This window comes from Nelumbo lutea, chromosome 3, assembly GCF_056320005.1.
Source record: "Nelumbo lutea isolate HS-2025 chromosome 3, American lotus-T2T, whole genome shotgun sequence".
Classification (NCBI taxonomy): domain Eukaryota; kingdom Viridiplantae; phylum Streptophyta; class Magnoliopsida; order Proteales; family Nelumbonaceae; genus Nelumbo; species Nelumbo lutea.
In genome coordinates this window covers 98,194,117-98,338,295 of record NC_142686.1, presented here as the reverse complement: position 1 = coordinate 98,338,295, position 144,179 = coordinate 98,194,117, and the positions used below count along the sequence as shown (strand labels likewise).

General features: G+C 37.4%; 7 protein-coding genes, 2 long non-coding RNA genes and 1 pseudogene across 24 annotated transcripts; 3 read left to right on the top strand and 7 right to left on the bottom strand.

Annotated features, from left to right (window-relative positions):
* Nucleotides 1–12,156: 12,156 nt before the first annotated feature.
* Nucleotides 12,157–17,476, bottom strand: LOC148867097 (ABC transporter G family member 26-like; annotated as a pseudogene).
* Nucleotides 17,477–22,481: 5,005 nt separating this feature from the next.
* LOC148867096 (uncharacterized) lies at nucleotides 22,482–23,174 on the top strand. The gene is made up of 2 exons (XR_016109159.1): nucleotides 22,482–22,840; nucleotides 22,936–23,174. It is a non-coding gene; the product is annotated as an uncharacterized LOC148867096 (long non-coding RNA).
* A 10,881-nt stretch (nucleotides 23,175–34,055) lies between these two features.
* On the bottom strand, nucleotides 34,056–35,836 carry LOC148867095 (uncharacterized). Its single transcript, XM_088977405.1, has one exon. The coding sequence runs from the start codon at nucleotides 35,549–35,551 to the stop codon at nucleotides 34,118–34,120; it is 1,434 nt and encodes a 477-aa protein (XP_088833531.1). The 5' UTR covers nucleotides 35,552–35,836; the 3' UTR covers nucleotides 34,056–34,117.
* A 2,511-nt stretch (nucleotides 35,837–38,347) lies between these two features.
* Nucleotides 38,348–56,027, bottom strand: LOC148867094 (integral membrane protein (Protein of unknown function DUF92, transmembrane)). Of its 3 annotated transcripts, XR_016109774.1 has the most exons (6): nucleotides 55,380–56,027; nucleotides 54,957–55,210; nucleotides 49,575–49,698; nucleotides 49,275–49,373; nucleotides 38,901–39,005; nucleotides 38,348–38,728 (listed from the first exon to the last, which is right to left on the bottom strand). XR_016109774.1 is itself a non-coding variant. In XM_088977406.1 (5 exons), the coding sequence occupies exons 1-5, from the start codon at nucleotides 55,767–55,769 to the stop codon at nucleotides 38,633–38,635; spliced, it is 969 nt and encodes a 322-aa protein (XP_088833532.1). In that variant the 5' UTR covers nucleotides 55,770–55,995; the 3' UTR covers nucleotides 38,348–38,632. The 3 variants fall into 3 exon arrangements, 2 of the variants coding, with proteins under 2 accessions (XP_088833532.1, XP_088833533.1); XM_088977406.1 differs by lacking the exon at nucleotides 49,275–49,373 and having other exon boundaries at nucleotides 55,380–55,995; XM_088977407.1 differs by lacking the exon at nucleotides 49,275–49,373 and having other exon boundaries at nucleotides 54,957–55,256; nucleotides 55,380–55,767.
* Nucleotides 56,028–68,737: 12,710 nt separating this feature from the next.
* On the top strand, nucleotides 68,738–71,689 carry LOC148867093 (inositol polyphosphate multikinase beta-like). Of its 2 annotated transcripts, XM_088977074.1 has the most exons (4): nucleotides 68,738–68,940; nucleotides 69,037–69,229; nucleotides 70,121–70,255; nucleotides 70,635–71,689. In XM_088977074.1, exon 4 carries the CDS (start codon nucleotides 70,728–70,730, stop codon nucleotides 71,607–71,609), a length of 882 nt encoding a protein of 293 aa, XP_088833200.1. In that variant the 5' UTR covers nucleotides 68,738–68,940; nucleotides 69,037–69,229; nucleotides 70,121–70,255; nucleotides 70,635–70,727; the 3' UTR covers nucleotides 71,610–71,689. The 2 variants fall into 2 exon arrangements, with proteins under 2 accessions (XP_088833200.1, XP_088833199.1); XM_088977073.1 differs by lacking the exon at nucleotides 70,121–70,255 and having other exon boundaries at nucleotides 68,769–68,940.
* An 8,746-nt stretch (nucleotides 71,690–80,435) lies between these two features.
* Nucleotides 80,436–85,224, bottom strand: LOC148867092 (ARM repeat superfamily protein). 4 transcript variants are annotated; one of them, XM_088977069.1, is made up of 3 exons: nucleotides 85,010–85,224; nucleotides 82,832–84,611; nucleotides 80,436–82,738 (listed from the first exon to the last, which is right to left on the bottom strand). In XM_088977069.1, the coding sequence occupies exons 1-3, from the start codon at nucleotides 85,207–85,209 to the stop codon at nucleotides 80,594–80,596; spliced, it is 4,125 nt and encodes a 1,374-aa protein (XP_088833195.1). In that variant the 5' UTR covers nucleotides 85,210–85,224; the 3' UTR covers nucleotides 80,436–80,593. The 4 variants fall into 4 exon arrangements, with proteins under 4 accessions (XP_088833195.1, XP_088833196.1, XP_088833194.1 ...); XM_088977070.1 differs by adding an exon at nucleotides 84,787–84,886 and having other exon boundaries at nucleotides 80,436–84,611; nucleotides 85,010–85,197; XM_088977068.1 differs by having other exon boundaries at nucleotides 80,436–84,611.
* A 96-nt stretch (nucleotides 85,225–85,320) lies between these two features.
* On the top strand, nucleotides 85,321–90,501 carry LOC148867091 (cyclic phosphodiesterase-like). The gene is made up of 3 exons (XM_088977072.1): nucleotides 85,321–85,895; nucleotides 86,357–86,411; nucleotides 89,888–90,501. Exons 1-3 carry the CDS (start codon nucleotides 85,590–85,592, stop codon nucleotides 90,085–90,087), a joined length of 561 nt encoding a protein of 186 aa, XP_088833198.1. The 5' UTR covers nucleotides 85,321–85,589; the 3' UTR covers nucleotides 90,088–90,501.
* A 1,587-nt stretch (nucleotides 90,502–92,088) lies between these two features.
* On the bottom strand, nucleotides 92,089–110,963 carry PP5.2 (protein phosphatase 5.2). Of its 10 annotated transcripts, XM_088976783.1 has the most exons (16): nucleotides 110,702–110,798; nucleotides 110,058–110,098; nucleotides 108,636–108,699; nucleotides 108,395–108,545; nucleotides 105,410–105,602; nucleotides 104,971–105,140; nucleotides 104,817–104,888; nucleotides 104,448–104,598; nucleotides 100,544–100,652; nucleotides 100,335–100,452; nucleotides 98,033–98,180; nucleotides 96,742–96,990; nucleotides 94,264–94,389; nucleotides 94,088–94,188; nucleotides 92,687–92,761; nucleotides 92,089–92,558 (listed from the first exon to the last, which is right to left on the bottom strand). In XM_088976783.1, the coding sequence occupies exons 5-16, from the start codon at nucleotides 105,486–105,488 to the stop codon at nucleotides 92,499–92,501; spliced, it is 1,458 nt and encodes a 485-aa protein (XP_088832909.1). In that variant the 5' UTR covers nucleotides 105,489–105,602; nucleotides 108,395–108,545; nucleotides 108,636–108,699; nucleotides 110,058–110,098; nucleotides 110,702–110,798; the 3' UTR covers nucleotides 92,089–92,498. The 10 variants fall into 10 exon arrangements, with proteins under 10 accessions (XP_088832909.1, XP_088832908.1, XP_088832907.1 ...); XM_088976782.1 differs by lacking the exon at nucleotides 108,636–108,699 and having other exon boundaries at nucleotides 108,395–108,512; nucleotides 110,702–110,827; XM_088976781.1 differs by lacking the exon at nucleotides 110,058–110,098 and having other exon boundaries at nucleotides 110,702–110,825.
* Nucleotides 110,964–119,346: 8,383 nt separating this feature from the next.
* LOC148867089 (uncharacterized) lies at nucleotides 119,347–120,807 on the bottom strand. Its single transcript, XM_088976460.1, has 3 exons — nucleotides 119,908–120,807; nucleotides 119,675–119,779; nucleotides 119,347–119,583 (listed from the first exon to the last, which is right to left on the bottom strand). Exons 1-3 carry the CDS (start codon nucleotides 120,805–120,807, stop codon nucleotides 119,470–119,472), a joined length of 1,119 nt encoding a protein of 372 aa, XP_088832586.1. The 3' UTR covers nucleotides 119,347–119,469.
* Nucleotides 120,808–135,894: 15,087 nt separating this feature from the next.
* On the bottom strand, nucleotides 135,895–138,702 carry LOC148867088 (uncharacterized). Its single transcript, XR_016109773.1, has 2 exons — nucleotides 138,277–138,702; nucleotides 135,895–136,252 (listed from the first exon to the last, which is right to left on the bottom strand). It is a non-coding gene; the product is annotated as an uncharacterized LOC148867088 (long non-coding RNA).
* Between the last annotated feature and the right edge of the window lie 5,477 nt (nucleotides 138,703–144,179).

The following is a 144,179-nucleotide window of genomic DNA, read 5'->3' as shown; positions in this document are numbered from 1 at the left end:
ACCTCGACGAGAGGTGGACGCCAAACTGCCCAAGGCAGCTCAGCCTACGAGTTTAAACTCTTCCTCAAGTTCTACCTCAGGTTCGCTAAGGCCATCGGGGGATGCAACTTGGTTCATAGAACCTGCATCAGACCCACTTGAAGAACCGTCTGAGCTGTCCGAGCTAGACATCAAGGCGAAAAGATGGATTCCAGAAAAATACACACCCGGAAAAAGGCTTCAATAGACTACGGGAATTGGAACACGAGCAAAAAACCTTGAAGGTGAACTAAAAGCCTGGACGCGAGATGAAACTTGGACATGAGCTCAAAAAGCAAAGCGCAGAAGTGACAAAGCGACTGGGGTCCCCCATATTTATACCCACAGTGATCGAGAACTAACAGTGAAAATCAAAGCCAATCCGACGGCCCGCAATCGCATTGACCACACGTCCCCTGAGACCGAGACGTGGTTGGCGCACGTCTTTCTAAAACTAGCGCACGTTTTTCTGAAACTGATAGAACTCCAACGCACGTTTTTCTGAAACTGACAATACGCCAACGCACATCTCCTCGCATTAAAAATGGCAGCGACGCATTTTTTCAAATTCAAAAAGACCAGCTGTCATATCTCCCAATGGAGCGCTTTTTTGAAATTTGAAATAAGTGCTCACTACCACATCTATCAGCATTTGTAGGCAGGTCGGCGCATTTCCCGTCTTTTGGGCACTCGAGAAACCCAAAGAACCCTGACAATGCACCTCGCGCTATCGAAATTCGAAGTACGGGACAAATCCACCTGCCACCTCGTGAACTCCCCGCGCCAAGGCAAGACCCTTATCATGAGGAGTGGGGAGCAATTGATGAAGGAAGATTTGGCCCGACCTCGTAATTATGCAACACGTGGCAAAGGCAACAGCTCGACACAACAGTGCGCCCAAGGCGCGAGCACCAAAGGGAGGAACCAGCGGTCCAAACTCCCTACTAGGAGCCCGAACTCCCTACAAGGAGCCCGAACTCTCCCTTAGGCTCTGAGCCTTACACAAGGCAACGACCCGAACTGGCCCGCCCCACGACAGTTTGGGACACTCCCCTATCCGAACTCAAGACTTCACCTCGCCCACCACTCCTGTACTTCGCCTCCAGGATGCCAAACTGAACAACCGTACCTCGCCTAACACCGAGGAAGTCCATACCCAAGGGCGGCGCACCTGACTGACCTGGGATCTGATGCTTGACAGCCGCACTCAAATGGCCACCTGCCACCGCCACCTGCTACTGCCATCTCCAGTTGCAGATACGGTTCCGACAAAGAGAGCAGTGGCGGTTCTACCCCAGCAGAGGTGATGACACCCGAACTGGCGGGAGCGTAGAGATAATCATACCCGACCTGATAAAAGCCTCTGAGTGAGTGCGTGAAGTGGTTATAAAAGGCTCCCTACCCCCCAAGAACAAGGTATGTGAACTTTGTGCCATCTGGTTTTATCTTGCCTTTGAGAGAATACTAACTTGAGCTTCAGAGCAATCTCGTCGGGTTCCCCCTGGAGTTCCCTCATCTTCTCTGTTTCAGGTTCCCTGTAGCTCCGTTCAGAGGCAAGGCCGTTTCAGGTTCCCTGTATCATTGAATATGTTGTAGAATTATTTGATTTGATTTGCAGTTTGTTCATTTGTCTTCTATTTTGTGATCCAATGGTTCAACCATGTTGATTTCTGACTGATTTTACTCCATTTGAGTTAATAGGTCAAGTCTGTGTTGATAGTCAGAATGTTGATTTAGAGAATCGTTTAGATGCTGATGTAGGCACACCTGGCCCGGACTAATGAGACGGTAGCGCTTATGCGGCAGCAACGTTCAGAGCAGACCTAATCAAGGTGCGCGGAGTAGAGTTCAGCGTGCATCCCAGAACCAATAGCGTAGGGTTACTTGGTGACTTCACATGATCGTGCTCCTCGTGTACAGACTGTATCTACACCATCTGAGCACGCCTACCTCTAGGCATATTCAAACATAAATAAGGGGCAACCCTTCTCAAGATAAAGATTTGTAATCTGGAATACAAAACTAAGAACTCTCTAATTGCTTATGACATCGTCTAAGCGCTCCCACCTCAGACCTCGTCCACCTCCTACTACCTTGAACTAACTTGACCGTCAGAACCCGGGGCCTTTGATGCTCTCCCTTTGTCACTCCTCGCAGGACAGACGTACTAGACTTCAGCCAATCCAAGCCTCGAACTATTCAGCCTCGCCTTGGCTCGAAAGCAAATTAATAGTGTTGCCTTTGGCCCATTTCGGGTAGCAACAATTGGCGCTGTCTGTGGAACGTTGCTAAGACTTCTCTCAACTAAACTCGCATTCTCTCAAACTTAAAGAATTAACCCCTAAGCTTCAACTGACATGGCAAGAAACACCAGAAGCACCCAGAACCTAGTCACAAGAGACCAACTCCAAGTGGTCCTCGACCGGCTGGACCACCTCGCCCAACAGATTGACGAGGTGCACCACCAGGCAGGAGGCCGCCCCGCAGGGAGCTCGGGCCACTAGGGCGAGCACGCATCCGTGGACCCATTAGCCATCGGCCCAATTGACTCCCACTGAGCCGACCCCTCAAAATCTGACAGCAACCGGCATGCCAGCCAACTGCCGAGGACCTCCAGACCCCTTAGCCGAAGAGGGGAAGAACACACCCTCTACTGCTATTGTGAGGTCGAGGCCCCGGCCTCGCTTCCCACATACTGCTTCAAGTGGCCACGGTGAATGAGGGACTCTATTTCATTTTTCAACTTGTAGCAATCCTTGGTGTCGTGACTAGTACCACAGTGGTACTTATAGTATTTCTTTGGATTTTCCCTCTTGGGGTTCCTCTTCATCTTCTAGGGTCACTTCATGTATTCCTCCTTCTCCACTTGTATGAGAATCTACGTTTGGGTGGAGGTGAGTGGCGTATACTTGCTGTAAGCCAGGGTTGGGGCCGGTGGCTCTAATGTTGTTATTGTTGTTATGGTCGTCTCCATTTCTTTTCTTCTTCTTCGGGCCTCTATGGTGGTAGTCAGGCTCTCCTTCTTGGCGACCGTTGGTCGAGGACTCCTCAGTGGCAATGTATTTCTAGGCCTTCTTCAGGAATTCCGCCTTAGACTTCAATTGTCTCTTGGCCACCGAGCACCTGAGGGCCGAGCCTACCAATAGGCCAATGATAGTTATGCGCATGGAGACCATGGGGTCGAGGTCTCGGACCTCGAGTTCTTCCTTCTTAAAGCAATTGATGTAGGACCGTAGACTCTCACCTCGCTTCTGTTGGACGGCCATGAGAGAGACGACACTCTTCTAGCGTTGTCTATTGTTGATGAAGTGGGCGAGGAAGAGGTTGGCAAACTACTCCCATGAGCTGATGGACCAAGGGGGGAGCCCGAAGAACCATTAGCGAGCTGCCCCCTTGAAAGTTGCCTAGAAATTCTGGCATGTCAAGGCATCAGAGTATCCATAATGGAGCATGAACACCTTGAAACTTTCCAGGTGGTCATCTGGGTCCATTGCCCTGTCGTATATCTCGAGCGCAGACACCTTGATGTGTGGTGGGAGAGGCTCGAAGATGATGTCTGGGGTGAAGGCGTCCATCCTTTCGGGCGAAGGGTTCTGGCTGGCCAAGGCTACGACTCTGCTTTCTCTGACTTGGCGGAGCTCGTCCTTGACGGCTCCGAGCTATGCTTGTAGGTCAACAATATTTTGGTTGAGGGGGGCCTGGGCCCCACCATGGTCCTCTCGGACTTAGTGGAGGTCGACTTGAATCCCCAAATACTCTAACACGGGCCCGTGTCCATTCCTTCTGCCCTGTCTATCATTCAGCTTGTTATATATAATATTTTTTATTTTTTATATATAATAATAACTAATTTTTATATATATAAGTATAATTTTTTATTTTTATAAAACATTTAGCTCACAGTCAAGCCTCATATATACTTTATTGGCAAGCCAAATTTGGAATGGCTAGATATTCGGCTTGGCTCGTCTCAAATCCACCCCTAGGTTTTAGCAACAGTCACAAAGTTCAAGGGAGGTTTCAGCATTTTACCCTAAATATTATATATACGATGTTTTCAAATTCATGTTCCAACTTAGGTCACACACTTCTCACTTTCAAAAAGCAAGACAATAGGCTTCCAATATAGGAGTGTTCATTGTTTGGTTCAAACTACAAAACCAAACCGAACCAAGCCACATTGGTTTCATATTTTGATAAACTGTGGTTTGCGGTTTCGATTTTGTTTCTTGAATTTTATAAACGAAACCAAATTGTAAATCACAAATCGAATTATATATAATTATATAAATACATGATGTATAAATATTAGGGGTGCTAATATGCTATTTAGGCTTTCTAATTGGGTTAAGCCCAATAGAATCAATGAATGGTCCAAAGTTTCTCAAACTGTATTAGAAACCACACCAAACCGTAATAAAACAGTCTGGTTTGGTTTTCATGCCATAACAGTTGGTTTGATTTGGAAATTTCTCAAGCTGTAATTTAGTGGTTTGATATGAGATCTTCTCTAAACCACATCGAATTAGACCATGAACACCCTATTCCAACGTAATACCAACATTGCCTTAAATCTATTCAGTATCTCCCTTCATTTTCACTTACTCATTTTCTCCCCAGCTAATATCCATGATTTTTTATTTTTTTATGAGCCAATATTTATGAACCAACAATGCCTTAAATCCGAAGAAAACTTTTCATAAAGAAAAATCGGAATATATTGTACTGGCCACTGGCTGCCTTGCTACAATCCTCAATAATGTTTTTTTTTTCGGCATAAGGCTGGATGCCTTTGTAACTTGGTCACTACATGCAATGCACATTTTTTTGTGTTAGAAATCATTTTTCTTTATGTCATGTATTTATTGTTTATTATGAGCCTTGAAGTAGGGATGGACTCAAGTTGAGCCATTTCAAATATTTGGCTATTCAAACTCATCTCAGCAGAAAAAATGCAAGGCTTGATTTTGATTTGAATTAGAGACCTAAACTCGAACTCGGCTCAATTCAAAAGGTTATATCTTCAAGCTTAGTTGGCTCAAGCTTAATAATGGGCTAAGTTTCATAAAAAAAAAAAATTTACATATAAAAAATTATATATATAATTATTCATATAAAATTATTTTTTATTATATATAAATAAATATAGTATATATAATATATGCTCGATTAGGCTCATGAAGTTCACAAGCCGAGTTTCATTGAGCTCAAATTTGACTCAATTAGCAAGCAAGCTTATATATTGGACTTGAACTTGAAGCTTGGTTTAGATCAATCCTAATCAATATTTTTACAAGTTGAGCTCAAATCGCTCATGAAAAACTTAATTCATATCCACCCTTACAAAGGAATATGGTTTGCAGCCATAAAGTGGTTGCACCAATAGTTTGAAGCATGTGAATTCGTGGGAACTAGGAATGTCTCAAGCAATGATGTAAAAAGTATCACAAAGTGGGGACAAATTTGTTAACCTCAACTACTCCATGATCATCAAAATGCCCTTGCTAAACGATATTGGGTCCTAGATCCACATGCACTCTAGTTATACTTGTTCCAGTGTTTACGGGCCATGTTTGAGTTGGGCTTTGCCTCTATGTCAACAAAATATGTTCACGAGTTTGGGCCCCAGCCTAATCATTGGACCTATATCTTGAACCCGAACTCAATTCTCATATAAAACCTGAAGCCCAATAAAAAAATAATTTTTTTTACTCAACAACAAAATTGATTTATTTATATTAAATGGCCTCAAAGCCTAAAAATACTAAAACTTTTCACTATAGGTTGAGAAAAGAGAAGGCAAACAAAGTAAATAAAATATATTATTTATCTTTTTATTATATAAAATATTATCAGGTCTGACTTGGGCATGAACTAGATTTTTTTTTTTTGAGAAAGCCTAAGCCCAGCCCAAAAAAAATCAGACCTGATGCTTTAGGCCTGAGCCCAAACCCATTAGCTTAAACTCATATCCAAACCCCACCAAAATGGGCCAAGCCGGAATGGCCCATTGGATTATCCGTTCCATGAAGAGGTCTATCTCTGATAAGTATGATAATTGAAGCTTTTCTCTCACCATGGTCAATCCGGGTCCATATGCACTACATGAGTCCAATTCTTGCTAGATTTAGGCTAGGTATGACAATGGTTGTGGACCCAAACCCACCAAATGATGGGAGCTAAGGCTCCATCTGGGAACGATGCAAATGGAATGTAAATCCCGGTTCAGGGTAAATGTGTATTCTGGTTTAGTTTTGCCAATGTTTGGCAAGAATGAAATTATGCATCGATAAATGACAGAAAACACATTTTCCAATGCATGTTTACATCCAAAATGTGATGTAAATGTACATTGATAAAAAGGAAATAAATTTGAATTCAATGTGGCTTTTATTAAGAAAGGCATATATTTTATTGGCATTTATGTTTGCATCCATTACAGCTAAAAGTCTTTTTGGTAAGAAAGTAATTTTATCAATGCAAAACCAACCTAACTTTGCATTTATATGTTTGGTAAGAAAGTAATTTTTCAATGCAAAACCAACCTAACTTTGCATTTATATGAACTGTTTTACACTCTACGTATTTGCTTTCATACTTTATTTGCAGCGTTCCCAAATGTAGCCTAAACGAATTCGAAATTAACAAAAGCCGGTTGAATAATTTCAAATCTAAATTTTATTGCGTGCCAACAAATTGGATACCCATTTGTCAAAATTTGAGAATTACTAACTATTTTACCAAAAGGAAAATCATACAAACTATGGCCGGTCGTTCAGATGCATGGTTTTAAAAAACAACCCGGAAAACGGAATAGTTCTGACCACTGGTTTTCAGGTCGATGGTTCAATTGTCCGGTTCGAATGGACAGCCCATTCTGACAAAAAAAAATTAAAATTAAAAAAACAATCAACACCATTGAACGGATTGATAGTTCAACCACCCGAGTCAACAAGTTATTGACTGATTCAATAGTTTTTGTTCAAAGATTGAATTTAAAATAAAACAGAACCAATTGCTTAGATGATTTCCAGACCGAACAGTCTGACCGTCCGGATCAGCGATTCGAAAAGCATGTTCAGATGTCTGAGTAAATTGGATACCCATTTATCACCTCTTATTCCAGCTACTGGGTCCCATGGCCATGGTGCCTCTTGGCCCTTGGGTATTCATAAGATCATTATGGGCCCAACCGCCCAACAGAAGGAAAATCCACATAAAGTCTAGCATCCTCCGTTTGGACAGTGAAAAGCTGTCTTGTTTGAAGTTGTTATCTAAAACATATAAAAGTAACTTTGTAATACTTCATGTACATTCTGTTTTTGCTAGACAAAAAATACTTTTCACCATTAGATTCCAAATTCCCCCATTGTTTGATCTGTGAATCTGATGAGGAAGATCAAACACATATATTCATGTAGTGTCAATAAATGAAACAAATTTGGCCTCAATGTAAGTACAGTCAAAAGTTTAATAGTTGGTTTAAAAGAGGGGTCCAATTTATATTTAGTGATTTTGGGGTTATCCGTTTGTCATTTCCTTGTGACCTGATTCTCGACAATTAGACAGGGGGGAGGCATCTCTAATGTGAATTGTTTTCTTCTGCTTTCCAAAAACATTTCAAAACCATTTACTTGTTGGTTTATGAGACAAAAAAACATATTTTTAAGTTGTATTTGTGTTGAAATTTAGAACGTATTCTTAAATTTCTAGTTTAAAAGAGATGTTTTCATACATTAAAACATCTTCACTATCTAATGGTTTCTAGTTTAAAGAATATGGGTCAGGTTGATGATCGAGTTAGGGTTAGGATGGAATTTTTGTCAACCCAAACTAGGGGTGCAACTTGGGCGGGCCTAGCCTGATCCCAAATTGACCCAGGCCAAAATTTTGTATGGGTTGAATTTGGGATTAAAAAGTTGGATTTTTATTTTTTGGCCTGGGTTTGGGCCTAGTCCTTAGGTAGCTCAAACCCGACCCAACTACATACATACATACATACATACATACATACATATATATATGTAAATTTTACATACATATTTGCATGTATATACATTTGTATACAAATACATAGAGTGCAAAACTTTACATTTTATTTTGCTTTGTATATATTTGTATTTGTACTCCTTCCAAACTGAGCCATACATATATATATTTGCATACATATTTACATATATACATACATATGTGTATACATATTTGCATAAATATATACATATATGTATATTATTAGAGCGGGTTCATTCAATGACCAACCCGAGCCCGGCTTGGGCCCGAGACCAACTTAAGTGCATCAAATTACAATGCGGGTTAGGAAGATCGGGCTTGACCTAGGGCTTAGGCCTTAATCCTAACCCGCCCGACATGCACCCTAGCCCAACCCATTGGACAATCCAAAATCAACTTATCATAATCTATTTGTTTTAACTCTTAAGCCCTAACCCTAATAATTTTGTTATTAGTGATTTTCATTCTATAATTTTGTGTTTCATTATTGGTAATTTTATAATTTTAGAACTTCAATAGAAGAACTATTATAATTCATAATAGATTATAATCATTTGAAACATTCCTTTCTTTGCTTTTTTGCACTAAAAGAACTAATAAAAACATGGGAAAATTCCAACTCTAGTACCCTAAGGCCTAAACTTTGGGGGTAGTGTCAAGTTAGTACTCGAACTTTCAAATGTGTTACTACAGTACCTAAACTTTCAAAAAGTGTCAAATTGGTCTTGCCATTAACCAATCGTCAATTATCTATTGAAAATATCAAAACTACCCTTCAAAAGAAGACATTGTTCATTGTCTTCTACCTTGAGACTAAACTGGTTAAGGTGTTTGAGATTCTAGACTAATGAAGTCATTGTCTTCTACCTTTAGATCTAAAACACATTTTTGTTTAGTTATTTCTTTGCTTTTAGTTTTTGTTTCCCTCAATCGTATTACATGTTTTTTCTCTCGTTTTCTTTGAAGATAACCGGTTCAGTCTCACGGTAAAAGACAATGGACAATGTCTTCTTTTGAAGGGTAGTTTTGACATTTTCAACAGATAACTAACGATCGGTTAACGACAGGGACCAACTTGACACTTTTTGAAAATTTAGGTACTATAGTAACACGTTTGAAAGTTCAGGTATTAACTTGACACTACCCCTAAAGTTCAAGGTACTAAAGTGGAATTTTCCAAAAAATAAATACCAATAAAAATATAATTAATATATGGTCATAAAGGTTAAGTTTAGGTCTCTTAATAAAATATTACAAGAATTTGAGATATCTTATAAGGCCTTGTTTATTTGTCCGTTTCTCATGGGGTAAGTTGATCAATTGGGTCTTTGCGTTCTAGCATTGCTATAATGGGTCCCAAGAAAATGAATTTTTCAAAGAGTACCAGTTAGTGCTTAATCCTCTTCCACCTCCATGTCTACCTGGGTAAGTGGAAGTGTGACCACTAGCATAGAAAATTACTCAAACAAACTTTTGCCTAGAAATCACTTGCTTGGGTAAATGCATTACACAAGTACCAATAAATGAACGAAACTTAAAATTTTAGGGAAATTGTTCAAAACCCACCATCACTTTTTATGAATTCTCTTAAACTCATCACAACTTTTCAAAACATCCAAAACTCATCATATCGGTGAGATTTTATTTTCTAAAGCTCACCATCCGTTAGAACACCGTTAAAGTTCATCGACCCAAGTTGTCCATATCAACCTAAATGCATGTTTCATGACTAAACTGCTCCTAAATGGTGAGTTAGCCTATTAAACATTTTTTTGACCGAAATGCCCTTAAGCGCCCAATCCTATTTCATATATAAAATTCTTCATTGAGAGTCTTTTTGCTCTCGACATCCAAGGAACCTCTTAGGCTTTTAACAGGTATTTCACCTTCAACTGTTGGATTTGAATTGAACCTAGACAGAGTTACAACCATGACCAACAACTATTGGATTGGCAGTCCATCACTTCAAGTAAACACCAAGTGTTAGACAATTGTATGCCCTTAGCCCCAATCAGAATGATGTACATTATGAATTTATTGTAAACGAATAAAGTACATATTTGATTCATATTCCTGTGGTGTGTTTCTGTGTAATACCCTTAAACCGAACACTTATGAGACTCGTGTTAGTTTAGAATGTTTACAACCGTTGGATAAGTCTGGGGAGATTTATCCTGTCAAAGCTGACAATGGTGTGCTGCCAAATGTTGGGGTGGCCTGTCTCAGCCGCCAGGGTGAGACCCAAGGCACAAGCAGTGTAGGATTAATTGAATCTTTGAACTGGACCAGATTTCCAATATTGCCCTAGACCTTGGAGATTGATTGGAAATACTGGAAAGTTACACCTGACCCCTAAACTCGATTATGATACTGCACTAGGTGTTGGATTGGGCTGTTTTTCATATGCCAATCAGTGAGATCCTTAGCGGGGGTCAAAACTTGGGTATGTTGGGACAGTCTGAGAATTCATATGAGTGGGTGATCATAGTGATAGGATCAGCCCCTTTGTCAGACAAAGGTAATGATCGGGGATGCACTCTCTATGATGGAAACCAAGACTACTGGCAGCCGATTTAAATCGTTGAAATTTTGTTTTACAAAATATATTTATATACTGATATACATATTATGATTTCCAAACGTTTGCAGGCTTGGAACAAGTAGTGTTGAACAAGATCACATTGGAGAAGTTTCTCATAGATGATAAAGATATCTTTCAAAATTTGAAAAGAGTTTTCCCTCACAAAAAAACTGGTATAATGCAAAGTATAAAAGTTACCAAATGGCCTTAGTTTCTCCCAAATGTCTCTTTCCTTAAAAAACACTGTTTTTGAAGAATGTGTGGGCCTGTTTTATTAGAAGTAAAATACTGAAAGCTGACCTAGATGTTGAACACCCTCTCAATAAGCAATTGCTCTAGATTTATAGCTCTTATAAGGCATAATGTAATTGGGACAGTCTGAGAATTCATATGAGTGGGTGATCATAGTGATAGGATCAGCCCCTTTGTCAGACAAAGGTAATGATCGGGGATGCACTCTCTATGATGGAAACCAAGACTACTGGCAGCCGATTTAAATCGTTGAAATTTTGTTTTACAAAATATATTTATATACTGATATACATATTATGATTTCCAAACGTTTGCAGGCTTGGAACAAGCAGTGTTGAACAAGATCACATTGGAGAAGTTTCTCATAGATGATAAAGATATCTTTCAAAAATTGAAAAGAATTTTCCCTCACAAAAAAAATGGTATAATGCAAAGTATAAAAGTTACCAAATGGCCTTAGTTTCTCCCAAATGTCTCTTTCCTTAAAAAACACTGTTTTTGAAGAATGTGTGGGCCTGTTTTATTAGAAGTAAAATACTGAAAGCTGACCTAGATGTTGAACACCCTCTCAATAAGCACTTGCTCTAGATTTATAGCTCTTATAAGGCATAATGTAATTGTTGTCTGGGTTCCTTATTATCAGCGGGGTTCAGCAGCCTGAATTTTATTCTTCCATTCTGGTGTACCTAAATTTTGCCTTTCTGAGGTAGAGCTTTACCTTTTATAGAGATTTATTTCCTTTCTAATTTCCTTCTTATTCAGGGTTGTAATTGAATATAGTTTATTCAGGTTTAAATTATTTATGTAGCCTCTCCCTAGTCCATATATTTCCAAAAACATGATAGGTTTGAGTGACTGTTCACCAAAATAAAAAGCATCAAAAAACACAAAAGAAAGAAATGAAATAAATAATAGAAAGAAAAAAAATGTATGAATGAAATGCTGGTGAAAATCTAAAATGTCAACTCCAGGTATTTATTTCCTTATCTGGAACACTGTTTTTCTAAATTTCTTTGTTAAGGAAATTTTCATTTACTGTTGCTGATACAAGTATGATTGAGTACCTGGACATAGTAACCTCCAGTGAGGAGAAACAACATTAGGACCAAAGAGGCAATCATCCTAGCTCTTTTGATGCTTAAAACAGCATCAGCAACGAGTTCCCCTGCTCCCTAAGTACAGAATTAGATCAGATTAGTTGTTGACTTGACAGATGACGACCCAGTTAAATTATTTGTAGGTTCTCTACTTACTTGGCTTGTTATACTACAATCAATAGTACTGAGAGAATATTGTCATGAAGAAGCAAGGGACTGCACAAACCTTAGCTTGTCAAAGTAACCTCTGTATCTCTCTTTAAATGTTCTCCTTGATAATATTATAAACTGCTCCCACCAACTCATGGTCCACTCCTTAACTTGAATAGCTAACTGAAGGTGCTGTGGTATCTTTTCCATGCCATTGGTTCTCTGCTTTTTCTTTAGGTTCCACCCAGACTTTGTACTTCAATTGTACATACTGATAGATTGATATTTCATCACAAGATAAGCAACATTAATGTCCTTTAGTCACTGCTGTTGTAACTCATAAAATGGAAATGAAAAACCAAATATTATAGAAATTGTCACCAAGTCTTTTGGGACACTTATGTCGCTAACTTGCCCTGTTGCCAAGTCTAGCAAGAACTCTGCAGGGTTCATGGCTATCTGAGGTGCAAACCTCAATGATGAGAAGTACTCCATGGATTCTCTAGCCTTCCCATAATACAGAGGACATCCCTCTGATATGAGCAAAATCTTGTTGAACATGTGGAACATTCTACTTGAAGGTTGATCAATTGTAATGATAATTGTCTTTCCTGCCTATGGATCCACTGAGTGCAACCATTAGAGTAGTCATCCTCCTCTCTAGCAAGCTTCAGTTCTAGGAAGTATAAAAGAGAAAACGTTACCTTAGCAATTCCTTGAAGAATATGAAGAAGCTTATTTGCAGAGGTGGAATCAAGGCCTGAAGTGGGTTCATCAAGCAACAACAATGAGGGATCCATAAGAATTTCATAAACAACACTAGTCCTTTTCCTTTCGCCTCCAGATATTCCTTTCACAAATGCTCCTCCTATTCTTGTATGGCGACATATATGATGAAAAAGAGAGGGCAATCACAGTTACTCATTATAACTTGTAATCATGTAAATCACTTCATACACATTCAAGCCTCATTTTCATCTAATTAATCTTAGACCTTATAACATGAGTGTTCATCACAAATTTTCAATGGAGAAATTTAGATCTAATTGCATTAGAAACCTCATACAAACCTCTTAAGGCCTAGTTCCTTCACAATCATATCTACTCTTGCAAACTTCTGTTGTTGGCTCATGTTGCTAGGAAGTCGGAGAAATGCAGCAAAAACCAAGGTTTTTTCCACTTTTAATTGAGGGAAGACAACATCATCTTGGGTTACAAATCCGATCCTATAAATTCAAGTGTTCTCCAGTATTATATAAAATACAGTCTTCATATAAAAGATTATGGTGATTATATAGCTAAGCTGATAGCTGAGCTGGATCAGTTCATCTGGGACAGACCCCAAAGGTTGGAATTAAACTAATACACATGAAAAATAGATTAAATCATTGACCTGAGCTGCGACAAGATTTCTAATTTGGCTAACCTCCTCTTAAGAGCCGGATTATATGGAGGGTTGTCTTTCCACTACCTGAAGGTCACATCAAAGCAAGGATTTCTCCAGGGCCTATGCTTCCTGTTGCACCCTTCAAAATGTGCTTGTAGTTCTCTTGGACCAAGTTCAACTGAGACATCATAGCCTTCACAGGGTTTCTGGAGGAAGTGTGCCTGTTTTTTACCTTATATTCCACACCTTCAAGTGTGCCTTCACAGGGTTTCTGGATGATATTGTATCACCATTTTCTTTGGGGAGTTTTGATTTTTATGTCTTCCAATGGTTCTGTAAATTTCACTTGTATGTATTTCATCCAATTTTGTTTATTTTGTTATATTGATAAGGTAAGATGAAGAGAATACATTTAGGTATTAAATTACTTCCCCATTTGAAGTATGATTTCTCTCTCTCTCTCTCCATCAAATAAGAAGGACAACTAATATCACTTTATTCTTTTATCCATTAAGGAAAAAAGAAATGGAGAATAGTTTTCTAAGCAAGCGTTTGAGCAATTTTCTGGTTCAGCAGTCTTCTGCATCGATGGCTTTTTTCTTTTCATGCAACAGTAGGCCAATTATTTGAGTTGACTTGTATGCCGATTATAGCAGCACACATGGCACGACACAAGCAATGAGTTTTAGCTTTCAAGTTTCAACTTGAAGTATTGACATGAAATAATATTTGAAAACGTACAATTGCATCTAAATTTTTATGTGTAATAAGTATAGAGCTATTAGTCTCAACTGCTGACAACTGATGGGATAGCCCGTCTGAGCATTTTTGGCACCTTGTTATATATTTGGAATCAAGACCCTTGAGTCCTGATCACAACAGTACTTTTATGTAAATATTTGTGAATCACAAGTTATATTTGCCTAATGTCGTCGTTGTCAGTTGACTGGGAAATTGGCTGGAGTAGGTTACATAGCAAAGACTCCACCTGTTTGCCTCTGGACATAGAGGCAAGGAGGCCCCAATCTAGTTGAGCTTTGCTGGGCTAGAAAGGCCTCAGTGGTCAGGCATATCTAACCAGTCAAACGTGAATTAGTGTTGGTGTGTCAGAAATTCAAACCTGAAGTGAACTAGTGAAACATACACCCTATGGGATTGGTGCTAGTTCTAGCCCCAAATGATGGTCCTCATCAAGGTCAACTCAGTACCCTTTCTGAAGTTTTGTCATTCTTCCACTTGGATCCTTTTTCCCAATTGGTCCCCTTGGTTCAAGTGAACACCATGTTAAGCCAGTAGCCTCACTGAGGCAGGGGTGAATAGAATTTAGAAGTTTTGAGGATTAATTCTCCAATGATGGAGTTTGAAATTCTTAGTGGTGGCTTGGCTAGAAAAGGCTATCTGCCCTCAAGGGGTGCTTGGAACATGATAGTTATACCTTATTTTTACAATATATAATTATATAAAAAATTAATTGTGGTTGATCAAAACAAGAATCCAGCTTTTATCACAAATACAAATTTCTAGTGTTCAAGGATAATTATAATTGATTAAATTCTGAGTGGATTGTACACCTTTAGCTAAAAGGAAAAAAATCACAAGTCAAATATATACTTATATTAACCAATCTAAAAAATCAATACTTTTATTATATAGCTAATATCAGCTAAACATAGATAGAAAATATACTAAGCATTGCTGACCCTAGTGAACACAGGAACCAATTTCTGTAGGCTGATAGTTTGACTATAGACTGACAAATTTTGTTCTAATTTCTATAGGTGGTGAGTCTGGTCTACTACCCTAGAACGGAATAGCCTTATCACTAGTTTATAGACACTTGTTGAGGCCTTATCCCTGTGCCATGATAAGTTAACCCATCCACCAAGTCCTGCTAAGCAGGCCAGCAATTCAAGCCAGTCGCTACTCACTAGCATCTCAACCATCCACCAACTTTCCTAATTGTTTTACACATCCACTGTCAGTACTTGCTAATGAATAAACAGAAAAGAAAGAAGATTAAAACAATTAATCAAATCATCAGTAATAAAAAACACCATTCATGTCCAACTCTCATCCTTCAACTGGAACACTTTCCTTTATATTCTCTTATGACAGCATGGATGTCCAATTTGGCTATGGACTCAGTCAAAGAGAAAGGCAGTAAACAAGAATATCAGAATGCCCGAAACTGAAATCTCTGGAACATTTTATCTACAGACCCTCATAAGACCAATACTAAGGAAGCTGAAGAGCATGCTTCTTTTTGCAGAAATGTTGTGGGATTTTGTTCATGCTTCTATCTTATATTTTGATTTGTAAAGTGCTTATTTCCTTTGAATACCATATATAATGCTAGTTATTAGAAGAAGAAGGTTTGGATCTCTGGGTGCATTCTTAGTGCAAGGAATGTTGGATAATTGTCTGAAATGAGTCCAGTGCAGGAATAGATGAGGGTCATCCGTGCACAGTACACTCTGGTGTAGGTGTAGACATGGGGACCACACCAGTTTGCAGTGAAGTTCTTTGGGTCGGACAGAATTGCATGTTTCCATGCCTGGAGAGCTGCGTAGATAGTCAGGAGTCTTGGGTTTGGGAGAGGTGGAAGTGGTTGATGATGAGAGGGTTCAGAGAAGAATACAAGGACAGATAAGAAGCCACAGAGGGCTGAACTGAGAAATCTGTTCCTCATTTTGCCTCGGTGGCCTGATATCTGGGGAAAGGTTTGAGTGGAGATTTATATGGGCATGATTACTTAGTCACTCAACTACACCAAAGCATCCGTGGGTGTAGCTGTTAGCAATTCTCCAATAGGCCCTTTTGAGTACCTTTATAGCATGCAGCCCCATGGTTTTGACAGAAGGGACAGGACGATTTTCAAAGATGATGACGGTGTGGCTTACCTTGTCTACTCCTCAGAGGATAACAGTGAACTTCACATTGGGCCCCTCACTGATGATTATCTTGATGTCACCCATATAATGAGCAGGATTCTGGTGGGAAAACATAGAGAAGCCCCTGCCATATTCAAGTATGCCTTTTTTTTTTCCATTTTTGATCGATAAGTCTAAAACATCTTACTTCACCCCTAGTACAACTGTTGTCTTGATTGGTTATTTAACTGTCCTGATCTGTGAGGAATTAAATGTTTATGTTAAATATATGTGGTCAGTACATATATTTATGAGAGGTCAGTACATATTTGCAGTACAAAAAAAAAATCACAATTGTTGAATTTGGTTGAGAAATATGCATTGCTGCTAGTACATGAAATGGATTAGATCTTGAGCAGATGCAACTGTATCCAAATCCAAATATAAAAAGCCTAGTTGAATCCAGGTTGAGATCCTATCCAGATCAGGGGGTGTATCGATATCCAATCATTTCCCATTCATGTTGGATTATGGATTGACTTTCCATATCTAGTCTAGATTGCTATTTGAATCTAGGTAGGGTTACACATTAAAATGCTGATCTTCTTATTACAAATATGTGAATTCCAATCAGCATACAAGTCCCTTTCAATCAGTATACACCACCCATATGTGAATTCCAACACTTTAAAACTCTATGGTGTATTTTCATTCTAAATTAGTTGTCATCATTTCAGTTTATTTTTAACCTTTTAAGTTTTTTAAAAGTTATTTTCTTCTCAAGAATTCCTTTTGGTGTAGGTAATATTGACATCTCTTGTTCACAAGAAGGAACTGAATCTAAGAATCATGATGAAAATGCATGGACTTGGGGATGGTCCCTATTGGATGATTTCTTATGCATATTTTCTTTTCATATCATCAGCTTACATGTTATGTTTGGTGATCTTTGGTTCATTGATGGGTAAAGTGCAATCAGATGGGGATTTTCCTTTTTCATTTTTAATTTGTTGCTTGGGTTTCTTTTCAGGTTCTACTGATTTCTTTAACTCGCAGGGTTAAAGTTCTTCACGCTCAATGACTACAGCATACAGTTTGCCTTCTTCTTCATCTTCGTAAATTTGCAAATATCCTTGGCTTTTCTAGTGTCAACGGCTTTTTCAAAAGTTAAGACTGCTGCAGGTCTGACTACGCTTGACCCATTTTATCTTATGGTAAAGAGTACTTAAAGCCTACTATCTCATATGAATTGACATGTTCATGATTGCAGTAATAGGGTACATATGCACATTCGAATCAGGGCTTTTGGGTGGCTTTCTTTCCCATTTCTTTGTTCAGGATTCATCCTTCCCAAGTGAATGTAACTACAATAATCAGGATGATAGCAGACAGTGGGTTTGAGCTACATGGGGAACATATCAAGGAGTTGCATGGTCTGAACCAACTCATCGGTGGGTTTACTATTTGGGGACTTAGACGTGTAAGAGATAGAATGGGTTCCAAGGAAGCAAACTTGAAGGATAAGCCACATCTTCGATCCTTGAAATTAACATGGTGGCCCTCGGATTGGAATAATGGGGTAATAACACCGTCGGTGGCTCCGGATGAGGTAGCATTGTGGGTTTTGTATGGGAATAATGAGGTAGCACCAATAGAAGAGGAAAATGTATTGGAACAATTGCAGCCACATCAAAATATAAAGAAGTTGATCATAGAGGGATATAGGGGGATGAAATTTGCTTCTTGGATGATTAATTCGTCATTGCTCCCAAATCTAGTGAAAGTTGATTTGGTGAATTGTGCTAGCTGCAAATCTCTAGGTTTCTCAGGTCCACTCCCTTTTCTCCAGGTCCTAAGACTATTTAGATTGGAATCCCTAAAGAACATTATCAGTAGATTGAGAAAAGGAGAACCATTCTTCCCATCATTACAGCATCTTGAACTCATGCATATGCCTAATTTGGAGAACTGGTCATTAGTAAAAGATGATGTTAATGATGGTGTAGCAGAGCCACAAGAATCATTATCATTGTTCCCTCTACTTCCCAAGCAATGGAGCATAATAAACTGTCCTAAATTGGAAAGTATTCCATGGGGTATGCCTGCTGTTGAAGTACTGAAGCTGAATGCTTTTTGGATGATCAAATCTTTGTCGCTCCCAAATGTTCAAGAACTGAAACCAGATGGTTCTTGGATGATTAAATCCTCGTTGCTCCCAAATTTAGTGAAAGTTGAGTTAAAGGACTGTTTGAGGTGTGAATGTCTTGAATTATTAGGTCCATTCCCATTTCTCCAGGTTCTATTGCTACATAAATTGGAAAACCTCAAGAATATTATCAGTAAATTGAGAAAAGGAGAAGGATTTCTCCCATCCCTGAAGCATCTCCAACTCATGGACATGCCTAATTTGGAGAATTGGTCAATATTAATAGATGATGATGATGATGCATCAGAGCCTTGGGGTATGCCAGCTGGTGAACAAGTGAAACTAGATGGTTATAGTGCCAAACTATTAGAGTTAATACTAAAGAACAGGACAGTAGATCAAATCCCAACGGCAACAATTACAAATTCCTCTTCTACTTCTTTTTGCCCTGAAGTAAGGAGATCACTTTTGCAAATTACCCACTGCGAAGACCTAAAGTCTTTTCCAGAGGAGGCGATGAATGGCTTGAGTTGTATCCGGATTTTAGAAATTTCAAAGTGTAAGAGTTTGACATCATTGTGTCCTCAAGCAGTGATGCAGTGCCTTACTGATCTTGAGAAACTAAAAATCAAGGACTGTCCAGAGTTTCATTCATTGGAGGGCATTGGAGGCCTTGTAATGCTAAAAGTTTTGAAGATTGAAGGTATGCCAAAGTTAGTTGAGCTACCAGAGGAGCTGGGAGAGCTCAAATCACTTCAGAAGCTTTGTCTTAGTCAGTGTTCCAATCTGTCATCTCTACCTAAAGGTGTGCAGTGTCTAACAGAACTACAGAAACTACAGATTGCAAATTGTCTAGAGTTGCATTCATTGAAGGGAATTGGAGGCCTTATGGCACTAAAAATTTTGAAGATTAGAAATATGCCAAAATTGGTTGGGCTGCCAGAGGAGTTGGCAGACCTCAATTCCCTTCAAGAACTTCAAATTCAGCAATGTCCCAATCTGTCATCTCTACCTGAAGGTATGCAGTGTCTAACAGAACTACAGACACTTCAGATTGCAGATTGTCCAGAATTACATTCATTGGAGGGGGTCAGAGGTCTTATAGCCCTAAACATTTTAAAGATTGACGATATGCCAAAATTGGTTGGGCTGCCAGAGGAGCTAGGAGACCTCAATTCCCTTCGCGATTTTCAAATTCGGCAGTGTCCCAATCTGTCATCTCTACCTAAAGGTATGTGGAATCTAACAGGACTACAAATACTACAACTTGTAAATTGTCCAGAGTTACATTCGTTGGAGGGCATTGGAGGTCTTATCGCTCTAAAAGTTTTGGAGATTGATGATATGCCAAAATTAGTTGGACTGCCAGAGGAGTTGGGAGACCTCATATCCCTTGAAAAGCTTCATATATCTACATGTCCCAATCTGTCATCTCTACCTGAAGGGATGAATCGTCTAACAAAACTGTCTACGCTATGTATTGAATATTGTACAGGGTTACATTCATTGGAGGGCATTGGAGGTCTTATATCCCTTGAAAATTTGGAGGTTAACCATGTTCCGATGTTGGTTAGGCTGCAGAGGAGCTGGGATACCTCAAATCCCTTAGGCAGCTTCTTATTTGGTGGTGTCCTAATGTGTCATCTTTACCTGATGGTATGCAGCACCTAACAGAACTACAAAATCTACAAATTATGCAATGTCCTCAATTAGAGGAAAGATGCTCAATCAATACAGGTGAAGATTGGGCTATGATATCTCATGTCCCAGATATTCATATATGGTTGTGTTACTGATTTACAGAGAATTAATTAAGGAAACACAGTCTCAACTTTCACATTCCCATACTTTCAACATCATATTCTGTCATCATCCCTTACCACTGTTCCATCCACAACGTCCTTGAGCTTGACGCCAACCCATTTCTTCAGGTTTGTAATCATTTCACTCCATCTTTATAGCCAATTCCATGGGCTTATTTTATCTTCATTTTTGGACTTGATGTTAACGCCTTCTTTTTTTTTTTTTTTGTATTATCTGTAGCTTCAGGTTCAATCAAGGAGCACTCATTATCATTACAATTCTGAATTATGTGATTTCATTTCAACCACTCTGTGGGCAATACCTTTTAGGGTTCAACTGCACTTTGTTCTAGTTGAACAAGTTTATTCCTTGCAGATCAAGTGACAACAGATGATATATTTCATGGTAATAAAATAATTGCTCTATACTTATAAAAAAAAAACTAATTGCTCTATTCATTAATTTCTCTTGTTTATAAATGGTTCGTGCTATGTAATTTATTAATAAGGATATATTCTGTCTTTTGCTTTTGTTTTCATTCTTGGCAAAAAGAGGAGCACCAAGTTACATTAATTAATTATTATTTTTTGGGTAATGCAATACAATTCTTTAGTGTGTATCCTATGTAATTTGAAGAATTACAGCAGCTATAAGATCCGATTACATTGAAAAGTCAACTAGAATTTTTGTTAACCTTAATGTTCTGACTTAGATGATGCATTTTGCTTTTTTCCTCTTCTCTTATAAACGTCATAGCAAAGTAAAAGGAATATAGATCATCATCAACTAAATGAAGGAGTTATCTAACCAGGTAACCAAACATGGGGCCTATCTTGGTGTCATTGTCAGAGGCACACATCTGAAGTCTGTATTCGTAGCTACAGAATAAGTGGGAACAGTATAGTCTTTTTCAAAAAGCTTCCTTATTATTAAAAGTCCAAACAGATAAATAATAGCAAAATATTAAGCCTGTTTGCTGCTTGAAATGCACAGTGAAGAGCCTTGCATTGAGCTTTTACACTCCTCTCTGTTGGAATTTTTTGTTCTGCTCCAATACTTGAATGAATATGATGGCAGGAAAATATTCAATTTATGAGTTCTGTGCTTGTGATTTGTGTTTGTATATGGACATTTATTTTGTACTCCTTGTAAGTGTTATTTTTTGTGTTTGTTGCATAGCTTCTTTTTGTCCATTCAATTTTCCCTCTTTATTGTTTCAGAAAATTCTATCATCACATTGTTTAGTGTAGAAATGTTATTATGAATATAGGTTTCGGAATCTCAAAATTATATCAATTACTGATGTTCTTAATGTGATAAGAGTACTAAGGAAAAAGAAAAAACTGACAAGGTCGACCTTTATGGATCTTCAGTCTTCTATTCTACTTTCATTTTTGAAATTTTATGCATGGTGGGTTTATACCATTGGGTTTCTAACAATGCACACACACACACACACACACACACATACATATCTATATCTATATCTATCTATCTATCTATCTATCTATCTATCTATATCTATATATATAGATATAGATATGTAGATATATATGGGAAAATTCCCGATCAATACCCTGTACTTTGGCTTGAGTGACAATTTGGTCCTTAAACTTTAAAATGCGACAATCCAGTACCCAAACTTTCAAAATGTGATGATCCAGTACCTTCCTTTAACCAGTCCATTAATCAGCCGTTAAGTGGCATTTGAAAAGTCAAAAATGCCCTTCAAATGTGATCTAATTCTCTTTATCAATCATCCAAATGTTGACAAAAAACTGAACAGTCCCAAATCCTAGCCTCTTCTATTCAACAAAGTTGGTGACTGTTTAGAAGAATCTAGAATTTGGGACTGTTCATTTTGTTGTCAATTTTTTTATGGTTGATAAAGAAAATTAGATGGCATTCTTAGGGCATTTTTGAGTTTTCAAATGTCACCTAACAGCTGATTAGCGGACTGGTTAATGGAAAGTACTGGATTGTCACATTTTGAAAGTTTGGGTACTAGATTGTGGCATTCGAAAGTTTGGAGACCTAATTGTCACTTCAGCCAAAGTACAGGGTACTGATCGGGAATTTTCCCTATATATATATATAAACTTATAAAGATATATAAAGTAAGGTTAAGGCAAAATTTGACTAGTGTGAGATGAACATCTTGCCTGTAACATTCTTTCTTGTACATCTAAAGAATCATGTAGGGACCATCGTTTAATGATAAAATCCCATGTTGAGAAATATGGGCTATGGGTTCAAATATGAGAGCAGCCACCTTGTGCAAATTTGCCAAAGGTTAGGTCTATATCATGTAGGGACCAGCATTCTGGATAGCAGCAGCAGTTATTCTTATGTGGTATACCTTTTATTTTTGTCTTGACACCATGGTTCAGTCCCATCAAAAATTGCAGAACTCCTGTGGACCACTTAGAATTTAGAAACCAAGCTATTAAATGAGTTTGCATGTTTCAGATGAAAATAAGATAGAGTCAAGTTCATTGCATAGGATCATGGCAGTAGCATATTCAGGTACATTATAGATTAAAATTCATTTCTTCTCTTAACCAATTCAATATACTTATTTTATATTCTTTGCTCTTTCTGTATCTTTTCATGTGTAACAGGACCAAGTGGAAATTCTCCACGAATACAGAGAGGGCAACCACAAATTGTGGATATTCTTGCAAGCTTTGATGTGAGAGGATGGAGAATTATGTTTTGCAATCAATGCAAGACCTCCCTCATGAGGCATGTGTTGCAGTTAAAGAAGATTATTGAGATTGCCTAACTAGAATTAGGCATTGTTTACTAGATCCAAATGTTTTGTGAAATAAAAATCGGAACTAGAGCTGGTTTCCTTTTTCTTGTTTTCTGGTTGTTCATTATTAAGGGGTAAGGGGAGGTTCATGGCCAGTTGGAGGGGTTACTTAGGAGTGGCCCCTCAAGTGGAGTCCCTGTTAAGCCCTCTCCAGTTGGCCTTGGCTCTTGGTTGGAAGATGGGCAGGGGAGGTACAAATCCCCTATGTCTGGTTGCAAACTTGCAATCTGTCTAGGAGGAATTTGGGTCTCCTTGAAACCTTTTCTAATCTAGTCTTTTCTTTTAAAAAAGCTTGTGAGCCAGATAGATGTTTTGATTTGCTTACATGTGGGAATTACATGATAACAATTACCTGTTCGTACCAACTAATGGTGTTCGTAGGATCTCTGACTTATTGTAGCAGAGACTAGGGCCGCTGGGGGGGGGGGGGGGTTAAGGGGATAGGTGTTGTGAGCCCAGATCTGCTCCTCACAGAGCACTCTTCATATCTCACAATGCATCCCAGCTGTACATCGGGAACATTTTCTATAATGTTGTGTTATTCATAGCGTGATGTTCCCAATACATGGTGGGATGGGACTGTGAGGTCGGTGTGAGGTGCGCTCTGAGGAACAGTGCAGCTCATGAAGCCAGAGAGAGACCCTGTTCATGGGTTGGGGAGCCCAGAGGCACAGCCCCTTCTTTAATGGGCTTTAAGCGTGTTTTGGAGACTGCAAGCTTGCGCTTGGGTGCAAATACCAGGCCCAATGATTTTTTGCAGTGGGCTTGGGCTTCGGACAACCCTGTTGTTTTGCATATCCCTGTGCATTTTGAAATTGTTGGCTTGAAATGCTGGAGGGTGTGATGATCCATTGACCCTTAAACGATCTGTTCCCTATTAAAAACCTGTAGAAAACAAAACCCAGATAAAATGTATAGGCTCCTATGTAAGAGGCTGGGTTATTATCGATATGTAGGATACCCTGAACAAGGCCAGTCGGGAGGACTATTTGTGTGGTGGAAATAGGATGTGGACCTATCAGTAGGTCTTGTTCATGAGAGATTCATCGAGTTGATTTTCATGGTGCACCCAAGATGTGAGTCTCGAAGGTAGTCCTGGTATATAGGCACCCAAGGAAAGAACAAAGCCAGAAACATGGGTGCTAGTGTCTGCTCTTATGAATAACAACTGTACAAATTGGTTGATGATTGGGAAGGGAATTTAAATGAGGTATTTACAGGAGATAGGGGTATCAACGATGTTTGAAAATCTGATTTTGAATTTGAGATTTGACATAATCAAATCGAATTCAGATAATTTGAATATCTAATTGGTTGAATTTGGATATGTTGACCTGATTCGATTCGATAAATATCCAAATTCGACTGATTATTTAATTCTTATATAAAATATATAAAATATTTAAATATTTTATATAATTTATATAAATAATATATTTATTAGTTACTTAAAATAATTAATTGGTCAAATTCGAATATTAATTTTCAATATCCGTTGGATATTAAATCGAATTCATGTATCGATTTTCTAATCAGATACGAATTCAGATATTGCTTGATTCAATTCAAATTTGATCCATTTGCACCGCTAACAGCAGATGAATATAAAGAAAGCGAAAAATATCCCATAATCCCTGACGATCTGTACTCGAATTAATTACAAAATTTCCTTGCAAGAAATTAAAATGGTGGGAGGGAAATATACCTGGACCAATGGCCAAGTTGAGAGTGGGTTTGTAAAAGAAAACATGGATAGGGGCCTTGTTACTCCGGAATGGTTATGCAGAAGTCTAATGCAGTTATAACATCATGATATACTATTTTCTCAGATCATTCAGTACTGGTTTTGGATTCAAACCCTACCCTTCTTTCTTTCTATCCAGCCCTAATTATGCCTATGTGGGCTGAAGAGAAAAGGAATGTTTGTATGTTAATTGAAGACTTTTGGAGAGAAGAATGGACTAAGGAAGTCAATTGGCACAAATTCTAGAGAGTGCCAATGATATGATGAAGCTGGAAGAATGAACTAAGGAAGGAATGCGAACAGTGGCTTCTTCAGAAACAACTATTTCGGAGAATGAAATCCAGGGTGATATTATTTTTCCACTACTCTGCAAATTATTTACACTGCATTTGAAAGCGATGCAAATGGAGTGCAAAATCCTGATTCAGGATAAATTTGTTATTAGCATGCAAGTTCTTTCTGCTATGTTCAACCAAGCTGAAAGCAGAGGTGAGGTTCAAGTGATAAAACCAAATATAAATGGGCCTCCCATATCATACCTACTTTTGGTGATGGCTGCATATTGATTTGTAAGTCGGAGGTGTATCAACTAAAGAAAATAAAAGAATCACAAAGAAGATTTGAGGAGATCTTAGAGCAAAAAGTAAATTTTCAAAAGTCTAGGTTTACTTTGATAAGGGTGTGAACAAGAAGAGAAGGAGAAAATATACCTCAAAATACTAGGTATGGCACAAATCAGAACAAGAAGAAATTAGAAGGAGAAAATCTACATGTTGAGATTATGCAGTATGGGCAAAGGGTATTTTTGTCCTTCCAATTTCTTGTATTTGGATGTCCATTAAGGCTGTGTTTGGTTGCAGAACAAATTTATGTATTTTTGGATGCAAATTTTTATTTATTTTTGTTTCAAATTGATGTAGGCGCACCTGGCCTGGACCAATGGGGCGGGAACGCGTGTGCAACAATGACGCTCAGAGTGGATCCAATTAGGGTGCATGACAGGGAACCCAGAGCCAATGGCATGGGTGCACTTGGCTGCCCTAAAGACCGCACATCTCATGTACGGGCTGCATCCCAACCATCCGAGCTCGTGTACCTCCAGACGACTTCAAGTATAAATAAGGGGCAGCCCCTTGAAGCAAAACATCTGGAATCTGGCATTAAGGCATAAGAACTATCTGGTTTCCTTGTGGAGTTGCCACCTCGGACCTCGTCTTCCTCGTATCACCTCGGACTAATTTAACTGTCGGAATCTCTACCTCGGGTAATCACCCGAGGCCTCTGACGCTCTCTTCCCTTTACTCTTCGCAAAGACGGACCTACCAGTCCTCGGCCACTCCAGACCTCGGACAACTAAGCTACAGCTCAGCTCGGAAGCAAATTTAGAGTGTTGCCCCTGACCCGTTCTGGCTAGCAACACAAATGTTACCTTATTTTGATTGATTGGAGTACAAATGAAGTAAAATATGCAGAAGCAGACAAAGTTCAAAAGAAAATTAAATCAGAATTTACATTCTCCTCATTTGCATTCTGCAACATTAACACAGACGATTCACCGAAGACCCTTCTTCCTAGTCCCACACTTCCAACTTGGTATTAGATCGGGTTGGGATCTTGGAATACTTTTTTTTTTTTGCTAACCTGTGAACCCAACAAGACCTATTGACGTTAGTTGTTGCCGAATGATGTCAATAGTTGGGTTTTAATTCCCGGGATCCATGTGAGTAGAGAGTGCAACACTGTTCCTTGCAGCCGAGGGAGATGTCCTCTCTTGTCAGACAATGTTTGATCATTATGGGCTGAGAGGTTAAGTGTAAGGCCATTGAGGGTAATACCTGATGGGCTAATCTTGCATCTGCCCACAGTCCCTGTGTGTTATAAGGTAGCTTGGCGCAGGAATCACTTAGGGTAAGTGTTGGGCCCATAGAGTCCATGTGATGGGTAACAGTGTATTCGGTCAAGCCTTGTAACAAAGGTTGGGCTAAACCCAATGGCTGATGTGTAGATAAATGTTTGGGTCCCACGCCATACAAGGAAGTCCAACTGGGCAGCAGTTTGGAAGGTTAAGTGAGCACATAGTCTTATTGGGCCTAAAGACTATTTCGAACTGGGCTGATTTGATCAATTAAATGAGGGGTGAATTCTGATATTAGATTAGCAGACCACTCAGAGAATCCAGATCTAAATGTGATTCAGATATGGAAACCTCCTAATAGGATTAGGAGGGGGCTGATCTAATCTGCAGATAAGATAAGGGTTTACTCTTATCACTTAAAGGGAATTCTGATCCAAATTTGATTTGGATCAGCAACTCCTAACGGGATCAGGAGCTGATCCCTTTAAGGTTTTAAAATGAGGGGGCGGCAGCCTTTAGAAGAGATTCATATTCACATCATTTTCAGAGCTGAAATCATAGAAGAGAGAATTCAACATTACTGCGCTAAATCTCTCTTGCCGCCTCCTTCCTGCCGCTACCATATCTGCCAATTCGATCTCCTCTTGTCAGGAGTGATCAAGATTGGATCTTGATATCGGTCCTTTGTGAAAGGGCTGCTTAAAAGAAGTACTCACATGCCATCCAGCTGATACTTGCGAAGGATCTGGTTCTTTTGAAGAACACTGTTGATTCTGCTCCATCCTGCACTGCGCCATATTCAGTAGGAACAGTTTTTTGTTCCTTCCTTGGGCGTGAACACCTCCATTAGGAAATACTATTTCTCTGTATCAGGTATATCCCTCTCCTATTGCTTTTGTTCAGATCTGGATCGGTTCTTGGTTCAAGATTGATCCTTGAAAAATATGATTTTTCTAAAATAGGGAATATGATTCCCAATAGGATGGAGAGAAATTTTTGAAATTCGCCCGTTCTTTTCCGCAAGATTCGGGCATCCATACGATGGATATCTCACTCCTTCAGGTGTCATCTTTTTTCAATAAGAGTTCATCTGGTAAGGCAAATTTCCAGCAATGGTTTTGGAAATTACAGATCCAAATAGGAAGTCTTAAGCAGATTATTTTCAAATCCTGCCACTTGAATATCCTAAGCAGATTAATGATACCTTCTAAATAAAACATACTCATGCCACCTTGGAAAGAAAGAGCAAAGGAAAGAAAACTCTGGGTCGAAGTTTTGATCTATCAAGCATGCTCATCCATTATCATATTCACATCACAAAGTCAAATAAAGGAAATTGGGGTTGATATCAAAGTTTTTGAGAAGGTTAAAATGACAGATTTGAATCCAGAAACATGTTAATGGCGACTAGAACTTTCCCTAAATATCATCATAAATGATAACATTGCAATAGTTTCTCAAAGGATAAGATCAAAAGGCAACCCTAATTATCAATAAGTGGAGAGTTCTAGCATGTCAATTACAGGGCTATAAATCAAAATTCAGATAATTCCTTGTACTTTTCAACGACCCCAATCAAACACATTGTCTGAAAAATATCAAACAGCTCAGATCCAACTCCAACTCCAATGTTGAATGAGGAGTAATAGCACTGGGAATGAGAAGTAACAGCACTGGGTTCAATTCTAAAGGGATGGTAGTGCCTGTGCATAAACATGAGCAGTAATGGTCTCTGTAATGTATTGAATGAATGGTTATTTTTCTCTCTGATTTTATTCAACCATTTTCCCTCTACCTCTGCATCTCCGCCCTTCTCTGTCTCCAGCTCTTCACCTCCATCTCTCCATCACTTCTTCTCCGGTCGGCACAGGTGCCGTCGCTGAGAGTAACGCCGGTCATCGGATTTTCTCCTACTTCTTTAGACTAAAGAAAGAACAACTCATTGTCGCTGTCGTTGGATTCTTGCCACTAGATTCTCACAAAAAAATCCACTTTGCTCAAGCCTCTACCACTGGATTCTCACTAGAAAATCCACTTTGCTCAAGCTTCTACCGCTGGATGCTCACCAGAAAACCACTTTGTCCTTTTGGTTTCTCCAATTGAAACCTAGTAACTGAAGTTTGGTTTTAGTGATGTCACAGCTACCCATTTGGATTTTGTTTGGATTGGAGTGCTAAGGAGCTCGATTGAGAAGTGTTGCGGGAAACACTAGGCTTTGTGGTGTGAGCCCGTTACCAGTCTGTTCATTTACAGATTCTCCATCCACGGTGGGGAGACAACGATGGAACGACGACCATCGTTGATGCTGCCGTAGATCTCACCAACTCGAGCTCGTCCTTCCCACCTCCACCGATCGACCAACATTTTGTCACGTCAACGCTTCTCATCTTCAAAGTATACTCTCTGAAACACCAAAGCATTAATCAGTCTCAAATCCTCAAATCTTCAAGTTCTCAGACGAAGGGAGAAACAACAGCCGATGGAGGAAGAAAGTAACGGTCAATGCTTTCTGATTGTTAGGGTTTTGCGTTGAGGAATGATGGGGTAATTTGGTATATTGCAAAACGGAACAAATTAATGAAGGGTAAAATAATAAATTAACAACGCCCATTAGTCAAATTACCGTTATCTCACCGGTGAGTTTTGGACATTTTGAGAAATTGTGATGAGTTTAAGAGAATTCATAAAAAGTGATGATGGGTTTTTGGACAATTTCTCAAAATTTTAAAAAGATGGGACAAAAGTCCGACTAGACCCGAACCAAGGCTAGTCCAATCCATTATCAACCTACCATTGGGTAAGGTTGGATTAGGTCAAGTTGGGTTAAGGTTAGGGTTAGGGGTTCATAACCCAAATCTAGGTTTACCTCAACCTGTCCTAGCCTAACCCAAATTGCACCCTATGTATGTCTTAAAATTTTCGTTGTGTCACTCTTTTTTCAACATATTTTTGCTAGTAGTGGTGCTCAAGGTTCTTTTAACCAAATTGGTATTACCGGTTTTTGGAAAATCGATAATCGATACCAATTCGTTATTTGGTTGACCGGTTCGGTTAATCGTCAATTTGGTTCGTCGATTTTTCGGTTTTTTTTTTTAGTTTTACAATATATATTCTAAAAATATATAAATATATAATAAAAAATTATAAATATATATAATATTATATTTTAAATAATAAATAATATATCATATATTATAAATATATATTTATATATAATGCATATTTATTAATTTATAATATATAAAAATTATAAATATATATAATCTATAATATACATAAATATATATATAATATATAGAAATATATGTATATCGGTCAGTTCAATTAACCGTCGATTTTCTATATTGGTTAACCAAAACCGAACTGGTACCTTCGGTTTTTTTAAAACACCGAACCAAAACCAAACCGACCGGTTCGATTAACCAATTTTTTTGTTTAGTTTTGGTTGGTTTGGTTTTTTGGTTTTTTTGCTCACCCCTATTTGCTAGTACTACAATTTGGGTGGACATCGGCTGGGTTTTTTCGTCAAAATATAAATAGCCCAAGCCCAAATCAGCATAAAATGCTAACTTGGGTTGGCCCTAATTTTTGTTGTCTATGGGTCACCAGTTCACCACATGATCAATTTCCTAAATGCAACCCAACCCGAAACCAACTAAAACGGGTCCAAACACGGAGATTTGACCCATAATAAAAACCCGAATCTAGATCCTACCCATCAATGTTTTCAAAACCATATCAGACTGTATAGTCAGATCGGAAGCAATTAATTCCATTTTACCCCAAAACTGCTATTTGACTAAAAGCCTAAAAATCGTTGATTTGGTCAACGAACCACTAACCCCGGTGGTCAATTCATCGAACCGTTTGACCTAGGAATGGCTTTTGACCATTTTTGTTTGTTTTTTTTTTTATCAAAACGGGCCGTCTATTCAGACAGGATGACTAGGTTTGACCCAAGAACCGGACCCAATCCGGTTTTAAAAACCTTGCTACCCATTGCATTCCCTAAGGCCTAAAATTCACTCCCATCAAATCACATTACCCAATCCAATAAATCCAATAGAGAAATAGGCCCAAAAACATTCCCAATAATTTGAGCCTACAGAGCTATAAACATTCAAAATGTCAACAACCAACAGTCAATGCACAAAATTTGGGCCTACAAATTCTGAGCTGCCACCAACCCCAACAATAATTTGTGCATACAAATTCTGATCCTGAGCTTTCATTCTCCCAAAAAAATCCCAAAGCAAACTCCTTAAGAAAAAAAAAAAAAAAAAGCCGCTCACAAACATCGCACGCCCACAACATATCCACATCGGGGGGGGGGGGGGGTCCCATCTGTCTATATCTATCACCCCATCCAGAATTTGGAAACTGATCATATAGCAAAAAGTTCGATCTGAACTCAATTTGATGATATATTATATAGCAAAAAGTGTATTTCATATATATATATATATATATATATATATATATATATATATATATATTATTTTTTTTATTATTCTTTTCATTTTTCAAGTCATAGTAAAAACATATTTAAAAGTGTTTATGTTAAAAATAGGTGCTTATTTTAAAGAATAATTAATTATTTTATATTAGGTGTTTGATGATACTTTTCTCCAATAAACACTTAAATAAGTATTTATGACTCTTTTATCCTTTTTTTTTTTCAAAATTTTAAAATATATCCTGAATTTTTCAAACTTATGTGGGTGGTGGGCTTCTCTAAACAGGGCATTCATCTTTCAGGGAAAGCAGTCGAATGTAACAGGGATGACATAGGCATTCAGGCTAAAGAAAAAACAAAAGTAAAATTAGACTCGGGCTCAATACTAGGCCTGGGCTTTAAATGTATTCTATAAATATAAAAACAAAACCAGACCAAACCCGGTCCGCGTAGAGGTTCAGGGGAGTGAGCGAGTGAGAACTCAGAGAGAGAAGAAGAGAGTTAGGGGGAAGCGGGGCCCGAGGCCGAGTCGGTGGGTGTATATAGAAAACAGTAACACTCGTCCTTGCACCGAGTACTGGTCTACCCACGTGAGGCTCTGATGCATTTCGTGAGGCTTTGAACAAGCAACGAGGCTGTCCTTTCACCTTTGTGTTGGGGGGGAATCCTAATAAGGCAAATCTTCTCTTTGCACGTGGGTCCCAAATTTCCAGCTGATGTGTCCTCTAATGATTGGCCTACTATCCCCTCAGGTTACCGTAGCCCCCTACCCCGCACTAGTCCCCACCCCTCGTGCGGTCATGCCCATTTTCTGATTGTGTTGCGTGTCAGAAGCCTCTCTGTAATTAAAGAGAGAGGGCCTCTCTTGATTTCCCCCCTTTGTCCCTACCAACGTCCTATTCTATTTTCACCTTTGGAGTCAATGGCTGATGTGGGTGTGGCTTTTTGTTTGGCGTTTCTTTCTCATACAGCTTTATTGCTTTACCCGGTAGACTCGGTTTGAAATGAGTACAAATCACAAATACAAATCAGTACAGTGCAAATATAATGTCTAAAAATGCAAAATTTAAGATTTTACACCGTACATATTTGCATTTATATTATTCCTTTTGTAAAGAATATAAACACATTGTGCATATTTGTATTTATACTCCTTCTAAATTGAGCCTTACCAAAAAGGGTTGTAGGAATAATTGCCAAAACCATTCCACTTCTCTGGTCAGACCAATCAGGCGACCTATATCTTTCATTGTGGAATGACCATCTATGACACACTGGAAATTCCCTTGTTGTCCATCAAGCCAAATGGTTTCAAATTTGAATTTTGATTGTGGCTAATTTACGCATAGAAACTGATACAATCAAGTTGATTTGTCAATGGGTCAGGTCTGGTTCACAACAGGGCAGACCACCCCTGAACCAATTATTAATTGGGATAATCTGGTCTGACCCAATTATACTTATATATCTACCTATATCATAATAATAAGTTAGGGACTTCATTTTTGATAATACAAGCTTAACAAAAATGACATTAAATAGTAAATTGATTTTATGTTGGCAAAACAAATGTTTTTTTAACCAAAATCATATTGCCTATGAAATTTACCTGCTTAGATATAAAATATAACAAAAATTACAAGAAAACCAAAGAAACTCAGAACCAAACACGGACTAAGTGAGAAGGGTAAGCCAGGAATTAAAAAGTTAGTAAACTGTAAAATTATGTAGGATACTAGAGATATTTCCTGTTCCTCCATTTATAAGCGTTCTGGACTTCTGGTGGTAAAATTTTGCTGGGTTGACTCCAGTCAAGTACACTCTACTCCCTCTCCTTTATTATTACTGTTTTCTACTTCACCTGTTTCTTTTGGCCATGTAGCTGAAGAAATTCAATTTTTCTAATCCATCCTCAAGAGGGTTTTAGTTCATAAATCCTCTTTCGGGAGAGGTTTTAAAGCACAAACTTAATTCATTTATTTTATTCCCTTGTTTTACATATGGAGGGATGTTTACAAAGGTCCACCTGTCTGGTTGACACTTCCACCTCCCTCTCCTTATGGAAGAGAGGCTTTGTAGCTTTGAGAAGAATCAGGAATCAGTTCCCTTCCCCCAACTGTACAACTGGGGCCTGAAAGCAGGAAGAGTTCCCAAGGTGGGAATTTCTCAGCACAAAGGTTTGACATAATCTGAAATCATCTGGTAACTATTGTATGTTCTCAGAACCAAGGTTTAGGTGAACTGAGTCTTGAGGTCTTGAGTTTATCTGCTACTTGGGTGACCCACAATCCATCCAATTGCACTGATTGGTTGGACCGATTGTCCCAGTTTTAAAAGATCTGGGTCCAGTAGAATAAGGTTATCCAGCCGGTTGGTGTATATATTTTTCACTTTTCAAAGCCCACATGGTAAAAAGCTATGCGATTCACCTGATACTCCACATCCTTGTCTAAAATCTGAATTAAGTGTTTGGTTAATATGGGATCAGCAGAGACTAAGGTAATTTGTTCAAGTCATTTAGGGAAACTTAGAGCATGGGAGATGAAGATTACAAATTTGTTTTCTTTGAAAAAACATGAGACCAATCTCAATTCCACAGTCCACATAAAGCCTTACAGAAGACTCATTTAAGGGTTACCAAAGAATGATAATACCCTCCTCACAGAAGACTCATTAGTAATAACTTTAGATTAATTTACACAATTTTGTTTAATCCTCCTCTTAACCCAAAAGCTCAGTACCCAAGTGTAGCCTAGAAGAAAGAGCCCCAGAAGCAGAAAGTTACAGAAACTTGGTAGAGTATCTTCAATGGAAGACCTTAACCTTCTGCTTTTGCTATTTTCACAACACCATTAAAGAATCAGAACTAGATGAGAGCAAAAACAGGGAATTTAATTTATATTGAAAGGGAGAAAAGAAAAAGAGAATTCAAGTTAAAGTAAGATCTGATACAATGCCCAGAGACATAAAACATCCAGCAGATAAATCGATATACAGAACTCAGACGAAGCTTCAGCCTTCAGTGGTTGGACAAGAGAATCACTTCTGTTGCTTCCACAAACATTGAGTCCAATATTTTCTCTTACATAAGCTTCAGACTTATCTAAGCAGAGCCCTGGATTGCCACTAAGATCCAAATTCCTTCCCAACCTCTTCAGGAAGAGTGGGTCGAAAGGAACAACACCAGATAACTTGTTTCTGCTTAGATTCAAGTGATATATGTGAGAGAGGCCAGTTAAACCAACTGGAATTTCACCTATTAATCTATTGTTCTGCAGTGATAAAGTGCTGAGGTTCAGAAGCTGAGAGAAACTCTGAGGAATATTTCCTGAATACCCTGAATTTGCAAGCCTGAGTTCTTGCAGCTTCACCAATCTTCCAAGCTCATGTGGCAGGGGAGCGAACATTGGGTTGTCGTCCATGATAAAGTACTCTAGGCTCTCCAACTTCGCCAGTCCTTCAGGAAACTTCCCTGTCAATCTGTTGTTGCTCAGAGCCAAAAAAACCAAGAAATTAAGGTTCTCAATGCTGTCAGGGATGCCACCAGTGAGCAAATTCGAACTCAAATCAAGCTTCTGAAGAAGATCCAGTTGTCCAATTGTGTCTGGAATAGGACCCGTAAGCAAATTATAGCTTAAATCAAGCCCCTCAATATTCTTGAGACTTCCCAGTAGGTTTGGGATAGTGCCTGTGAGGAAATTGTAGCTCAAATCAAGGTGTATCAATGAGGTTAAAGTAAAGATCTCTTCTGGAATTCCCCCAACCAGGTGGTTTTGAGTCAATGTGAGGACCTGGAGAGATTTCAAAGCAGATAGCTGAGGCGGTATTGGCCCGACGAGTGCTGGGTTTGATCTCAGACTGAGCTGTTGCAGTGAAGAAGTAGAGATACTATGTTGGGGTAGAGAGATGGTTGTTCTGGTGTGATAGAAGCAATGGAAGAAGAACACAGATTGAAGGTAGGGAAGATCAAAGATTTCAGAAGGGAAGGTGGCTGTGGCCTTGCAGGCTGGGTTGGGTGGCGTGCCAAAATCAAGCCTAGAGACATAGAGGCGGTTGTGTTCACCTGTTTTGCACTCTATACCAGGCCACGAAGAGCCTGGTTTACATGGGTGTGGATTGGAGACTCTCCAGTTTCTATCAGATGACATGGTCTCCATGATCTTGAACAAAGTTTCGGTTTCAACCGGGTCCATGTCAATGGACTGGACGTTGTTGTCGGGATGTTGTTCATTCCCTTGTTCATGAATGGGCAGAGAAAGAGCATAAGGTGGTGAGAATGTGAAAAGCAGAAAAAGCAGTACAGGAGAGATTGAGAAGCACCGACCCATTGTGGAGAAGTTTGGCTCTCTGCTTCTCAGTTCCAACATCTGTTTGGGTAGCTTTAGGAATGGATTTCATGAGCGAGTAAGATCAAAGCTCAGAGAGAGAGAGAGAGAGAGAGAGAGGCAGGGGGATGTGATTGAGGTGATGGGTGGGGCCATTGAGTGAGAGAATTGGAAGCCCAGGTAGGGTCAAAAGGATTGAAAACAGGAGGGGAAAATAGGAAGGAATTCAAAAGAAAGAAGAAACAAAAGAAAGACAGAATTTGATATTTGTGAGAGGAGGTACATGAATTCTCATCAGTCATCACTGTTTCTGCATTTGGGTCCCCAAGGCTTCCAAGCTTCTGACATATTTCTATTTAGTAAATATAATACCTTCCAACTCTGTCTATATCTGTGAAAGTGTGGAGACTGTTTTTTTCACGGCATTTCCTCTCTGAAACCGAAACAAAATTAAAAATTTTAAATTGAAACCAATCAAACCCATTGCAGCTAGTTTTCCCAAAAGCACTATAAATATAATGAATCTTGTTAGCTCCCAGCAACCTGCATGCAGTAAGGAAGATCCACCAACCGTGTAAATGAGTACGTGATCCCTGTTCATGTGCAGTTGATTCCTGTACCGTTTTGGGGCCACGATTCCCATGTGCATTCTCGTGGGCCACATTTATGTCAATCTAAAGCCAGGGGCACAGCCACAGGTTATAGGAATTTTGGGATTCTGCACTTCCTTTCCTGCACTTAACGTGTAAGGACCCATGAATATGAGACAGCACATGAAAAGGGACACTTGTCACGGACTGTTTGGAATTGCAGGAAAAATATTGCAGCATATCATACAGTGGTCCCCAGGGTCAGAAAGGGACCCACCTCTTGCATCCTATGTGATGAATGCCTAGATATGGTGTCTAATCTTAATGTGAAGATGCACTTAAAAGTATCGGAACATATACCCTTGGCCCACTTTTCAGTTTCGTCCAACACCTGAGAACAACGTTGAATGGACAACATTCTGACGCCAGTCAACTCCTGATGTTACTTAGAATTCTGGTCTCCACTGGCCAGTCTGGGTCATGTGGGGGTTACTAGGAGTCTGGGACCATTACGTGCCCTTTGGTTAAGAACCGAAATGTCCATGGCCGTAAGGCCTAATTCCTGGTTAAACTATCTAGGCTAAGTTTGGGGGTGCTTAAAAATAAGTGTTTATTATTTTGAAAATAATAAGTTCAAAATTTAGATTTACTTTAAGTGTTTATTCATTAAGTACTTTTTTTTTTACCTATTATGACCCACCTCCTCATTTTAAAATATTTGTATTACCCCTATTTAAAGTAAGTACTACCCCTATTTCAAATGAGCACTCCCAAACTTAGCCTTACTGTAACGAGTTTGCTAATGCGTCCCACTACACCGTCGAATAGTAATAGCCCCTGCATTTCTCAGAAGTCAGAACACGCATCCCACTTGAAAAATGCAAATGAATAGGTTTTAGAAGAGCTGGCAATGAAGCCGACGTGCAATCCAAAGTTCAGACCCTTTCAGCCCCTCGGTACCAGACAGACTAGTTCTACAGAGTCCCCCTCAGGCCAAGCAATATCCTTGTTGAACTCCAGAGTCCAGATCATCAATGACAAACAATGACACCCACCTTTAGGCAGAACACAACAATTACTAGATGACAATGGTTGATCCACGCCTTTGGCTTGGTGGTAAATGACGAAAGACCCATCATGGTATCCCAAACCAAAGGCTCTGATCATCCCATTAACATAGACAGAAGAAATGCTCATTGTGTCAGTTTTTTCTTTTTTCTTTTTAGGGGGGTTATTTGCCTGAGCAATCTGGACCATCCAATGTTTCTGATAACCGCATAGAATCACAGAGCATGATCTGTATTGGAATTGGATGGTTCAGCTTACTTAATGGAAAACACACTTTAGATGAAACTGAAAGCAAAATGGCTGTAAGCATATTTCCTGCAGAACTGTCTATTCATATGGGAAACGGGTTTTCCAGTTTTACCCAGACAAATGTGCCAGAGAATCCAATTCCAAATAGAACGTTACCAGAACCTGCAATGTTCCAACTTTGCAGAGAAAAAACGGGTCCCCTGCCTTTCTTTAATCTTTACTTTTCCCAGTAATTTATGCTTTTTTCAAGTTCCAGCAAAAGGAATAAAATAGGGAAACCAAAGTACTCATACGATAGACCAGACAAGGAACAGGGTAGAACTCCATAGGTCAAATATCAACTTATCACACTGTCACGGCTGTTAGCATTGAAAAAAGAATATAAAAAATCTCAAGCCTGCTTAAATGAATCACAAGTTACAAGTATCCACTAAAGGTGGCTTTATTTAGTCACATCCTTACAGAAACATCATTCTCTCTGTTCATGTTCTCTGTTGGTCATAAACAAGGAAAAATAATGCAAATTGAATAAGAGCTAACACATTCATCTCTGTATTCCGCCAAGACAACAGTACATTATTTTTCACTGAGATTGAATGTTGTTTGTTCAATCTGACAAACATCCAAGTCACAAGCAAGAATTCACAATTCCAGTTTTAAAATTAGAATGTTTCCTGGTCTTTCCATTTGATTCAATCTTTTCTAATTTCAAGTGGCTTTGATATAGAGATGATGAGCCAAAAATGAAGTTGAGCATTTCATACTGGATCTCATTGCTTGACTGTAGAAAGGTCGTTCAGGAGGGATGTAAAAATAGGGGTGCAACTTGGGGTCGAGTAGTTGGATTGAAAATTTTTTAATGGACATAGGGCTCAGGCTCAAGGTTGATGTAGTTGAAATTCCTTAAATAGGCAACTCAAAATTGCACCGCTTTTATAAAAGATCAGCCATCCTTGTGTTCAATTCTTTATTCCATATTTAAGTATAAAAGTTTTAACATTTTTTCCTGGCAATGTGCCACAAGCACCTTTTTCTATTAAGAATTTCAATGCATATTCCTTTTCTACCCTTTTCAAGTGTCTTCTGGCTTACGAAGTACATTAAATGCCAAGAACTGACCTTGTAAGCAATGATGGGTAAAGAAATCATCTATACATGCTTCCAAAAATTAGGAACTGGTGAATCTTGTATGAAGGTTATTTTAGACACTGCCTGCTCAAGGGTACCATTTCTGAAGTACGACTTGCTGCATCAAGACTGCCGAAATGCTTCCTAGTGAAATGTTAATTATATTAACAACATCATTGTTGAGCTGCAGAAAGTGGCAGAGCAGATCAGAGGCATTGTTGGCGTCTATGAATAAAGCTCTTTAATGAGCAGCTAAAGAAAGGACTGCCGAATTGAAATAAAGCAAAGATGCATAAAAATAAGAAATAAAAAGAAAAACAAGAATAAAACAGTTTTGCATTGGAGAGGTTCCTTACCCACTGAAACCCTTCCTTGTCTTGGAGGGCAGCACCTAGCACGCTTTCCCCAAGATTCGCAATTTGGGAAGCAACTATACAGATTACAACTTCAGATACATCTATCTGTATAATGAAAACATAGTAAACTTAGGTTACAAGAGATTTTAATCTCCATAAAATAAACTGATAATTTATGTCAGTATTATTCTATGCTACCCAAACACCATTTTTTTTAATGGTATCAAACAACATTGCAGTTCATCTATATGCAAACATGTATTGGTATTAAAAAAAATTAAACCAGGGTACCCTTATTTCTTGTATGCAAACAAGACCACCCATTTTGATTTCCTTGTGATTGAGGCCAGCTAAACCAGCAATGATTAAAAAAAAAAAAAAACAGATGATAAATTATGTAGGTAGGACAACCCGACAAAAAGACTAAGTACTGTTTGATTGTCTTAATTGGCAAATTAGAGGCTTTCAAATTTTTGCTTAACCTCAGACTTCTAAGTGCTTGTTGAACCAGAGAATAAGGACAAGGAAAATAAAACACAGATGTAGCAATAGCAAAGTTGAACCAGTAAACTTCTGATCTTATATTGGGAGTTTTAATGGTTCAGCTTAGTTATTAGTACATCTGTGTTTTATTTTATGAGTTCCAGGAGAGAGAGACTAACTGGAATTAACCAAGAAGCCATCAAGACCATTGTTTCAAAAACCAAATTGACCATCAACCTGGAAAGTTAGTACGGTGGCAGGTCTGGTCATTCAACCAGGCGGTTAGCCAGGTGAAACAGACAAAACTGAAAAATCCCAGGACCCGGTCATTTGTCCAGTTCACCAGTTCAAATTCCCAGGACAATGATAGTTTGAAAAACGCTGATCAAGACCATCAAAAGTGAAAAAAAAAAGAAAGTGCAGGAAATTAGAAAGAGAATGTGGGATGATATTGCCAAGGAATAAAAGAGAAAAGTACAAGAAAAACGATCTATAGCAAATAGAACCACAGAAACTTCTAGAATCTCAATTCTTTACACATTCACTCTTCCAAAAATCCAGTCACATGGGACCTCTCTTCACAGAGTGAAATTTAGACTTGAAAGCTAGGCAGTAACAACTCTAAGAATCAACCACTAATCCTACTACAACCATATAGATGATGGAATGAATGGTCCATAGTTTCCTTCTTTTATTTAGTTCTATTTATGTTTTATGTTTGTGAATAGCGACCTTAGTTATGGGCCTGTTTTCTTCTTTTTTCTTATTGCTTTTAGTGCTGGCTACCCTACTAAGGGTATTCATGTAATTGTGCTCACATTACAATCAAAGAATAAAAGATAATTTTGGGGGACTGGAGAGAGGTTCCAATTACTTTCTTCCTTCCCTTTTCTTCCATCTTCTTCCTCCATTGTTTCTCTCTCTTCCATCTTCTTCTCTTCTATTTTCTACTTTATTTCAGATTATTACAGGTGGGATCTGCAACTACAACTAAATAAAACAAAGAGAATTCCAAGCCCAAAAAGTAAAAGATCCAATTCCCATCACAAACTGGCACCTTGTAACTTGTAAGTAAAACAGCAAAAATTCTCTCTACGCGCATTTTATTGGATTGGTAACTGATAAAATTCATCTAATGATACCTTAAACTTAGGCTGTAAGAAAGTGATAAACATGGAACTTAAAAATTTTAAAAACTCTTTAATATGACACTTTATATCATTGTGGTTCTTTGGACTCATTCAACATATTCCTGAGACAACAAAAGATATGATTTTTGGTGTCAATCCAAATGAGTGACTGTCAAATTTTACACATGAAGTCTCACATGATAGACTGGATTTGAGGTGTTGAGTTACTGCTCAACTCAGGGTTCCCTTCGAGGGTTTACCAGCCGACTTACAAAGAAAATGAAGAAGAGAGAAGAGAATTGGGTCAATGCTTGGATGCCCTTTATTTCCCTCCACACCCCATTATATACTTGTTACCAAGGTTCAAAGTATCGATACACCCCAATCACTGGAAGGGGCGTATCGGTACTGTGCACCTAATTCCAGCCTTTTTTTGTCAAAAATAGACCAAGGGGTAGGTCTTAAGCCTGCCTACCCCCTGAAATAGGTCAAAAGGCCAAAAGGCCTGTATTTCGAGTATTAATACCCTACCAATATGATATGATACAATACAAAACGGGGCGCATCATGTTGAAAATTTTAACCTTGCTTGTGACATTTCCATTTTAATTTGAATTTGATCTAGAATATTTTTGGATCTAGATCTAACTAACTGGTTACTGATGTGGCCTCCTTAAAGGGCAGCCCAGTGCACAAGGTTCCCACCAATGCAGGGTCTGGGGATGGACAGATGTACGCAGACTCACCCCTGCACGTGTAAACAAAACAAATGGGGTGTGAGTAGGCTGTAGTTTGTCTGGACTGCTTGTGGTGGGCTGGTATTCTGGGCCTGAACCTGGGCTTTACTACTGTTCCCCGACCTAGACCCTTCTGAGTTTCTATCAGTTGCTCCCTCAGTAGCATCCTTATCCTTGAGGTTGAAATGGGAGAAAGTATTGTTGTAGTTTGTGGCATGGTTCCCAAGTTGCATCCTTCAGAGGGAGGTTGGACCAAGCAACTAATGCCTCCCTCACATGTCTCTTGCCTTGCTTCACCATTCGGTAGGCTAAAATTCTGAGTGGCACCACCTGAAGGACCCCTTCCTCAATAAAAGAGAAGGATTGTGGTAGAATACTGCCCACCAAAAGTACCCCTTCAAGGGTGGCACAACATCCTGAAATGGAGAGGGAGAAAAGATAAACTACTCAGTAATGTCAGCCTTTATTACTTGATAGTCGATACAGGCCAATATATAGCTATGCCTAGGGGATACACTGCACATCACATGCACAAAGGTTTTTCATAACAAATTCTGATAGTTAGTTATGCCTACGTGGCCTTCTAGAATAAAGTCGAGCAAGGGTAGGTCGGGTTGGTGCTCCTAGCATTGTGATGTTGGTATGACCTCCGATATGGGCCGGAAAACCACTATTGAGTTAGGCCCTAACAACTCCTCCTCCTTGGGCTTATCCTTGCCCTCAAGGTCAAGTTGAGGGAAGTTCTGTCAAAGGCAGTGCAGAGCTCCTAGGTGGCATCTTAAGGGAGCAACCCAACCCACATCACTAAGGCTTCCTTCACAATCTTCTTAAGATCTTTAATCCACCGATGCTCCAAAATCTACTAAGGAGTGATTGTAATTCACCTTCTACAGTAACTAGTGGCAAGGTGGGGGTTGCTAATGGTGTAGGACCTAAATGTTTCTTGAGTTGGATATCTTTGCAAATCCCTTAATCCCATCAATGGTCAGTTGGGCCCAACTGGCAATAGCCACTATATTCCCATGATCATGTCAGCCTCATTGAGCCTTAGTATAGGTGGTTGCCACCCATAACATGTATTAAGAATGGTTGTATGGGTTGTACTGTGAGGCCAAGTTGTTTAGTCAGGTCTTAGGTCCATGGTCATGAAATTCAACAACTTCACTATCAATGAGGACAATCACCCAGTGACCTTCAGGCAATTCAACCACTCCTATATTCTTGCCAAATCAGCCACAGCCATGACAAATTGCAGGTTGCTATTCTTTAACTTCCAGACAAATTTCATCTTTCAATCCTTCAAAAAAGCATCCTACAAATGCTTTTTATGCTATCTATGCACCCAAGTAGCCAACCTCTCAAATTCAAGTTGACTCTCTCATAGAGCCAACTTGTCATAATTATGAGAGATTTTTTACATGGTCTTTGAAACCAAAGGGCTCAAATCTGGCGTAGAGGGCTTCTGATAAGTCAAACCAAGAAACATGGGGATTGAATTGTCTAAACCATTGGAACCAAATGATGGCCTCACCATCTATGTAATTGAGGCAACCAATACACATTGATGACCAGGTATTTCATAATATTCAAAATATCTTTCTACCTTGAAGATCAAGGAGATTGTATCCTCACTTGTGAATGTGGGAAAATCCAGCTTTCCCAATTTGAAAGTAGCACCAACGCATCCACCATTTACTTGCACCCCTAGTTTGAACTTTCAGTCTTAGTGTCTTGAGTTGAAGTTTTGACCAGTAGCTCATATATTTTTTGATAGATAATGGTTGTTTTATTTATTAAAATTAACAAGAATATACAACATACAGCTCCCCGCAATGAGATGCAAGGTGCAGCCTCTAGACTATATCATAAAGCCCCTTGTTTGGCTAGAAAATCTGCCAGGCCATTTGCCAATCTTCTTTCCCATTGAACTGTGACTGAGATATTTGATGTTAGCCACCTAAATCTTCTCAAAGCCCCCCTGTAGGGTCAGGCTGCTATCTCTGGCTCTTTTAGCCATCCAATAACCAATTTGGAGTCACCTTCAATTAGTAAATGCTTCACTGCCAGCTCTTTTGCAATTTCTGCTCCTTATTAGAACAGCTTGGACTTCTGTGTTAACTGAATCTCCCTCCCCAATAGGACCAGAAAATAGAGCAGCAATCTGGCCCTCATCATTTCTAAAGACTCCCCCAATTCCAGATGGCCCTGGGTTTCCCAAGCTGCTGCCATCAAAATTTATTTTAATAACACCTGCCTCAGGAAGCTTCCACTCCACCAAAGGCCTGTTTCTAACATCAGAACTTTTGGCTACTTGCTCCCTCCTCCTTATATATTGAAAGAGAAGGGTGAGAACAGGTCCAAAGACTTTACCCAGCTTATGGCCCTACTTAAAATACTTTCCAGAACACAAGACTGATCCCTCTCCTTATCACTAAAAATTCTGGCATTCCATTCCTCCCACATAGTCCACCACAGCAGCTCTAGCACACCTCCAGAAGACTCTACCTCTCCTCTTTGGCCACCTGAAAGTTGTAGGGTCAAAGAGACTACAAATCTGCTCCGGCTCTGTCCACCTGCACCCAAAAAGATCAAAAAGCTTCTCCCAAAGGCCTAGAACAAACTGGCAAGAGATTAGTAGATGGTAACAACTTTCTTCATTTGCTTTGCAGAGGGTACACCAGTTAGGGGAGATACAAAGACCAGGTCTCCTTTTCTGTAAAACATCTAGGGTGTTTATTTTTCCAAGAGAGACTTTCCAACAAAGGGCTCCCACTATTGGAGGGATAGGTTTGGACCAAAGAAAAGGAGCCCAGGGGCAGAGGCTTCCAAATGTGAGTATCTGGGAAGAGGGGTCCAAGCAAACAAAATCAAGAGTTTTAAGGAGCAAAGCAACTTGGTCAAGCTCAGAATCTCTTAGATCTCTTTTAAAACCCAAGTTCCAATTGAGGCCAGAGTTGGAAAAGGACAGAAACCTCTGAATTGGCTCATTTTTAAATCTTGAAAGGAAATACAAGGAAAAAGGTCCTTGAGGGTGAAGTCACCAATCCAAACATCCTCCCAAAACATAACCCTATCTCCAGTACAAGCATCATACCTGATCAAGTTCAAAAAAGTAGGAATAATACTATGAATAGCCTTCCACAGGGAGATCAGCGTAGCCCACTGAGACACACCAGCATCCCAATCATTGCCCTGCATCACCATGCACACTTCTTACAACTTTGTGCCAGTCTGTCCCTTTCTAGGGGCCACCTCCAAAGCCATTTGCCTAACAAAGTTGTGTTCTTCTCAATGTTCTAAAAATCGAACCAGACCGACTGGTTGAACCAGACGAACTGTGACCCAGGCCCCTCGCCGGTTCAGACATACCCCCAAAACCGTTCTATTAAAAAACAGTAAAAAACTGCCCACTTGTCCAGCTCAACCTGGGAACCGGTGAATCGGCCCCAATTTTGCATAACCAGCCGGTTTTGTTATACCCTAACTTTTATCACAAGAAGACAAAAAATGCAAAATTGAACCAAACAAAACTTAAGGTCTTAATTTACAAACCTAAGCCAAATCAAAATCCCCAAAACCCTCGTCCCTCTTTCTCTTTCGTTCGAACTCCAGCCATCACCAAACGTCGCCTCCTCCACTGCTAGCAACACTCACGACTCACTACCTCACCACCGACCGCCTCAAGCAGTAGTCGACGATGTCAGGTACTCTCTCTCTCTCTCTCCTCTGCTTCCTCCTTCGCCTCCCCCTCCTCCTCCTCTAGTGGTGGTCTATTCACCGCCACTTGCATGACAATGGTTCCTCTCTTCTCCTCTTTCCTTCTCCTTCTTCTCCTCCTCCTCCTGGTGCCTGCTTCTACAATTTCCGACAATTTATTTTATTTTAAATTTTAAATATTTATTTTTTAATTTCTGAATTTGAAAATTTGTTAGCATTCATTAGTTTTGTTTACAGGTTTGCTCAAATTCAATTGATCTTTGTTTCAAGCTTTCAATCCACCAAATTCTAACACAATAAACAAGACAACCCACCTACTTGTTCAGTTTCAGGTTAGACTAAGCCCCCTTCAAAGCTTGGAACAGATTTACGTAAACAGTGAAATTTAAACTTCAATAAATTGATATCATATTTTGAATTTTGTAGAAATAAATTAAATAATTAAATATTATAACTTAGGAATTAGGTTAACTAATTGTGTTTAATTTATAATTTTATACTATCTAATTTGTTAGAATTGAGTCTTAAACTTTGTTTGTTGATGTATTTGTTTTCATTGTGGACATATTGTCTTAAACTTTGAAAGTTTTAATTGTTATTTTATTTCTATATTGGATTATTTCGGATTAATTTTCCTTTATATTTAGTATTTTTTTGATATATATATATTATTACATCAGCACGGTTTGACCTCTGGTTCAACCCCGATTGAACCTCTAACCCATAAACCTTTTCCTTTACCAGGTCGATGTCCGGTCCAGTTCTTAGAACATTGATTCTTCTTCCTTAGATTAAATTCTTCTTCCTTAGATTACCAGGTCTATCCCCAAGAGTAATCCAAGATCTTCGTTGGTGACTTGTCTAAATTCTGGTAGAATCAACACCCACTTTGCAACAGATCTTCTAATTGTTGCCGCTATCCTGTTCATTGGCCAACTTTGTCTTCAAAAAATTCTCTCTTCAAATATTTCAATGTATTGCAGAAGGGAACCCTTAGATCCCAGATAACCACTAGACCATCCGATAGACCCACAGCATTCACCTCCACCCATTCTCCACTATTAGTCCATTCTCAAGTTGAATGTCTCCAGCTTCGTCTCTTGCAGCAACACTGCATCTCGGATGTGATTTCTTGGAACATTCCTCATTAAAATCCTTCTTCTTTCCTCTCTTAAGCCCCCCACATTCCATGACACTAACTCCATCTATAGGCTCTGCCTCCACCCCTCCCCTGCTTCCTGCTACTCAACCCAGTCTATTCTTCATCAACTTGTTGAGGAATGTTTCATCTTTGGTGTTGGCCATGGCTCTGTTACCAACTTGTTCAATACTTGAGTTACTGTTCAACTTAGGGTTCTCTTCAAGGGTGAAGCAGCCTCCTTACAATAGAAATGGAGAAGAGAGAAGAGAATTGGATCATTATATTTCAGTTTTAATTGGAATTTGATCAAGAATATTCTTGGATCTAGATCTAATTGGTTGCTAATGCGGCCTGCTTCAAGGGTGAAGCAGCCTTCTATTTCCCCCCGCATTCCATTATATACTCATTATATTTCAGTTTTAATTGGAATTTGATCAAGAATATTCTTGGATCTAGATCTAATTGGTTGCTAATGCGGCCTCCTTGTAAGAAACAAAACGAATGGGTCATGAGTAGGTTGTAGGCTATGTCTGGGCTTCTTGTGGCAAGCTGGTATTCTAGGCTTGGACATGGGCTTTACTACTATTCCCCAACCTAGACTGTTCTATCCAAAAAATAAGAACCTTTGTCAACCAAAGAGAACTTGCTAGACATGGTTAGGAGGATATTATGATTTCTTTCATAAAGAAGCAGTTTAAAGTGTTTTCCTTTGCTAGTAATTAAGCATGTGCATTGCACATGAGAATTTTTTCTTCATATTAATTACTTGAATTTTAGATACATCATGGTTAAGATAGAATTTGAAAATTAATAAAAGTAATAATATAATTAAAACTAAACGTAAATACTTGTTTTAACAATTACGTTTATTTAATATGATGAATATAGAACATTAGAAATGTTTCCAAATGTTTTCGACAAAATTCTGCACTTTTTTCATTTTTTGTGTTCTATCTTTTTTTAAATATTTATTATTCAATTATGACATCATGAGTTTCTTTGAAAAGTTGGATCATTGACCCACCATCTAAATAAGAAAATACTTTTGCTTTCGGATTAGTTTTAAGTTATATATTTCATCTACATTATATAAATAATTTCTACTTATCATACTTAATTTTTGTTTGACATAATTAATATATAATTTTTCATATATTCTTTTGATTACTTGTACTTTTTATTTTTTTAAAACTTACTATTTAGCTATCATATCATTAATTAATCCATTTGACCCAACCCACTAACCCACCACCCAAAAAGAAAAATAGTTTGATTTCTATGTTGACATTAAATTTTGTATTACATTTCCATCATTGATAAAATTATTTCTTATGTATAATACTTATTTTTGTTCAATATAATGAATGTATAATATTAGATATGTACTCAATATTTAATTTTTTTATAAATATATAACATTAGATATGTGCCCAAATGTTTCTCTATTTTTTATTTTTGTGATTCTTTGTATTTTTTTATTTTTAAAAATTTTATTATTTGACTATGGCATCATTTCATTTCTAGGTTGATTTTAAATTTGGCATTCCATTTCCAACATTAACAAGAATACTTCTTACATTTCATACTTTTTTTGTTTAGCATAACGAATATACAAAATTAGAGATATACCAATTCTTTTATTTTTATTTTTATTTGTATTATATATTTAATTTATTTTATTATTTAATTATGACATTATTTGTTAACCCATTTGACCGATATGGTAGAATTGCTTACCCACCACCGGAAGGGAAGAAAATGGTTTTGTTTTTAAATTCATTTTTTAAAATATTTATTTTTGTACTATTAATATTAATGATATGGATTTAACTAGTAGAATTTAGTGATGAGAAAAATATATCTTAAATATAAGATTTAATGAGAAAATATACCTTGGATATGATATTTAATGAGTGAAAATAGGAAAATAGTTTTATTTCCAATTAGTTTTAAATTTTACATTTCATTTCCATCATTAATAAAATCATTTCTTATTTATCATACTTATTATTGTTTAATATGCAGAATATATGATGTTAAAAATGTTCCAATTTTTTTAATTTCTATATTTTTTTTGCATTTTATCTATTTTTAAATTTTATTATTTAATTGTGACAACATGGATTGTCCTATTTGACCCAAAATGATTTAACTTCTTATCACCACCTAGATGAAAACACTTTTTTCAAGGTATATTTTAAAAGTATAAGTTTTTGTGTTATTGAAATTATCAATTTATTATATATGGATTTAATTAATAGAATTTAATGGTGAGAAGAAACAAAAATGCCTTAAATATAGGATTCAATGAAGATGAATGCAAGTTAATACCTTAAATTTTGGATTGAATGCATTGAATATCTTTAAATTACCTCTTTTCAAGTCATTTAATATCAATAACCAATTACCCTATTTGCCCTCTTTTTTTATGAATAAATTTAAATATGGAGGAATAAATTTTTTCCTCAAAAAATTCCAGAAATATTATTGAGGCTATTTGTACTTTTTAAAGTAGTATAGATATATGGAGTTTGAAAGTTTCCTGGTAGTTCAGAGCATATGGGAGGTCAAAACATGCAACTATGCCAAGTAACAAAATAATGGAATCTCTACCACTCACTTGGGGTGATCATTTTCAGCTTGGTCGGGAAATTCCGGGCTTTGGCCAAGGTTTTGTGTTTAGGCCCGGCCTAAGCCAGAGCTAGGTGCACATATTTAAATATAGGTACTTTATACATAATTTATACTTATATAGTTATCTTATTTTATGTTATATTGTATATTTTATATATAAACATTATAACATGACATTTATAATATATGTTATATATAATATATTAAATTATATAATGTATAAAATATATTTTATATGCATATTATACGCCATACAATATAAATAGTATATATATAATATTTTACATGTAAAAGACAGGCCCAAAATCAGGCTTGGGCCCGGGCCCAGGTTATAGCCCTTATCATAGGTGCAAAGCCCAGCCCAACCTTGCCCATGATCACACCTACCCTTACTCTCATATGTGAGATCACATACAAACATTGCACAAAGCAGCAGTCCCTTCTATCTCTCCCTGTCCTTTCTCTGTGCACCAATTCATTGTCATTTACCATTTCATCAACAACTCTTTCTATTGAACAAAAGAAATCTCACCCTCCAACACATGGATATTGGATGATAAGACTAGTGGGACAAAAAGGCCGGCCTTAATTTGATGAGCCTTCCAAAATTCATTTCCATTGCTCCTTTAACCTAGGAATTATTTGCAGAAGAAGAGATCAATAGGCAGGACAGTGACATAATATAATCCTTGAATTAATACTACAACACCTCATAATAAATGCCAAACAAGCATTTGATATGTTCGCAAAACAATACAGGAGGGATAACATAAAGAGCAAATAGTAACCATGGATAATGTACACCAGGGTGGAGGGAGAGAGACAGAGATACCTGACCCACAAGACAGCCAACATAAGCAAGCAACGTTGAAGCTAGAAGTCCAGCAATGGTTCCTTCAACACTCACAGCACCTTCTGTTCCTCTTGGGACTACCTTGAATGTTGTCACTAGATACCTGTTCTTGAAGCAAACCAGAAAAAAACCTGAAAGTCAGAACTTGTATGTCCAAAAAAATATAAAAAAAAAAGCCACTACCAAATGTTGGTCCCAGACCCCCAGTTATCTAAGGTCTTGGAAGAGGTGGACTGGATATGGACCTAACCTTTGACACTTTTCTTCTTTTTTTTTTTTTTTTTGCATAAAGTGGTTGCTCTCAGAGTTGAACCTGCTCTCTCACACTTGTCAGCCCAGATTTTATAGTGACAAGCTGTATATCCATTTTACTTTTATTTGGCAACACGTAATTGATAATTCTATGTACTAAAGTCTGGTCAATACTCTCTTGCTCCACAACTTCAACCTAGCAGATAGTGCTTCTCCGGTCATGGATTTCTAGACTGCATTGCTCACCTGGAAGAACCATCCTGGCCAGCTGATGGGTAGGTCAAGTTCTAATATGTTGGTAATCAATTTTTCCTTTAAAAAGATGTGATTAGGGCGGACTTGAGAAAAACAATTCCTCGGAGGTTGTCCAGTTGGCCAATTTGAATTTTGAAGGCAAAATAACAAACATCAAGGCAATGGAGACCTGGGCACCTTGGTAATAGAAACCAATGGATTGGAGTCAGAGTGAAGAAGCTCATCCACGATCAATTTCTTTTCATCTTGTCTTCAAAACAAAAGGCCCAAAGAGTTCTTCAGAAGGGCCTCTGATCTATCAAGAAAGTTCATTTGCAACTTGATCATTGGAGCACTCCTGCTGGCTGTTCCTCCTATGAATCAAAGGAAGACTAGAGGGATTATCTGTGGGTATTCACATGTATGGTCTTCCTCCATTTTACAGAGCCCAGAAATCATCAGATAAATAAGACACTTGTGGAATTGGAACAGTTAATTCCTACCCCATTAAGACTAGACCTTCAAGCAAAGGTGATTTCACAGTCAGTTAATATGGGGATTGAATCCCAAAGGTGATTTCACAGTCAGTTTAGCCTATAGAATAGCTGTGGATTTAGATGAATTCATGGGCCCCACTCGAAAATCAACTGATACCCAAAAATAAATGTAAAACTCTCAACAAAGGAATTCCTTAAGATGAGAGGGATAAATATCAACCCTGAATGCCCAAGCTGTGGGTACAAGGAAAATATGAACCATATATTTTGCACATGCCTGATGGTAAAACTAATTTGGGCTACAATTGAACCATACTCCCCTGGTCCAAAGGATGGAGAAATATCAACTCTTCAACAAGGAAAAATGATGTAAAAAGATCACTCATTATTGGGAAACAATTTCATTTCTATTAGGGGCCATATGGAAAACCAGAAACAAAAAGAGCATGGGCCATGTTCAAAGAATACCTATTAGAGCCAACAGGCTCGAAGTATCAGTCAAATATCAAAAATCAAAGATGAATCTTATGGAAGCAACAAAACCAACAGGTGGTTAAAATTAGCATCAACACATCAATAACAAAAGAAGGGCAGGCAGCTATAGGTTGTCAAGGTAGAGATAGCAATGGAAGCATTACCTTTGGAAGAGAAAAACCAATAGGCAACACAGCAGTCAACATGGCTGAGGTATGGGCAGCAAGAGGAGCCATCTCTATAGTGAAGAATAGATGATTTCATAAAGTGATAACCAAAGGAGACTCAAACTTGGTAATAGATTGCCTAAAAGGTCAAACAACCATGCCATATTAACAAGTGCTGATAACAGACTGCATGCAGATGATAAGAGAAGTGAGAATGCAGGTGTCCTTTGTGCATGTCTATAAAGAAGACAACCAAATGGCAGACTATTTAGCTGGTACAGGGCATACATTTAATATAGAGTTGCACGAATTATCAGGATTTTAATCTAGATTACTTAAGTTTTCAGGATTCATGGAGAAGGGCTATCCCCTGACATGTGTAGCCACCTCTTCCTTGCATACCCCTAAAAAGGGAAACTTCTATTGAGGGCTTATTTGCATAGATAATGCTAAATCAGAGCTTACTGCATACTAATGGGTGCAAACGGTTGTGTGTGTGTGTGTGTGTGTGCGTGTGTGTGTGTGTGTGGGGTGGGGTGGGGGGGTGGGGGGGTGGTCATGTCCTACCAAGGGTGAATGTTGTGGTGGAACAACCGATGTATACCATTAGGGGTGGATTCGAGCCAAGCCGAATACCTGACTATTTGAGCTTGACTCGTCAAAACAAAGTTAGGCTCGAGCTCGAGCTCAATTCAAACTAGAGACTTGAGCTCAAATTCGGCTCAACTCAAAAGCTCACAAGTTCAAGCTTGGCTCCGCTCGAGCTCGATTGTGAGCCAACCTTCCTATAAAAAATAAAAATTATATATATAATTTATTTTTTATTTTACATACAAAAAATAAGAATTATAAAAATAATTTATTATTATAGATAAAAAAATATTGTATATATATATAAAATACTATTATACATATAATGAAAATTATATATGTATATATTAGGCAAAGAAGCCTATATACCAGGCTCGAGCTCCACTCAAAGCTCAGTTTAGACCAAGCGAAATCGAGCTTTTCACAAGCCAAACTCGAATAGTTTGTGAAAAGCTTGATTTGTTCCCATCCCTAATTCCATTATGTCTGGACTACAAGCCTTTTGTGGGTCCAATGCCATCAATACTTCTTAAGGCCTTGGAACTAACATGGGAGGAGGTAATTCAAAGCTACCAAAACCCTCTTGAACAATCTCTAGTTCAAGGGTTATAGGCAGCCATGGGAAGGAGACCTCTTGAACAAAGGAGAGATGGTGATCAAACTAATACAAGGGTACTGAACATTTCTGCAAGGTGATGAAAGACCAGACAAGGTGAGCTCTGTCACTAGAGGAGCAAGAGAGAGTGAGAAACCCCACTAAAAGCACCACATGGCAGGTGAAGGAAATGCACATGCCATGGAAAAGATCATGCCCTTCCATCCTAATATGTCCAATAGAAAGGCAGGATCCTCCCAAAAGACAAAGGAAGATAAAAGAGTAAATGACCATTTTTATCCACCCACTAGGTATTGAGGAGGGAGGGGTAATTTCTCAAAGGTAGGAGCTGAGGAGAACTCAACAGCTGAGCCCCTGCCCCAGTTCAACCATGCAAGCTGAGTTTGATCCCAATCAACAAGAGAACTAAACACTGTTGAAAAAATAAAGTTCAATACCTGTTTTACTGATAAAAAAAAAAAATTAAAGTTCAATACCTGCCTTCCTCAGAAAGGCACACAGCTAGCCAAAAACAGCATTCCTGGATCACCTTCATCTAGTGGCAGTGAGAAAGTTGAGTATGGCATCTCTATATGACTCTTTTAGAGTTAGCCCAGCTACAGTAGAGAGTCCTACCCACAAATGCCCATCACCACCTCCCCATAGCCCCACCTCTGCTTGATGCATCAAAACTGGCTAACCTGTCTACTGATCATAGTTGGCAAGAGCGACTAGTCACAAATAGGGGCTGTCCATGCTCAAGGATCACTCCAAGCATGAGAAATTTCTCAAATTTTGTAAACAAAAGGGAGTTGATTAATCAACCAATCAGAGGTGCCAAATTCACTTGGACAAACAACCAAGAGAACCCAACCCTTTCAGGCTTGACAGATTTCTTGTATCAGCTGACTGCGAAGAGTATTTTACCATTGTTTCAAAGAATCTTTGCAACGTCCTATGTCAAATTAACACCCCATGCTTCTTAACTGTAGATGAATTCTAAGAATCCCTGCTCCTTTCAGATTTAAGATCATTAGTGTAAGGCACATGCTATGCACGTGTGCAAGGGTAAAGATAAGATTGACATTATGCAATCAAATTTAACTTTTATGACTGCACAAAAACCAAGGCAAGTATCCACTTTATAATAGTATAGATGTGGCCAGAAGAATATGGTCTACTAGAGCTAAACCAATTAAGAAACTAGCCTCAGCTAGCCAAAACTGACAAGAGATCCATGGTGGAAAGGCATATGTGAGGTAACATAGATCAATAAAGCCTTCTCCTTTGAAGAGTCTCAGAAATATTTACATTTCCATGTGTAAACTTCTCAACACAAAGCTCTAGTTTTAGGCAGCACTGGTCCTGGACAAATAGCACTAACAGAACAAACCAAGTTGAGGAGTTTTAGGAAGGGCTTTAAAACAAAGGACAAGATAATGGGCCCAAAGAACCATGAGTCCAGATCCTACAATCATAATAGGAGGAAACAAGAGAAACACTTTCCAAGAGACCAAAGAGAGTGAGAACAACAAAGATCTCAAAGTCCCTCAACCCTCATTTTAAAGCTCAAAGATGTTTCAGACCCTAAGATCCTAGAAGGTTCTCTACTTCTCCAAAACTAATGATCCACTAAGCCATTCTACCCCAGGTTATTTTTGAGGGAGGAAATTTATTCAAAGCACCTGATAAAATACTGCAAGTTTCTTGCCTTGAAATAGAAGGTGCAATACTACCACCCTCTCCTCCCAATACTAAATCCTTTTAAGAATCCCACTTGGCCACTTCATCCATTGGATCACTAATCTTTAAGGACATAATAAACAACAATGGAGGCAGTAAGTTTCCCTGTCAGAGCTCCTTTTCGGCCTAAAAGGGTTAAGATGGGAAAACATGTGAATGAAAAACACCCTTAAAGCCATCTTATCCATCTCTTATAGAAACTCATTGTGCCAAGCGCAAATCCACATAATCACATGCTTTCTTCATGTCTAACTTATATAGCAATTCTGTTCTTCAAGATCTTATTAAATCGTTCATCCTGCATAAATCTGACCTAGAATTAGTCACCCCCAAGAAAGGCACCAAATAGCCCCTTGAGGAAAAAAATTTTCAACCCTAGGCTTCCAAAACAAGCAACAATTGAAACCTCAGAGAAATCCCTCACAACAGATGCTATTTAGATGCTTGGAATTATTCCACACTAGAAACCCAATAAGCAATTCTGTCCTAAGCTAGCCGGTACCTTCATCTTTCAACCTTTTCTCTCCATAGTGAAACCTAGAACTCTCAGTTGGGCTTACATAAAGCAAATATGAACATATAAAATGATCTCTATTAGACCAACGGACCTGAAGGCCTATGGACCTAGCCCATCAGATTTCTTAGCAATTAAAGGAATAAAAGTGGCAGTCAAAGATAAGCAGATTGTAATGTTGAATAACTCAAAGCTTGCGTTAATGGCATACAACCTAATGAAATCACTAGCGATCATGCACAGAAAGCTCAGAAGACCATGGTTGAAACTTGAAAGCAAAGGGCCATTACTCACGTTGTTTTCCCATATGCCTTCCCTATCTCACTGGAAACCGTATCGCTCAATTTCGTACAGAAGCTCGCCACAAACCCCAGTTGCAAGAGTCGTGAAATTGCAGCTCCACCGCCCCCATATATCGATAGAACAGCACAAACACAGCCAGCAGCACTGGATCCAATAACACTACCAGGCCCTCTTCTTCCTTTTCTCTTCTCAGCCACTCCTTGAGCCTCCTTTTGTGCCATTTTCACTTTTGTCGCCGCCGTGCCCTGCGAGATCCCAATACCCGGGTTCAAAGGATGATGAAAGAAAATCCTACAATCGACCAATAGGAACTCCACTTTTACACTTTCTATGAACAAAAATGAAAAGAAAAAAAAACGAAAACCCAGGATCAAATACAGGAATTACAGAAAACCCAGATGAGATTTCTCTTACAAGGACGAAGTACATCGCTACAAGAAAAAAGCCAGAACCTCCGAAAGCCCGCCAAGTCAAGGTACCCAGTAAGAAAGCAGCCCCAATTCCTGAAAGCGATAACCCCGTGACGAGAAGCGGAGAACCAAGCACGAAAATGAGGAGGTTACTCAAGAGTGCAGATTGCCATGTGGGTGGCGACGCTTGGATGATATTAAGAACTCCTGAAACAGCTCCCTGAAACCCTGATTCAGGAACACGGACAGCTTTGATGGGAACCATCATGAGACCCCTAGGTTTCGGATCGAGCTTTAGGCTTGTCCCTCGGGGGGAATTGATGGTGAGTGGGGAGGAGAGAGGCGAATGTCGCACAAGGGGTATCGGTTGAACAGTTAAAATTGAAAATGCCATCGGAAGATTCGTGGGGAAGGTATCGAATGTCTTCAGAGTTGACTAAACTTTTCCTCCAGTTGACTGTCAATATTCTCTCTGTTTTTAATTTCGCGCGAAATTTTACATATTACATGCTGAAGAAGAAATTCAGGAAATTTTTTGAAGTTTCATGGAATCGCAATGCACTTTGACCGTAACCGGATTCAGTCAGTGCAAAACCCCCGTTCGAAGACCAAAGAAGTGCGGAGAATACAAGTTTTGGGATTCTACTACCCCTGTGGGTACCGGTAGGTAGGGTATTAGGCTAACGTGAATTTTATGTATTAAGTGTTGAATTTAATAATATTTTGAATTTTATGTGTAGTATATTTTATAGTTTGTATTTGTTGCATGTATTAATTAAATAATTGGAAACTTTGTTATTTGTTCATGTTATTTTACTTAATGATTATATATAACAAGAAATAATAGGAAATTAGATATGGATTCTAAACCCAACTCACCCTATCCTTAAATGTGGGGAGGGTTTGGGTTCTAAAAACCCAACCCACTACGGATTTTGGGGTGAGTATGGGTTGGGAGGTTTAGGGAGGCAAATAGGGTCTAGAATTTACAAAACCACCATTAAATGCACCACCCTATTGCCATCCCTACCTATAGCCGCACATCAAGAGCATCTCTTGTATATTTGGTAGTCATTCATGGGGAGATGTTTTCAGTTTGCAATAGTCACTTATGCACAAGATGCAACCAATGTTTTGTGGTCAATAAATTCAAACTAATTAGATGCAGTCATGCTAAAAAAAACATGTTAATCAATAATTTAAATGGTGTGTTCAATTTGAGGTTGAAAAAAAAGTGGTTATATCTATAACCATACCACCTCTTTTTTAAAATGACAATATTGGTTTTGAACCACCACATGTGTTGTATTATATATGATTCTTGGTGTGTTTTAAATTAAATCACGTAAAACCATAACTAATGTCTAGTTTGTTGTTCATTTCTTAAATTCAATACATTGTCAACTTTTTAGTATAACTCACATGTATAAAAGCAATCCATCTATATCACCACTTGACCTTGATTGTATGGTCATTTATTTATCATGCCTTAACAATAATTTATATTATGTTAAAAATATAATGTAATATAATATAATATAATATGTTAAAAGATATATAACATTAAAAATAATATATAGTATGTGAAAATATATACAATATGTTAAATATATATATATATATAATTATATATTTTGTCACACATATAATATAAAAATCATTTTATACAATATAGGAATATGGCATGAGATACATAGAATCACTTGGCTATGTCAACCTTTTTTTTTTTTTAATCATGTGGTTGTATTGAAAAAGCTATCTTCCAAAGTGTTAAAAAAATGGGGATTTTGTTGGTTTTTGAACCATGGTTTGCTGCTTATACTACCAATAACAAAATGATGAAAATGTCCTTCAGAATAGTAGTTTCATGAACCAAAACTAAATGAAACATGAAATCAACCACAAGGAAAAGGTTGATTGGTTGTGGTTTTTCTAGTTTAACTAGGCATCTCAATATCAAATTTACCAAAACTCAATAGATTTCACTAAATTAAATTATACTAGCAAATGCACTCATGATTTGCACATGACAATTTTAAATGATGATGTTATGATGATGATGATAATAATAATAATAATAATATTATTAATATCTATTTTTTACATTTTTTATATTTATGTGTATGAAAAATATTTCATATTTATCACACTTATTTTTATTTAATACAATGAGTATATAATAGTAGAGATGTGCCCAATTTTTTTTACAAAATTGTTGTATTTTTGTAATTATTTTGTTATTATCTTTTTAAAAATTATGACATCAAGGGTTGGCACATTTTATTTGAAAGGTTTAAGCGTTAACTTGCCATCAAACAAGAAAACAATTTAATTTTTAGGTGGGTTTTAAATTTTGTATTTTATTTCTATCATCAATAAAAACAATTCTTGTTTATCACATATATTTTTCTTTAGTTGTATAAAATATTAGAAATGCGCCTAATTTTTTATATTTATATTTATTTTCATATTTTATTATTTAACTACAACATCATAGGTTGACCCATTTTATTATTTAATAAGATCAATTTTGTTTTGGGGCTAACTTTGAAGGAGCATGGGTTTTATATCGTTAAAAGTGCTAGATATAGATGTTATTAGGAGAATTTATCGGTGAGAGAAACTTTGAATGTAAGATTTAATCAGAGAGAATGAGAGTTAATAACTTAAATATAATATTTAATGAGTGAGAATTGAATGAAGTGGAAAATAATAGTTCAAATTACATTTTTGCCCTCATAATTAGAGAGGGACCAAATTTAAAATACAAGTATTTTACTCAAGAAGAAAAGTTCCACAAGCTCATTCTTATTTTTAATAGTAGCATGCATAGATATAGATTCAGATATTGGTGTCATTCTTAAGGATGTGTTGGTTTAATAGAAAATAAAAAAATAAAAAAAAAGAAATAAAAAGTTGAGAGAAAGTTCTTAAGCAATTTCACAAATTTTTGTTAACAACGTTCCTTCAATTTGTCTTATTTTCTCTCAAACAAAACATAACTAACAGATTAATTATTTTGGTTTTTAGTTAGCTTCTAAAACAACTAAGAATCTTCTAAATGGAAACTAAATAGCTTAGGTGGCATTACATTGAACCAATATATAATTTAGTGAATACCCAAAATAAGGAAAGTTTTCTTGATAAATTTCTCAAGAAAGTTATTCATGGGGAATGACTGGTCAAATTTCTACCAAGTATCATACTTTTCCATTATCATAGATTTAATATAAATATATATTAATAATATATAATAAATTATGCTTAGGTCTCAATTTTACTTTTACTTCCTATTCAAATCAGGTTTCAAACTTTATACAAGGGTCAGGTTCATGCTTGGATATTTTCTATTGATAAGTAGTAAAGCTTAGCCTGTGAGTGGGTCTATCAACAAAGTCCTAATAACCTCATAAATGACGCAACGTGGAAGCAATAAACCGAGCTGGCTATGCAAGCACCGAACGAACACGAGGCTTCGTTCGTGAAGCCTGTTGTAACTATGTGTATGCCTTGGAAGAGAGAGAAAAGTTGGCGGAAATTCTTGTGTTGTTTATTAACTTAGAATAACAATATTTATAATACATCTGGAAAACTTGTAGAATAACTAAGAGAGAAAAATTATAAAAGAACTAAAACAACTAAAACATCTAGTTTTCTAGCTACTGTTGACATCCTCCTTAGCCGCCTTTGATATCCACCGTTCAATAGCCTGTCATTATCCAATGCATGGGATTATCTGGTTATCCTTCGCATGATTTTTGGTAGAAGGCATTATCCAATGCATGTGCCTCTCTATCTATGAGTTGTCGCCTGGTTGATGAGTTGGCCCTGAGTTGGCTCTCCATCAATAAATCTTCTAAATAGAATGATGAATTGGGGTTCATAATGGCTGATCATATGTTACTCTTATCAACTTTTATAGAATGAAAAAAAAAATTGAGCTTAAAATCTATTGATAGTTGGCACATTACCAAAATAAGGAGTCCGGATTTATTGACCACAAAACACTAGCCACAAGACTCTACAACCACACATCAAGAATACTTCTTGTACTTTATGTTATAATTCATGGGGAGATGTTTTTGATGTGCAACTATAGTACTTTATGCACATGGTTTGGCCATTGTTTTGTGATCAGTAGATCAAAACTCCAAAATAAGTCTTATTTTCAAGTCTTGGAATCTAATCCATTGTTACAAATTGTATGCCTCAAGAGAGATCTTCAAATACAAATGGTTTATCTATTCATTGGCAATGGCGGTGGAGAGGTTGTGGATCTAGAAAGTGTTTTGATTAGCCACATTGTGAGTCCATGTGCTAAAAATGTCATACATAGTGTAATAAGATTCCTTACACGACTTGCTAACAGAGCTTATGCAATGCAATGTAAAAAAAAGTTACTCCACTCAATGAATACAATGAGTAGAGTATCTGGTATTAATGATTATAAAAGAATGAGTACATCACGTAACTCAAGGATAACAATGCTTAAAAGATAATATAACTAATAGATAACAATTGAGATAGGGAATAAACAAAATGGGAGACTTCATATCAAGAGACTTAAAGACCATTACATAATGTGGGTTGATGTCTCTCAATATCCCCCATCAACCTGAGCATGGGAACAACAATGTTCATCTTGTCCTATAATAGCTGAAAATGAGGTAGGATACGTGGTTTAGCCATACCATCAGCAAGTTAATCCCAAAAGGGAATGAAGCATACAGATAGCATTTATTTGGACATTGAGTCATGAACATAATCAATATTTATCTCAATATGTTTGTTACAAGAGGCAATAATGGATTGGCACTTAGGTACGTGGCACCAACATTGTCACACCAAAGTATAGACATACAAGAAGTAACACCTAACTCATTAAGTAAGGACTGAATCCACTGAATTTCAAAGCTAGTGAAGAGAACACTATAGTACTCCGCTTCTGTATTCGAACGAGAGATCGTTGATTGCTTTTTGGAAGACCAAGAAATGAGAATGTTACCAAGGTTTGTCGTAGGTGCAACCACGAATTGGCAGACTTTGCTCATGAAGTAAGTAATGTCAATGTGAGTAAGAGAGAGGTATTGTAGGGCACCTATAGTGTGCCTATATTCAGTTGGGTCAGGAAGTGGGTCACCAACAAATTTGGAGTGAGATAGACATACGCATAGGTGATGGTGTTGGTTTAACATCTTTGAGGTGTAGCTTCTTAAGCAAATCAACAATATATCTTTATTGGGTGAAGAATAACTAAACCATAGAGGAATAGCTTATACTCCAAAAAATAAGTGCAAATGGCCCATATCCTTGACTACAAATGTATGGCCCATGTGGCCCATCAAATCATCAATGAATTGAGTGTCCGACCCTATGACAATGATGTCGTCCACATAGATTAGTAGAAACAAAGAAAGTGATGGTGTCTGCTTGATGAATAGGGAAGAGTCAGACTTAGAATATGAAAAACCATATCGAATAAGAAATGTATTCAACTTGTGGTATCAAGCCCGTGGGGCTTGTTTCAATCCATTTAAGAACTAATGTAGCAAGCACACACTATGTTATCATTTGTCAATAAAGCCAAGTGGTTGGCGCATATATATGGTTTCACATCAATCTCCATGCAAGAAGGCATTTTACACGTCCAATTGTTGGATGGCCCACTTATGAGTGAGAGAAAGTGACAATATGACTCCGATGGTTATGAGCTTTACAAGTGGACTGACAATTTCAATATAGTCCACATCCTCTTGTTGAGTGAATCCTTGGGTGACAAGTTGGGCCTTGTATCATTGGATGCTCCCATCGGGGTTCTATTTGAGATGGAATACCCATTTACAACCTACTATGTTGTAGTTGGGTGGTGGAGGGACAAGTATCTAAGTCTTATTCCAAAGTAAAGCATTATACTCATCATGCATTGCAACCTTCCAATTGGGATCTTAAAGAATGTTTGTGAAAGAGGATGAAACAAATAGTAAAGATGGAAGTGGATATTTGGCAATAGTGAATACTCTTTCAGGCTTGAAAATACCCACTTTAGCTCAGGTTAACATAGGATGAGAAGCTTGTGGTCGTGTATTGGGCTGAACTGGTAAAGTAGTAGTTTGTTTCAATGGGGACAGCTTGATGAGAAACAGTGATGGGATCTATTGGATTTGAGTCAACAACATGATTACTTGAATCAAAAGTGGACCTAAGTGAGTAAATAGGCTGCTCATTTTCACAAGAGATATAAGCAATTAGGCCACTTAAAGCTAGGGAAGACCCATTAATAGAACCTATAACATTGAGAATTAGAGACCCTCTAGGCATAACAACCAATGAATCAGATGCATGAGAGATTGGTTTGTATTCCTTGGCAAATGGGAAGGAGTTCTCATTGAAAATAACGTGTTGGGATATGTATACATGTCTAGTAGTGGCATGATAACACTTATAGCCATGGTGTGCAAGACTGTACCTAAGGAAGATACAAGGTTAAGATTTGTATGCAAATTTTCAAGCATTGTGATCTCTTAAAAAAGGGTAGCATTCACACCCAAAGACCTTAAGGTAAGATAGATATGCTTGCAATTAAAGAGTAGTTCCCATGGAGATTTGTATTATAGGACATGAGATGGTAGCCTATTATGCAAATAAACTACTATCTCAAAAGCATATCACTAAAAATGATGTGGAAATGAGACATGGGCCAACAACATAAGCCCCATGTCGTCTTTCAACTATCCCATTTTGTTCAGATGTGTGGGGGGCATGAGTGAGGATGAATAATGCCATTTTGTAGAAGAAATCTTGTAACTATGAAGAATTCCTTTCCATTATCAGATTAAAGAGATTTGATAGGCATGCCTAACAAATTTTCCACCATTGTTTTAAAATTAATAAATGCAGATAGAACTTCAAATTTGATATGTAGGGGATAAATCCAAATGATTTTACTATAGTTATCAACAAATAAGATGAAATACTTGTAATCTTGAACTGAAGCAATGAGGGTTGGTCAGCCTGGTTCCCATAAATCAACAAATATTAATTCTAATAGGCAAGAGCTAATAGAACTTCTATAAGAAAATGATAATTTATGACTTTTGCCAAGTTGGCAAGAGGAACAAAAACTCAATGATTTATTTGAAAAAATAGGTAACTTTTTAAACGAGAAAACATACTATATAATGCGAGGACATAGATGGCCTAGTCGGTGGTGCCACATATCTATTGAACAATGTTTTCTAACAAGTGCAAGACTAATACTAAATTGAGGAAGCCCACCTAGACTAAGCTAATAAAACTCACCTTTATTCACCTTGTGCAAAAGTATCTTCCTGGATTGACAATCCTTTACAACGAAATGATCAACATAGAATTCAAAGTATACGTCATTATTTGAACAAAATTAGCCCACTTAGAGTAAATTTTTAGTAATAGAAGGAATATGTAATATATATTTCAAAACAAGAGGGCATAATAATGATTGCAAAGTAGAAGAATCATAGTGGGGTATAGACAAACCTGCCCCATTGCTAATCCAAATATGATTTGTACCCAAATATTCTAAATGTAGATTTTGGTTGTTGAGGTCTAAAGTAATATGATTTGTGGCGTTGGAGTTGGGTACCACGGAGCATCACTCACTAGAGGGGATGAGGAGGTAACATAGCTAGCTTTACTGATATTATTATTCTTCTTCTCATATCTATAATAACATTTTACAACTGTATTGCTTTTCTTCTTATAGATCTAACAAGGCCCAATGGATTGTTGGTTGTTATTTTGTCATTGTGATTGGCTACCATTGTCTTGTCCTTGGCATTGAGATGGATAGTCTAATTTATCTTGACACGATGATGGGCTTTTATTGCTTTTGTATTGCTAACATCTTGTAGCCATATTTGTAGCAAATGCAATGGAATCAAAGCCAGTTGTATAATACTCCAAACGAAGTTCATGGTTCACCAATATCGCTTCTAATTCTTCAATAGAGAATTCATTAGATATGGTGCTATAAAGGTCACAAACGCCTCATAGTCTGGGCCTAAGCTCATTAATATTCTCAAATTTAAATCATGATGAGAGATAGGTGATCCAATTGTAGATAAGTTATTAGTAATTAAAATTTTCTTTTGAAGATAATCATCCATGTTGAGCATACATTTTCGAAGATTTTAAAGCTCAAAGTGTAGTTGCATTACTCTCATGTGTGATTTCAATACATACAATTGCTCAAGTGTTTTCCAAAGTGTAGCTGATGTAGCGAAACCAACCACTTGTCCCAGCACAATGTCCATTAAAGTAGACAACAATCAATTAAGAATAAGTATATCCTACTTTTCCCAAGTCAAATGTGCTAGGTTAATTGTTTGTTCTATACTAGAGGAGTTTTATTCATCACTTGACCTTGTAATGTGCTTAGTAGGGCATGAGCTATATCCATCTATAAAGACTAACAAATCTGACATCTTGAATGCATTATAGATTTGTGAATGCCATAACAAATAATTGGACCTATCGAGTTTCACTTTTATGAGACTAGTGAAACTCGTGTTAGGCAGCCCATGCATCATGTTTTGTGAGGTTGAGGTTGAAGTATCACTGGCGGTTGACATGATGGTATTAGGATCTGATACCATATAAGGTCTTATACAATGCAATGTAATTGAAGAAAAGTCCCTTCACTTGATGAATATAATGAGTAGAGTATCTAGTATTGCTAATTGTAAAAGAATGAGTACATCACATAACTCAAGGATAATAATGATTAAAAAATAAGATAACTAATAGATAACAATCAAGATAGAGAATAAATAGAATATGAGACTTCAAGAACATTACATTATGTGGGCCGATGTGTCTTAGTACCTGCTTTGTTTTTTTCCACGTGGAAGGGTGATATGGCCAATCAAGGCTATCCACCAACTAGGGGACCTCTACATTGAACTCAACACTTGATCCTCTTATGCATATTAGCCCTCTGCCTAGGGGCTTGTTCTATGTAACATGGTAAGGGTTTTGGAGCTAAAATTTGTCCCCCTTATCAGAAGATAGTGACAAAAACCTCTAAGAAAACTGATTCCTAAAGACATTTTCCATGTAGAGGATTCTTGGCTTTTCAACCTTGTTAAATGACTTGTTTAATACCACTCCTTATATAAATTATAGACTACCTTGTCCTTAGGGATAGTGTCACTTAATTAGCTCTTCCAACTTTGTTTTGCAAAAAGACCTATATGAACTTCTAAATTCTAGCATTTTGCCCCAATCGTTGATGCTCCATTAGTTAACTTTATAGGGTATAATATTCCATTAGTTAACTTTATAGGGTATAATATTCCTTTGTATGCATTTCTTATTTTCAAAACAAAAACAAAAACCATGTTCTTGAATTCTGGTTTTAAAAGCGTGTTTTCATCTAATTACTTAATGTTACATTACATAAATTATATAATTTCTATACTAGAAAATTTAATTTTGTTTTAAGAACTATTATTTTGATGGTTCCAAAACCAATAACATGAATGTTTTTGGAATTGCCACATCAGCAAAAAAAAAAACAAAAACATATTATTGAACTCTGCTTTTGTTTTCAAAGAGAAAAATAAGTTGGTTTTGTTTCAAAAAATAATATATATTTTTAGAACCATTAAAATAATGTTTTTAAAATAAAAAATTTATAAATTACAATAATATAACATGATATTAAATAACTAGATGAAAACATATTTTTGAAACAAAAGAAAAACAAATACACAACCTAAAACATGTTTTTTTTTTGTGTATTTGTTTTCAAACCAAATGAAAACATGCTTTTTGAAATCAAAATTCAAGAGCATGGTTTTGGTTTCAACTTTGAAAAAAAAAAAAAAAAAACACATACACAACCAAGAACACACTTTTTTTTGTTGTTGTTGTGAAAAACAATTTGCTTTCAAACTCAAATAGTTTTGATTTGTTTTTGAAATGGACAACAATAAAAACAATTCACATTGTATTACACCCCTTTAATTTTTCTAAAATCCTAGCTCTTACATATTTCTATCAACATTTTTTCAAAAAAGTTCATTTTTTTAAGAACACCTAGAGAACAATTTGTGCTTTAGATTAGTTATATTTCTTATTTTAACATTTGTTACTGTTAACCCATTGAATCTTGACTAGGCAATTTGGTATTTTTACCTTTATGATCAACCCCCTAGTGGGTTAGGGGAGAAAATGCTAGAGGGGGGGGGGGGGGGGGGGGAGGAGGTTTCTTTGTTACAAAACAAAGTTTAAGGTGGTAGGTGGTGCCACCCTTTAAGTACAGAATGGCTATTGAAGTTGAAGAAAAAAAATCATGGATTCAAATTAGTTTTGTATACCTTTATTAGATTTAGGAGTGACAAATTATGTTGTTGTGTCGTGTTGAGATAAGGGTATTCGGATATATAAATCGATACGAATATTACATGGTTAATTATTTATGCCAAATCTTTAGACGTAAACTCGACTTGTTTACATGGTTAATTATTTGGTTCTGGTTTGGTGTTTTTAAAAAATTGAAGGTACCGGTTTGATTTTTGTTAACCAATATAGAAAATCGGTGGTTAACCGAACTGATTGATATACATAAATTTCTTTATATTTTATATATATTTATGTATATTATATATATTTTTATATATTATAAATTAATAAATATGCATTATTTATAAATATATATTATAATATATGATATATTATTTATTATTTAAAATATAATATTATATATATTTATAATTTTTATTACATACTTATATATATTTATAATATATATTATAAAAATTAAAAAAAAAACTAAAAATTGGTACTACCAATTAACTGATAGGTTTCGGTTACCGATTTTCCAAAAAATTGGTACTAACGGTTTAATTACAAAAAAATGCCTCACCACCCCTAGACACAACCCATGTAACTCGTGTTTTTAAACGAGTCATTTTCGATTGACACGGCATGATACAACATGATTTTGATAACCCATTTAACTTTACACTAAATAACGTGCATAACTTATTGACATTAAACTATAAATAGATTTTAATGGTAAAATAAACATCTAATCTCAATGTCTCAGTCCAATGGCACATAAACTTTAATGAAAATGCATTTTTTTCATATAATATATTAATATGTATATAATATATATTAATACATATTATATGTAAATATATATTATATGATTAAAATCAATAAAATGGGTCATGTTATTAAATGGACTGGCACAATCTACATAATTTTTTTGAGTCATAAATAGGTCATTTTTGGGTTATGCATATTGACCCAAAATTAACACATTTATTGGTCATGCTAAATGGGTTGTCACGATTTTGACATGAACACGATTAGGATAAACCCAAACCCACTAACTTTGTGTTGTGTGTTCATGTCGTATTTGCATATAGTATCAAATTGACACTTAAATCACTAAAGGTATCACCCCAAGATTGCTTATACCAAAGCTTAAAATCATCTAAAGTTATTCTTTTAATTAATGTTGCAGATCATAAACTAGCAATATGTTGGACTGGACCCATTGAACCATGGATCCAGATCCTCTGTGCATGGAAAGCATTAAATCAGGTAGGCACAACATTATAAGCACGTTCAATAAGAATTTAGAAAAAAAAAAAAAAATTGACACATGTTTCTTAAAATACCCCCAACCTATTCTTGAAAAAGATTAAAAAACACTTTTGACAATTGTCAAAATATTTATCTTTTGAAGGGCTACACAATTGGGGGGTGGCCCATCCCCCAACCTAGGTGTAGGTGGGATTTGATCCCAAGTCTCTGCCATGACCAACACGACCATCAAGAGACCTTACCAAGCCATTGGTTGGCTTAGAATATTTATCAAGTGTTCATTGAGCATGCTTACTATATTATGTCTACTAGATCTAGACACCACAATCTGGTGGTCAAGTGAGGTGAGTCCTCAGGAATGGTGTTCAAGTTTCACGAGAGGACATAGAGCATGAAGAAACCTTTAGGACTCCTTTTATTTTCGACTTTGAGAAGGGAAAGTTAGTCAATGGAATTTTGGTATCCATTGACCAACATACTCATGTTTTTTTTTTTAAGATTTTTGTGGGATTACAAAAAAAAATTATTTTCTCATATGAGAAAAAGTTGATGAACAAAATTACCCCTTTTAATAATATATTTTTATCACTAAAATGGTCATTATAGTATTTACCTCAAAATTAAAATATGTAAATACGCTTAGTTAATAAGGCATCGCTGGCGGCACCTGTTCTCTCTCGTGGCCAGGAGAGCTCTTCACGAGCTACTCAAGGTCGTCTCATTTTTCTCAGATCGAGCTTAGCCGAGCTCGAACTCGTACTACCTTGGCGAATATTCGGCTTGGCTCGGCTTGAATCCACCCCTATTCTCCAGAAAGAGAAATAAGGGAGAAGAAAGAAATTACAGAAAGAGAAAGATCAAGAACTGAAACCAGCGGTTCTGATTGTCGGAATTTCGTTGCCGCCACCGGTTCTGATTGCCAGAGCTCACGCTGGTGGGGTTCCTGATGAAGGGTTCCCTCGCATACAGAGTAAAGTATGAAATCTAACCTCAAGATAGTCGTGTAACGCAAGAGAGTTTAGGGAAGAGTTCCGTCCGGACAAGATAAAGGAAGATGGATTTGCTCATTTGCTGTGGAATTGTGGATGATCAACCCTCGACCACAATCCAACAAAAATGTGGTATTCGGATAAAGTAAGAGGAATGCAGCAACTGGTTGAGCGACTGATTCCTCTCCCACGTGCACAAGGAGCAGTGATTTGGGATATTTCTTCCTTTGGAAGTTGGAGAAAAGATGGTCAATGGCACCCAACATATTTTCCAATATAATGCCTTTATGAGTCTTTATAATATTCCAGAAAGATAATTTCTTGGATAACAATCAATCTTTTTTCAGAAACTTGGAAAGTTGCAAAGATTTTAATGGGAGAGAGAGACTGAAAATCTGAAACTTGGGATTTCTAAGTTCTGCTCTCTTAGCAGTTAATAATCATAGGCTAAGGTTACTACTTACTGCTAATCTGGAGTAAGATGGTGTTAACTGTTAGCTGAACAAAAGCTGCTTCATGCCGGAAGGCAACGCCAATAAGGATCGTCTCATGAATAAAATCTCAAGTCTAGTCATCGTCCAATTGTACTCTACAGTGGCCACTGGTGATGGAATTCCTCTTAAGGTCATGGACCCAGTCACCCAACTTTGGATCCCCAACTGCCCATATTATTATTTGATGACCGACCTCATTAATGATTTGACCAAATGAGCTTGGTGATCAGACCTGGCCTACACAGAGCTGCCAAATGCTGTCTCCTTCGCAGTTTTCATCCATACATCTAACCCTTCACCCCCCACATGTTCAGAGTACTCTCAGTTATCCCTTGCAAACTCTCAACAGAAACTGTCTTAGCTCTTTCTGATCTCCACTCAGCTCAGATCATCTACCCAGGCTACCGTTCTCTCCATGGCTGAATGACTCGGAGAAGCCATGCATGCCCACTTCAAGTTCAAGAAACCTTCTTAAATCTTAAGTGTCGGTATCACACTGTTCCACTCTTCATTGTTATGCTTGGAATTCAAAATTGACTAGTCAGGAGAGCTAAGCAGCTTTTCTGTGTCTTGGTTGCAGTGAAACTTGGGGTGATTGTCACGTGGGGTCGTGTGATTGTGACAACACGAGTCAATATCCCTGAGATAGTGACGTTTGGTTCTTTCTGGGCGTTTTGCGTCTGCCAAACAAACTTTTGTTGTTCACTTGTTTGTTCGAGTTTGAAGATTCAACTTTAGATGGAGTTTGAGCCAGTTTGGATGATGCCCAGAAAGTAATTGATCTTCATTTTCTAATTTTTTCCTTATTAAAAGCTGAAACATTCTTCATTTTTCAGATTTCATCAATAATGATCACATGATTCCTTTTCTTTAAATATATATATATATATATATATATATATATATATTTTCTCTTTATCTGTGTATCAATAAAAAATGTTCTTTCTTGGATCACTACTTGCTGGTTTAAAATCCTTCTTCTTTCGTTCTGTCATCTGGGTTTTCTTCTGTCTTCCATTTTTTTATCAGGATTCAACCGGGTTGCTTTTTTGAAAAAAATGAAAAGGTTTGTACATTTAATGAACGAAAGCTGTCTTATTGCAATCGAATTTCTGTAATTTTGTGGCTGCTATGAAGTTTTATTGATCTTTCCCTACCTTTTCCTTCAAACCAAACATAGCCCAAGGGAATTGAGATGCTTCCTAGTTATTTTATTTGAATGCCTTAGTGAATTGGCGAACTGCATTCCTTTGCTCTTTCTCAAGTAGGTTAGGATTTTCTGGTGTTTAATTGATTATATGGTGAAGGGTTGTGGAAAGGTTGTTACCGATCTTCATGTCAATAAAAAAAAAATCCTAGATTTAGAATATTTGGTTTGCAGAGTGAATAACATGCATGGATCATTTTTTTATTCATTCATTTTCAAATTTTTAGTCTTAATCAGTATTGAATGCTCAGCTTCCTCTGCTTTTCGTAGATATGGCATTCTCTTGTTTGATTCTTCTATAGTTTTATTCAAGTTATTTGAGATGGATCTTTGTTTGCATGGTGAAAAGATGAAAACATTTTCCTTTCCTTTTTTGGCATTTTGGATTAATTGCCAATTTCAGGTGTTTTGGTTCCTTCTCAATCTGTGTTCTACTCATCAGTTTGCTCCATTTCAGTAATTTGAAGTCCTTGAAGTGTTGTAGATGGCAGAACAACTGAGGCTATGTTCTATAATGTACTGAATAATGTATTAGTTTGCTTCCTTTGAGAGATTCATTTTTCCATTCTGATTCCAGTGGTTGTAGTTCCCAGTAAGTTGGTGTTCATTCTTTTTTTCTTTATTCATGATGCTCTAGTTAATGGCTGCAATTGGTTCCATATATAACAAAGGACAATGATATTTAATAGGAAAAAACCGTTTTCCTGATTTTCCTTTTTGATTTAACTTGGAAAACCAGAGGGTCAGCCCTCTAATGGGAAAATAGTTTATGAAACTTCAGGAGGAATGTCATTCTCCTACATCTACTCACTCTTTCTTTGTAAAGTATCATAGTTTTTATATCTGAAATTTTCTCTTAAATAAAAGAAGAGAGAAAACTCATGGTTTATCTGGATGTTCTTTGTTTTCTCAGATATACAATTTAATGTACTTTAGAGCTTTCTAACAGAAAACAGGAATTTTGACTCCAGATTGTGGAATTCTTCATTTCTTTGGTTTGAAGTTTGAACCATAGTCTGAATAGACGTGGAGAAGAAGTATTTGTTGCCAGGTGCATTTTCACTATGTTTAAGACCCCTGAACATCAAGTTGCTGGGCACCAGGCTTGCGATGGAAAGCTTGGTCCATTGATTGATGATTCAGGTCACTTCTACAAGCCTCTTCAGAATGATGAACGTGGGTCCAAAGAGGTGGCCTTTTATACTTCTTTCTCTTCCAACACCAGAATACCAGATTATGTCCGAAGATTCTTCCCCATTTTCCATGGAACCCAGCTTTTAGAAGGTTCAGATGGATCCGGGCTGCACCCCCACCTTGTTTTGGAGGATCTGGTCTCAAATCGTGTCCTCCCATCTGTTATCGACATCAAGATTGGCTCCAGGACCTGGTACCCTCAAGCATCTGATGATTATTTCCAGAGATGCATCAAGAAAGACGGAGAGTCCACAAGCTTGCAATTGGGCTTTAGGATATCTGGTTTGAAAGTCTATGAGAATGAGGAGTCAGGGTTCTGGAAACCTAATAAGAAGCAAACCCAGAGTTTTACCATGAAGAACGTTAAGTCAGTTCTGAGGAAGTTTGTTTCTTCTAACCCATCTTCAGATGGGGTCCCAGATTGTTCATTTGCCTCAGTTGTTTATGGAGGTTCCACTGGAATTCTGGCACAGTTACTGGAGCTGAAAGCATGGTTTGAGGATCAAACTATTTTTCACTTCTACTCTTGTTCAGTTCTTATGGTTTATGAAAAGGAGGGGGCATTGAAAGGGATTCCAGGTGCAGAAATCAAGCTTGTTGATTTTGCTCATGTCTTGGAGGGTGAAGGTGTTATTGATCATAACTTCTTGGGGGGGCTATGCTCTTTGATAAAGTGTGTCTCAGAGATACTCACCAGTCCAGATGAACAAACAAACAATGTTTTTTTGAAGGAATTTGAGAACAGGTTCTAATGTTCTATTTTGAAAATGGTATACAAGAATAAGCAGAGAACTCTCAACTGGTTAGCTTGCATCTCTTGGGTTTAAATTGCACATCTCTATTTCTTCTTCTCTTTAGGATGGAGTTCCTTTTGCCTTACTCTAAGTGAAGAAAATTTTGATTTCATTGAGCTTAGTGAGAGAGATTGGACTGGTTTCAGAAAAAAAATGATAAAAAGAAATTATCCAATGTGGTCAATCTTCCCAAAACTTGATAGACGATTGAAGTGACTGTGACCCAAGTAGCTGTTAATTAACCAACTAGCAACTTGATAAAAGAACTTTCTAAATATACTTGAAGTCTCTATTAAATCTCCTTTAACTATGATCTCCTCTATTTAAACTTCTAAGAGACTATTGCTTTCATGCTCACCATTCAAATCTTACAGTTGATCAAAGACTGAAACAAATATGACTAATCAAATTGTAGCAAATTAAGACTCCTGAAAATGAGTAGGTCACTGATAAGTGGAAGTACTAGGAAGAAATTGTCTTAAAGCTCAAACTTTCTTTATTATTCTTTGTATCTTATTTTTCCCCTTTCTGTCTACGTTCGTAGGGACATGTTTCAACCATGTAGGTCATCAATTACCAACACATGTGCACACACACGCGAGAGAGAGAGAGAGATATGAAGGTAATCCCCATAAAATACAGCCTACTGAAAAAAAAAAAAAAAACAGCTTAGCCAATTCAGCATTAGCAACTAGCAAGAGGCCCTTTATCATGTCGACTAACCCAACTGAGAAGGGATGGGTTGCTTCAGCATGGTTAACTCCTAACCGGCTAACCCAGTTTGGATATCCTATCCACAAGAACCCTTTGGAGTTGTTATTTTTTGTCAACATTTGGATGGTTGATAAAGAGAATTAAATGACACTTGAATGGGCATTTGTGTCTTTTCAAATGTCACTTAACGGCTGGTTAATGGTAAGTACTAAATTGACACGTTTTGAAAGTTAAGGTATTAAACTATAGCATTTTAAAGTTTAGGAACCAAAGTGGCACTAGGCCCAAAGTACAAGGAACTGATTGTGAATTTTCCTTAATCTTCAATCCAATCCAAAATCCAATTGGATCTAACGGTCTTTGGGTGGATATTAACATGCTCCATTAATTTTTCCTATGTCAATTTAGAATGACTTTTCTTTTTTTTATTGTAGGGTCGGATTGGACAATGCCTCAATCTTAACCCAATCCAAAGTTAAATAAGATTCATATTTTTTAACCTTAACCTTAAAGAGAAACTTCAAATCAAATTTTTTGGTTGAATTTTAGTTGAAGAATACATATCATAAGTGCACGTTAGAAAACTTCGCCTAAATCTCCATTCTCCATTCTCCTTCACCTCTCATTTCCTGGGCTATATATATATATATATATATATATATATATATATATATATATATATATATATATATAAGAGAGAGAGAGAGAGAGAGAGAGAGAGAGAGAGAGAGAGAGAGAGAGAGAGAGAATTTAGATTATTTTGATTTGATAGCAAGCCAAACTTTGATTGTATTCACGTGTATATACATACACTAGTTAGGATTTGTGCAATACAGTGAAATTAAAGCCCAAGGAACCCATAAAATTAAGGGAGAATGACGATTCACAGGCGGGTATGGATGCATAGAGTGTGGATTTTTGACCTTATGAATGTTTATAGTTCTGTAGTGGAAATCAGAAATCTGCATTGGGTCTATCTGTATTGGGCTTGTTCGTAGTTCTCTGTAAAATTAAAGTAGAAACCCTGAAATGAAATTAGAAATATAGATGAACATGGGTCAAGGTGATCTTGAGCCACCTAATTGATGGGTGGTTCTATTGGTATCACCCATGGTTTTCAAAACCGGACCGGACCGGACTGGAAAAACCGAGAACTGATTAGGTGACCGGTTATGTTTTTCCCCAAAACCAAAATTTTCCCAAAAACCGTTGATTTTGTTCAGCAAACTGCTGACCCAGGCGGTTAACCGTTCGAACAGTTTGAACGGTTTTGACCATTTTCTATTTTTTTTAATTTTTTTGTCAAAATGGGCCAATCATTCAATTCGAACAATCGGAGCATTTGACCCGAGAACCGGACCCCTGACCAATTCATTCTCTGAGGTAGTTTTAAAAACCCTAGTATCACCGCTAGTTTGGGATCAAATCCCACTACCATAAGGGTTTTGAGGTTATGGGTATAGAGGGGGATGGGCTACCCCATTAATGAACTAAAAAATAAAAGATTATGAGTTATATTTTGATAGTGTATTAACAATTTTTAAAGTTGTCTATGCCCAACCCAATGCACTCCCAAGCTTGATAATATTTGTTTAGGTTGGGGGTGGATACGAATCAAGCTTTTTCATGAGATATTCATGCTTAACTTGTGAGAAGCTCAATTCGGCTTGGTTTAAAATCGGGCTTTGAGCTAAGTTAGAGCCTAATATATAGGCACATTTGCTAATCAAGTTGACTTCAAGTCCAATGAAGCCTACGAGCCTAATTGACTTTATATTATATAATATTTTCTAAATTTTTATATGCATATTTATTTTATTTTATGTTTGGTATGTATAACTTTTTATTTTTCATATGAAGATTGGCTCACTATCATTCATAAACTGAGCTGAACTAGAATATATGAGCTTTTGAGTAAAGCTGAATTCAACCTCATGCCTCTCAGCTTAAACTCAAGCCTTTTTATTTATTTATGTTTTTTTACAGAACCATGGTCGAATAGCCAAATATTCTACTTGACTCAGCGTGAGTCCACCACTAGTTTGGACCTAAGACAAGGACAAACTATGATTTTTTTATAAATTATAATTTTTATTTAATTATAATCAATTATATACAAAAATATATTATACCATATATCTATATAAAATTTATTATCTAAATATTATATATAATATTTACCATAATTGTATATAACTTCCAGGTTAAGTTTAAGGGTTACTTAACCTGGGCCTAGCCCAGATTATGGGCTTCATGTAGAGTTGAGCAAGGCCTGCCCAAAAGAAAATAGTTGCGTAAGCCATGAAATTGTAATTTTGGTTGGGTTAGTCTAGGTCATAAATGATCATCCTTGAGGAAAATGAGCTTTATGACATTTTCAAATGATCTATTATTGTTTATATTATTTTTATTATTTTTGCATAGAAATCAAATGGGGTTGCTTAGCCTAGGCATGGCCTAGAAGGAAATAGTTGCTTGAGCCTAGAAATTTAAGCTGGTCTAGATCATAAATGATCATCCCTAACAAGGTTCAAAGTATTGTCATGTATCAATTTGGGACCTCCCCGGTATGCCCCTACAGTGGGTGTATCGGGGTTCTGACCGGTTCAGGTGGTGGAGCAGCCTTAAACCGCCCCCTTGAATTGGTTTCAAAAAATTAAAAAAAAATAGTATCGATATTGCTCGATACGCCCCTATCGACGTATTGGGCATGTCGATATTTTGAACCTTCATCTCTAAGGAGGAGCCTTATGATATTTCCAATTGAGCTTTATTACTTGTAATATTTTTTACTACTTATTGTTATTGTTAATTTTTCCATTAACATTAGTTATTTTTTATTGGACCTAACTCGCATATTTTAATTTTGTTTCTATTAAAGTTTTGCCTTTTTCTTTCAAATACCAACTTTCTTGGGGTTTAAAGGAAAGTATTACGTGGACTTCATTTTTTCTTTCCATATATTTCAATTTCCTATGAATAAGAAAGTTATATGCACTTACTTTTGCTCCTAAAATAATATAATTATTTTTAGGATAAATTTCTTAAACTGCCCTTACTGTTTCTAACAATTGTCAAAGTACCCTCTGCATTGTCAAAGGAGGGGGAGGGCATCTCCGTCGGCCTGCGCATGCTCCGTCGTTCGGTAGTTGCAGTTGCCTTCCTTTACGGCAGAGATCTCCGTCACAGGTGCAGCTGCCTTTTCTGTTCCTCTCAGGTCTTTCCCGTTCGGTAGAGATTGAACGCAAAGAGAGAACCGGAGACCGTCAGACATCTCCAGAAAAAAAATGGTGAGATTTCAGACAAAGGTTCAAAGGGTCTGGGTTTTATAGGGAGACCGAGATTCCTTTGAAATCCACCCCACAAACATTTAAGATCCTCTGTATTCTCGTCCATCAACCCAAATTGACCTTTACCCAGTTCCTTTCCGAGCATGTAATGAGCTTTAATATCTTCGAAAGGCTTTCCCAAGATCGTATCTTGCTTATGAACAAGGGAATGAGGAGAAGGTTTATAAGGCATGGCGGCCGGCGGCTGAGGCTGGCACCTTTTGGGTAATGGGTGGGTCTGCTGGGTAGGAATTTTGGGCTGTGCATGAACGACAGGCTCTTGTCTTCTCCATTGATGCCTAACAACATTCGCTCCTGATCTATGCCCGTTAACATCTGTCTCCGGCACCTAATAACATTCACTCATGAACGACAGGCCCTCTGCATTCTCGTCCATCAAACCAAATGACGCTTGGACAAACAAGAGGGAGAGTGCGGTAGAGATCTCCGCCCACGCTTCGCCTTCAGTAGTTGCAGTTACGTCGTCGTTGGCGATGGTGATGGTGATGGCGGCCGCGTTGATGGATAGCGCTCCCTCCCTCTTTCGGTGTGGCCATCTAATAGTCGAAATGGTCGCTGGCCATTTCCAACATTCCCCTTTCCCCTTCATCTCGTCGACGACTATTTCCAAACTGCTCTTATCCCCTGTTCCCTGGTTACGAAGGCAATCCTATTATCACCGCATCTTCTCATATTTGTTTTCTCTGTTTTTTGGTTTCGTTTTAAGTCTGAAGTAATGAGCTTATTTTGCTTCATTTAATGGCTGCCATTAAATGAGCTTTTTATTAAGTGCCGTTAAATGAGCTTCTCGATTGCATGGTAGAATTGATAATTCAGCATAAATAAGAAAAGAAACGAAAAAATCAACAAAGAGAATTATAGACCTCTTAAGGGCTTGAATTTGGGTTGGTGAACGTGTTTAGAACTAATGGAGAGTAAAGGTTTTATTTTGAAAATATGAAAAAGAATAAAAGGTAAATAGTATTTTTTATCTTCCTGTTAACTAACGGTAAGAAAAGTATTAGTCGAAACCTTAGGATAGCGTTAACAAATTTTCAAACAGTAGGATACACTTAGTCAATTAACTAAATCATAAGGGTAATTTAAGAAATTTACCCTTATTTTTATTAATTCTTTTACTTTTAAATGTAACTTAAATAGTTATATGTCCTTTATTTTGTTCATAAATAATGAAGTTATTTTTTATTTATTCTTTTTATTAAATTTTATATTTTTAAATGAGCTTTAAAAATTAAATTTTGATGACTTATGTATAGAAAATGATTTAGGCTCACCTATTTAATGAAATGCATGGTACCATGGTTTTGAAAACAATATCAGACCAAACGATCCAACCAGTTGACCCGAGAACGATCATGGGTTCAGATCCGATTTTGGATCCCAAAACTGTCCGTCCCAGGTTTGGACTGTTTGACCCGAGAACTAGTGGCCAAAGTTGTTTTATTTCCAGTTTGGTTTTCAAAATCATGCAACATAATAAGCACATAGGGGTCTCTAAACCAAGTCAAGTTTAAGGTCAATCCAAGCCCAAACCCTAAATATTGGACATAAGGCTTGAGTCTGAATTAGGTCTAAGGCCAAGCCATATCTTTCTAACCCAAGCCTAGTTTGAACTAAAAACTGACATTCAGATTGGGTCCAAGCTAAGTCAAGTTTGGGTTGGTCTATTGTAGGGATGCAAACAGATTGAATCAAATTCAAATCCGATTCGACACTATTGATACCGGATCCAATCCAATCCGAAAATTTAGTCGGATCTGATAGGACTTGATTTGAATTTGAATCCTATCGGTAAGTCAAATCTTCGGATCTGATCCGATCCAACTTGTTTTTCTTTAAAAATCAATAAATTATTAAAAAATATATATATACTAATTTAATTAAAGTAAAAACAAAAAAATCAAGTATTTTTTTAATTATTTTCATCACATATTTACATGTTTTTATAAAAAATAAAACAAATAAATAAATAAATAACATATATGTATTATATATATTTATAAATATATAATATATATCGGATCAGATCTCCTCGAATTGGATTTGGGTGATCCGAATTTGGCCAAATAGGATCGAATCTCGGATCATGATCCGATCCATTTACACCCCTAGTCAATTGGGTTAAAGTGGGCCTATTAGAGCTCAATAAACTAAAAGGTTGCATGAACCTATTTATTATAATTAATTTAAAGTTTTAAATAAGAACTTTTCATAAAAGAATTTTATATATAAGGATGGCAACAGGGCAGGTTCGGGGAGGGTTTTATAAATTCTAGACCCTCTTTTCCTCCCAAAACCTCCCAACCCATACCCTCTCCAACCCATAGTGGATTGGATTTTCAAAATCCAAGCCCTCCCCACATATAAAAGCACAAAAGCCCTCCCTAACCCACCCTCTTTGCATTTACGAGTGGGGCAGGTGGGCAGCTTTTTATTATTTCTTGTAATATAATTAATAAACAAGTAAAATAATATGAACAAACATCAAAGTTTCTGATTATTTAATTAAAACATGTAGAAAACACATAAGTTTAAATGTCTTACAATGGTAATTTAATTATAAGCATTAGGGGTGTTTTAGTAATTGCAATGTATGGGTCAGGGATGGTTAGGTTTAGCCTAATATTGTACCTTATTCATACCTGTATGGATTGTAAAATCCCAAAACCCATCCCTACCCTAAAACCCATTATTCAACAAAAAAAAAAAAACCTTCATACCCAATGGGTACGGGTAGGGTGGAAATTGCCATTACATATGTATGCATGCATGTTGGTTTAAGGTAGGTTAAGGTTACTAAAAAGTTGCATGTATATATGGTTGGGCCAAGGTCAAGTTGGGTTTAAGTTTAAGTTGAGCTAGAGCTACTTAGAGGCTAGTGCCAAGCCAACACAAAAACAGAAAAGCTTAGGTCTTTTAGGCCTAGGCCCAGCCCAAAGATTGAAAATCAAAGTCCAATCCATGAAAAAATGTAGGCCAGGTCAGTTCAAGCTTGGGTTGGGCTTTCCCAAGTTGCACCCCTTGTCCCTTTTATCGTAACTACAGTGTATTATATACATGTCATATATACAAGCCCATCTCCTGCTATATGGGTAGGGTCATAACAATCCCAACGAGTCTTAGGCCATGTTTGGAAGTGTTTAAGTTAAAAATAAGTGCTTATTCCAATAAATACTTTTTCAAGTGCTTATTTTTTTAAAATAAGCACTTGTTTTATATTGGATATTTGGTAGCTTTTTCTCTAATAAGCACTTAAATAAGCATTTGTGACTATTATGTCCATTTTCTTTCAAAATTTCAAAATATACCCTTTGAAAGCACTTTTAAGAAAATACTTTTATGAAAGCATTTTTACAAAAGCTCTTTTATGAAAGTACTTTTATGAAAGCACTTTTAAGAAAGTACTTTTATGAAAGCATTTTTACAAAAACACTTTTACGAAAGCACTTTATAAAGTGCTTTTGTAAAAGTATTTTCATAAAAGTGCTTTCATAAAAGTACTTTTGTAAAAGCATTTTGGCAAAAGTGTTTTCGTAAAAGTGCTTTCATAAAAGCGCTTTTATAAAATTGATTTTGTAAAAATGTTTTTGATGTGGGTTAGCTTGGCATCAGTTTTCATAAATGTACTTTTATAAAATTCAATTAGGGATAATTTTATAAGTGGTATTTTAAAATTCAACTACGGATAATTATGTTTGGAAGAAAAAAATTGAATAAATGCTTATTGTATATGCACTTAAAAAAAGCTGGAAATTTGGGCTTAAAAAATAAAACCTTATTTTTAAAATAAGCACTTATTTTCCAAATACCAATAAGTGCTTAATGGGCCAAATAAGCACTTATTTTTAAGCACTCCCAAACATGGCCTTAAGATATTTCCATTTGGTTGAGCTGGTCCAAATCTTATGTAGCATGTGCGCATGCACAATATAGGTCCAAACTCATAAAAAATATTAATTTTAATAATAATACATTAATACAAAGCCATCTAATAAAGGTAAAAAGAATAAACAAAGTATAACATTAGAACACAGGCTCTATATGTAATATGTCAAACCCATGTTTATTATGTCTAATGGATTTTAATTATAATATTATTAAGACTACCAATTAATATTTTTATTATATTTAAATTTATTGTTTTTATTAATGTTTATTAAGTTTGATTTTTAAGTAGAATTAAAATGTTTTCAATAAACATTTAAAAAAAACAAATTTCTTAATTTTTATGAACTATTATAAGATAAATGTATTTTAATTTTACTAAGTTTATTAATATCTATTATTAATATTTTAATTTTAGAATAACATATTTATTTACGTTGTATCATGTTTTATTGTTCAACATTAACCTATTTAGATTATTTGATTTATTAACATTTTATTGTATTACGTCGTATTAATCTTACCTCTCTCCCTCCCTCGAAAAACTTAAACTCTCAAGCACTCCTCTCTCTCTCTCTCTCTCTCTCTCTCTCTCTCTCTCTCGTGTGCGCGCACACGAACACAAAACCATGTACTCAATATTACTCATCCCGCTACAATCCCATTGGTTCATGTTTTAATGACATGACGAGTCCAGAACCCATTTATATGAAAGCCTTTACCAGTAAAGGAGTCAAAGCAAGCCAGCAATTGGGCTTCAAGTTTTGGATAAAAATAAGAGAAACATCTTGGACATTTCCTTTTTGTATACTTCAGTGCCAAATGGAACATGATGTGAGACATTTGGGGGTAGACAGTTGGGCTGGTCTACATTCTTTATCCTGTAAATCTGTACACTCTGTTTACATATCAATAAAAATGTGATTGTTATTGATCCAACAAAAAAAATAAAAAAAAAAAACCACTACAGAAGATTGTTGGTCACTAAACTGCTTAGGTACCCCTAGATCCACCTTGATTTGGGATTTGAAGTACCTGCATATTTTGCAAATTAAACACCTCCTGATGCAACTTCTGGAACACAATTTCCACAGAAGAAAAGCTGACATCAAAACCAAAACTTTCTCCCCCATACTGCACATAAAGAAAATCCTTGGAAGACAATGGAGGCGGCAAGAGATGGAAGATCTCCGGAAAATCAGATGTGGGTGGTGAAGGTAATTCTTTCTTCTTCAAAGAGTAGTAAACATCAGCCAACAGAAGCCAAATAAGATCAGGGTCAATACATGCCAACCCCAACAAAGCATTAATGGAAGCGTCACGAAGGCCTACAACTCCGCTGCAAGCTATCCCCACAACTAGGCCACTAACCTTCTTGAGGACGACTTCCAAAGCAGAAGCACTTTTCTTGTTCCTCGATAGATCAGCAATCATGTGCAGAGCAGACGTTTGGACCTTCAAACTGGAAACCTCAGCAATTGGGTCCTCTGACGATGTAGTTCTGTATGGAAGTTGCAATGGCATAGCTTCTCTTAATTTGAGTTTCCCTTGAAATGGAGATGTCATTAGCAATTTCCAGAAGTGGCGTCCATCATTTTGAAACCGGCGGCAAAAGAAATCCCCTCCACATATTTGCACTGCATTGCTTACCACAGCCAAGCATCTCCGTACAGCCACTGGCTGTGTATTCTTAATACAAGCAACCAAATAAGGCCAAATTCTATTCATTGCTGGAAGCAATCTATTCTCATCAGTTCCTTCATTGGAGGCATCAAGAGTATCTTGAAGATCATGAAAGGAACAAAGCTCAATTGCTCTTTCAATTGCTACTTTTGTTTCTCTCTCATGTTTGTAGGCTTCTTCAACTTTTGATAGAGTGACAATTCCATCCTCGACTATGTCCAGGGTCATCAGGCATTCTTTGTCCTTTATTGAAGCAAGTAAAGGGGTGGCAGCAGCTAAGCATGAGCTTGCAAGAGATCCTATTGTCCGTCTATAATTACGGGATTCATTCAGCTGGAACAACATTTTCTCCCACTTCTCCAGATTTAAATCAAGTTCATTGGACAAGGCATCTGTATCTGATTCTCTTGAATATAATTCAGTATCACCATTATCATGTGAAATGAAATTTTTGTGATCCTTTCTTGTCTTCTCCAAACGAGACACTTTAGATTTGACATCAGTAAAAAGGGACTTTGCTTGAGTTGGCATCAGACAAGCTTCATGCTTTGATGCTTTTGCGATTTCAGCCACAGCCTTCAAAAATGGCATGGTTAAATCTGGGTGCTGATGCCTACCAAGAACTTCAAGCTCCAGGGAAACAGACCTCATTGGCTCCTCCAGTAATGGCAATATTTCATGTGTTACTCCTATATAAGAAAGCATAGTAGCAAGGACATTTGGTATATGAGGATTGATATCCAAATGACGAAGTTGCCGACATAACGAATCAATTATGTAGTCTGCATTAGCCACAACTAAACGTCCTACAGTAGGATAACCAGAAGAAGCAGAAAGAACACGTAAGACATCATCGGATGCATTTCTTATTTGAGAGCATGAACAGATAAGATTTTCAAGTAACATATATAGAGAAGAATGAAGAAATCCACTAGAAGCAAAATCTTTTCCAAGACACAGATTGAAGATGCCTATTCCATCAATAATAACCTGGCGTAGCATTGCAGTATCACGGAAAAGATGCAGATTAATATTTTCTGCTTCACACGCAGTTTCTAGAAGAGAATGTTCCTGATCTATTGGAAGATCCCACACTTCAGGAGATAAATATTCATTAAGTATGCGACCAATACAATCAATCAACTGATTCCTTGTATCCTCCCCCTGACATACCTTCCAAACAGATTTATCAGAAGCAGCACATTCATGTTCGTTAGGATGACTATCAGCATATCTTACATCAACATACCCTCTTGTATTTTCACTTTTCATTCTGGGCTTTTGAAACAGTCTTGTATAAGTATTAACTGATTGTTCTGACATACCATAGATCATCTCGTTGAGAATGCATACTGCAGTACTTGCTTCACGGAGTAGCTGTCCTGAACCAGTCCTGGCATACCAAGAGTGCCAGCTTTCCTTACAGTATTGCTTCATTCTGACCTCGCCTATCAACTTACGCAAATGATGCAATGGAATATCAGTTATAATAGATAATGACACTTCATGTCTAGAATCTGCTATTAAAGATAAACCAGTAAGTCTTACAATTCCAGCAAGGAACATGTATAATTTCTGACTACCGATGCAGGTGAACCAAGGAGGCATACGTGGAAGGTCATAATATTTACATACAATTTCTTGTGAACTTTGTAAATCTTTACCCTGAAATTCCGTGGTCTGAGCAATGTCAGATGGATAAGCAATTATCATAGCCTGATCAGCACTGCAGAGGAGCCTGCTAGGTTTTAACTCAGCAACAGAGTGCAAATACCCAACTGAAGATGTCTTTGCTGAAATAAGGTTCCCAAGAGAGCCAGCAAATACTGAAGTTTGGCTTAGACAGAGTGCTAAAACATCCAGTAATCTAGCTGCTGCAACTGGAGAACAAAGAAAATGATCCATGACTATCTGAGGACCAGCATAAAAGATTAAAGCAAGCAATCGCTGAGCGTGTGACACTGCAATTGTTTCATCACTTCCAAGAACAACTTTCGGAAGTTTATCAAGAAGCCTACTAAGAAGTGCAGCAACCTCCCCTTCCATATGACGTCTCTCATCCAAGATGAAGAAAGATTCAAGGAATTCCTGTGCAGCTAAAGACACCTCCTCTGAATCATCACAAACTAAGGCACATAAACATTCCAAAAGCATCAACCTGCTCTTCCTAAGTGTGTTATGGCATTTTGACAACAGTCCTTGAATAGCACCAATTAGAGCTCGCCTGACCTTCTTTGAGGGATGAATAACGAGATGAGGAAATGTTGCAGATAACAATTTATCCACATGTACAGAAGTTTCTTCAATCCAACCTTCCACGCGATTCACATAAAATGATTCCGTAATATTGGAAGAATCAGGGGATCTGTTCTCTTTCAAATCAAATTTGGTACTAACAGTAGCAACTGCCTGACCAATTGAAGCTCCTGTCAATGTCTCCGTCTGACGTTCAGGACTAGAACACAAATGACGAAGAGCCTCCAGAAGCGACTGGGAAGAGTCATCTTTGTCTTCGCAGAATCCGTTAATATCATTGATGGACATATTAAAGCCAGAAAGATTTGCCTCATCCTCCAAAACTATCATAAGGAACTCAGCCAAACCTCTTAGTGCTTGTTCAACAGCTTCCACGCTTCCAGCAGCACCACTTATCATTATCCTTGAGACATGTAAAACCTTGGCAAATTTACTAACAACACCAGGTAAAAAGAAAGCTAGTGCATCTGCAGTACCAACCTTGCAAACAAGGACACGAAGTGTTAAAAAGGCTTCTATACGCAGCTTTGCACTTCCACGATGTCCTCGCACAGCCTCATTCTCTGCAATCGTGAGAAGAAGTGATAGCCAGTGTCCAACAGCAGCAGAGGCACTTTGAGACTGTAGAAATGCAAGTAAACACTCTTCTGGTTCTGAGTGATATTTTGAAGGAATAAAAGGTGGAAATTGCAAACCACTGATCTCTATAGAAGCAGGCAAGCCAGGAATCCTTTTACAGACGCAAGACTCAATGGAGCATGGTGGTAGCCTCAAAAGCATTGCCCTGAGTGACCTAACTATTCCTTCTCGAAATTCTTCTGCTGCCGCAGATGGCGAAAGCATAGCTCCATATGTTAATTTCTTCAGCACAACAACCATCTGATTCACTGATCCTAAATGACATTTTTTCAGAAGCTCCTCAAGACACAAAAGCACACCCTCTGCCACACTATCACTAACAGTATTCATCATTTTGGGGATATTGGGCGATTTCGTATCAGAATCAGCCTTCTGTGCAGATCTGCAACTGACTGCTGCATCCAGTAGAAGCAGCAAAGGGAACAATATATAGCTGGGAAAACCAAAAACCATAAAAGAAAATGACCCAAATGTCAAAATTCAATTAAGGAAAAAATAAAAAAATTGCAATACACACAGGTTACAGTAAGTAACAGGTTTCGGTGTAGCAGCATATGTGAAACTTAAATTACATAAATTTTCCTGATAAAAATATCGTAAAAATATACACTGAAGAATCGAAATAGCAGTAAGTGTCAAAGTATTCCAACAAATAATGAAGCCCTTCAAAGAACTTCAATTTCTATCAAATACAGCAATTACCATCCCCTACAAACAAACAAGAAAGTAACCCAAGTATTCAGAAGAATCCAAAGCAAGAGAATATCCATTCAAAATGAAAAGCCAGGAACAAATCAAACTTGTGTTACGCAAAAGACCATGAGCACATACTGAAGAAATGGCTGTAAAGCATCAGGTGGAGCTCGGCGAAGAAATTCCGCCAGTTCAGAAACCGCTTTAACTTTCTTTTTAGGGTTTTGGAGAAGCTCGAGAAGCTCTAGGCAGTAAGGTTTGAGATGAGAGAAGACTTCACTTAGGGTTTCGTCGTTCATGGCGCTGAAACCTTCGCTGTCTTCTGTATTTTCTTCCATTGAAGGGTTTCGTTTCGAAGATAAGCAGAGTCCAAATGGTGTGGGCCCCATGTCTACAGAACACTGGCGTGTTCACTTTTTATTGGTCACGTAGCTTGTTTTTCACGTCTTTGTTCGCAGCATCTAGCCCTACAAATTCTCACCGCCTCACCAGATATTCCTTCGATCCTTCACTTCTTTTTAAGAAAAGCCTCTGCTTTTCTGTCATCCTCCAAAAATCTAAAAAAAAAAAAAAGGAACAGAAATCATATAAACATGGAATCCCTCAGCCTCATTCCCTTGTTTCTGTGTTCCGGTGAATGTTTCGACGCCTTTTCTTAATTAGGTTTGTGGGGTTTCTAGGTTTACTGGTGATTTCTCTGTTGCTTTGATCAATTATCATGGAAGTAGGCAGTGGGGTCTCAGAAGAACCAAAAGATGTTTATTCGGTGTGGGCACTTCCGACGGAAGACGTGAGGGATAGGTTAAAGAAGGTAATGCACGGTCTCCGATCAGAGTTCGGAGGTCCAGAGTTCGAACCCCACGTCACCGTCGTTGGAGCCATTCACCTCACCAAGGCCGATGCTCTGCACAAGTTCAACTCTGCCTGTGAAGGTCTCAAATCCTACACGGCCTGTGTTAATTCGGTTTCTACAGGGACATTCTTCTACCAGTGCGTGTACCTCCTCCTTCATACCACTCCGGAGGTAATATATTTCATCAGATTAATAAATCAAAATTTCTTTTTTTTTTAATTTATCTTGTTAATAAATTAAGGATTTTTTTGTATGATTTTGTTGGTAAATTTGGTTTGGGCATAATTATGATGGTCTACCAAAACTGCACACCCATGTGCAGGAGCTACCATTACTCTAAAATTCACGGTTAATGGTTGTTAAACTTAAATCCATGAGTGATGGTTTCTGTGTCTAAGGTGATTGTCAGTAGTTTGATATTAGGGTTGGAGTTGATATTCTATAGTGATGAAAATTCGATGACTGCAGAGAAATTGAATAAAGTCTTGGTTGAATTCTACTGATCTTTGCAACAATGTGTTATCTCTCCTTCCTAGCACAAAAGAGTACTCTTTGAGCAGTATATGTTGGAGTTTCTTATTTGGTTCTCTGGAATTATTCCTTGGTCATTTGATATGAATTTGTTGTTGTAGGTGATGTCAACTAGTTCACACTGCACAAGCCATTTTGGATACAAGAGCTCAACCCGTGAGTTCTCCATACTCTTGCCTTTGTCTGTACTTTTTTGTCATCCAGATTAATAATGACAAGTGGCATGATTAGATTTTCTTTATTTTTTTTTTGAGAAAAGGTAAGTATAGTTGTATTAATAAAATGTCCTGTGTACAATGAGTAGCTGTACATAAAGAAAGGACACCCTCAAAAAAGTATAATCAGAAGTATTGAAGTATTGTCTTTGAATTCAGAATGTATAGACATCCAACTCCTAATAGCCTTTATAGCCGAATTAATGACCTTGGCTTCAGTAGTAGTTTTGTTTTCAAAAATCCTTTTGTTCCTTTCTAACCATACAGCCCATAGAACTGCCGGAGGGGTGGAAGACCAGCAGAATTTTCCTTTCCTGGATAACCCAGGTAGATGTCACTCCTCTAACAGAGCTTTAACTGAGACTGGCATGCATCAACTTAGATTCAGAGCTTCAAGAAGTGACTCCAAACTGCAGAGCTAAACTTGCAGTGAAGGAATAGATGCCCAGAGGACTCCACCTACACATTGCATAAACAACACATTATGTCTGAAACGTTAAAGCCTTTTTTTCAGCTCAATCTCTTTGGATCAGGCATGATGCGAGGCGTTCCACTACCTAGAGGCATGAGGCGTAGTTCAGAACATAAGAAGCAAGGAGGCGTAAGCCTCCTTGAGAGGAGGGGGGTCAGGAGGAAGGAGGAAGAAGAGGAAGGGGGGATCTCATTTTTTCTTTATTTTTAATAAAAATCTTTTATATTAAGAAGAATAAAGATGCATAGCACTAGTTGGGGAGGGGTCTTGTCAAAATGGAGGCAAGCGAGCCAGGGCGGAGCAAGACCCCCCCCCTCCCCTTCCCTAATACAAAAAACAAATTGGGCTGCATGGAAAAAGGGGGGCGGGGGGTTCTGAGAGGCAAAGCCCCCCAGCCAAAGGGGCAGACCACTTTCTTTCCCCTTATCTTCTCATCCCTTCCCTTTTCTCTCTTTTTTTTCTTCTCTTTCTTTTTCTTTCCCTTCCCTTCCCTTCCCTTCCCTTTCTTTTCTTTTCCTTTCCTTTCCTTTTTTTCTTTTTTCTTTTTTTTTTGTCTTTTTATATGATGCGTGCATGAGTTGTACACCTCAGAGGTCAGTGCCTCCGGTATATGCCTCAAGGCGTTTTGGGAGTGCCTCGCCTAGAGGCGTGCCTCCAAGCATACACCTCCCACGCCTTTTAAAACACTGCTTTGGACAAGCACCTCTCCAAACCTGTCACTCAAACAAAAAAACTCGACTTTTGAAGGAGCCAAAATCCCCCAAATGGCCTGACTGGGAAAAGGGACTTCGGTCCTCCCAACTAGAAAATTGTAGAAGGATTTAACTGTGAATCCACTAGACTTGGTCCACTTCCAAACTCTTGAATCTTGCAAATGAAGATTTAGCTGCTGGTTTTGTAACAGAGCAAGAAAATCTGCACCCCTGTTGAATCTCCCAGTCAAACTCCTCCTGAAGGAAGGATCCCAGCATAGTCTACTTTCATGTATCATGAAAGAATAAGCCACTAAGGTCTCTTTATCTGAAGCCACATTGTACAAGGCAGGGAACAACCCTTTTAGAGTGCTGTCACCAGTCCAGTGGTCTAACCAGAATCTGATTTTTCTTCCATCTCCCACTTTAAATCTGATACGTCTTGAACTGCCTGAACACCTTACAAATTCCTTTTCACACCCACATCCATAAGTCAAGGAGGGTAATCCAGCATCCCACCCATTATTCCTTAAGCCATATTCCTCCTCTATAACCTTTCCAGCCCACCCTGTGACTGGGGCTTGCAGATTTGCTCCCAGCTCACCAGATGGTACTTATGGGAGTCTTTCCAGCTTTTCCAAAGAAAATTTCTCATTTTTTCTTCCATTTCCTTTGCAATCTCTGAAGGAATAGGAAATAGGGCCATAAAATAAGTTGGAAGACTAGCTAGCACACTTTTGATTAGTGTGACCTTGCCACCTTTAGAGAGGTATCTTGTATTCCAAGTTTCCATTTTTTGGTCTATCCTTTTTAAGACTGGACTCCAAATAGCTTTAGAGGTGCATTTGGCGCCAAGGGGCAGACACAAATAATTTGAAGGCAGCCAACCCACTTTGCAGCCCAATAGATCAGCCAGGCTTTGGATATTAGTTACCTCCCCCACAGCTAACAATTCACTTTTTGTTAAATTCACCTTCAACCCTGATACAATCTCAAACCAGAAAAGTAGATATTTCAGGTTTAGGATTTGGTCTTCTGATACATTGCAGAAAAGGAGAGTATCATCAGCATATTGCAAAATGGTAATTTTTGTCCCATTAGAACTTACTTCAAAGCCCTCCAAGAGATCCAGTTCTGAGGCCCTGCCAACTAATTTACTGAAGACGGTGAGACCTTCCATCACAATTAGAAAGAGCAAGGGAGACAATGGGTCTCCTTGTCTCAACGCTATGGAACTCTTAAAATTGAGAACTTTGGTATGGAAATGCATACTTTTATCCAGTTTCTAAGAAAATAAAAGACTATTAAGGATTTGAAGTTGATGAAAGAGTCCCAAGTTATCTAGGTTAGCTTTAAAGTGCATTGGCCATAACTGACACCCCTTACCTTTATTTTTTTTTATGACACACTAATGAAGTGAATTAGGATGTGAAAAATAAGGGTAGTTTTTACAACTGTATAATTTGGATCAGTAAGATAGTAATCTATTAAACATAAAGCAGTGGAGTCAGAGTGAGACAAAGGATTCCAGCTGTGCATGTGTCCAAATTGTCTTTATATGCCCCCCTGTTTGCTTTACCATTTGTCTTCTTTCATCTATTCTGGTCTTGTACATGTTACACTAAGATCAACTTCCATTCCACATATGAGTTACTTGCGCCATAACCTTTTATCATTTAATACAAAACTTGGCACTAATCTACCTTTTCATATTACTGCTGTTGGCTGTCCACAAATTTTCTTTATACAAATGCATATGGTTGTTTTTTAGTTGGCCCTGGTTGTCTGGTTCATAGTTAGGTCGGGTTTTAAATACTTTCGACCACCTGATAACAAGGAAAAACCCAATCCAAACTGGCCTGAAATTGAGCAGAAGTAATCCATTTGAATACAGGTTGATGCAAATTGTGCTCCAATTTGAGTCCTTTCAAAGAGCAAAATAAAATTCGGGTGCAAATTGGGTGGGCTTTGGTTGAGTATTACTTAAAAAACATAAAATTTGAAGGGCCCTGGACCCAACTTGCATTACCCTGCTCTCTTGATAATAGGAAAACTCGTTTTAAAGTTCTGGAGCACAAGCAAATTAGAATTTAACTCTACTGTTTATAAAAATTCCTTGTTTATAAAGCCTTTATGTAGCAGCTATGCATCTTCTTCACCAGCATCTAATATACAAAACATATACATTCTGTTACCTTTTGTCACTATATTTTTGCCTAACAATTATTTTTGCAATATTTCTGATTTGACTAGCTTATATGCCGCATTTGAGTCTTCTTTATGGGGATTTAACTGATGATGAGAAGAAAAGTGCTCAAGAGAAAGCTACACTTCTTGATGAGGACGTCAACACCCTAAGCTTCCGGATCTCTCGCCTTGCATTATACAAAACAGACACTGAAGACAAAACCCTTAAATCCTGGGAGAAGGTTGCTGAATGCAGTCTCAGTTAGTCACTTTTTTCCTGCGGATGTCTAATAAAAGATCTGCACATGATGCTCTTTATGCCAACTGCAACATACATGCAAGGTATTATGTAATTTGCCATGGATTCAGTGATCAACAGTGCTATAATGGAAGTGGATGACCATAACCTGTAGTCAATAACAAACTGTCCAAACCCAATAAAAATGAACTGGGAAACATAGTAATCAGGATGCAAAGAAATTGTGCACAACCAAGTGATGGGGTACCGTCTTGTCACCTGGTTAGAGATTGAGCAGGCGCCTAGGTGGACCAGTTAGGCTTAGGCAATGATTTTTGACAAGCATGAGATGATTTATGAGAAGTGATTTGAGAAATTCCCTATGCTTTTTTATTTCCATGAGAAATTAATTTTCATAAATTTAATTTTATGACTTTTTTTTTTATGTTAGCATTATCCTTCTTTTTGATGATTCCAAACTTCAGGGATCCATGATCCATCACAGGGAACGTGTACTGATTGGTTAAAAGTTTTTCAGGTGCTGGTGCCATGGAGATTGGTGCCTCGTAAAAAATATGGTAGAGATCTTTTCAAAACTTTATTGGATTTGACAGACAAAAGACCATGGTTAATATCAATTCTACCATCCAAAAACCAGCCGGAATTATAAATCTGTTAAAGTTAAGACTTCCGATCTAAATCTAAACCGGGAAGCGGGAACTCCAGCGATACCATCTATTCGCCAAGTACAAAGCCATTTCTTATAACATAAGAGTACCTTGAGAAATAAAAACTCAAGTAGAGACGTATCGTGCCGGTGGCTTTTGGACACGCCCCTACACGGGTTGTAGTCAAAGTGTAGTAGGGTCTTAAACCAGAACAGGTCGATCCAGGTTGATATTTAGAACCTTGCCAAAATCTTGCGAACAGCACCCAAGAAAGGCAAGATGGGTGATTATCATATTCAAAGTGTGGATTGAAATGCTCTCTGTCCGGCTGTAGTAACATTAAATGGTTAAATTCGGCCATATCGTGCTTCCTCGTTTCGAAGGGAATGATAAAACTATCACATTTAGATGTTCTTCAGTACTCCTTTATTGGACTTAGGCTCAGTTTGGAAGGAATACAAATACAAATACTGTACATATTTATGGTAAGGACTAATTTTTAGAGTACATTCCAGTTTTTATGGGTTAGGGGCAAGTTATGGATATTTATTAGGGTCAATTTGGTTCATTCAGAATCAAAATTAAAATTTTTTGGAATTGAATTTAGAATGGGTTTATTCCCATAGTCTATTTGGTTCAGACATGAACCGGAATTGAAATAACCTGAAATGGAATTTCATTCCCAAGGGAAGAGGAGGGAATGGCCATTCCTTCAAATGGGAATGGAATTCCCATTTTGTCTAACCAAACAGTTGAAATCCAATTCCAATTCAACCCCTATTACTGCAAATCAAACAGGCCCATAGTTTTAAAAAGAAGTTGGAAGTTATTATTGGTCAGTTTCTAAGTTGAAATCAGAGAATAAGAAAAACCTGACCCATTATAATGATCAAGTTCAATCAGAGTATGCACAGACGTTTGCTTTTAACTTTTTAACTTTTAAGTAATACATAAGATGGTCCCAGCCACAGAATATCTCAATTGTCATTCATGAATCAAGATTTGCTTACCTCACGTCACAGCACATCCCACCATGTATTAGGAACATCTCCCCGTGAATAAATAATGCACAAGTACAGGAGATGTTCCCAACGTGCGGCTGGGACGTGTTTTGAGATTGGTGGGGAGCATATCTGGACTCGTCATTCATTGGAGAAGGGGTGTTCCCGATTTGCGGCTGTCGTGTCTAGTGGGTATAAGTGGGTAGCATATTTATGGGCAGCAGATCGCCAGATCCTAACTCGGTCTCTCTCTTCTATAAGGCACAATCTTCATCTTTTCCTTGCATATTCATACATTTCTCTCATTTAAATCAAGTTCTGTACTATGGTCATTAGATAGCATATAGCAGTAAAAAAAGGAAAAAAAAAGTGAATAAAGCATGGCATTATGCATGTTAACTAAGAACAATCGAGCACCGAAACAAAAGAAACAAAAATACGAACAGTGAATAGCAAAATCAAGCAAAAAATAGTGACCAAGAAAGAATCATATAATTTACACGGCCTCCTTTTACAAGTACCTTCACCTGGAACAAGGGGGATAAGTTCCTTTTGGTAAATCACAACTGAAACTGGGGAGGAGAAAAAAATGATGCATCTTTAAATATTTTCCTTCCATGAGACAAAAACTGGACCTCTCTGTTTTGTAACCAGTTTATCAGGTCAATCCAACAGTAACGTGCACTTGGTGTATTCCCAGTATTTCATCGCCTAGATTGAAATTTATGCCAAAATCTAACAAAAGGAGGGACGGTCAGCAGGCAAATAAATCAAGAGAACAACCTAAGGAAGTTATTGGCATATGCCATCGGCTTCACATCAGGGTGTGGCTGCACATTGATCAAACAAAAATTATTAGAAACCTTAACAAGTATAGACCCTACTTTCAGAAAATGGTAAAAATTAAATAATTTTAACAGAATGAGATGATAAAGAGGGAAGAAAACCGTTTACTCACAACTGCCGAAAAAGTAACAATGTTCGGTTTCATATCAGGAGCTTGGAACCGTATGAAAGCACCCTTGTTCCCCATCTGCATCATGCAATCATGAATATATCTCAATCCTAGAAAGAAACCATTCTCAAGAAATAGCTAAAATATCAAAAGCAATAGACATTTTTAAATCCAACTATTGGCAACAATGCAGCATGGAACATAGAAACTGGATTCTTCAACTCCTTCAATGCTTAGAGTATGCATGGATTTTTGGAAAATGTTTGGGCATCACAAACAAGGTAATGTACACAACAAGAAGATAGCAATCATCGAATGAACTCTGAATCAGTTCAAATTAGTTCTAAGGGGAAATTGCCAATCGCTTTTTCAAAAACGAAAATACAAAAAATAAAAGCATTAATGGATTTAAAAATGTATTGCTTGTGTAGGTTATGCTGTAGGGGAGAAAACAAATGAAAAACATAAAACTTAAAAAAACTAAAAGGATTCCTTGGTTTATCCTACAAGTTTGGCCCAATCAATCGTCAATCTAATCTTAACCAAAAAAGAAAGGGACCAATAGAAAGAAGAGAACTATAATGAAAACTACCATAATGTGCAATACCTACTTGAACATTTTATATACCATCAAACAACATAAACTTGTTTTGCGCTACAAACTATTTTATTTTGTAAAACAAATAGATGAAAAATTCTTGCACTAGGAAAGGAAAATTAACAGATCATAAGGAACCAAATCAGTGAACACAATTTCCTCTTTTCTTCTAGATTTTGCTTAATTTCAGTCATTAATCAAAAAAGAAAAGAAAAGAAAAGAAAAATAAAAGCTTATCCCTAGAGAGTGTGCTTCATTAAAAAGTTGATTATTAAGTGCATACCAACAAATCAGAGGGTACATAAAGATGTGCATATGATTCCTGTGTTGTAATTTGTAAAGGTGTTTGTTCAATGAAGAAAGGGAAAAACCCGGTTTAAACAAGCAAGCATGCTGTGCAAAAGAATGTGGTCCTCAAACTGATAACCAGAGCTACATTGGTGATTTGGTAATCAAAGAAGACATGTTCTCATGCATGCCCATCATGTAATTGTCATAACTCATAAAGAAGATGAAACCATCCTGAAATTTCTCATCACAATTACTTGAGCAAAAGAAACCCCTATTCATAAACCAGGTGGAATACAAAATGCACAAGAGCAGGGATTTTAAAAGATCAATATAAACTGTGTTATGGTTAAACCTTTCCTCATGATAATTTTGAGGGTCTCAAAAATAGACTCTGATGGCTCAAATTTTCCACATAATGCTATTGGAGGAAAAATTACTGAAGAACATTTGACAGGAAATTGTTATAACTGTCAAAAATGAAAATCCAGAGAGATGAAAGCAATACTTTTTATTACCTGATCACAATAGTTTGGAGCTGAAAACACAGTAATCAGTTTACCATCATGCTCAATCTCATATCCTTCATCCTTCACTTCATGTGATCGAACAACTAAATCTGAAAAACCAGTCATGCACATGAGTGAGTTGTTTTCCTTTTACTAAAGCAAAGAACAATAGGATACCAAATTACCTAAATTATTTTCCTGTAAAAATCTCCTAGTAACATCTAGACCAAAAGAAAGTCCTACGCCTCGCTTGCTGGGGCCTCTTCCAGGGTAAGGTTGGGGATCACTCCAAAGCAGTTCACACATCAATCCTAACAAAAAGGAGAAAAAAAAAGTAAGGAAACGTCAAACATATATACCAAAAAAAAATTGTTGAAGAATACCCAAGTTTATGCATTCTGAAGGTTCATTGTTCAATGATGCCCTGCTTTGCCTCCTTGAAAACAGAAACAAAAGGCATCTGGAAAAAGGACGGAAGGGAGTTTGGGGAACAAAGCATATTTCCCAAGGAAGGGAAAGAATAGGTAATAACTAGGCAAAGTCCAGGGTTTTCAGAATCAAGATGTATGGTAGGCCTTCCCTACTTTTATAGAGTTTCTATAACAGTACAATTTCAACGGATTTGTGATGAACTACCATTTATTGTCTGATGTACATTTTGTATATCATACTTGTGCTTTTTTGGTATCTTTTGAAAGGCCATCCCCCAAACCATAACCCCCCCCCAACCCAGGTGCAGGCGGGATTCGATCCCAAGTCTCCGCTACGACCAGCAGGGGACCTTACCAACCAGCCGGTTGGCACCTGCTTATACCTATAATTCAAATCATTTTTATTGTGGACTTTAATAAGTGAATAATTAAACAAGATGCTTTCCTATTCTTCTTTTTATCAAGAACAAAATCTCAAATAGATTGGATTGTATGATATGATCACATGTGGGGAAAACGAAAAATGCCCATGGGTTAAAACAAAACAAAAAAGAATCACCACCTTCCCCACCATATCAAAAGACAGTGCAGATAGTTCAATCCCAACTATTTCAAAGAACCCCATTTACAAAAATTCAAATTACCAAAAAATTGCAAATTTGTCATATCATGGATCAGGCAATTCTGGAACAGAACCATATTTGGAACAGAATTCAGAGATTTTGTGAACCACAATCCAGTAATTGAGAATCCTAGTACAAGGTAAGTCTTGCACCATAAAATTGCTTGCCTATTTATCTACCATCCCCTTTTTATCTCTTTGGAAACCACTCCATCTACTTTTTACCTTTTCCCATGTGAATGTGTGTCTAAGTGTACAATACAACTAATTCTTTATTTCTTTGATAGAGATTTATATAACATCTCATAAAAAACAATAGTTGAACTAACTAATTATATTTAATGCCCTTCTGAGACATATGTAAGTACGCATTCATATGTATATGAATGCACAAACACATTCACATATACACATATGCTCCAGACATCCTCCAAAATTTTACAGCTTCTGAAAATTACTGATCCAATGATTTGCTCCCTTTCCAAACTCTTGGTCCTACCTCCATCTCTTGCTTCTGGACATTAAGCACCAGTATTGCCTACAAGATGAAATTTGACATTGAAGAGCTCTAAGAACTTTCAAAATTTCAGCAACAGGACTACCATCTTAACATGGTGTACTTCTTTGTGATCTCAAAATATGCTGGATTTACAAGATCTTGGTTTTGTGGGATAGATAACCAAATAATAACCTTCTAATGGCACAAAAATTATACTAAATGAACTAGTTTTGACCCTTGAAAAATAGGACAAAAAAGAATAGTGATAACGTTGCAACTTCAACTTTTTTTTGATGAACTCATTGCAACTTTAACTTCTCAGAATTATAAATACTCTCCAACATGAGTTAAGACTATGGAGAATATTTCTTCCATAGCTTCTTTCTTTCTGTCCACATCCAACTTACATATGCTCACCACCTTGCCACTCTTTACACATGCCCTCTACCATCTTTACCTCCTTCTTCCTCTGCCAACTTCCTGACTCTGGCATTTCACTTGACCTCCTACCATAAGAAGGAAACAACTAAAGGGCGTGAGAGACTAATATCTCTCACTCAGTCCCTTAATTTGTCTGCAGGTACACTTAAATGGTACTAACCATAGAGTCACCAACTAATCCTTTAACATCATCAAAGCCAATGGACAAATGGGCTTACCTAAATTATATACAACATAGCAAAATAATCTTTAATTCTTTATTACAAATATGTGCACTTTCTTTTTTTATCAATAAAATATGTGCACTTTCTGCCTTTTTTAAGTTGCATTTATTAAGGTTTGATGTCAGATTATACCAGTCAATCCCAGCATAACACAGATAGAGAAGGGAAAAAATAACAATTAATTTATGGCAGTTGAAGAAGAAACTGAGGAATGCAGTTTTTGGATCATCAGAAATTGAGAAATACATGTGTTATGTTATGTTATATTATATAAAGGCCATAACCCAATGCTGGCTAACCTTTGGCATTTTAGAACAAAGCGACTGCCCTCAGAAATTATGTTATATTACATACATGTGTGTATATAACTATATATAGTCCACGCACAACAGAAAAGCAAGTTTCAGTAAAGCAGAAAAGAAATACAAAGGACTTGTGAAGTTTACCTTCTTCAGGGGGCTCACAAAACCGATCAATTGCTCTAATGTCAGAAAGCTTTACACCATCAACACTGAAAAGACCTCCATGAACTACAAAGACCTTCCCATTTATAACATGTGCTAAAGGCAAACAACAAAATACTTCGGCAAAGAGTTCAACAAATGTTTCACTCAACTTTGACTTGACCTCTCCTTCAAAACCATATATCTTGTTCATGCTCTTACTCTCATGATTTCCTCTTGCTAAATAAATAGCTGAAATATTTCAAAAAATGGTTAAAAGAATGCAACCTGATGAAGTTCAAATTTACTAGATTACAGCCATATAGCACCTATAAACAAATTCAAACACCAAAATGGCATATGAAAACACAGTTAATGCATGTTGTACAAAGAAAATATAGAAAGGCCTTTCTTATCTTTAAAACAAATATCACGAGTATAAGCATTAGATGCAAGACATGGAAAAGATCAGTGCAAACAACATATATGATGGCAAATATACAACATTAAAATGCCTGGAGCTTGCAAAGAAAATCTGATTTGTCATCATGGAACATGTGATAATGGAAGCATCAACCTCTCAGCTCATCCTTATACCAAATACTTGGGGCCATTTTAATACATCATATTTTGTTATTCCACTCCACCAAGGGCCATAGCTTCTGTTAAATTGTAGGTCTCCTCATATTAAAACATTTTGATGCCGGAGTATGCAGGTAAGTACTTTCACTGGCATGTAATTAGAGTTCAGGCAAGATTCCAGTGAAGAGCTTATCATTGCTAAGGAAGGACAAAGATGAAAGTTAAAAAGATGAGTTAATCCATGGTTTGCACCCCCCCCCCACACACACACACAGAGAAGAATCCTCTTCCATAAAATTAAGGAGGTGGTTGCACAAGGTCATTGGGTGGTTGGTTGCTCCTAATCTTACATTCAGCAGAATTGGAGTACAACCCTCCCCCCAAAGTCTCATTCAAATAAATTTCCAGCTCAGTAATTACCAGAAGTGTTAGTTGAAAGGAGTATTTTTCATCTGGGATTTGCTTAATGCTTTTTGGGTTCTGTCGTACTTTGGCTTTTGGATGTCTCCCTACAGGTCTTTTGGTGTCCGATATTTACAGAATTGGTGCTTGTACTCCCCTTTCTTTCAACTCTCTCCAGTAATGCATAGTTTTCATGTCTATATTTGTCTTATTGTATTCTCCCAATAAGTAAGGTTGTGAAATCAAAGAATCATTAACAAATTAAAAGCTGAGAATTTTGAGCATTTTAGCACACGCACAGGAGGCTTACCTGTTGGCGACATACACTTGAATGCAAATAGAGTGAGAATAACTTCAAGTGAAAAGGATCCTCTATCAACAAAATCACCATTGAACAAATATGGATTCTCATCTGAGGGAAGTCCATTGAGCTCAAATATATTCAACAAATCATAGAACTGCAAGTTTGAGAAAAGGAGAGTTAAAACTCCAGAATAAAATATGAAGAAAAAGAAATGCGCCATAATTATTGGTAATCACAATAACTTAATGTCAATCCCAAATTCTGATGCCCATTGAATATGGATAATGAAATTGTAGCTATGTGCTACACATGGCAACAAAACTGCTTGACAATCTAATCATTATGATCCATTGTCCAATAATCGAGTCAATAATAATCCCTCTTGAAGTTTTAACATGATCAGTGTGAAAATCCTCCAGAGTAATAATGGTTCTAATGATTGCTATAGTAAAGGATTGAAGATGCTTCTACAATTACAATGGTGAGTGTGAGTAATGATTATAATAACTGGCCATCACAAAAATAGCAACATCCTCCAAACAACTCCTTTTTATAATTGTCTCTCTCTCTATCCCCTTATAGTCCCCCTCCATTTTTTATGATCAGCATATAGTTACCCTCCCTTCTCTGCCTATCCCTTTTTCTAGTACACTAACTTGTCATTCCCTACCCCTACATTTTCCCACAAGGCCTCTTTATTTTTCTTCCATTTTTTTACCTTTCTCCTTCATTTTTCCCCTCCCAAATGCATAACCATAATTCTTCCTTGAAACTTTTCCTGTTATCTGTTTGTAGAGTTAGGCTGACGTCATTCTCCCTTCATTGCTCACTACACACATACTTGGACCAACATAACCATGTCACCAGATAAATCAATCAACCAGACCAGGCTAACCAAGTTTTACAGCTCTCAGAATTCCAGTTCACCATTTGCACACAGCCACACAACATTAAGCAAAATATTTAAAATGCCAAAAAATTCGTGAGATTCCAAATATGATACTCATACAAACAAATTAATGAGCCTTCATCTGTTCATCATCATCTGGTATATAGGGTCAGGTACATCAGTCCCTGTTTCACCATTTCATTCTGTTCAGTGCCATATATTGTTAAATTATGAGCCCTTTTTGGTCTGCCCCTAGCTCTTCTACCCCCCCCCCCCCTTCAGCTTGTAAAAGATCACTTCTTCGTACAGGTGCTGTAGATGATCTTCTCACTACATGACCAAACCATCTCATTTGCTTACCCATATTTTATCACCTATAAGAGCCGTTCCTAAGTTCCTTAAAATGAGTTCATTTCTGACCCTGCCCTTCCTAGTTTTCCCACTTACCAATTCAACTTTCACAGGTCTGCCTCACACAATTTTTGGACATGCTGTTTCTTAGTCAATATCTATGACCAATCTATCCCCCTAGGTGATATTTGATGAACACCAACTGATTGATTACCACTTTTATGGTACAGGTTGATTGGTTAATTTGGTTATGAGTTTCCTTAGATATCATGCCTTTCTGGTATCATAGTCAGACTCTGTTTCTTAACTTTCCAACACTCTGCTGTTTTATAAAATTTTCCCTTTAGCCTAAGTGGTATTCTGTTATCACATAAGACTCCAGATGCAACACGCTCCATTTTGCCCATCCTGCTCCAACTCCATGGACAACATCCTCCTCAATCTCTCCCTTGTTATGGATTATTGAACCAAGGAAACACAAGAGAATACATTAAGTTCTCTCTTGGATTGAATCTCTCCTTTTTGTTAGGTGCTGTCTTGTCACCTATCGGATTGTATCTCCTTTTTGTATAATGAATTTTCGTTTTACCCTTCAAAAAAAAAAGTTCTCTTGATCTCCAATTGCAAGTGTACCCTGATTTGCACTTTTATTGTTATTAAACTTACATATTGCAAATATTATGCTTTAATCCTGCTTATTTTAAAACTTCAATCTTTTTAAGGTATTTGTCCATAACAATTTTGCATTTAGTCATTTGTTAGTTTCATCAACTAATAATATGTCATCAGCAAACAACAAGCACCATAAGACATCCACCTGAATATGTTATCCAATTCATCCATAACAAGTGAGAATAAACTAATGAGCCTTGTATGTCAAAATCAGTTAGGGCACAAACTGCACAACGTTAATACACCAGTAGGCAAAAAGTCTGAAACTCTGAATATATCAATCATATGATAATAAGGCTACAAGAAAGCAAATGAGAAAAATCTGAGAACTAAATTCAAAAACAGACTTCTATCCACTATCAAAGTGTCAAAGAAGGAAAAAGGTAATATAGCTACCTGGCCATGTACATCGCCACAAACAGTGAAATGATTGTTATCTGAGACAGTTATATCAACTAGAGAAGGCAAAACATGCAACATTTCTCTTGTCTGCAGTACAATCTGGTATGCATATCTACAACAGAGAATAACCAATTCATCCCAAGTATATAATATTCAGCAGATGTATTATAGAAATATCGATTACTATCTCAATATACACATACCGCTTATGTAAGCACTTCTGGTTCTTAAAGTCATCCATCATTTTCTTAACAAAATCCAAAGTTACAACTTCACCCTCTATCCTTGCACCGGAATATTGCGGCTCCACCTCTGTGATTTAAAACAGAAGGCAGAAGGAAAGATACATTAGAAATTAATGTCAATATCATCACAAGACCAAATAATCATATTATTCCATCAATCAGCATATTCAGTTCATATTTATTGTTGAAATATTTATGGTATTTCCACATGAATCCCCTTCTTTCCATGGACACAAAGTTCTGATATCGAGAAAATGCACCAACTTCTTTGTTTATTATCTTTCCAACAGTCTTATATGCAATCTTCTAAATGGTTGAAGTGTCTGTGTCAGATACGCATCAGGTTCCAACATTCAATAGATTCTTGATGGACACTTCTACCCAACATTTTCCTTCTTCTCTTTACTTTTTTTAACACAAGTGAGCAGCTAATGTGCATGATGAATGTCATTTTTTCCTATAGAATGTTTTATTTTTTATAAGTAAAGCAGATTCTATTGGAAGGGAAAACAATTAGCAGAAGATGCCTCATACAAGACAGGGACTAGGCTCAAAAACAAACTTTTAGTCCCTTTTCTATGGGTATATAATGTTAGAATTCAAAACTATTTAATTTTCTGTAGGCATGTTCATGAGTCCATTTTTTTCATCTTGCCAAGTTAGGCTCCCAGGACAATCAGATTCTGAATCCAGGGACTAGGTCTATCAAGTACATTCAGTAGTTAACAAGCATCTTTTAAGTTGGGTTTACTTTCCTCTTCAAGAAAATTGTAAAGTTTTGAGTAACTTATCAAAAAAGATTGTTAAGTTTTGAGTAGGAGCAATCAACAATCTCAGGTGCCACTTGCCAGTAAGATGAGGTCCAGCTTTGCAAACCAGCTCCTAGACAAGCCACCAAGATATTAATTAGGGACACTATAATCTGATGAATCAGTACTGGGTGCATAGCAGTGGGCCTGGTAACTGTCTGTTGCCAGTACACATATTTTTCAGGGATGACAATTACTCTTGAGATTACTCTTATTTTTAAGATAATACTATTTATGTGTGAAGAGAATCATTTTTGTTCATATTTTTTTAAGTTTATTTTAGCATTTTTTTATAGTTTTTATAGCACACAAGCTATACTTGTATGATTTTTTCCCACTTTCCACTGACACTATCAATACAAATTTTACCTTACTTCAACATCAACTGTGTGGGGATGGCTACATGAATCCTATTCTGCCATTCCATTCCATTCAGTGTCATATCAATTGTTAAACTATGGGCCCTTAAAGCATTTCTCACTACTTTAATCTATGTCCTTTTAGGTTAGGTTTGCTCCTAGCCCTTCTAGCCTCATCATTTCTTGCCAGTTCTGTAGATGGTCTTCTATGCACGTGCCCAAACCATTTTAGTCAACTTTCCCTAATTTTATCACATATTGTAGCTACTCCTAGGTTCTTTAGAACAAGTTAATTTCTGATCCTATCCTTTTATAATTTTTCCACTCATCCATATTAGCATTTGCACTTCTGCCACTCATTTTTTGGACATGTTTCTTGACTGCCCAACACTTTGCTCCATACAACATTTTTTTTTGATAAATACACTTTGCTCCATACAACATTGCAGGCCTTATAACTGTAATATAAAATTTTCCTTTTAACCCAAGTGGTATTTTCCTATCACATAAGACTTCAGATGCACCCCTCCATTGTGCCCATTCTGCTCTTATTCTATGAACAACATCCTCTTCAATCTCTCCCCCATGGGATTACCAAACCAAGCTAATGGAAGAGATCACATTGAGGGGGGTGCAGCTAAAACCTATGTCATACACAATTTTCTTCTTTTCTTATAGAACATGTCATACTAAATTTTGATATCCAAAACTCCAAACCCAAGTACCCAATTGCCAAAATATACCCCACAAGAAGAAGCCTACTGGCCACCATCATGATAAACAGGTTGATGCACTTTATTTTGAGTTTCTCTAATTCATTATAGTTGGTGAAATTTGGTATTGTGAAAATGGAAAACGCAACTCAACTCAACAATGCTTTGTCCCAACTATATGGAGCTGGCAATTGAGAAAATGGCAAAGATAAATTAAATAGAATTTGGAAAAATTGGAACGAAAAAATCATAGGATTAGGATAACCATATGGACCTGAGAATGTGGAAAAAGAGAGAAATTTTCTAATACTAGACCTAAAATTAATGTATTTTTATGCTTGGAATTGATTTCAACTTTAAACCAGTCTCTTATCTTCAATGGTTCAATGGTTCAACTGTCTGGGAAGGCACTTGGTTTGGTGATCGTCCTTTAAAGGAGTTGTTTCCTTCTTTGTATAAAAATAAGGTCATTTCGAATTTTCTTGTTCCTGGATTCAAGACAATCAGATCCCAGGTTTCGAAGGGGTTCGAGGGATGAGAAAGCAACTTGTCTGTCTGAGCTTCTCCTTCTTCTTGATAGTGTTTTTTTAGAGTTTTCTTGTCCAGATAGAAGAGATTGGTTCCCAAGCTCCAGAGGTTACTTTTCTTGTGTATCCATTTTTAAAGATCTTTGCCAATCTCCTTCCTCTCTGTAAGTGTGGTTTCAGCTGATTCCCCCTAAAATTAAGCCCATCTGTTGGGAAGTGGCTCATGGGAAAATTAACACTCTAGATTACTTGCAAAAGAAGAGGCCTTTTCTGTGTATTTCCCCGAATTGGTGCACTCTATGCAAATCTAATGGTGAATCTTGTTACCACTTACTAATTTCTTGTTCATTTGCTACAGATATATGGGATTGGTTTTTCTCTTTGTTTGGGTGCAGGTGGAATATGCCAACGGAGATAAAATGTTGTTTGACCCATCTACCTTTACTTTACCGAAGAAGAGGGGAAGAGTAATGTGGAGGTACACTAAAGCAACAGTGGTGTGGACCTTGTGGGAAGAGAGAAATGCCAGAATCTTCCAAGAGAAAGAAAGGAGCAAACAACAAATTATGGAGTGTAACGGCTAGGGTTGTACACTGGCTAAAAACTCTGGAACTATTTAAAATTTTCACATTTGATTAAATTTGGAGAATTGGCAGGTAATGGCTTCTAGCTCAGTGCAGAAGGTTAAGGCAAGGACGGCTTGGACACCACCATTGAAGAATTTTTGAAACTAAACTTCAATTGGAGTAGTCAAGGCCACCCAAGCCCAGTTGGAATAGGGGGGGTAATCAGAGACAAGGAAAGAAATTTAAGAGCACACTTCTCAGAACCTGTGGGGAATGGAGACTCTTTAAAGGCAGAATTGTACGCAGCCCTACAAGGCGTACAGATTGCAAGAGAGTTGGGATTGGAAAATTTGGTGATAGAAGGGGACTCCAAGGTGGTGGTGGGCTGGCTAAAAGACCCAGATTCAGTGATTTGGTGTTACAGAAATGAAATGAAGAAACTCAAATGGATAACTCAATAGATGGATGTAACTATTCAATGGGTGGGGAGGGAGGCAAATGCTTTTGCTGATTCTCAAGCTAAACAAGAAGTAACTAGGGATCAGTTGTACTAGGCCCACTTATAACTTTATGTTGTTTCTGTATTAATGAGTGAGGCTGCACCTCGCACCTCATATTGGGATGCTTGTAACAGACTCTTTATCCTTTGCTTCTAATGAAATCTAATGAATTTTTATCTATCAAAAAAATGAGAAGGTAGAAAGAGATAGATAATACATGAAATATGCACAAATAGGGCTGCAAAAAAGCATCTCAAATTAAATATATATTTCAATGACTAGAAGGGAACAAAAATAAGCATGAATGTAATCAAACAAACCAAACCCACAGAGGAAAAACGGACACTGCAAAGATGCTGCCAACCAAATAGTAAGGACAAACTAATACCTATAGTATGAAAATCAATAGAATCAGCTATTGATCGTCTTTCAACATCATGGACTGCAATAGCTTCTTCAAATTTCAGTTTCATTACAGCTCTCTCACATTCCTTCAACTTCTTAACAGCATCAGGATTGTTTGGATTGACTTTCACCACCTAACAGAAGTGGGAAGAAGAAAAGAAAATATGTAGGAATAAGTTGAATTAGTATCATTTTCGAGTTGGACTATTACAATCTTTCATTAAAAAATGAGGTTAGAAACTAAATTGAAACAAATTCTTTGTGTAGATATTACACTGCAGAAAAAAGAAGGATAAACCAAATGTGAATTTTTTGAGGCATGTGAGTTTTCATCCTTGAGAAATAAACATACCTGTTGAAAATCTTTCAAAGCTTCTTTAAGTTTTCCCATTGCAAGATAAGCTACACCTCTTCTGTAATAGCCCTGCATAACTCATAAATTTCAGACAAGAACCCAAGACTTTGATACAAACAAAAGGCAGAAAGGTACGGTGCAATAACCATGCCTTAACATATTTTGGGTCAACTTCAATAGCCTTTGATGCATCCTGAACAGCACTACCATATTCCTCCAACTTAATGTGGGCAAAGGCCCGATTAGCCCAATATACAGCATTCTTACCATTTAACTCAATGGCTTGGGTGTACAGATCAATAGCTTGTGAAAACTTGTTAGCTGAAAAGCAAAATTCAGCAGGTCAATAACAGGAAAAGTAGAATAAAAAATCTAGTAGAATATCTTTCAACATCATGTGTAAAAAAGAAATCCCATGATAAAATAAAAATGCTACTTAACCATCATCATATTGTAGCGGTACCATGCTTGCTCTAAAGTCCATTCTTTACAAAAGAAGGTTACAAACCTACCTACTTTAGAACAAGGACCCAATAGGCAAGTTTTTGCCTTAAGACATAAACTTACAAGATAGGTAGAACAAGATTTACCATTAAATGATTCATTGGCCTGAAGTTTGATTTCTTCTGCTTGTGCAAGAACTGAATTTGCAATGTCTGCACTTGCCATCTGTGTAAGGTTTGTTGTCTATATGAAGTCAGACCGTTTTAAGTCACCACGTGACAGATTCCACTACCAATCTTAATCCTTCCATAGTCAGTGCTCAAACATTTTGTATAAGACCTGTGTTATAAAAATTGATTAGAAAAGCAAATAATAATGACCTATAAGCATGCAAGAAGCAACTCTGTCCTGTTTACTAGCACTTTGGTCAATGGATATTAAGCATGATGCCTATCAAAAAAAATGGTATTAAGCAATGACTTCCAACTTCACTTTTAGTCAACACAAAACACATGCCCCACAAAAGAAAAGTATAGTATCTAAAACACATTAATTATAGACCTAACAAAATCCCGCAAAGACAAATAAAAGTATGTATTCATACTTTTAAAATGAAAGAACTGCATCGATAACTTCCCATCAATTTAACAGATCATTTTTATTACTTATCAGGAAAAGGTGACAGAGAGAAAGAGATAAGAGCTCTTACGTTATTAAGCTGAATCACCTTCACAAAAAAGTAATTCTCATTCTATCCAGGACAATAACCTAGATTAAACAACATACTAAATGCTTATAGCAAGTGAAGGTCATTTAAAAGAATTACAATAATTAGGGTGCTGTTTGGAAAGTCTGTCTAGATAGATCTTTCAACAGCCCAATAGACAATAAGACACTGAGCTTTTGGGGTTTTGTCTTTAAAGATCAATACTGTTTGGTTCACGTCATGGTCTTCCTGATTTTCAGCTTTTTCAGTCTTTCCGCACGCTTGTCTTCTGGTCTATGGTCTATGCAATACGAAACGGAAAAAGACCACTTTTGGTCTTTTGAGATGGCTTTTTGAGCTTCCTGCAGACCAAAAGACGTGCCAAACACCACATAGATTTGTTCCATTTTCCACAAGTGGAATCCTACTACAACAAAATTGGAAAATATAGCGCCTCCATTCTATCCTTTCTAGGGCAGTATCTTCTCTTAGAGTAGCGAAAAAAGTGATCAAATCGTGCTCATTACTGAAATCAATGTCCTTCCCAACCTCCTTTGTGTAACCTCCAATTTGAAACAAATCAACCCTTCTGACTATTGCATTGTTTTGTTTTAACAAGTAAGTATTGTTTCACTGGGAAAGAAATTATTACAGGATGATCCAACAGCCATGTACACCAAGGCACTGTATGGGTTACACATATTTGGTATTGTTTTAACATATGAACAAAATATCCTTGCCAAAAAATGTATGATGGAATATAGGATAGTCCTTTGAATTCTTTGTGAACAGCTAGCCATGAACAGATCATACCTTTGATCCTCCCTAGCAATCTAGCATGACTGAACATGTGCTAGATCTAGACTTATTTCCAAACACCAGGGCATTTCTTTCAGACCACACGCACGACACACCAGAATATGGCCAAAGGCATTAGACCCCTAACTTCTTTTCCTCTCTTGCTCAAACCTTCCATCTGCCATCGAAGGAGAAAATGTTCAAGACTTTGGGGCGGGGGGAACACTCCATCTGAATGTGAACAGGGCTACAAACCATATGTTTGCAGTCAAGAAATAGATTATTTGCCATCTCCATATCAGCCAAGAAAAATTACAACATTTTCTAATATCATTCCTTGCTCAATAGCCTATCTCTAGAATCGCAATCTATAGTAGAAAAGAGACTTTTGAAGGTGCTATTGGGTGCCAAATTGCATGGCTGGGGAAGTCATGACTATGATGATGGCCCAGCTTCTTGAAGAAAGACTTAACGGAGAAAGGACCTGACCTATCCCCCTCCCAGCACCTTTTGTCTGCTTCACCCACCTGTGGAATAACATTTTTTCTACAGTAAATCCGCCATTGATCCAGTCACCCAGTCATTCACATTTGTCCTGAATTGGGGATTCCATACCACAGCTCCATTTAGAAATCCATAGCAGTCCTTAACTATAAACAGATAAGGGAAGGTTTCCATGAAAGGTTGCTCATTTTTTTATAATTGAGAATTAATTCATTAATCGAAGAGAGATCTGTTACACATAAACCCAAAGAGAGGCTCGAGGTGCAGCCTCACTCTAAAGAAAATATCAGAACTACATGAAAAACAGAAAACCACTAGTAGAGAGGTAGTTCACAATTACAAGGCTGCCCAAAATAGAGAGTCCCTGTTAACCCCTTGTTTTGCAAGAAAATCAGCCATTTCATTTGCTGATCTTCTTATCCAATGGATCCTTACTATCATATTTCTTGTTAACCAAACCACCTTCTTAAGAAGATCTCTTAGACCCTAGACAGTTGAATCTAGATTCAGCAACCAGCCCACAACAACCTGGAAATCCCCTTCAGTTATCAGCCTTTCTATACCAAGTTGACTAGCTATCTGAATCCCCTGTACAACAGCTAGAAGCTTTGCTTTGGTAGAATCTCCTAAACCGACTGGGCCTGAGAATAACGCTAAGACATTTCTGTCCTAATCTCTCAAGATCCCTCCTATGCCAGAGAGGCCAGGGTTACCTTGGCTCCTCCCATCAAAGTTTAGTTTAACAAAACCCTCAGGGGGAGGGACCCAAACTGCAACAAAACTCTGTTTCGAGGAAGAAGTGCTAGCCACCATTGACCAGTTTCTCCAGAAGTCATCAAAGGAAAAGAGCTGGGATAAGTTTGTTGTTTTCAACCAGTGTATTGCCCTTATCAAAATGCAGCCTTTCAGCTCGAAGAAGCTTCTCTCGTTATTTTGGAAGATTCTAAAGTTCCTTTCCTCCACATTAACCTTCCTCTTTTAGATTGCCTGCCAAGGACTGAGGGTTCAAATAGCTGAGAGACTTCTGCTGGCAGCATCAACTTGCAATCATATAATGCAAAGATCCAACACCAAATAGCTATAGCAATAGAGCAAGATAAAAACAGGTGGAACCAGTCCTCACCATTGGATTTGCAAAGGGAACACCAGTTTGGGAACAGGCACAAGTAAGGCCTTTTCTTCAGCACCTTTTCCAAAGTATTAACCTTCCCAAGGATCACTTTCCAGCAGAAAACAGAGACCTTTGGGGGGATGGGCTTAGTCCAAAGTTAGTCCTGTAATCAACATTTATATATCTAGAAAATTCCAAAGATTTTTCATGTCATGTAAGTAAATACTGTGAAATAATAATTCCATATTCTTGCCTTGAACAATTTTCACCATCAATTTCCAGGTAGAAATTCATTTTCAAAATTATCGTCTTCCCAACTGAAAATGGAGTCCATAATATATTAAGAACATCAAAAGCTAAATAAGTTCCCACGTAAAAAGCTATCAAGAAGTCAGTTACAAAAACCTCATAAGTTTTACTATCAAGAAGCCACAAACAAGGATTAAGAGACCTAGTTTTTAGCTCTACATACACTCATATGGACCAAAAATGGGTTATACATGCTCATATTAATATGTAAAGGGGCATGATTTGCCCCAACTATGTCATTTATATCTAAACAGCCACCTAGTTAGTGACTTAGGGGATGGTCTTCCTTAACCCTAAGGCAATTGCCTAAGCAATATTTTAACTACAATGACTTTAGCATATTAGCTCTCTTAATTTTATAAAATTCTTGCTAAGTGATGCAGATATTGCTCAATTTAGTACAGCAAAATTATCAATCCAACATATATATGGATGAGTAAGGGATAAACTGAGCTTAAAATAATCAAGGATGTACAGATGACAAACCAATTGAAAAGCAATGCTTGTAAGAGAAATCATGGTTAAACTTCAGTATGACGCAAATAATTTGCAGAACAAAAAAAACGGCAAAACCAGCAATTTCTATCACAGTCATGGGTGTGTGTCTCCACTTTCTTATTGAAACGATCATCAAGTTAGATTATTGTTGTTATGATTGTTGTAGGTATAGAAAGATCACGTTTTTTGCTAAAGTGGTTTCCACCCCAAAGATCTTCCAGATGAAATATTAATTGGAAATGGATGCCACACTAATAATTACATTCATATCCATTAATACAAAAATTAAGTGCAAAAACACAGTCAGGGCCTCCTAGAATAGATAAACAGCATTGAGTCCAAACTTGGAAACAAATAATTGCAAAATAGAATTTAGAATCTCGATGGTGTAGTCATATGTTAGGCACATACAGTAAGAGAACAGCTAAAAATGTGCTGAGAATCAATCATAGAACATAAGAAGAAAGCTCAATGTACAAGTATTCAACACTCCCCAATCATCTTTATTGTGGGCAAGGGGAAGGATGTCAACAATGACAAATGAAAGGGCAAAGATGGGTAGCAGAATGCATCTGAACAATTCTGTAAATCCCCAATGGTAGAAAGCTCTTCTCCCATATATACCAATTACAAGAAAATGAGGACTTATAAGTGGATCAATAGCAAAAAATTTTGCAACAATATACAGAACATGGATTGGAGGGGAAACGGTAACGTGGGGCAGAAATGCGATCCCGCTTTCCACAATATTACGTTCCATGTTTTGCTGTTTGGCTGCAAAATAAAGCTAGGCGGAACCCGGAAAATAGCAGATTCTCTAGTTTAATGGATGACGCTTTCATGGATGGGCTGGTCATTTAGAACCTACCGATTCAGGGAAGGCAGAATCCTGTTTCACTTTTCGCCCACCTGAATCCAGACGCAGTCATTGAGAATTGGCTTCATGAAATAATTTTCCGGGTAAAATAGTTTTCAAAATTCGATACATTAGAATGGCATATAAACACTTAAACATAATTAATTCTCGTGCATTCCATATACAATCATACAAGATAATATAGTGAACGTGAATAGAATCAAATATTCAAGAAGATACTAGTATATTCCCTTTTATTCACTATTTCCACTTCAGGATAAATTTCCTCAAATTAACCGATTTAATTATATTCTCAATTTTTTATCACACCATACAAGGGTAAAGTAACTGATACAGACTGTTTCAGTGTCGATCTCCACATCAAACGGAGGGCTTATAGCAGGCATTCAATTGATCTTAGCCAAACTCCATTCGAAACTGCAAACACACCTCCGTTTACCCTTTCCGTTTTCACCTTTCCTATTACTTTTTTGGCTCCGCAGTAACAGATTGAAACACTGCAGTAGCCATTAAAGTCCGAAAAACCGACATGTTTCGAGAAACTCCATTAAATTACATGGAACCCTGAAAAGCCCGTACTGAAAACGGATATATGACACTATCTCTACGCTTCTGATATATAGATAAGAAAGTACCTGAAGCCACTGTGAGTTTTGTCTCTGGTTCTTCTTCTGGAGATAGAGGGAGAGGGTTTGGAAGGAAAGAGCTGAGTGACGAGGGGGGAGAAACCCTAGTCTGAGGGAGAGTTTTTCCTTTTATTCTTTTTCTAAATAATTAAATAAAATATAAATATTGCGGTTGAGATGATCTACTGGCGAGAAAATGAATTTGACGTAATCTGCCCCAATCTTTCTTTGTATTGACCGGGAAAATGCTTTTTGATGAGAAGATTTCCACGAAATATTTTGGGTTTGTCCAGGCAATAAATCATCTTGTATTTGCCACACGGAGAAGCGTAAAAATTCTCAGTTTGGGAAGTGTAACAAATACAGATACAAAAATGCTCACTTTACATAGTTGTATTTGTTCTCATCCCAAACTTATTCGTTAAACATAAAGAATGGTAGGTTAATGTTAGCTTTAGAGAATATAGTTAGGATGTCTCGGAAATATTAGCGTAAGAGTAATACATGTATATATTTGTAATAAATATGAAGGGAGGTTTGACTATATGATAACGGAAAGACATGATATTTGAAAATTTTGTGAGCAATCAATTGGTATATAACCTGAAGTTGAGTTAGGGTTCATGTTCTTTCAATCTTTAACACTAGTCAACTCCGACCCAACTTGTAACTATCATGATCCAAATTGCAGCCTTAGTTGTAAAAGGTATAAATTTGTCTAAATTCCAATTTAAATCCAACTATATGATCTAGTTATGATTGTTTTCAATTAATTTGGACCTACTCCTATCAAATTTAATATGAGTAAGGCTTCAATTTGGATAGGGTTCATGCATGTTCAATTTCCGAATTAATTCATGTATCACCAAAATGTCAAAAAAAAAAAAAATCAAGAGCACCAAGAATTCACATTGGCGTCTCATAGAACATGATCCAAACCGACCAATCTGGACCGACCCAACCTAAATCGGCCAAGTTTTCTTCAGCACCAGTCAATTTCAGGTTGTAAAAAATCATAAACCGATGGTTTGGGTTAGTTTCGGTTTTCATATGTGAAAACCAAAACCGAACCGACTTAGTAGTTAGTAGTTAGTTCATATTTAGTATTTACAATCTACTTAGTTCCTACTTTAACTAAGTTGTCTCTATCCTAGTTACAACCTAACTTAATTTCTAGCCATCTAGTTAGGAATGACATTAATGGCAAGTATTATAAGACAAATAGACAAGGATTTTTTTTGGAAAAGTTTAAAGAAAAGAATCAAAGTATCTTAGTTTTTATGGTCTTTTACACCAAATAAGCAACCAATTACAATTAGAATTAGGTGTCCTTTTTTACTTAGATTATAAGGTTTATTGGAATACACAAATTTCAGTATCCTTTCTCTAATACAGTTTGACTTTCTATTTTCTTGTTAACTTCTATTCTAACTTGGTCTGCCCCCAACTAATTTCAGTCTTCTTTCTCTAATAGAATTAGGTGCCATTTTTTACATCAAAATTTAGTCTTCTTTCTCCTATCTACCAATTTATTGCCATGGTTGAAGTTAGAGCCGAAATCAATCCAACCCGACTCAAACTGACCAGGTCGATTTTACTTAATACAGGGTCGATTCTGGTTTCAATTTCAGGTAATCCGATCAGGTTGGGTCGATAACAAGTATGGGAGATGTTTCCAATGCATATTGAGATGTGCGTGTGGGACACCAATCTAAACTTGAGAAACTAGCTCGAGAATCCTTTTGCAAGTGGTGCAAAATGTAGGAACGCTAAGGAGGAAAAAACAGCCTTCAACATAGATAAGGTCAGCAAGCATTGGTTCCCTCAATTAGATAAAAAAAAAATCCAACAAAGGGTTTTGGAGATATCAATTGCCATGGTAAAATAGATGATCCAAAAAAAAAAAAAAAGTAGTAAAATAAAAATGTTAATGTCTCTATTATAGCCTATTTTGAGCTAGGGAACATCTCCCTTGAAAAGATATTGATTAAATACCTACATCCCCTTCTCTCCCCCTCCCCTCCAACGGTATACACTTGTAAAATGTATGTTAAGTTACTTAAATTCACTTACTGTATTTCTTAAAAAGAATTTATTGATTGTAATTGTAAAATTATTATTTTTTTTAAACTTTTAAGTAATTAATGCAATTAAAGTATGTAATTAGATTAATTAAGTTAATAATTTATTCAATTTACCATCTTTAATATATTAACTAAGATAACTAATTAAACTATACTAAATTAATTTTCTTAATTTACCTAATTGAAATATCTAAAAGTAAGTTATAGTTATGAAAAATCTATAATACATTGTATGAAAATTGATGCAATATATAAATTTTGCCTTGTAAATATTACAATTTAAATCGTCTCTCTCTTAAACATCAATTGGCCACACAAAGTTAATGCAATCCGTGTCTCGCTGAATATTTAATGTAAGCCCAATCTCCCTACTTTGGGTGAATATCTAATGACCTCTTTTGTTTTCTTGATAACACAAAACTGACTAACGTTATCACTTTAATCTAAATTGGCCTTTCACCCTCAACCAAACCCGCATCAAATCCGATCAAATATCCAACCATATTTGAACAGTAATGATAACAAATGAGCAATTTCTAAATAAATAAATATAAATGTATTGTAAAAACAAATGAAACCCCCTCAATCCCAATTTTGAATTCAACCCTTGATTCGCTCTCTTGATGATTTGGTGTTATTATAAAATATATATATTTTTATTGGAAATTGAAAAGAAAAAGTTGTCATGCTGATATAGTCACATCACAAGGGAGACAAGACCCTCAAGTGGCATATAAAGAGAGGTTCAAATTCTACCAACAAAGGGTTTGGCATCCAATTTAGGGCATTAAAACTCCAAAAAAGAGGTTTGAATCCCATCCATTTAATCTAACTCAACCCCTAACATCAATTAGACTTGGATTGGACCCGATCCAAGATTCAAGTGGTTTTGAATGGGTTCCTTACATGTTTTTGCCCTCCTAAGTAGTGTGGATGAGAAATTGGTTAGTAAATTCTCAACCACAACATGCCATATCAGAATAGGTGAGTTGTGGTGTGGTTCATGCTGCATTTTGTGTTTTGATTCTATGTCTCGGATACACAATGTGAGATAATCTACGATGTTGATCAAGAGTAATAAGTTTTTGTGTTCTTCAATCAAAAATAAATTAATAATACAAATTAATTTAACATGTGATCAATTTAGCCATAGCTAATACAAATTAATAAAAAAATTAACAAATGAATTCAAAATACTAATAATCACTAAAAAATTAACAATTATATAAAAATATAACACACATAAGAGAACTAATATTCATGATAAATAATTAATAAAAATTAATCTAGAATTATTAAAATTAGTATAAACATAGAAAAGTATAATTCATACTTTTAATACCAATTACTAACAATTATAATGGTAAGATAAATATTATTAGTTAGATAGAAGACAAATAATAAAAGAATATTGTATGAATTAATAAACATGTGAATTGCTCTGGATAAGGAGAGGAATCACTGAAGTGGTTGTAACTACGAAATAATGATGTGGCCAATATTTTGGGGTGTGGTGTAGTCTACATAGCAAGATAGTGGGTTTTAAACCACACCACATCACACCATAATAGAATGCGTTAAAATGGTGTGTTGTGTTTTGAAACCCACTATCTCGTGGGTTCACTACACTATCAAATACCCCCTAAATCTTAATTAATTATGACAAATGAAATTGATTAGACAAGTCTTTTGATTTAAGTGAATATTATTTATTTTATAATTATACCAAAGTGATTATAACAATTAAGTCATTTCTAAATAAATATATTTTATAAAAATAATATACATAGAGTGGGAATTAGCCACAACATTCACTCATAGATCGTTTCATCACAACTTTTAAAATTAAGAGAAAAACCTTGTACATAACCCCATTAACCCTTGATCTGCTTTGACGATTTGATATTATTATAGAAAAATTTATAATATTTTTATTGGAGTTGAAGAGAAAATTTATAATATCTTTTTTCTTGGAGTTGAAGAGAACAAGTCTATTATACAATGATAGTCACATCGCAAAAGATATACGGTTTTGAGGCTATCTTCAGTGATAGATAGATAGAAAGAGGTTCAGACGCCACTAACAAATGTTCAAGCATCCAAGTCAGGGGCATTAAAACTCCAAAATATAAGTCATTTTATCACAATAAAATGAAATCAAAAATAAAATTTCAAAATTTCAAGTTGTATATGGCATAAGCCCAAAAGTGAACATACTATACACTAAACAAAGCACCGATAAAATAATGAAATACATCATCAACAAAAGAAAAGTGCAATGAAAACAAAGAATATTAGAAAGGTAAAGGTGTAAAACGGGCTGCCCACGCAAATTGCAGGCCATATTGTGTCGGCCCACGGGCTTTTCCAAGCTGTGCCGCCCTCCCCAGGGATAACTTAGGGGGTCGTCCCGATCTAGCCCATGCAGGTTCGTGTTGGGCTGGGCCATAGGTCGGGCCTTGGGCATGGGCCGAATCGGGCCAGATTGGTTTTTTTACCTTTTTTTTGTTATTTTTTACTTTTTGATTTTTTTGATTTATTTGCTAAGTAAAAATGCAAAACTAAAATATTTAAATTTCCTTTGGGCTTGGGGAACTATTTGAAAAAAAAAATGAAATGAGAAATCTAACAAATAAATGAAAAAAAATACATAACCAAATAAGAATGGAATAACAAATTAAAAGAAAATGGGAATTTTATTTCATTTAAATTTAAATTATACAAATTACAAAGCATATAATGGTTGGGCACTTGGATGAATGAAATATGAAAGTTGGAAAATGGAATAAATTAATACAATATAAAAAATACAATATAGTTACAAATTGAAAATACAAAATTACATTGTTAAAAAATAGCAAATAGATTAAATAAAATTAAAACAAAATTTACAATGATTTGAAAAAATGCTATACAACTATTATTCATGAATCATGACTTTCATTATTTGCTTCCGGTGAAATATCGGGTGTAGTGTCATGCTCTCATTTGTCTTATAGTCTATTTTCAACATTCAATCAATCTTTAAAGTAGATGCACATTTCTATACTTTCATAATTCATACAATTTCTCTTGTCGTCCAAAACTCTAGTACTTGCACTAAAACAAGACTTCGATGGAACTGTGGACACTAGAGAGGTTAGTAGATCAGGTGTCATAGTGGCGATAACTGGATAATTTTTTTGAATGTTCACTCTACCAAGCTAAAATATCAAAATTATTTGTACCCTAACCTAAAGTAGAAAAAAATGCTTGTAAATAAAAATTAAGTTCAATAAATGAACTTGTTGTTGAAGTAGCAAATTTTTGCCTTCTACTTATTAAATACAATATTTTTTCCCCTTCTACCACTGGGTTCAAGTTCAGATTCAGAAGTAAAAGATGCATCCTGTACAACTTGTAGAATTATTTCCCATTACTTTATATTCATATAAACTGTACATTTCAAATAATAAACTATTAATTTCTTCTTTTTTATTTCTAATTTCAATATTCATATTTTCATAATATGCTTCATGTAAAATATCTAAACCATCTTTCATAATCCTATGATCAAATATTGTAGTTAAGCAATAATGAGGAGAAATGTTCTCCCAATGTTTTTTAAATTTATTTTCCATTATTTAAACAATACTTTTAAATTGTGGGTTATTTATATATTTTGCAAAACAATCACTAATCACCATTAATTGATAAGATAAATTACAATTAATTGGATAACAAATACCTGATAGTTCATTAGTTACATCATAAAAATATTTTAAAAAATCTCTTATACAAATTGTTATTTCCTAGTCTTCCTCAAATATAATATCATTAGGCATTTTCGTATTATAAAAATTAGTAAGAATTTGTTTATGAGAAATACAACTTTCTAGCATAGCATAGGTAGAATTCCATTTATGCTTAACATCTAATATAAAATGTTTATATTTTAAACCATAATTTTGACATAAATATTTAAATTCTTTTTTTCTGGCTCTAGAATACATAAATTTAAGATGTGACATGGACATATAATATGAAATAATTTACCATTTAAACATGATATTAATTTATATTTTAAAATATTTATTGTAGAATCATTATTACTAGCACTATCAAAACTAATAAAAAATAATTTATTCTCAATTCCATAAGCATGTAAAGTATTTAAAATGCTTGCAACAATAGTTGGGCCAGTATGTGACCATTCAATCATAGTAAAACATAAAATTCTTTTATTTAAAAGTCATTTTTCATAAATAAAATGAGTAGTAACACAAATATAACTTATGTTAAATTTAGAAGTCTAAACAACAAAAGTAATTGCAACTTTAGAATTAATATTTGATAACATGTAAATTAAATTTTGTTTATATGAATAAATAATTTTTAAAGCATCTAATCTAATAATATTCCTATAAACTTTTTTATATTGTGAATTTACATAATTACACAACCAATTTTCAAGTTTAGTATCTTAAGCTAACAAAGATGGTTGTTTAGCATGTACAATGTATTTTGTTAATTCCTGATTCATTTTTTCTTGAGAATATTTAAATGTACCAAAACCCCCTACCCAATTTGTGTGTGTTGTTTCTCTTACTTCTTCTTCTTTTTCTTTCTCATGGTTGAGCAAATGTTGCACAAATGGCCAATGCCACTCTTGCTAAAACAGTTAAAGTCTTTCCTACATATTTGGCAAACAACTCTTTTTCCCTTCCCCATAACCTTCTATACTTTAAATATTTTCCAAACCGAGTTAATAAACTTAGATGCCTTTTTTTCTTTCCCCTAGTATCAGTACTAGGGGTGGAAGTTCTATCAACATCAATAGCATTCATATTGGTACTAACACTATCATGATACGACTGAATATTGTTAACATTGAACAATGTTGGGGAATTGGTTTTGGGAGGAGTTGGCCATTTTTTTTAAATTAAAAAAAACAAAATTAATCTAATTGGACTTATCCAGATTGCCGGTTTTGAATCCCAACTTGATTTTAATGGTTGAAGTCTTTCAACTGCAAGAGTCCAAGCCTCTCAAATTGCTAATTAATTTGAGATACTTGAGCTAGTTGAGCAAGCCTTATTCTTGTTAAAATTTCAATAAAGTTGAGAATCAGTCAATTAGAGTTCAAATCACTTTAGACTTCAGATAATATATGAGAGGAAGAGATTAAAAGAACGAGTTGTGCCGTGCTAGCCTGTGATGGATGTGTCACTGGTTGTGGACTCCAAATTTAACCCAGGCCCAACACGACCCACATGATAATGCTGGGCCTGGCATTGCCCGCATGTTGGCTTGCCAGGCCGCCGCCATGGGCGACATGGCCTAATTCACACCTCTATACACAATGGAATAAAACAAAAAAAAGGAACACATTGCCAAGCAACTAAGCCACTTTGTTTTTTTTTTGTTAAACATAATAAAAAAATACCAACTTGCAATACTGTAAACTGAAATTCCAAAACCACCTCAAGCATCAAATAGATTATCATCTTTAGTTCATCTCTACTATTTGAAGAAAATATTAAGAAAAAAACATAAATAATATTAATAGTCACAATAAAGTCCATCCAAAAGATACATCCATTTAGGAATCTTGATAGTGAGAACAACTCAAATGGACTGATAAAGATAGGAAGCAAAATAGAGGGAAGAAAAAGTTGCCAAATTTTCAAATACGACAAAAAAATATAGGAACACTTCCATAGTCTTTAGAAATATGTTACAGATCAAACATAACTGGTCTTAATCGAAAAAAAAAAAAAAAAAAAAACTGATATTCGTTACTGCAATCAATTCCGATTTTTTGAAAATTTCAGAAAAAAATCTATAAAAAATATCAATCAGCCTCTTAATAGATTCTAGGGTTTCTTGTGAAGGTTTACTGGCAGGGCATACAGTTGTGGGCATCAAGCTTAATGGAGAGAAGTTATGGCCTTTACAATATTATGAGTTAATATCTATTTGGATGTCTAGATCTTCTCCCAATTTTAATTTCCAATAACCCAAATAGAATACATGAGTCCCATGTAACAAGTTATGGTCTTTACGATATTAAGAGTGTATTTTTTAAGTCTAGATTAAACCCAACCCATATCCCTAGAGAAGGTTTAGCACAGATTAGAGGTCGAACTTGATATGGAGACTAGAGTCCATATGATTTAGTGTTGGTTTCTTCCTCACTTCTCCATTTACACTTCTTTTAACCGTAGAATTCGAAAGGATCAAATGTGAACAGGCTCTGCTTGTGCTTGGTTCCTCAATCTCAATGGTTTTGAACACAGTTATTATTACTGTTGCTTTTTCTGTTTTTCAAACTCCTGGTAAGAAAAGACGAGGGGAATAGCTGAATCATGATTGTAGGTCGGTTCCAACTTCATTCCCCTATCCTGGGTCTATATCAAAATGGGTGCAGTGATGAGGTGGCTAATGCATCATGTCCATCAGATTATGGACCTTTCCATGTAAACTCCATTTCTAGACCGAGGCAAGCATCTGGATGTAATCTCTTTGAATAAAAATGGTCAATGTAAAATTGCTTAGTTAGCCACGTGGCAAATTAAGGCTGGACTCGTGTTAACTGCAGAAAGTCTAAAAATATAGAACAAATATATGTAAAGTAACAGAAGTACAAACCCAAATCAAAATTACGTCTCTATATATACAACACAGAAAACAGACAAATAGTCTTCTTAGAGCTCAGATGATAAGAACACGGTACATTTTTCCACAGCCACACTTGTAATGGACACTGAAACCTTCTCCCTCTCTCCTAACTGTCACACTTTCTTCCTCGTTAATCTCTGAAACTTCCTGCACCCCAAACATTACTAATTAACAAGCAAGTTTGATTTAAACAAAAACAAAATCCAGGGGAAATGATATATATGATAGAGACTGAGACCTTGTTGTTGGTTCCATCACCAATTTCTTCTTCCATTACCTCCTGCATCATTTCGTTACAGCATTCATTTATCTGTATCACTCGTTTCTTTATCTGCTCCGATCTCTGTAATTAAACAGAGCTCCTATGGTTATTTACATCTGATAGAAAACAATTAAAAGCAGCTTGAATTAAACCCAGCTTAAGCTTGTGCCGGATTAGTTATTCCCGATTCCAAAATAATATTTAATTACCTTCGTAGCAGAAGTCTCCACCTTCACAGGATCCGACAGTGCAGGATTGGTGATCTTGGAGAGCGTCTGACCGAAATCGGATGATCGGACTGTATCTTTTGTGGGCGGTGTCGTTGTAGTTTCTTGACATGCGCCATTTTTCTTGGTCGGCTCTTGAACTGCAGAGGGAATGGTGGACGGAACCAAAGGTGGACAAGATGGCAACATCCCCGTTTCCATGGGTGTCTTTGGTGTGTCGGATGAGCTAGAAAAAGAATGAAGCCTGTCTAAACCAGTCGCCACCGGCGGCTGTGCTGCAGGTGGTGATGGCGTGGGGAAAGATTGCGATCGATCAAGAAGTTGTGGTTTCTGTGGGGAAGGTGGTGGAAAGTTGTTATTTTCGGAGGGAGGGTTCGACTCAGAGTTGAACCGGCGGAGAGTACACAAGGAAGAACCAAGAACAGTGGTTGTGGGGACAGGAGAAGAGACCATGTCTGAGATTGAGCGAGGTTTTGGCGGTGACGAGTATGATAACGTTGGATCGACCATGATCTTCTTGTTTAATGGCTCAGAGGTGCAGAATTCTTGTTCTTGTTGCGGATCCGAAGATGATCGTTTCTTCAGGGAGGAGCCACACAACTCACAGTGGCTGAAATCAGTGCTCCCGAGCTGGAGCATAGACATGGGATGCGTAATAACTGAGTCGAAACCCATGCCGTGATCGCTCCCCTTCTCTTGCCGCATATCTGCGCCTTCAAGATCAAGATCAAGATCAAGATCAAAATCGCAATCTGTGTTTCGTTTTCTCTTCTCTGCTCTGCTTTCGTGCTTGCTATTCGCTACGTACGACTGGAGCCGAGGCCAAGCTCGAATGCCTTGTTGAGTGGTTTTTATAATGAGAAGGCCCGCGGGTCGCGACATATTGGATATGGCTGGGCTTAGTGGATGGTGTAAAGAAGATAAGACCCAAGACGGGGATGGGCTGAAGGGTGTCAATGGACCGGTTTTGGATTGGACCCCATCCAGTCCAAAATCAATTTGGATAATCCAACAAGATATATTGGATTAGACATGGTCCCTCCATAACAAATTCCGTCCAGCTTAAAATCAATTTGGATGGATTGAATGGACTAACAAGACATATTGGATTGGACCAATCCTGTCCAAAATATTTATTAGATTTGATTAGACATGGTCTGTCCATAATAAATTTATATTGGATTGGGTTGGATTAAGCAAATAATATAAGATGGGAATATATGTGTCAACAGACTGGGTTTGGGTTGAAACCAATCTAAATCAAAATGAATTTGAACAGATTGGATGGTCCAGACATTGAATTGGATTGGTCCAAATTAGTCCAAAACATTCATTGGATTGGATTGAACCCAGTCCATTTATAATGGATTCACATTGGACTGGGTCAGATTGGACCAAATCCAGTCCAGTTGACACCCTTAAATGGGCTCTGTCCTGACACAGCTATGCAGTCCATCCGGATATGCTCATCACAGAGCGCGCCTCACGCTGACCTCAGAGTCTGTCCTGACCGCAAGTCAAGAACATCTCCCATACTTATATTTATTATTCATGGGAGATGTTCCCAATACAAGGTGGGATGTGGCTGTGAGGTAAGTGTGAGACACGCTCAGTGAGGAGCAGATCCCAATTCCCATTAAAAGAGGAAGGGAATGGTTATTTTTCAGATTCTGTCCATTGGGACACTTATCTGATACCAATCCATTAGGCCACAAAACCCTATTCTGATTTGTTGAATTCGGAAGATTAGAGGAGGAATTCAATTCCTTTCTAGACTTAATCCCATGCAATTTCAAATGATTATTGACTAACCACTTTAACACCACACACTGTCGATAAATATTAAAAATTGCCGCTAGTTATAGTTTTAGCAGCAGTCTCCGACAATTGAATATAGCAGCAGTTACAAAACACAATGAAAAGCATGCTAAGAGCCCTTAAGGCAACCTTTGGTCTCAACATATCAGCTTTATCCGCAAGAGGTTTGGAAGGCCAACAAAGAGAAAAAGTAATCTTCGCATATAATTTGCATAATCACTGTCTATAAGTAAGCTCCAACTCCATTTGGGCATTAGGATTGGAAACCAATATATCATTATCCATTTATTAGCGCTTAATCTTCATAGAGGCTAAGTTCTGAGCAAGCCTCTTTTTTCCAGTTTTCAACTTTTTATTTGCTTTGCCATTTGAAATCGATATATTATTAGGAATGGCAATTTTCTCTATTTTCGACGGAGACCCGACTACCTTGATCCAATGGGGTCGAAGATGAGGATTGTTTTGGTGGGGTGGGGATTAATAGGAATCCCCGATCAGGATCAGGGTCGGGAATGGGGATTGAGGTCCCCGCCCCACCTCGACCCTGATTATATATATATATATATATATATCAAAACATATTTAAAACATTATTTATAATTTAAAATATTTATTTATTGTAAGTAAATTTAATTTTCAAGAAAATACTATTATCTAAAAAATTTTCAGGGATTCAGTCAGGTCCCTGTGGGGAATCCATCTCATCGGGGATCGAGGATGGAGGACAATTTTTGTACCCGGCGGGGATTAGAGACGGGAATGGGGGTTAATTTCAGAATCGGGGGGTGGGAATGGGGAATATGACCCCCACCCCGTTGCCATTCCTATATACTACAATCACTCATTGCTCCCACTCCAATAAGATCAGGCCCAAGTAGATCTATCACTATACAAATGCAATCTATCAATGGCAAATAAAGATTTGGGTAGCAAATCATGTTGAGAAGAGATTCTAGCCTCCATACATGAAGGGGGCAAGTTTTAACAATCTGAATGTATGCATTGCACATGGCTACATGAAATGTACAGCAATCAATTAACTCCTTTCAACAACTATATTTACTAATGAATGAAACAGAAACAAAGACGGTGTTTATCTAAAATAACACAATTGAGATACCAATTTGACCTTAGGTTCTAGACTTTCAGTGCTTTGCAATGATTGAGAAAAAATATTGATTATATCTCCAGTTGTGCATTCAACATCCTCCGAACAAATCGAGTATAATGCATGAAGGCACGCACCCATGGAGGCATCATATACTGTGCTTCTGCAACCAAAGCTCATTATAAGTTCTTAGAAGAAAATAAGCTAAAAAGCATGTATCATCTGCATCTATATATCCGGACCATTTCCCAAATCTAGGGACAAGGGTTCTAATTCTTTACTTGTTCCAGTTAGATTTTAAGCAGCATGGCATCCAAATTTGAGAGATTATAAACATTAGGGATTACATTTTAATTCTATACCTGAATTCTGAAAGCTCCTTCTCATTTTCACCTAATATAGTGGAGATTGACCAAATAAATTTCTCACAGGGAACAAACTCAGCATCCATCACTGTTGTTGCGATTCAGGCAAAATCAAAACAAGCCTACCACAGGATATAGAATTAGAGAAATATGAAAAAAAAGTGAAATGAAATATTAGCCATTAAACAACAAAAAGAACCAGCACCTAAATTGTAATTAAGATGCTACCCACCATATGTAAATCAGCATCTCCATAACATAAAAGGGCACATGCAGCAAAACAAATGATGAATTGATGATTCCTCAGATGGAGTTCACCAGTCAGGCATTTTCTAAGAATCTTAATGGTCCATGTGGAAAAAAGCTTCCACCTTGGTTTATCTTTGACGTCAATTAAGATTCCAGGGCCATTTGTAGGTCTGCAACATGTTGGAAGATCACCAAAAAGAGCTAGAGTTTTAGCAATTTTAGCAAGGGGTTTACAGAAACACCTCAAAGACACTCTAGTGGAAGCAGTAATACTACATTTGTTAGCACATAATGATGCTACATTCTTAGAATTTTTTTTTTCAATTTTAATCCTAGCTAAATGCCTTATTGTGCTTTAAATGACAAAATTAATCAAAATAGATGAAGTAAAAGCCACGTCTAGCTACCTTTAAGAACAAAACAACTCTAAAGAACCTTTGCTAAGCCTTTAAGGATACCATCATCATCATTATCATCTAAGCCATGTCCTAGCTATATGGGGTTGGCTACATGAATCTCATTTCATCATTCCCATTTGTTCAATATCATATCTATCATCAAATTCATCACCATTACCATCATCCATGCCTTATCCCAACTATATGGGGTTGGTTACATGAATCCTACTTTGTCAATCCATTCTATTTAAAACTATATGGGCACTCAAATCATTTTTTACCACTTCCACCAAAATCTTATTTGATGTGCCCCAACTCTTCTAGCCCCTTCAACTTCTAACAAATCACTTCTTATGAGTTTTCGTGTAGATATAGAGATCATTTTACAGTTATGCGACAAAACAAATCCCCTTAATTTCTAAGAATTGAGATTCCACCTGCTGGTTTCCAACACTTGCTGACCATCTATTTTGTTTAAAATCAATTCCTTGATTTTTCAGGAGCTTAAGAAAGATCATATAAATTACCTAAAAGATCTCACACAATCAAGGAGTAAAGGACACGGTTTATTTTCATGAAATCTTAACTAATGACTATCTAGCATGTAAGGAATAGAAAAATAGCAATAAATGAATAAGAGAAACAAGGCTAAAGGTTGGACAAAAAAAGATTTTTCTACCCTTTGTATACAAATGGCCTAGAAAATAAATATTCCAGACCCTCAAATTGTTGTTCATCTACCCAAAAGCCACATCAATCATGACCATTCATTTAGGAGTTTGGATGGCTATGAATCTTAACGAGTTTTGATGAGGGCGGATTTGGCTCTCTAGTGACATCATGACACTTGGCATCTTAGAACAGTTGGATGATACATAGGCACCATCTAGGCGATGACTTGTCCAAGCCAAAGTGATGGAATTCTAGATCTCGATTCGTCTTCGCCACTGACCTAGTGACCTGCCTCTACCGCCAACCTAGCGGCCTGCCTCTTCCGTTGACTTGGCAACCTCAATCACAACTTAGGGAGGCTTGTAGCACATCGTCCAAGGCCGACCTGTGGAACCTCGTTAGTACTATCGAAGTGACCTCAATGAGGAGTGGCCTCCCTCGAGGGCTTGCCAACCTGATTGGCGCCCAAGTGGTGACCTGCGAGACTTTCTCTCCAACCAATTCTGCATGCACATCCCGTCACTCTTGGGTTTCTTGGAAGTTGGCCCCTGCATTGAATGCTCCAGAAGAAATCGAACAAGGCGCGAAGACTGGTCTACGTGCACGGCTACCTCCAATGACTTCAGACCAGTTAGGCACGACCTTCCGGAAATCTCAGATGCAATGCGTGAAGCCCACGCCTAGGGGTGAGCAAAAAAATTTGAAAAACCAAACCGATTGAAACTAAACCAAAAAATCGGTTTTCGATTAACCATTTAAAAAAATCAACAGTTAACCGAACGATCGATGCATATACAATGATATATATCTTATTTTTTTGAAAATCGAATTGAAAAGTTCTAAGAAAAAGGCTGAAAGTCTGTTGACTGCCAGATTGGTGACTGCCACTCTGCCAATCTGCCTCTTTGAAAATCTAAACATTCAACCTTTCTCTTTTTCTCTCGGTTCTCACTTTGTCTCTTCAACTTCAAAGTTGAAACCTAAACCAGTAAACCTCTATCAGTATCAGTTCTCAGTTCTTAGTTCTCTACTTCTCTTCTCGGCATCTCATATGTTATCTCCGTCGCGTGGCCGATGCCAACCACTAGCACCAAGTGGCAACGATGCAACACCGGTCACCGCCTTGCCGGCAAGAAAGCACCAACACAACACCATCTACGTATCTCTCTTCTCTCTGTCTCTCATCTCTCCTTTCTATGGCTTCGCTAAGAGCCACCTCTCAAGCTCTCACCGCAACAACCAATAACAACCTCTCTCATCTCTCTTCTCAAGTGCTCAATGTAGGATCTGAACTGGGCCAGATGTTCCCAATTTAAAAATAAGGTCATTTCTAACCTTCTAAAGCTCCCAACAGATGATGACAATGATCGGGTGTGTATCTTGCATCACGTAAGTTAGAGATCCAACATTTGTAAAGGCCTAAAATCAGTAAATCTGAAATTCATGGAGCTAGCCAGCTAAACAGTTCTCGCAAAAAATAGGAGAGTAACGAATGATCGGCACCGACAGGCGACAACAACCACTGGTCCATCGATAGTTTTAGATATTTTTTTTAATTTTAAGTGTATAAAAAAAATCTAAAAACTGAGCCGTGGTTAACCGATGAACCGGTTGCATCGGTTTGGGTATTGAAAAAACCGATAAGATTGGTTCGATTTGAAAAAATACCCATGGGCACCCCTGCCATGCCAAACAACACCTATATAAAGGCACCAACCCCAATGACACAATGTACAATATACTACTCACAAGCTCATTAGCATACTAGTATCTAGCTAGCAAAACTCAGTACTAACTTAAGCACCGGAGCACCTAGGCTGGCTAAAAGCAACCTAGGAACTCTGACAATGTTTCGTTGCAAGTCTCTCTAGAGAACTACACAACTTGGTAACCAACCTAGCTCCACACCCGAATAGCCTCCTAATCCAGCCCAGTCAGTTCGACATCCAAACTGTAATCCAACAAGAACTCTCTAGCTTGACTTTTGAGTCATCAGCCACCAGGGAGCTACTAGATCGCGTTTCATCAATTGGCGTCGTCTATGGGAAATGCAACAAAATGTTAAGTTCTCACCTTCTAGTTTGCTAAGTTCTTGCCATGTAGTTTTTGCCTTTATCAACTAAATGACATTTTTTAGCAGCACCAACATCAAGAATGAAGAATTAGTTACTGGGGGGCAAGAGCATCCCTGATGAACCTTGAGAACCCTTTGTGACAATCAAGTAAGTTCAGCGCCCCTAGCACTTCCTAGAGTAGCAACTGTGTCAAACCCAACACTTCCATTACCCTAGACAAATACACTGTTAACGCAGCGCGACAATTTTATGAGCTGAAGCATGAATCTCCAGATGTGGGCATGGGAGGAGAAGTTTGGGGCATTCATGACACCACAGAATAATCAACAGCAGAACAACATTAACAACCAGTAGTTTGGCGACAAGCACCTCGGAGTAAGGCCGCCCTTGTAGGTCGAGCCCTTCATGGTTCCCATGGGAGTTGATGGCCAACAGACTGAGCAGCTTTGCCGACCTCAATTCAGCCCGAACGAGCCTCGTCAACACTCTTCGCGAGATCTCCTCTACAAGTTGTGCCCTTCGCGGATCCCATGGAAATCAACGACCAACAAATTGTGCAAATTCCCTTGCGGGTTGAGCCTTTCAAGGCTCTTGTGCGATTTGGCGAGCTACAGTTAGTAGAGTTGCCCCCACAGGTTGAGCTCCCTGTTGATTCTCGTAGGAGTAGACAACCAACGTCTTTGAGGGCGGATGTAGTTTAGCCATGGTATCAACCTACCATCCAACACAGAGAGTGACATGCATATCAACAAACTCACAAGAAGGACAGAAATGAGCAACTAGCCCAAGTGATCCTCAACGATCTGGCCCAGACTGTCTCTAGCGGAACTGCGAAGCCTCACTACTGATCAAGCCCTTCATGGCTCCCTTGAGAGTTGGAAGCGAACTGAATGTGGAACTGGCCTCATACGTTGAGCTCTTTGTGGTTACCGTGAGAGTAGGTGACCCGCAGACAGTAGAGCAACCCCCTCAAGGTGAACCTCCAATAGCTCAAAGAGGAGTGGGCAACCAACAGTTCTATGAGCAGGTGCAATACATGTACACCATGATCTCGCAAGTAGACTTGTTCATGGGCCGGGCTTTGCTTCTACATTAATAGAAAATGTTCAGGCCCGAGCCCAAGCCTAGTTCGACCATCAGGCCTAGGTCTTGAGCCCGCGTCCGAGGTCGACTAGAAATTTGGAAAAAAAAAGATTTTTCCTTTTTAATTCAATAAAAAAGTTGTTTTATTTATACTAAAAGACCTCAAAACCTAAAAAAATAATGAATCATTATTACTTGAAAAAAGAGAAGAAAAATGTTACATATATGCTTTTTTATTCTATAAAATATATTTTTATTAATATAATATATTATCATGTCGGGCTTGGGCTCGAGCTAGGCTTTTTGAGAAAGCCCGAGCCCAGCCTAAAAAAAGTCAGGCTTGATATTTTAGGCCCGAGCCCAAGCCCATGGGCATGAAATATTGTCCAAGCTCGACTTAGATCGGGTCAGGCTGACCCAGCTCGTCGAGCTACCCGGCCCATGAATAGATCTACTCACAAGCACCTACCCGGGGAATCTAATCCCACGTGATGGCATAGAAGTAGCCATAGTTAAAGCTACTCGAGAATGACTATCCACTTTGGTGACCTAGTCAAATTGAGTTGTAAGAGAGCCATACCGCTTTTTAGCTAAGGCGCCCTCAAGCCAATTTCGAAAACACGACGACAATAGGTAGAACGGTCTAAGTAGGTCGGCCCCCTATTTATTAGCTCGAAAACATGCATAAATCAACCTCAAAGGACGTCGACATCTCACCACCAACCTGAAAGAAAAGGGAGAGAGAGAAAAAGAAATGAAGGAAGGGGAAACTAGTTCGCTTTCAGCACCGTTGTAGATACACAAAATTGCTAATCTCTTTACAGTCGACCTCTACCTCGGTTTTAGGCTCCGCATCAACCTTGCCAGCTACTCTTTCAAGAACCAGCCCGAGAGACATTGTGTTGTAGACTACCTAAGTGGAGCGGTCCAATGAGGCTGTCACGCAATTAGAACCCCCTCTTGAGGATAGCATGATGAGCTTTGCTCTTGAAGTACTTAGTCGGATTGCAAAACTCCTTGACGATTGCATCCCCAATAAGGTAGATGTCCTCAGGGTATCTACTCGACCTCTCCTCGAGCGGATGAATTCCCTCTCTTGCCCCGATGATCAAGATAGCGAGGTCCTACATAAGGTTGAATTCAACACTTAGACTCTTTTGACGTGGGGAGCAAAATTGGACCAATGTATATGGCTTTGAGCTCATCAAATCAGTCAATCCAGGCCAAAGAAACAAGCTACTCCCTTCGTCGAGCTGCCCTCAACTCAGGAGTGGGGGCCAATTGATGGGGGAGGATTTGGCCCTCCAATGACATCATGACACATGGCATCTCGAAACAGTTGGATGACACCTAGGCGATGATTTGCCCTTGCCAAATTGATGGAATTCCTGGTCGCGATGCGTTTTCGCCACCGACCTGGCAACCTGCCTCTATCGCCGACCTGGCGGCCTGCCTCCACCGCCGACCTTACCACAACTTAGGGTGGCTTGCAACACCTCGTCCAGGGCCGACCTGTTGAACCTCGCCAGTATTGTTGTAGTGATCTCGATGAGGAGCGACCTCCCTCGAGGGCTTGCCGACCTAATTGGGGCCCAGGTGGCGACCTGCGAGATGTGCTCGCCAACCAATTCTGCATACACATCTCATCATTCCCGGGTTTCTCAGAAGTTGGCCCCCGCACCAAATGCTCCAGAGGAAACTGAACAAGGCATGAAGGCTGGTCTACATGCACAACTACCTCTGAGGACTTCAGACCAGTTAGGCACGACTTCCTAGAGATCTCAGACGTGATGCGTGAAGCCCATGCCAAACAACACCTATGTAAAGGCACCAACCCCAATGACACAAGGTATGATATACTACTCATAAGCTCATTAGCATACTAGTATTCATCTCACACAACTCAGTACTAACTTAAGCATCGAAGCGCCCACACCGGGTAAAAGCAACCCAGACACTTTGACAATGTTTCCTTGCATGTCTCTCTAGAGAACTACACAACTCAACAACCAACCTAGCTCGGCACCCGAACAACCTCTTAATCCAGCCCAGTTTGTTCGGCATTCAAGCCATTCTCCAACAAGAATTCTCCAGCTCGACTTATGAGTGATCAACCACTAGGGAGCTGTTAGATTGTGCTTCATCAAGATTCAAATTGCACAAATTCTATTTCAATCCCACTCTTTTGACTCCATTTTACCCAAGTACCTATACTGGACACCAAAGCACACATGTGAGTGTGGGTATAGGATATGTATTCAAATCACCAAATCTGAACCCTTTCTTCCAATGTGAAGTTTGACAATTGACATATTCTGCGGGTAAAACCTTAATTTGGCATGCATCTGGTATTAATTATTAATTCATATTGTTATAGAATATTATAATTTGAAATTGAAATTTAGATCTACACAATTCCCAACCAAGAGGTCTCCATTAGTGTCATGTGATGTGTACTCTGAGTGCTTTATTATAGTTTAGTTTGCAACTATCACGTTACAAATTCATTTACCATATTTGTCTTTTAAACTCATTGGTGGACCAATCTTAACATAGAAAAACTTTATGTTCCAACACTAGAGGACAAATAGACTTGACTCCTTGACACAAATTTGCATCAGGTACCTGCGACTAACCAATTAACATGGTTGCAAGAAAAACACTACAAAAAGATAGAATCATCTAGGTTTATAGGATAGTATCAACACATGAAATTCATGATGTGGTAGTTCCAACACTATGCCCTTCATGAGCCTACATACCAACTATCAAATGAACTAGAATACACAAGATTATTGTCGTTTTACAGTACGAAGTAAGGATAAAAGAGAACCAACTATCTTGAAAATCACTCTATGGCGGGAGCTGGGAGATCAAATTGTATGATTCCTCAAAGTGTAAGTGGGGTGGTAAGGTTATGTTTGGGGGTCTCCTTGAAAAATGAAGGAAGACTGGGTGAAGGAAGTAGGTTTTAGGGATTAGGATAAATGGATTGATAGGGTAGCAGGATAAGATGATTGGATGAATGAATGATTGGGTGAATGAATTGTTATGAGGATGACCCTCTTTTATGAGGAGAGATCCTATGGTCCCGAAATGAAGGAGTCAGAAGTGTTTAATTCCCAATAGGAAAGGGAATATCAGATTCATTGTCGGTCGATCTCTCAAGGTTTGACTTTTCTTTTGTCTGAGGATTCTCATAATCCGTGTGTGCAACTTCCTTTCATGACCTACTTAACTTATGTGGCACTGGTGACATCATTATTTAGTAGGCACGCTTTCACTAAACCTATGTGACACTTCATCATGCACCTAACTTAAAGTTGCATGTGCGATCGATATTTAAGTCCAATTCATAGTGATCTGTGGTTTTATAATGGTCTCGGGTTCATCACAAAGCTGCATGCGATCGAAGTTTATCATGAAATTATGCGTCCGAGGATTATTGCAAGATTGTGTGCGTCCAAGGTTTATCGTAGAACTGTGCACACCTAAACTTAAATGCATGTTCACATTAGGCAAAGTTTATCCCAGCTTGTATCAAGTACAAGTTTATTGTGGAAGTTTGATGTGTTGTAAACTCATCGCAAATGATCGATGAATTATGAACTCATCGTGAGCGTCCATGTGATATCAATTTGGTATGTTCTATACTTTGATGGCTTAAGCGACCACTATGTACTTACACAAAGGATGATCAAGAAAGACAAATATTCTCTATTGTATATTGAAACAATATAAAAAGGTGAATAATAAGGTATAACGTAGTTATAAGTTATTTAATAACAGGACAATAAATGATTATATGTACCAAGAGTAAAACTTTTTTCCTCTCCTAAAGCAGATTATCAACAAGCCAAAAAGAGATTCACAAGAAAAAAATCAGTAGTGGACATCTCTTGCTTGCTATTGCAAAACAAAACAACATGATCAAAATAGGGCTGAAGAGGAACATCTCTGAAAAGATTTGTTGCAGCCATCCAAGAGTGAAAATTATCCTCAAATATTCTCTAGAATACACCAAGGATCTGTCATCTTCTCTGGCATACACCAACTCAGATTGACCAGTCTACATAAATGAGCATAAACCTCTCTCACCACTAGATGGTGCAAGAATAGGTAACTTGTAGGTTAATGCCCCCTTCTAGTTAGATTTTCTCTAGTTAGGCATTTATTCAAGACTAGAGACCATAGTAAGAAAGCTGCCTTTCAAGAAATCTGAGGTATCCAGTCTTCTTTATGAGGGGAATTTGAATTATAGTGATTGAGCAGTTGGTTGTAGCATAGTTTCACAGAGAATTCCCCTAATTTTTCCCACACTTACTGACTTACATCTTTCCAACTTGGATTTGGAGATGCTCTGTTATAGTATGTCGAGTGCTGCTAAGTTCTTGATTTCTTAGCAATCATCTAGATTTCTTCTTATGGATGAGTTCCAGGTCAAACACCCCTTCCTCATCTTATTATTCCTCTTTCTCTTCTTCATCTTTGTTTCTTTAGAAATTTCATTTTTGTTATTGTCTCAGTCAAGAATGGCTCAGATTGTTAAAATTTAAATGATTGTGCCATCAGTTAGGTTAAGCTATGTTAATGTCTTTATTCCTGAGGTTGAATTCTTTTTTGTTGGTTTGTCATGTTTTCTTGGAAATTGTAAATCAATTTTAGGAGCAAAATATAGAGATACTTATGGCTCTAAAGTGGAATTGCACCTTAATATCAAAGCATAGGATTAACATTTCTTTTCTCTCAAAATCTTAGGTCATAAGAATATTTATGATAACATCATCACAATCTATTTAACATGCTTATGCTTTATGGAAATCTGTAGTGACAGGTGAATAAAAACATAGGCCTACATGAAGGTAGAGATGCCATTGGATTGGGACGGTAGGCTCTTTTCAAAGATAAGTCACCCCAAATTCTTGGCAAATATGATGTTTCCAACTAAACAGTTATCTGTACTTAAAGTCCCTTGCAAATCCACATCTTCAATAATACATATTGCATAAATTCTATGAATGAAACATTTATTTCTACCAAGCATAAACGCATATTTAAACAAAAAAATAAAAAATAAACTTCCAATATAAGCATGTTTAGTAGTAGGTAGTTATTGATAGGACATAACACAACTAGAATAATTTTCAATTATACAAACCCAATTTGATATGCTTTCTTCTCTCTTTTTCTCTTTTCTCTCTCTCTCTCTCTCTCTCTCTTTTGTTTTGGAGCTCTATTTTGTTGGAAGCCTCCTTGTTCTTATGCTCACAATGCACACTTGGATTTTCTTCTTAATGCTTATTTAATGAAATCTACAATTTCTTAGCAAAAATAGAAAATACAAATTTAAGGTTCCATATTTCCATAGGACAAACACTAGAGTTTTCACAAGGAATAACAATTCAGGGTAATTATGCAAAAAACAATTACTTTTCTTTAATCTGGACAGTGATATATCCCTTTTCCATATTTATAAGAGCAACTCAAATTTCAAACCAAATGACACTTTTAATTTTTTTATGGGCTAATAAAAACATATTTGAATTAATATAAAAAGAAGGATAGGTTCCCTCATGAAATACTTACAAAAAGAAGTATATGTAACTGATGGTGTGCAATTTGGTAGCTCCCTCTTAGAGGATAGCTCGGACGCCAGACTATGTAGGTCGCTTGGTCAAGTCGCAAAGAAAGAGAGAAGATCAGAGTACCTGGGATACTTTTACCCGTTGTGGGCACTCTGATGCTTAAGTCAGCGAGTTTGATTTTTTGAGAGCTAGAAAGTAAGAGAGAGAGAGAGAGAGAGAGAGAGAGAGAGAGAGTTTGAGTGTTAAATCGAGTGTACCTCATGAGTAGGGCTGTTCATAAGAAGGCCCAACCCGACCAAACCGACCAACCCGAACCGACCCTATCCGAGTTGGCCGGGTTTTCATCAGTATGGGTCAGTTTCGGGTTGTGCGAATTTCTAAACCGATGATTCGGGTCAGTTTCGGTTTTCACACAAGAAAACCAAAACCGATCCAACCCGAACCGACTTAGTTCCTAATTCGAACATGAAGTTCCAAAGCCCATTAGGCCACCTAGTTTTTGAATGGTTGCAAGAAACTTTGGATTAGTGAATAGTGATTAATGAACAACTTTTGTGATTAACTTTTCATTTAAATTTTATCATAGGAGATGGCTGAAATGATGTTCAATTTATGACTGTTTTTAAAATTAGCAAGATTTTATCACAGGGATGAACTTAGAACCGAAACCGACCCAACCCGACTCAAACCGACCAGGTCGGTTTTGCTAAACACTGGGTCGGTTTCGGTTTCTATGTCAAGTAACCTGACCAGGTCGGGTCGATTGGAAAAACCACAGTAAACCGACCCAACCCGACCCGTGAACAACCCTACTCATGAGATTGGAGGTGAGGCCCTTATATAGGCGAGCTGCCGTGAACCTCACGAAACACGTCTGAGATGTTTAGCTTGTCTAGTTCGAAGGTGGTTCCACGCTTGGAGGTGGACTCTGTGTAAACAGGTAATGTCTGTTCAATCCCATCTGAAATGGGTGGGGTGATTACTAGCTCTTCCAACGTGGCATCATGATCACGGGGAATTTGGAGGCAATTGACCACTTAAGGGGGAGGTCGCTTGGTGCATTAGGCAGTTCACTAAATGGGGCTAGAGTAGTTTGATGGAAGCAGATCGCCTTTTATACCGACCTAAGGTGTTGCCAAGTTGCTGGGGTTACAATATATATTAAATATCATATATACTGTAATCTTTATTTAGTTATTTGCAATACTATATGGTTGGTTTAAACTCACACATAATGCACAAAACCGTTCTACTTATATATCCACATGTATATATGTATAAATTATGTAGGTATGCATTTCTTAATGGTATTGTGCGTATTTCCAATCCATTTTACTTAGAAAGTGGACTACAAAAGCATAAAGCCTAATTAAGTCTTGCCCAAGCCCGAGCCTTAGGGTTGAGACTTAGGGTTTGGCCTAGGTTAACCCTTGACCTGACCTAACCCGCTTAAGTTGAGACTAGTACGTAGATACACCAAAGACCCTTGGGCCCTTTTACAAAACATGAGTGAACATTTTTAAGGCTATTCTTGAAACTTTTTATTTTATACATTAATATATGCTTAAACCTACCCCTAGGCCCTATTTTTGAAAAAAAAAATGTGGTACAAAGCACCGATTCACCCTACAAGATGCTGACTGAGCATATGAGCTAGGTCATGACACTGATACATAAGTCTTGAGCTGATGCATAAGTTTCTTGTACATACTGAATCATTCAATTGGTTAGAACATTTTTTATACGGGTTGACTGATTAAAAGTTTTTATAAGATCATGTCTTACTAGCATTATAATAAAACCCTTCTTTTATTGGTCTCGAGAATGGGAAGCAAAAGAATATCTATTGAATGATTCAATCGTAAGACTGCATTTGATTTCGGTGCAAATTTCATTTTGAACTTATGAGAGTGCAAATAGACTTATGGTAAATTCTAGCTAGTTTACTTTTGCTACTTTGTCTTGTTTGTTTATGAAAAGTAAAGTATGGCGTAAAATGTGTTATCTCATGCTCATTATATGCAAGAAAGTAAGGTTAGGAGAGGGTTATTTGTATGGGATTGATGTGATCTCTACTTATATTTGACAAGTCAAGGTAGGGAATTCTTTTTGAATGCAAAATTTACACCGTTAATAAGTGCAAATGAAACAAAAAAAGTCCAAAATTTATATCAAGTAGGCGTACAATTAGTTACAAATAAACAAACGCAAAAGTGAATGATTGCAAAATTGGTATATGTTCGTTCAATTTTGCAATGCAACCAAATGCCGCCTTTCAACAAGTGAATCGTCAAATGGTTGAATGGAAAGACTGTGGTACCCATGACCATGAAACCTAGTGCTGAAAACCATCAGCTACAAAATTGGCATGAATTTCTTCCTTACAAAATATGAACACTTCAATTCTTCTACCTTTGAATTTATCATGGTTTACTATTATTGCAATGTACTTGTTTATATGAACAATTTTCATGATATGAGGGTGGAATATAATCTTCTATCACATTTTTTATTTCCTCTATTCTCTCTCCTTTTATTTTATTTTCAGCTATTTTGTAAGCAAATAATAAACATTCAAAGCAGCAGCATGGAAATTCTAGATCCACACCCACTATATACTGATAGACCATAGATTTATTTATCTATGTACATGAGTCAAAGTAGTCGCATACTGATACATTAGGTGTAATTGATGATCACATGTTATCTTGTTGTTGTTTTAGTAAGTTGTTGGGCTCAATTCATCAGGGCATTCTCCTGTGGGAATGCCTAGGGACAGTGATGGTGAGAACACCATTGGAGACATCTGTGTGAATGTCATCCCCCTTAGCATCCTCTGCAAGTGGGATTTGCTTCCAGAACTGCCCATACGACCAATGCACCTCTCCTTTTTCCTTGTCATATTTTTTCTCCTCACCTTTGATTCTTAGAATATGTTTTTCAACTTCTACTTTGACGTCCTCTTTTTTCATACCTGAGATGAAGAGAAAAAAAAAACAAAAAAATAAATAAACAAAGATTATAAGCAAATCATGGACCCAAGTTGTGCAGAACAAGAAACTGAGTGGATTAGCTTTGTTAGACGATAAAACTCTATTCAAAGACCTCACCTAATAGTCTTAAGTTTTTAGGATGAATGGATTCTTGAAATGATATTAGAATCTATTTGACCAAGTTGTCTAGTGTTGCTTTAACTCGGGTCAGGTTAGGTTGGGTTAAGGCCAACCCTAGCCCAACCTTAAGTTCTAAAACCCCGACCTTCAACCCGAACTACCCAACTCTAACCTTAACCCTAACTAAATTCCTCCAACCCTAACCCAACCCAAAACCAACTTTGGGTTGAACTGGATTTGGGTTAGGCCCAACCCAACTTTCTTCCCATCCCTTTGAATCTAGTAAAACTTCTTAACCTTAGATCTTAACTCAATTTTTATTACATATTTAATCCTTTGTTTTTATTTGTTGACGTTTTTTATTGGTTCTTAAGTACAAAAAAAAGTGTTTGAAATTACTATAATTTATTATAATGACTTATAATAAATCTTTTATGGACAAGAAGCTATGAGTAACAAACAACAGAAAGGAAATAAAGAATAAAATATTAAAAAAACATAAAATATGTTATTAAGGTTTTAGTATTTTCAATAAGGATTAAGTGATTTGATTATCTTAAATGAAATAATTTTAGTATTTTCAATAAGGATTAAGTGATTTGATTATCTTAAATGAAATAATATACTATAGAGTCAGGTTAGGATTAACCCTAACCCAACCCAAAATAAAATTAGGTTCAATATTTTCAACCCGAGCATCAACCCAAGTTAGGGTTGAGTTCGACTAATCTGACCCAACTTGTAGGTTTTATCCCCAATATAAGAGATGCTTTAATCCTTATAATCAACTTGACCACGAGGCTGAGTGGATTGGCTTATTACTATCTCTATCGAGTGCATTAATATATCAACCCCAATACTTAACATGATATAACAAGCCATAACCGTGTTCATGACAAAAATACTTAGATATAACAAGCCATGCCCCTGTGTTCATGACAAAAATACTTAGATCCGTGCTTCATAGTTGAAATTAGAATCGGAATCAAAATCCTTTAAAATCAAAATCAGAATAGTCTAATCTATTTGGTTCATACAAGAATTAAAATAAAAATTAAAATCAGCTAAAATGGGATTTCATTCCCAAAGGAGGAGAGTGAATGGCTATTCACTCAAATGGGGAAATGCCATTCCACGAGAATGAGAATGTAATTTTAATTCCGCCCATTCAAATAGTTAAAATCCGAATGGCCCATTCGGATTTCAATTTCAAACCCCTATTCCAGGATAATGGTGAAACCGGCCCAAGCTGTAGCTGTACAAACTGCAAATTGGGCGACAGTGATACTTGTGAAAGTAGCATTTAACTCTTCAACCCATCTATAATTCAATGACCCACGTATCCGATCCAATCACTTTTTTTAACTCATCTAAACCCACCCACCCATGTTTGGGTTAAAAACCCATTATTGTCGGGTTAATTAGGCGTGTGGAGGGGTTGGGTTATGTTATCATGTTATGTGTACCAATCGAGTGTCCTCCAAATTTCCAATATTCTCTCCTCCATCTCACATCTCTATGCCCCATTTCTCTATCATTGCAATCTTTTCTCTCTCCTATTCCCGTCAATTTGTCCTCTGTGTCTACTGGTAAGTACTTGAGTTAGGTTGGTTTCATATATCCATGCTGTCCATATGGATCATTGATGCTTGTGGGTGGTTAGTACTTAGTAGGTGGGCTGGTTTTGGATTTTACATCCAAAACAGTCCAATCCACCGAATTGTCAGAGTCAGACTCATCTGCGAAGCGTGGTTTAAGAGCCAGCCCTAAACCTCTAGCTAACGTGGGCCTGATCTGAACTCAGATCGGAATATCTACCGCTACCAGTTTTTACTTTTCAGAAGTGATCAGAACTATCGTGATCAACAAAGATAGAGCTGCTTACCAGGAATTTGTAGAGTATAAATATAGGCGTTGGGAGTCTCTTTGCATTGAACTAGGATCTCAGTTTCCGTTGCTTGATTCATGTAAATGTTCCCCATATCCCCATTGCCGTATTGAGGCCTATACGGATACATGAACGCCTCCCACGGATTTCCTCCGCCCGGAAAAAGAGATGCCGCCGGGACTAGTAGAGCAACCCCCACCACCACCATACACATCCACAACACCAACTTCATCTCTCCGGCCGGTCAACCGAAACACAAGATACTGATACTTCGACGAACAGAACTAGAAACAGAGAGGATGAAAGCAAGAGCTTAATTCGAATTCAAGTGACTGAATTTGGTAGGTGATGGGCCAGATGCCTTTTTATAGAACGCAGGAGTCAGGAGAGGTGCTCTTAAAGGCGGTGAAACTGAGGACGCACTAACTTCAGTGCATTCTTTGTTTTCGGTAGTGGCGTTAACGTGGCACCCCGTGATTGGGTATTAGCTTGATCGTAGCTTGCTACTTCTTTTTGTGCTGTTGATTTTGACTTCGATGCGCCCGAAGTCCGAGAATCGATGTGCCACGTTGACTTCATTGCCCCAAGTGGCGATCTACCCACTCTTATCCGCCACGTTGGCGACTCTTGTTGTTGAGGCCAGTTTAGGGTGCGTCACGTGGAGGTCAGTTAACGGTGCACACTTGACAGAAGACTAGTGATCCGGATTTGCTCCTCACAAACTCACGGGCCACAGCATAGCTAGGGGTGCAAGTCGAGCAGGTTGGACTGGGTTTATGATGAACCCAGGCTCCGTCCTAAAATTTGTTGAAGTTCCTGAATTTGAATTTGTTGCACACGACGTTTTCTAGAAACTGACTTTCTCTTGGTTGTATGTTTATCCCCTATTTTTGTATCAAACCAAATGCAATTTCACGGAAAAGCTCAATACAAGTGGATGACCTGATCCCGTGCATACTTATCTTCAAACCCGGTGCATACATATCTTCAAAAAGCCAAAACAGTTACAGCTCAAAGCTTAACCCCTTAATGAATGGCTGAATTGAATGACTTATTGCTTTGTCTTTTGATAAATGAATGGTTATATAATGAAATGTTTTGGCTTAACACATCCTTATGAGTAGGACTTTACAATGGGCGTAAGAGATGATACTTTTTTTATTTTGGGAAAATCTATGATGCAGAAAATATATGGTTTGAAAAGAGTTTGACCAATCAAAACCCACCCATGAATTTTGATAAATTACACCTTATTCGCTATTATTTTTATTGGTCAGTTGTTTTTCAGATATCATATCTGTTTCATATCATAATCAAAGCCTTTTATTTTTTGATTTTTTGATACTAGAAAGGTAGAATAAGAGAGAATGTCCTTGATCTGCAATGTAAGAGACAATATTCTTAGTAGGACATGAAATTTTAGGGTTTCATATGTGTGGATTTGCATAATGAAGGAGATCGAGACTACAATTTTCATAAGAGCAAAAGACAAAAGGAAAAATCTACTCCTGAATCGCTTGAAAAGAGTGGCTGGGATCGGAGTCGACGAACAAAGCATCGTCGATAATGAAAATCTCCTATGAATCAAGGTCGAAAGATGAGACCCGATTGGATTCTTTACCAAGCTCCGATGCTTTGCTTCAGTATGCCCTCATCTCCCCTAACATGCCAGTGGTCCTGAGTTCCCTCACCTTTTGCTTGTGTGTTACCATCTTTGTCAAAGGCCTTCGGTATGCCTTTGACTCTTTTCTGCTTCTTAGGTTGTGTTTGGTTTGAAGGAAAATGTAGGGAAAGGTATTTGTAAAGGTTTCCCTACCTTTCCCTACATTTTCCTTCAAACCAAACATAGCCAAAGATTTGTAAAGGTTTCCTTACATTTCCCCTCCTTTCCCTACTTTTTCCTTCAAACCAAACATTGCCTTAGTGTGTAAGTTTTCCTTTCCTTTTGCTTGTGCGTTACCATCTTCTTCATTTCCTGCCTCTTGCCTTGTTTTGTGTACTTGGCTTCTTTTGTTCTAATCCTCCTCTCTGTACCCCTCTTGCATTTCTCCCCTTTTCATAAGTTCTTGTTCTCTTCTTCCCTCTCTAGTTGTTTTTTTTTTTAGTTTTTCCATTGCCTCTCCCTTTGCTCCTTCTCCTTCTATATCCGTCTTCCCCCTTCTCATATCTCTCCCCTTTATCCAATGGAGAAAGGATTAAATGGCATTTTGGAAGAAGACCCCAACCTGGAGTCTTGTAAAAAAATCCCTTTGCTTGGTAAGGTTTTAAGCTCAAAAAAGATATATCATACGAGGCTTAAGAACATTATCGTGCAAACTTGGGACCCAAATAAGCCTTTCAAGATCACTAATCCTCCAGATGATGGGTTTCTTATCCTGTTTAAGAAAGTTGGGGACAAAGAGGCCTTCATCAGGAGAGGACCGTGGTCTCACCATGATGCAAAAGTACGAGGGGGAATTTGGGATCCATGAGATCGTTCTAAACATATGCAAGATATGGGGTGCAAATCCACAGACTACCGCTAACTCAATGGAAGGAATCAATGGCTTGTAAGTTTGAATTGATAATCGGCGAAGTCATTAAGGTGCGATCTAATTAGAACTCCCAAGGATGGAAAAACTTCATGCGGGTGAGAGTTCAGATTGATATTGATAAGCCAATTAAAACTGGTCACCAACTAATCTAGAAAAAACCTTGATTTTCTTTGGATTGAATTCTGCTATGAAAGATATGGAAGAAATCAATATCTTTGGATTGAAATCAATATTTTCTTTGGATTGAATTCTTCTCTACCTTGGGCCCATTGATATCTCAAATGCAAGAAATCTCTTTTCATTTTCAAAATAAGTGCCAAGGCCACTATCAATATCTTTGTGCTAACGGTCAAGGACCACTTAACTGATGGGCTTTGAGCCCAGTCGAAACACCAAAGGTTTTTATAATAAAAAAAGATAAAAGGCCCATGGAGCTAGACTATGAGATCCCAGGCCCATGTGAAATACTGAAAGGAGATGATAGTTGTTAGTCACCATGCTGCAATGTAAACCCAAGCCTCTAAGAGAAAATCAATAAACTTTAATGAAGGATGTTGGGAAGAGTGTTCTCCTTTTGGTTTATGATAATACATTGGATGCCTAAGTTAGCAACTAAGGTTGTCGGGAATAATGAATCTGCTTTGTTGGAATTGCCAGGGGTTGGGACGACCCATTAGTGTTTCTTTGTGAGACTAAAGTTAGCTCTCAGAGACTACAAAGGCTTCTGTAGACTAAGGTTGTATTTGTTTGCGGTGTAAACCTCATCGATGTAAAACTTCATTGATGGAGTTTCACACCTAAGGCTGCATTTGGAAACAATGCAAATAAGTGTGAAATGTGTAGAGTATAAAATAGTTCATATAAATTGCATAATTGGGTTAGTTTTACTCTGACAAATTTACTTTCTTACCAAACAAACTTTAAAGGCTTTTATAATATGTTTGTCATAGAACCCATTGGCATTGCTGGAGGTTTGATTATAGCTTAGGAGAATGGAATATTAGTTCAGATCATTTCTTCCTCCCAAAGAATCATTGATGCAATTATTATTTTATCAAGCTTGAATTGATACTTGGAGATGCACCTTTTTGTATGGTGACCTAGAGTGAATGAATAGAATGATGGTGTGGGATTCATTTTGGAAAATCTCTTAGAATATCAATCACCCCTCAATCATTTGTGGTGATTTCAATGCCATATCTAGCCCTTCTAAAAATGATGGTGGAGACACATCTTACTCTTGTAAAATGAGAGATTTCAACAATTTAAATAATGACTATGCCTTGGTAGATCTTGGAGCAGCCAGATCCCCTTTCACTTGGTTAAACTGTCGTAGTTCTGGCCATCTAGCTAAAGAACAAATAGATAAAATGATAGCCTCAATCCAATGGCATCAAAAGCACCTAGAAGCCTTTGTCTTTAATGAAAACGCTTATGGTTTTGACCATGGGCCCATTATCTTGCATACCTTTCCCAAGGTGTGGCAGGGATATCACCCTTTTCATTTTCAAACCATGTGGTTAGATCACCCCAACTGTGAAAGTTTGGTATTAGATGTTTGGAACAACTATCTAGAAGACATGTCTTAGTATAGGACAACCAGCCTCACTAGTGTGGCCTATTGATTGTTTGCTAAATGCTTGGTGAATAGATTGAAAGAGTTTCTCCCCCAGATGAAATGCACCTTCAACATCAACTCCAACAAGTTCCTAGGTTTCATGGTCACATAGAGGGGGATCAGATCAAATCCAAAAAAGATACATGTAATCTTGGACACGTAGTCGCTGTAGACGCGTAAAGAAGTGTAGTGCCTTATAGGACGAGTGGCAGCACTAAGAAGATTCATGTCGAAGTTCATGGATTATTGCTTGCCATTCTTCAAGGTGCTCAAAAAGTTGCAGGACTTCTAGTGGACCAAAGAGTATGAACAATCATTCTAGGAGATGAAGCGATATCTAAGCTCACTGCCCCTACTAACGAAGCCAAACCCTAGTGGTCAACTTCTGCTTTACTTGTCTGCCAGGAATGATGTGGTCAGTTTGGTTCTAGTAAAGGAGGAGGGCTAAACTCAGAGGCCAATCTACTACACTAGCAAGGTCCTCATGGTCACAAAGACATGGTACTCGAATGTCGAAAAAATCATCTTGGCCCTCGTCACCTCGACAAGGAAGCTCAGGCCTTACTTTTAGGCATACATCTTCTGGGTACTGGCTAACTGGCCATTGAAGCAAGTGTTGTAGAGGCCATATACGCTAGGGAAGTTGATCAAGTGGAGCGTGGAGCTAAGTGAGTTTGGCATCGACTATGCACCTCACCCCGCTATCAAAGCTTAGGCCTTGGTTGACTTCTTGGCCGAATGCACATTCTCAATTTAGGACCCAGCCAAGGAATCCCTAGCTTGGACCTTCCGTGTAGATGGTTTGTCCAATCGGCAAGGGAGTGGTGCCGATTTCATACTCCTCAGACTGGATGACACTATTATTGAGTATATCATGAGGTTTGAGTTCAAAGCATCGAACAACGAATCATAATACAAGGCTTTGATAGTTGGACTTCGGTTTGCATTGTATGTTGGAGTAAAGCGAGTGGAAGCCTTTGGTGACTCCTAGCTCGTGGTCAACTAGGTTACTAGATAGTTCAAGGCACGGTAACCCACCATGGTGAGCTATTTCGCTATATAGTAGATGTCCAGAGCCAAGAACGTTCGAGGTCGGTGCCTTGTCAAAGCTAGTAAGCTCACTACGGATCGACCGCAGGACTACAGTCAAGATGGATACCTTAGCACAACCCAACATCTCAAAAGCAAATCTAATGATCCTCCTAATGTAACAAGAGACATCGTGGATGGACCCGATCACGTAGTGCCTACTAGTCGGTAAGTTGCCCAAAGACTAGATTGAAGAGAAAAGGTTCGCCCATAGATTAGCTTGATGCTGTCTCATTCGGGATCAGCTCTACCACAGATCATACACTCTCCCCTACCTAAAGTGTCTTCCCCCAAGTGAGGCTAACTATGTTCTTAGGGAAATACACAAAGGTATTCACGGAGACCACCCCGATGCACGGACCCTAGAGCACAAGGCACTTTGACAAAGTTACTTCTAGCCCACCATGAAGAAGGATGCAACCTATCTCGTCTAGCAGTGTGACCGTTTCCAAAGACACTCCAACTTGCACCACTAGGCACCAGCTGATAGCCCCTCTTAAGCCGATTCCTAGCCTGTGGCCCTTTGCTTAGTGGGGTATGGACATCCTTAGGGCCTTTCCTACCATGGCGGGCCAAGAAATTCCTCCTCGTTGTAGTAGACTACTTCACCAAATGGATCGAGGCCGAGCACTGACACGCATCATGATACATAATGTCTA

Excerpts from the sequence above, each read along its gene's own strand:
- LOC148867095 (XM_088977405.1), bottom strand. The coding sequence starts at position 35,551 with ATGTTGGAACTGAGAAGCAGAGAGCCAAACTTCTCCACAATGGGTCGG.
- LOC148867092 (XM_088977068.1), bottom strand. The coding sequence starts at position 85,209 with ATGGAAGAAAATACAGAAGACAGCGAAGGTTTCAGCGCCATGAACGAC. Across the intron at positions 84,612-85,009 it reads GCTTTACAGCCATTTCTTCA|CTATATATTGTTCCCTTTGC; the intron begins GTATGTGCTCAT and ends TGGTTTTCCCAG.
- LOC148867094 (XM_088977406.1), bottom strand. The coding sequence starts at position 55,769 with ATGGCATTTTCAATTTTAACTGTTCAACCGATACCCCTTGTGCGACAT. Across the intron at positions 49,699-54,956 it reads AAGGCATATGGGAAAACAAC|GTATCTAGTGACAACATTCA; the intron begins GTGAGTAATGGC and ends CTTCAAGAACAG. Across the intron at positions 39,006-49,574 it reads TTGGCTGTCTTGTGGGTCAG|ATAGATGTATCTGAAGTTGT; the intron begins GTATCTCTGTCT and ends TTCATTATACAG.
- LOC148867093 (XM_088977074.1), top strand. The coding sequence starts at position 70,728 with ATGTTTAAGACCCCTGAACATCAAGTTGCTGGGCACCAGGCTTGCGAT.
- LOC148867091 (XM_088977072.1), top strand. The coding sequence starts at position 85,590 with ATGGAAGTAGGCAGTGGGGTCTCAGAAGAACCAAAAGATGTTTATTCG. Across the intron at positions 85,896-86,356 it reads TCCTTCATACCACTCCGGAG|GTGATGTCAACTAGTTCACA; the intron begins GTAATATATTTC and ends TTGTTGTTGTAG. Across the intron at positions 86,412-89,887 it reads TGGATACAAGAGCTCAACCC|CTTATATGCCGCATTTGAGT; the intron begins GTGAGTTCTCCA and ends TGATTTGACTAG.
- LOC148867089 (XM_088976460.1), bottom strand. The coding sequence starts at position 120,807 with ATGTCGCGACCCGCGGGCCTTCTCATTATAAAAACCACTCAACAAGGC. Across the intron at positions 119,780-119,907 it reads TGGAGACTTCTGCTACGAAG|AGATCGGAGCAGATAAAGAA; the intron begins GTAATTAAATAT and ends GTTTAATTACAG. Across the intron at positions 119,584-119,674 it reads GTGATGGAACCAACAACAAG|GAAGTTTCAGAGATTAACGA; the intron begins GTCTCAGTCTCT and ends TTTGGGGTGCAG.
- PP5.2 (XM_088976778.1), bottom strand. The coding sequence starts at position 105,488 with ATGGCAAGTGCAGACATTGCAAATTCAGTTCTTGCACAAGCAGAAGAA. Across the intron at positions 105,141-105,409 it reads GGCCAATGAATCATTTAATG|CTAACAAGTTTTCACAAGCT; the intron begins GTAAATCTTGTT and ends TTTGCTTTTCAG. Across the intron at positions 96,991-98,032 it reads CAAGTGTATGTCGCCAACAG|CTATTTATTTAGCAAGAGGA; the intron begins GTAAGCCTCCTG and ends GAAATATTTCAG.